At 46.7% G+C, this 143,424-nt stretch overlaps 1 protein-coding gene across 1 annotated transcript; it reads left to right on the top strand.

The window, feature by feature from the left end:
• Nucleotides 1-23,039: 23,039 nt before the first annotated feature.
• On the top strand, nucleotides 23,040-83,228 carry WNT9A (Wnt family member 9A). The gene is made up of 4 exons (XM_059484994.1): nucleotides 23,040-23,134; nucleotides 65,314-65,573; nucleotides 72,339-72,601; nucleotides 82,755-83,228. The coding sequence occupies exons 1-4, from the start codon at nucleotides 23,040-23,042 to the stop codon at nucleotides 83,226-83,228; spliced, it is 1,092 nt and encodes a 363-aa protein (XP_059340977.1).
• The last annotated feature ends 60,196 nt before the right edge of the window (nucleotides 83,229-143,424 follow it).

Here is a 143,424-nt window from a genome sequence, read left to right as displayed (position 1 = left end):
TACTATATATATTATACTATATATATTATATCGTATATATATTATATTGTATTGTATTATATTATATTATATTATATTATATTATATTATATTATATTATATTATATTATGGTATAGTATAGTATATTATAGTATAGTATATTTTATTATAGTATGTTATAGTATATTATATTCTGTATAATAAAATATATAATTATGATATGATATGATATTATATTCTGTATAATATCATATAATAAATCAGCCTTCTGAGAGCTTGGTTTGTGGGTGTGGAGGTGAGACCCCTCAGGAGGGGTCTGGCTTTGGGGGGCTGGATGTGAGACCCTTCAGGAAGGTTCTGGTTTTGGGGGGGTGGATGTGAGAGCCCTCAGGAGGGGCCTGGTTTGGGGGGCTGGATGTGAGATACTGGTTTGGCCTGGAGTTGGATGCAGAAAGAATGTGGGAATAGAGGAAAAAAAAAAAAAGACCTGGGCTGATAAGAAGGTTAAGAAGGGGATTAAGAGCTGCAAGGTGATCGTGGTGATTTCTGTGTTTTCCACCCTCACTGCTTTGCCTGGCTCAGGCTCACACCAACGAGCACAAAATCTCTCAGCAAAACACCCAAAGGAGCCCCCAGCAGATGCTCTGGCTGTCCTGTGCCCCGGCCATGCCTCACCCACACCAGTCTCAGGACTGAGAGGTGACCCTGCAGCAGCTCAGCGCTCCAGGGGCCTCTCTGCAGGAGATTTGTGTCCTTTCCATCACTCCTTTCCAGCACTTCCCATGTCTGAGGCATCTCAGCGTGGCAAAGCTGCTTCTCCTGCACCCACAGAACCCCCTGAAAATGCCCTGAGCTCCCCAGAGCCTGGCACTCCACTGCACTTGAGTGAGGAACCACTTCAGAGAGCTGGGCCTGCTCGTAAATCAGGCCTTGGTGGCAGGGGATGCTTCAGTGCTCAGCCCCTGACCTGTGGCCTGCTGTGTGTGGGTGCTGACAATGATTTACAGGCCCGCAGAGCTCTGCATGCCCACACACACTGCCAGGGGCCAAAATGCCCTTGCAAACTGCAGCTACAGCCTGCATGGAATCCCCTGGGAATGGGGCAGGGCATGGGTTCTGCTTCTCAACTCAGAGCCAGCAGAGAGAGGAGAGCAGATTGCTTCCCTTGTGCTCCTTGTAGAAGTTTGGGAACAACCAAAACAAGAGAGAGGAGGGAAAGGTGATGCCTCAGGTTTGAGCTTTTATATTTTCAGATTCTGTGCTGCTTTAGTGTGTGGGTCTGAGCTTCACATCAGGGCATGGTGAGCTCTGTGCACAGAGCAGGGAGACAAAACAATTCCTGCTCCAGCTGGGCACCAAGGACAAATGACCCAAATCTCAGCCCCAGAGCACAAACCCCGTGGGCTGGAGAGAGAAAAACAAGCAGGGTGGGACTGCAGGGGCTAAAGCTGCAATGGGACAATGAACTGCAAGGTGCAAATGGAGCAGAACTGAGCCCAGGGAGAGACCCCGGCAGCGCTCGTGCATTTTGGGGCCATTTTGGTTCATCTTGGGTGCAGCCCTGGCTGGGCTCTGGTGCTGCCCAAGGTGCATCCATGGAGGAGATCCTTTGAATAAATCCCTGCTTTATTCTTTAGCTCTGTCCAGCCTCTGCTCCAGGTCAGGCTGCACAAGGCAGCAGGGGCAGATGGGTGATGGGGACTTGGCTGCAGGAGGAACCTGGAGTGAACCTTCCCCATCAAACCTGCATCAGTTTTAGAATATCTCACTGCATTCAGAGCTCAGGTGTGCCAGGCCAGTCCCAACATTGCTTGTGGTTGCCCAAAAACCCGAGGTGTGAACCAGGATCCTGTGGCACTAAATAAATCAAGCTGGAGCATGGACAAAGCCCATCCAGGCCCCTCTGTGGTGTCCCCACTCCAAACAGGGCGGCTGCCCCAAACTGGCTACTGGGAAAATGCATTTTACCCAAAAGTACTCCAGAGATCCCATCCAAAAAAAGGTGTGTTGAAACACATCTACATACAAACATATTCTATCCCTTGCTCCAGGTGTGCACAAGGTTCAGGCAACCACAAAAAGCTTGGAAAAATATTCCCAAGCCAACCACCTGACCTGGGACTCCTGCCCATGGCCCAGTGATGTGATGTGACTGTTTTGGAGGGACATAAAGAAACCTGAGTGCTCAGCAGCTCCAATGCACACAGCAGAACATTTTCCTGCTATCGGCAGGAAATTATTCCAAAAAGCCAGAAGATGAAGGACAGTAAAAGTAACAAGGAGATAAAGTGGAAATTAATGATCAGGTGTCTCCTAAACCTCCCTGGCAGCTGGGGAAGGAAAGATGCAAATACAGAACCACACTTGGTCTGGTTTGTGGCTCTTTCCAAGGTCAAATTCTCACTCCATGTCCAAGCTGAGGGCATCAGGCAAAGATGTGCAAGTTCTCCAGCCACTTATGGGCCTCTGGGAGCCAGAAACCTCCCAGAAACCTTCTGAATCCAGCAAATCCAGGGGAGTTTTCCTTACATTTGAGTCATTCCAAGTGGCTTGAGAAGGCCCAGACATGAGTAGGAGGAAGATCTTTCCAGGGATTGTCCACATTTGGTGATGGGATCAGATCCCCTCAGATCATAATGAAACCTCAGATTCCCTCTCACATGGAGCCCCCAAATCTCAAATCATCTGCCTCAATGTTATTGTATTTGCTGGGACCCTCGTGGCAGGAAGGAATGATGAATCTGACTCCATGTTCTCAGAAGGCTCATTTAATATTTTATGATACTATATTATTTTAAAGGCCAATTTATTATTTTATAATACTATATTATATTAAAAGAATAATATTTAATATTCTATTAAAAGAATAAAAGAATACTATACTATACTATACTATACTAAAGAATACAGAAAGGATACTTACAGAAGGCTAAAAAGATAATAATGAAAACTCCTGACTCTCTCCAGAGCCCCAACACAGCTTGGCCATAATTGGCCAAAGAGGGAAAACAACTCACAGCAGAATCCAATGAAACAATCACCTGTGGGTAAACAATCTCCAAACACATTCCACATGAGCAAAACACAGGAGAAGCAAATGAGAGAAGAATTGTTTTCCTTTTCTCTGAGGTTTCTCAGCTTCCCAGGAGAAAAATCCTGGGCAAAGGGATTTTTCAGAGAATGTGAATGTGACACCATGGCGGTGTTTAATGTTGTCTGAGACACTGTGGGGCACCTGGGACGTCCACCTGGAGGCCATCAAACCTTCTGGATGTCTGCATGCAGGTGGGGCAGCCCGTGGGGGATTTTAGGTGGCAGGAAGTCCCTGTGGTCAAACCTCATCGAGGTGCAGACACCAATATTTAGATATTTCAATGTGCAACCAAATCCCAATTCTTCAAGGTCTGGAGGTAAATCCAAAGGCTTCCTGTGGCCAGCAGAGCTTTAAGGGCAGTGGGGAAGAAGAAAGCAGGCAAACTGGTGAATTTGTGGTCACTGGGACCTGGGGGTGCTTTTCTACCCTCTGCATCCTTTTCTTGGGCATGAACTCCAGCACCAAGAGTCTCCTAAATAGTCACAAGTTGCCCTGGGCTGCTGCCAGATTTTCCTTTGGCCATAGAGCTGAGAGCCCCAGAGCTCCGGTTTTATTGGGAAGTGATAAAATAAAACCATTTGCTGCAAGAACATTCAGAAGGGGAATCCCCCAGGATCAATGTCAAGCGTTGTACCCAAGCTGTTTTTGCAGGGAACACGTGGCCAAGAGCAATGGCTTCATAAAGTACAGGAAATTTAAACACTGAAGTTTTTATTTAGCAGAAAATTAGTGTGGCAAACAATTTAGACCTGCTGGAGAGAGAAACCTGGCTGGGGACAGAGGTTCTGGTTGCTTTTATTGGTTGGCAATGATCTGTGTTGGGCATTTTTTGGGGGGTCATCTCCTTTCTCTTCCCTTGCACAGGCAGGAGTTTCAGTTTCTTTTTTAGGACAATGCAAAAGGAGACAAAAAAATAAAAGCTTTAAAAGAGTGAGATGGGGAAAGTGGAGAGTGGCTACAGGAAGCAGCAGAGTGATCTGCAGGGAGGAATGATTTTGAAATGACTGACGGATGGATGAAACACTGATTTTCTGTAGCTTGTAGATGCCATTTGCAGAAAATTAGTTGGGATCTGAATTGAAACTGAATTTTATGGGTTATAGCCCTTGGAAAAGGGAAAAGTGGCCTCAAAAAGATGTAGCTGGTCAGACTGAAGAAAGTTCCTGTGATTTTCATCTGCTGCCCCATCCCTGGCAGTGTCCAAGGCCAGGCTGGAGCAACCTGGGACAGTGGAAGGTGTCCCTGCCCATGGCAGGGAGTTGAACTGGAGGATCTATAGGACTTCTTCCAACCCAGACAATCCTGGGACCTTGTACCTAGGCCTGAAAATACATTAAAGCTCCTCCTCAGCCAGGTTTTTCCTGTATTGCCAGTAAAAAATAAATCAGCCTGGTAGCAAAGGTTTGAAATCAAAGCAATCAGAGCACAGCTGTCTTTCAGGGGGATGAGATCCCAAAGGATGGAGGTTTGCTGCAATTGGATGGAGAGGAGCTGGGCTAAAACAGAGGGGACAAACAGACAGTTTATTGTGTATTTGAACAGGCAGTTTATTGTGTATTTAAAATAAACTGTGTTTATTTTGAATAGGTTCATTTTCTGTGCAGGGGAGGTTTTTCTGTGTGTTATTTTGCATTTCCCTCTTAAGGACGAGGAGATATTTTCTCTTTGCTCCTTTGAGTAAAATACTCTTTGTTATTCTACCATTTGCCTTGGTGAATTTTAGCTCCCGAGTGAATTTCCTGGGTGTCCTGAGGTTGCTGGTGATTTCTGAGTGACCCCTCCACCCCCCAGCCCTGCCCCTGCTGCTGCCAGCCAGGCCTGCAGACAGGTCACACTAATGTTTAACTCCAGCCTGTGTCACTGCATTCAGAGCCTGCTTTCCCTGCCCTCTGCACAGGTTTATTCCCAGTGGATGCAGTGACCCCCTCACCTCTCGGTGTCCCTGACACCAAACAAGGCTGGCTGTGCCTCCCCTGCCCTTCACAGGGCATCTCCTGAGAGCTCCTTTCATCTCAGCTCTCCAGCTCTGACCCTCTCCAGGGGCCACATCCTTCCCTGGAGCAGCAGGAAGGATTTGTGATGGGAGGAACAGGTGGATTCCTGTGCTGGGGGGAGGATGGGGTCCTGAGACAGGTCAGATCGACTATGGGGGGAGAGGGCTCTGACTTAATGTCTCTAAGCAGAAGAAAAGCCATCCCTGGGATCCTTTGATGTCAGATTTACTTCCTTATCATTCACTTCAAGGTTGGATATTTGGTCAGGGCAGTGAGATCATGATTGATGACTATGATGTGATGATTACAATGATGATGATGATTTTATGTTTTATTATTATCTATAGTTGGAGTTATTAGGATGACTATTATGGTTATGGTTTTATTATATATTTATTGTATTTGCTGGGTCCCCTGATGAAGGAAAGAATGATGAATCTGACCTCATGTTCTCAGGAGGCTAATTTATTATTTTATGATACTATAATATATTAAAGAATACTAAACTAAACTATACTAAAGAATACAGAAAGGATACAGACAGAAGGCTAAAAAGATAATAATGAAAACTCCTGACTCTCTCCAGAGTCCTGACACAGCTTGGCCCTGATTGGCCAAAGAGTGAAAACAACTCACAGCAGAATCCAATGGAACAATCACCTGTGGGTAAACAATCTCCAAACACATTCCAAAGCAGCAAAACACAGGAGAAGCAAATGAGATAAGAATTATTTTCCTTTTCTCTGAGGCTTCTCAGCTTCCCAGGAGAAAAATCCTGGGTGAAGGGATTTTTCAGAGAATGTGAGTGCCACATACACTATTCTCATTATTGGTGTGATTATGATTGGTGATTATTGATGATGATGATGATGATATCAGATTATCATCACCACCTGCAGTACCTGTGCTGTGGGCATTGCCCCAGAAGCTCCTCCAGGAATGCAGAAACCTCTGGCACAAGGGCCCATGGAGTTGTTCCTGTCTGGACCCAGCCAAACAGATCCCTGCCAGCTCAGCCTGGCTGTGGTTACCTCACTCTAAATTTCCTTGAGGAGAAGCCTGCCCCATTCCCCCTGATTTTAGAACCCTCAGCACACTTTCCCCCTGGAGACAGGGATTAATTCCTACTGCCGACCCTCTTCTCCAGCCTGGTGGCCACGACCTGTCCCCACCATCCTGAGTGGCATCAGTGCTTAACAACAGCAAAATCAGCTCCATGACACAAGAATCCAGCCAGGCTGCGGAGCTCTCTGAGTGGGAAGGGAACCTGCACTTCAAAGCTTACTCATCCCTGCCCTGGAAGGCTGTGAGTGCTCCCCAAGTGCCAAGTGTCCTCTGGGGAGGAACAAACACTCCAGGTGTTTGCAGACCACTCTCCTCCTGCCTCTTTCCTCCTGGGATGATGACAGAAAGTCAACGCTGCTGTTCCTGGAGTGGACTTGAAGTGTGTTGACCTTGCTGAGTCACACAGGCCCCAAGGCTGCTGAGGGTAGTCCTGTGTCTGGTCTATCAGCCGTGAGTGGCTCAGGTGTCTCTTTTTTCCCCTCCAGGGTGTTGTTTCCTGGTCTTGGGGGGCCAGGCTGTGTGTTTTAGGAGATAGGGAAATGGTTATATCCTGCTCAGGGTGATGGGAATGGATCGAGGGAGTTATTAAGGATTGGAACCCTGGCTGCTGATAATTTCAGATTTCTGTGCTGCCAGGCACTGACCCCCAAGAGAACACTGCACTGACCTGAGGCTGTGGAGAAGCTTCCAGAATGGAATGACAGAACTGGGATTGTGGGTGTGGAGTTTGGATAGAAGTGTGTGATATCACAGGGTACGAAACTCAGAGTTTAAGGGTTTAGAATATAGAAATAGATATAAATGTTTTTGAGCAGTAACTAGTCCTTCTTCTTCAAGGGTTTCAGGAGTATTTTGTAATTAGACAAAAAAAAAAAAATCCACATTACGAGACACGAGTGATTAGTTATTAAGTAAAAACCAAAAAGGACATAATAAATAAATAATAATAAATTAATAATAAATAAATTTAAAATAAACAAATAAATAAAGGACATGTTTCCAGTGTATTGGGAGTGGTGTTTCCTCCTGTAAATTCCTTGTGGGAAGGGACAGATGCACTGGAAGGACCCAGCTCAAGGGAGTGGAGTTGGATACTTAATTATGATTATGCGTGGAATCAAACTCCTGTCAAATTAAGGTGAATCATAGAATCACGGAATATCTTGAGCTAGAAGAGATCTACAAGGATCGTCCAGTCCAACTCCTGACCCTGCACAGACACCCCAACAATCCCACCCTGGGCATCCCTGGGAGCAGTGTCCGAACCCCCTGGAGCTCTGGCAGCCTCAGGGCTGTGCCCATTCCCTGGGCAGCCTGGGCAGTGCCAGCACCCTCTGAGGGAAGAACCTTTCCCTGATATCCAGCCTGAACTTCCCCTGGCACAGCTTCGTGCCATTCCCTGGGTCCCGTGCCTCTGTCACTGTCACAGAGAGAAAAACTCAGTGCCTGCCCCTCCACTTGGGGTGAAAACGCACATTTGTCACTGTCACACAGAGATGTTTAGGCCAGGATGCAGTAATGGAGTTTGATATTTGCTGAATACACTAAGGGAGAAAATTTGACCCAGAGGCTCCTTTCTTGACACTGACAAACTCTGATTTCTCACCTGGGTGAGGTGATCAGGTAGATGTCCCCGGGGCCACACAGATGTGGTGCTTGGGGACATGGCTCAGGGGGATTTGGCAGTCCTGGAGGAATAGTTGGGCTTGATTCCCAAAATCACAGAATCACACAAGACTGGAAGAGACCTTCAAGACCATCGAGTCCAACCCAGCCCCAACAGCTCAACTCAACCCTGGCACCCAGTGCCACATCCAGGCTTTGTTAAACACACCCAGGGATGGGGACTGCACCACCTCTCTGGGCAGCCATTCCAGAACTTTATCACTCTTTCTGTGAAAAACTTTTCCTGCTATCCAACCTGTATTTCCCTTGGTGCAGCTCGAGGCTGTGTGCTCTGGCTGTGTCAGTGCTGCTGCAGACAGAGCCCAGCCCCAGCTGAGCACAGGCACCTTTCAGGAGCTGCACAGAGTGATGGGGGCAGCCCTGAGTCTCCTTTTCTCCAGGCTGATGGTGATCTTGGCTTTCCAACCCCAGTAATTCCAAGGTCTCCCAGAAATGGAAATATTGGTGTATTCCCTGTGTGAGACATGTTCAAACAAGAAACTCCTCCAAAATGACAGCAGAGAGCAGAACTGAGCCCCTGACTCCTCCATGACATCTCTGATGGATCTATTCAGACAGCAAAGGGTGCAGGGTGGGGTGTGCAAGCTCAGGACTTGCATTCAGAGCAAGAGGAGACACTCCTGAGACCCTGAAACCCTGAATGGTGATGGCTCTCACTCTGACTTGCTGCTAAAAGAATTTGGAGTGAGCTTTGCCTGTAAGCTCACAACCATTTGTGTGAAATTCCACCTGCTCTAGGGGAAGGTGTCCTGCCCATGGATGGATTATTTGTAGGATCCCTTCCAACCCAAACCATTCTATGATTCTGTGATATCTGATAATCATTTATCAGATATCTGATGAATTATTTAACTGATATCTAATTTAACTGTTGGAAAACCATTTGGGGTGGAAATAATAATTTAAAGACCAGACAGGAACTCCTCCATGTGCCCTTGTGCCAGAAGTTTCTGCATTCCTGGAGGAGCTTATGGGGCAGTGCCCACAGCACAGGTAGTCCAGATGGTAATGATAATATGGTATCATCATCATAATCAATAATCATAATCATCAATAATCATAATCACACAAATAATGAGAATAATATATAATAAAAGACATAACCATAATAGTCATACCAATTACTCCAACTATAGATAATAATAAAACATAAAATCATCATCATCATAGTCATCATATCATAATCATCAGTCATCAAGGTAATCTCACTGCCCTGACCAAATACCCAACCTTGCAAGTGAAAGGTAGAAATAATAATTTCATAATTTTATTTTGAGGATCTGTGTGTGTTTCTGCTCTGCACACATTTTTGTTTGTGCACACAATGTGTGTGTTACAGCCACATATGGATTTAGCAGAGTGTATATCTACAACCACACATGGATTTATGTGTGTTTTTACTCATTTTGTAACCACCAGAATCCTCCCAGCCTGGCATTTTCCCTCTCCCTGCTTGTCCCAGTGTGAAATCCTTTCCTGCTGCCCGGGAAGTCAGCCTGTCACATGAGCAGCAGGCCAGGGGCATTATCTGCCTGCCTTTCCTCCCGAACAATGTGAGTAGATGATTAACCATTAAAGCAACACACTTTGCTGAGCCATTAACCAGGGAGGAAGGCCTGAGCTGGGCTGAACAATGGGCTCCATACAGAAACCAGCCCAGCCTGCCCATCCTGGAAGTGCCTCTCTGACAAAGCCTTGGAATGGCTCAGTTTGGGCTCTCACACAGCCAACCCCGTGCTCCCCAATTTTCCATCTGCCCTGTGCTGACCTTGGAAGCTGATCTTGCCCAAATCAAACTTTGGGAGGTTTAGGAGCTGCCACTGGTTTTCCAGCCTCCCTTTTGCACGCTGCAGGAATGCTGTGTGGGAATTGAGGAGCTCCTAATGATGCCTTGAGAGGCTGCCCTAGAGCAGAGGCTGGACAGAGCTAAAGAATAAAGCAGGGATTTATTCAAAGGATCTCCTCCATGGATGCACCTTGGGCAGCACCAGAGCCCAGCCAGGGCTGCACCCAAGATGAACCAAAATGGCCCCAAAATGCACGAGCGCTGCCGGGGTCTCTCCCTGGGATCAGCTCTGCTCCATTTGCACCTTGCAGTTCATTGTCCCATTGCAGCTTTAGCCCAGGCAGTCCCACCCTGCTTGTTTTTCTCTCTCCAGCCCACGGGGTTTGTGCTCTGGGGCTGAGATTTGGGTCATTTGTCCTTGGTGCCCAGCTGGAGCAGGAATTGTTTTGTCTCCCTGCTCTGTGCACAGAGCTCACCATGCCCTGATGTGCAGCTCAGACCCACACACTAAAGCAGCACAGAACCTGAAAATATAAAAGCTAAACCTGAGGCATCACTGTCAGACAGATTTACTTATCTGGAGGCATTGGCCAAATACATGAGACAGAATTAATCATTTCTCTCTAGATAATAATTACTAATTAAATCTTTTTGGGAATTATGGTGCTCCATCCCATCCTGGCTGTGTCTGTCAGATTCATCCTCAATCAAACCATCCCAGAATCACTGAAGGGCTTGGGTTGCAAGGATCCTTAAACACCAAGTTCCATCACTCCTGTGTTTTAAAATCCACCCAGTTCTATCTGGATGTGTGTTTCAGAGTCCCTCTTTTTGTGTTTTAAGACCATCTAATGTGTTTTAATGACCATCTAATTCCATCATTCCTGTGTTTTGAAGACCACCCAGTTCCACGATTTATTTTGGGTCTGTTCCTGCTCAGCTGTCCCATACTTACCCCCTGGCATTCTCCTTGGTGCGTGCCACTGGAAAATCAGGGAAAAGAATTTCCCAACCCTCTGATTTCAAAAGAGAAGGAAAACAGGTGATGTGATAAAACCAAGGAGGGAACTCATGTATCTGGATGTCATCAAAATCAGGATGTGACACAAAAACTGGACACTGAGATGGGAAGATTCCCACTTTTTTGCTCCTGCCCAGGTTAGTACATGGATACAGACTGGGGGGATGTTCTGCAATGTGCACATTTGGTACATGGAAAATTCCTGGTGCACCTCAGGCTTCCCAGGAATACTGAAACAGGCAATGCCCCAAAGGCAGAGATCCTTGGAGTTCCATTTGACTCAGATTTCCAAGGTTCTTTAGAACAGTGAGTATGAAAACAGAACACAAAATATTTCTTTTGGGCCTGGGAGGAAGAGTGAAAAATGGGTGAAAATCCTGCTTTTGTGGCACTTGGAGATCCAGTTTTGGGGTGATTATGTTGGTGTTGGGTTCATTGTTAGAGTGGATGATCTTGAAGGTCTCTTCCAGCCTTGATGACTCTTTGATTTCCCAAACTGAAACTTTGAAAAAATAGTTTATTTGAAACAAATAAGGATGAAACTTTCCTACATATTGAGCTTCATCTCTGCTTCCCCCTACAAATTCCTTGAAAAATTCCTCTTCAGATGAACTAAATATATGACAGAAATCAGATTTTGGGCCAGATCTGGAGTGACCCAGTACCTTTAGGATGAGTATCCTGCCCTGGAGTCTGCACACCCTCCCAGCTTTCCACTGGGGATGGGCCCTGCTTCCCATTGCTCTGCTTCCCTCTCGGGTTTTGTGTGATTGAAATGGCTCCCAAGGTATTAAAAAGTCTCTTTTTTCCCAGCCCTGCGACCGAAGAAGAATTCGAGATTCCTCGGTTCTTCTTCTTAAGGTTGTTTACTTTCTCTTATCTATTCCATTCTTTCTTTGACCTGCTGAGATCTGTCTGGCAGGTTGGTTTGGGGCACACTGACCATCCTTGAGGCAGCGTTAGCTTTTTATACTAAAAACTACGTGTACTTTATTTACAATAATTTTCCAATACCTATCACCTATGTTAGACACTCTGTCTCTACGCTAAACCAATCCAGAAGTGCCACCATCACAGCAGAAGATGGAGGGCAAGAAGGAGACGAAGAAGAAGATGACAAAGAAGAAGACAACGAAGAAGACGACGAAGAAGAAGAAGAAGAAGAAGACAATGAAGAAGAAGAAGAAGGACAGCAGATGCCCAGATTCCTCCATCTTGCTTCTTGAACCCCCATTCTAAATCCCAAAAATTCTACTTTTTCACTCTGTGATTAATTCGCTATCATTCTACTCAAACTCTTGTGGCTTGTAAATCCTCACACAAAGTTGGCAATTGTTTCCATGGGTTAAAATCAAAGGCACAGGTGTTTGTGACTCTGTGCCAAGGTCTCTGAGCCCCCTGCCAGGGTCTGGAGTCCTCCAGGGCAGCCAGAGGAATGTCCTGGGTTCCAACACTTCCCAACTATCCACAAACCCCCATGGTGATGTCCCATCCCAAACACCCACCAGACAACACAGCCCTGGACTCTGAGCTCACCCAGCTCTGTGGGCACGGAAATTGGGATGCTCCAAGATTCCAGGACTTCTGGCTGTCTTCCAAACTGGGTTTGGTCAAAGATTTGGACAGAAGAAAACGGATGACAGCAAAACCAGAAGGCCCCAGTGATATTCAGATTTTTACCTGTTGAGAGTTGGGATTTTTGTTTTGCTGCTTAGCTGGAAGCAATCCTGGGAAAGGATTTCAGGGATGCAGCAGGCTGGGATGAGGTTTGCAAGAACTTGAGCAGCAACTGGAACTTGTAAAATGATTATTTCTGTATTTTTGGCTGGGCAGAGAGGCAAAACCACTGGCAGTAAACAGGCAGAGCAGCAAGAAAAATACTCTGTGCTCAGAAACTCCAGAATTACAGAACAGATTGGGTTGGAAGGGTCCTTAAGGATCATCCAGTTCTACCCAGCAACACTTCCACTGTCCCAGGGCGCTCCAAGCCCCATCCAGGCTGGCCTTGGACACTTGCAAGGATCCAGGGGCAGCCACAGCTGCTCTGGGAATCTGAGCCAGGGAGGAATTCCTTCCCAATACCCCCTCCCAACCTTCTCTCTCTCATTTTGGACCCATTCCCCCTTGTCTTGTCACTCCAAGCCCTTGTTAAAGGGACTTTTGAACTCGAGTTTTCTTTCAAAAGGCTCATTTTACTCACAAGAACAGGGATCACTCCCAGGAACCTTCTCCTAACTTGGCCAGAACCTGGCAGTGCTCACAAACCAGGCCAGGTGACAACACCCAGCTCCCAGAGACTCTGGCTGGGGACCAGGCACATGACAGCCTTCAGGACAATCACATTTCAGTTCCAGCAGGAAATCATAAGCCCGGCTTCAAAGAAAGCAAAGCCCTGTTAAATAAAACACTTTTATTAGCAGGGAACATCCAAAAAAGTGAAATAACACCACCAGCGTCACCCGTCCTCCAAAAATAAAAGCAGAGAGAGAATTTTCAGCAGGGCTGGAAAATCCCTGACACACTTTCAATGGGTGGGCTTGATGCTGTGGCTACAAAAACATTTCTGCTCAGTTTGTTTCTGGCTGCTCTGCAGCTGAAGGGTTGCCAGGGTTGGATGGATGTTGCCACATTTCTCTTCACAGAGAAAAGCACGGCACAATTCTCCCCAAGAATATTTCTGGGATTCATATTCTCCGAACCTCACAGAAAGGAAAAAATAATTCTTATTTGCTGTGCCTGTGTTTGTTCTCAAGGGAAATGCATTGTAGAAGATTGTTTACTTAAAAAAAAAATTAGTAATTAAATTCTAGCGTGCTTTAATTCATTAACCAATTAAATCCAAGTGTGTGTGTATCAAGACTGTCAGCTGACAGTCACAAGATGATGCACAGTAAAGTACAATTAAGTGCTTAGCAAATTCAATTTAAATGTAATATAATATAAATATAATGTATTTATATACATTTTATTATATATACATTTTATTTATATATAATATAAATTATATATTTATCATATATAATAAATAGAATAGAATGGAATAGAATAGAATAGAATAGAATAGAATAGAATAGAATAGAATAGAATAGAATAGAAAATACAATATATAAAAATATAATATACAAATATAAAATAAAATATATAAAATAAAACAAAACATATAAAATAAAAAATGAAATATATAATAGAAAATAAAATACATAAAATAGAATATATGTAATATATAATATAAAACGTAATATAATATAATGTAATGCAATGTAATGTAATATAATATAATGTAATGTAATGTAATATAATATAATGTAATGTAATATAATATAATATAATGTAATGTAATATGATATAATGTAATGTAATATAATATATAAAATCATATTTAACCTTCTAATAAGATGAAGTCCTCCTCATCCTTCCTCTCCTTCATCAAAAGCAAAAGTACCCACTATAGCTGGATCCCTTTTCCTTCAGCATTCCCTAACATGGGATTGCTCATCCCAAAAATGCTTGGAGGGATGGTGGACACTCGGAATAACTCCCCAGGTAAATGTCCTAGAAATATCCCAATGTTTTGAGCCACAGCAACTGCCAACAACTTCAAAGAAATTCCTTTAAAAAACCCCAAAAATGTATTTTTTTCTCCAGAAATTCAGGCTGGGAATAGCGGGACTGAGGAGCAGCAGTTTTCCCATTTTTGTTGAAGTTAGTGTGGCTGCTCACAGGATGGAGCAGCACAGGAGGACACGTCCCTGGGGACACTCCTGCCCCCCAAGAGCTGCTTTGGACAACGTGGGGTCTCCCAGAAGACAAAACCAGCCCAAATTCAGGAGGAAGCTCAGGTAGTTTGGAAACACCAAAGGAATTTGGTCTTTTTATCTTCTTTTCCAAGGCTTTCCATCAAAAAACGAAACCAGAGAGCAGCAAATGTCCTTTAGCTCAGCCCAGGACATCCATGGAGCTCAGTTTTGTTCCCTTCTGAGGGCATTTCACTCTTCCCTTTCCAGGCTTTCCTTTGCACTCTGGGATTTTTTTTAAAGCCAGCTGTAATTTACAGGCAAAAAGGTCATATTTTGAAATATCCAAGGAAATCTGTTGATATTTTGGACCTGCATTGGGAATATTTTAATTTTTTCCCCATAGAAATTTTCTCCCACCTTTTGTGCCACCCACACAATTTCAATGTGGATTTTTTGGATATCTTCTCTTCCCTGCCAATCTCCATTTCCAAAAAATTCACTATTAAAAAAAATCAAACAAAACAAAAAACCAACCAAACAAGCAAAAAAAAAAAAAAAATAAAATAGAAAGAAAAAGAGAGAAAGCACTGCCCAGACCTGCTCCTCATTCACTATTTTTATGATTTTTTCTTCTTTGCTGTGCTAAAAACTGATCCAACATCCCATGTCGCTTCCCAGTGAATCCAATGGAGAGAGGATTTTTAAACTGGAATTATTTCATCAGAACAGTAATCAACTAGAAGAATTTCCAAAAAACCCACCAAAATTATTTTATGAGAGCAGTAATCAATTACAGGAATTTCCAAAAAATGCCCAAACCCATGGTGGAATGCAGCACCCACAGACAATGGAGATGGTTGGAACCTTTTGCAAGACTTCAGCCAGAAATCAATTTGTAGAGATATAGAGAAGTTTCTGTTACCTCTGTCCAAGGTGACAGCAGTGACCACAGCCAGGGGCAGCTGAACTCCAGCTTCTACTCCCCACTTTCTACTCTTTTTTTCACTTTTCCCCCCTTTTTCCTTTCTTTCTCCCTTTATTCCCCTTTCTCCCCATTTTTTGCTTTTTCCCCTCTTTTTTTTTTCTTTTTCTTCCCCCTTTTTTCCTTTTTCCCCCCTTTTTCCCTCTTTCCCCCCTTTTTTCCTTTTTTCCCTTTTTTCTCCCTTTTTTCTTCTTTTTTCTTTATTCTTTTCCCCTTTTTTCCTTTTTTCTCCTTTTTTCCTCTTTCCCCCCCTTTTTTCCTCTTTTTCTCCCTTTTCTCCTCTTTTTCTCTTTTTTTCTTTATTCTCCCTTTTTTCATCTTTTTCTCCCTTTTTTCCTCTTCCCCCCCCTTTTTTTTTTTTCCTTTTTTTTCCTTTTTTCCTCCCTTTTTTTCCCCTTCCTCCCCCTTTTTCCCCCCTTTTTCTCCCTTTTTCCCCTTTTTTTCCCCTTTCCCTTTTCTCCCACACTATCTCACCTCTCCTCTCCCCTCAGGAATTGTGCATTAAATGCTTTAATGTACATTCAAGGTCAAAGAGCCTTGGCTGGGGCATCTCCCTGGCCCCTGCCTCCATCCCCAGGGGGACAGAGGTGGGTGACCCTGAGGACAGAGGGACAGGTCCCCAGGGCTCCTGTCACCAGATCAGTGCTGGGATATTTACCCTCCCTGTAACCCTTGACTCCCCCTCTTCTCCCCCAATTCCTGCCCCCACAACCCCAATTTCTTCATTTCCCCCTTCCAGTCGCTCTCCCAGTGAGCCCAGGCGTGTCGCAGCTCAGGAGTAGCTCAGGGTTTCAATGTTAATTCTGTTCTAGAACAGAATTAATCAGCTCAGGAATAGCTCAGGGTTTCAATGTTAATTCTATTCTAGAACAGAATTAATCAGCTCAGGAATAGCTCAGGGTTTCAATGTTAATTCTATTCTAGAACAGAATTAATCAGCTCAGGAATAGCTCAGGGTTTCAATGTTAATTCTGTTCTAGAACAGAATTAATCAGCTCAGGAATATCTCAGGGTTTCAATGTTAATTTTATTCTAGAACAGAATTAATCAGCTCAGGAATAGCTCAGGGTTTCAATGTTAATTTTATTCTAGAACAGAATTAATCAGCTCAGGAATAGCTCAGGGTTTCAATGTTAATTCTGTTCTAGAACAGAATTAATCAGCTCAGGAATAGCTCAGGGTTTCAATGTTAATTTTATTCTAGAACAGAATTAATCAGCTCAGGAATATCTCAGGGTTTCAATGTTAATTCTATTCTAGAACAGAATTAATCAGCTCAGGAATAGCTCAGGGTTTCAGTGTTAATTCTATTCTAGAACAGATTTAGTCAGCTCAGAGAGGTGCTGAGCTCACACAGGGGTTTCTCCCTCCCTGTGCACAAGTCCAGGTCTGTCTTTTACACCTGATTTTCATAAGGAAATGACAATTTTCCAATTGTCCTCACAGTCCCTCAAATAATGGCTGGTTAATGCAGGTTTTACAGCACAGGCTGAAGGTGGGAAGAGTCCCTGATCCCTTGGCACTGCTCCTTCAGAGCTCAAAAATCCCTCCTGCAGCTCTGCCCCACAAAATTCCTTCATTCCTGACATGTCTGGATGCCATAAAGACAAAAGGGACCCAGTTTTGCACTGGGATTAATTGTACTAAAAAGCATTCTGGTTCAGACTATAAAGTCCATCATTCTCCATGAAATTACCAGCAAAAAGGTGAATTCCATGTGAGGAATTCCTGCCTGGGTTTGCTCAGAGGAGCTGTTTTTATGGGATGGATGTAATGAAGATAAAGCTTTGCAAGAGCAGAACACAGCTCAGGAAGGATGTGCATGGAAGCAGGAGGCAAAAAAAAAAAAAAATTTAGGTACTTTAAAAAAATAATTTGCCAGCTTTTGGAAACATCAGTGAAAGGAAATGTGTTTTGTTGCCAGAACAAAAGGATTGGACATTAATAGAAGCAAGAAGAGAGAAAAAGAGGGACATGAGGGACTGGAGCCCCCCTGCTCTGGAGGGTTGGGAATGTTCCCCTGGAGGGGAGAAGCTCCAGGGAGAGCTCAGAGCCCCTGGCAGGGCCTGGAGGGGCTCCAGGAGAGCTGGAGAGGGACTGGGGACAAGGATGGAGGGACAGGACACAGGGAATGGCTCCCAGTGCCAGAGGGCAGGGATGGGTGGGAGATTGGGAATTGGGAATTCCTGGCTGGGATGGAATTCCCAGAGCAGCTGTGGCTGCCCCTGGATCCCTGGCAGTGCCCAAGGCCAGGCTGGAGCACCCTGGGACAGTGGAAGTTGTCCCTACTCAAGGCAAGGGTGGAGCTGGATGAGTTTAAAGCCCCTCCCAACCTTTTTATGCTTCCATGATTCTCTTAAGGAAGGCGCAGTCACCTCAAGGTCACTTCATGCAAAAAGGTGAAGAATTGGTGCTTCCTTCTGTTTAACTTGGAAGCAACAACTTCCTAAATTAGAGGGAATCCCTGCAAATCCAACAGCAGGGTGTGATCCCAGTGGGACAAACGCTGTCCCGTGGGCAGGTAGCATTCCCTGTATTGTATATGTGGGGTGCCCCAACAAAGGCAGGAATGATGGATCTGACTCCATGTTCTCAGAAGGCCAATTTATTATTTTATGATACTATATTATATTAAAGAATGCTATACTAAACTATACTAAAGAATACAGAAAGGATGCTTACTGAATGCTAAAAAGATAATAATGAAAACTCCTGACTCTCTCCAGAGTCCCAACACAGCTTGGCATGGATTGGACAGTGAGTGAAACCAACTCACCAGAAACCAATCAAACAACCACCTGTTGGTAAACAATGTCCAAACACATTGCAGATGAACTAAACACAGAAGTAAATGAGATAAGAATTGTTTTCCTTTTCTCTGAGGCTTCTCAGCTTCCCAGGAGAAAAATCCTGGGCGAAGGCATTTTCCAGAAAACGTGAATGTGACATTCCTGGCTCCTGTCTGTTATTTCAGCCTCCCTCCGGAGGGCACAGAAACACCAGGCCCACTTCTAATTCAGGGAACTGAGAAAGGGAAATGTGAGTGGCTCCAAATGGAGGAAACACCACCAGAGGCTTCTCAGCTATCCCAGGAACGGCCTCGGCCACCCGGCCCAGCCCAGCCCGGTGAGGTCTCTGCCCCTCCTGCCCTGCTTGGGTTACTCCAGCCTGGGAGTGGCTGCCAAATATCTCATGGGGAATCCGTGCAGGACTGGCAGGGAGGGATGAGCGAGATGAGCTCACCGGTATTTTCCTTGCCTCTCACCCTCCTGTGAGTCAGTCGTTCCTGCTGAGCTGGAGTGGCTGCCCTGGAGAGGCAGAGAAACCTCCATGGGCAAAATCCCCTGCTCTCCAATGGATGTGTTGGGGGGTGGGTGGAAGTTGGTGTTGCACTGCAGAAAAAAACACCTGGAGCAAAGCTTTAGGGAGGGAAGGGTGTTGGGATCTCTCGCTGGTCAGAATGACTCCAAGAAAAGTTGGAAAGTCTCTTTCCCCAGCCTGAGTGCTTGAAGAAGGAGTCAGAGCTCTTCATTTCTCGGTCTCAAGGTTGTTTATTGTATCTTATCTATAAAATTCTTATTTCTGTCCAGCTGAGGTCCGTCCAGCAGGACAGTTCCAGGCACTCTGCCTCCTCTGGGCAGTGTTATGTCTTTATACTAAAAACTACGTGTACAATGTTTACAATTCCTTCCCAAAACCTGTCACCTGTGTTAGACAGTGAGCTTCTACTCTAAACCAATCTGTGAGTGCCACCATCACAGCAGAAGATGGAGGCCAAGAAGAAGAAGGAGAAAGGCTGGACACACCCAGTTCCCTCCATCTTGCCTCCTGAACCCCCATACCAAAACCCCTAAAATCTACTTTTCCATCCTGTGATAACTTCACTATTATTCTACCTAAACTGTTGTGGCTTGCAGATCTTCATACAAGGTTGGTAATTTGCTCCATGGGTCATAATCAAACCCACAGGTGTTTTGGGCTCTGTGCCAGGGTCTCTGAGACCCCTGGCAGGGGTCTTGGCAATTCTGGACAGCCAGAGGGATGTCCTGGCTCCTGACAGAAGGGAAGCCCTGGAGAAATGATGAGCTGCAAAAATCACATGGATGGGAGCGAGGGATGGGGAAGCCTCAGGCAGGCTCTGCTCCAGAGCTGAGTCATGGAGCAGGAAAACTTGAAATCACCCACCCTTGGGAAGAGCCTGCTGGAGTGGACACAGCAGTGCTGGCTGAGCTGCCATGGGACAGTGTCACCCACAGGACAGGGACACAGGGAATGGGATGTCAGGACCCTTTGCAGGATGCCAGCCTTGGATCCTCACAGGTCACTCCCACAACTGCTTTGCCTGCAGGAGCACATTCCAGAAGCACAACGGTGAGGTTGTGGTCATTTAAAAATTCTCTAGAAATGCATTTCCCACAGGGTGAGGACACAGGGTTTGTGCTGCTGCCACACCAGAGGTGACAACAACTCTGGGGCTCCTTGTCCAGCATTATCCCTGCACCTGGCATCTTTTCATCCCAAAGAAAACAATTATGACCCTTTGGAACTGCTACTTTGTGACCGTGTTCACAGGGGTCCAAGGATGAGGGAAGAGACGAGGCTCTGACTCCATGTTTCAGAAGGCTGAATTATTATTTTATCATATATATTACATTAAAATGATGCTAAAAGAAGAAAGGATTTCATCTCAGAAAGCTAGCTAAGAATAGAAAGGAATGAATAACAAAGGTTTGTGGCTCGGGCTGAGAGTCCGAGCCAGCTGGGCTGTGATTGGCCATTAATTAAAAACATCCAATATGGGCCAATCCCAGATGCACCTGTTGCATTCCACAGCAGCAGATAATCATTGTTTGCATTTTGTTCCTGAGGCCTCTCAGCTTCCCAGGAGGAAAAATGCAAAGGAAAGGATTTTCATGAAAAGATGTCTGCGACACCACTTACACCACCAAATCCCTCGTGTGCTTGGCTGCTTCCCCATGGCTCTGCTGGGAGCCTTCCCTCCCGGACAGAAAAATTTTCTTTTCCAGAGCCTGTGTGGCACTGCTCCTATGTGGCACTGCCCTCTGCTGTCGGTGGCTGCGGGGACAGCGCCCGAGGCCACTGCCCTGAGCAGAAACACCGAGATTTCTGTCACCTGAAGGACCTGGGAGCCACCAAGCTGCCCCAGGAAGATGCTGCATGCGTGGTCCCCAGGCAGCAGCACCCTGGGGGAGCCACTGCCTGCTCGGGCTTCCCTTTTTGTCCTGGCTGGAAGCAGAAGTGGGGACTATTTTTGGAAAGAGTCACACACAGAGCCAGGGCATCACCCCGGGTCTGGCAGAGAAAATGAGTAACAGCAAAGGGGCTCACTGCCTTTCCGTGACCCACAGGGGCTGCCTGGAGCAGCTGGAGTTTCCTTCCACGTGCTGGGATCACCAGCTCCTTGGGGATGTGCGTGGAAAATGACTCCTAGGCTGCTTTTTCCACCAGAGAAACGCTCAGGAAAAGCCTCCCAGTGATAACATTGCTTGTCCTGGCCTCCACCTACAGCCCTGCCTTGCCTTTTCCCAAGCTGGAAGGGCTCGGGTGGCAGGATAAGGACACTCAGCATGACCCTGGCACTGCTCCTATCTGCCGAATTCTCCTCCAGGAAAGGCCTCTAGATGGGGCTTTAATGAAATAAAATGACTGTGGTGGCCCCACGGGGCTTCTGACCCCCAGCACCCACAGGGGGCTGACTCGGTGCCACTTCACGGGGAGAAAGAAGCTGAGATATTCCCAGATAATGGAGAATCAGATGGATTTGAGGAAGCTGGAACCCACCCCAAGCCAGTTTCAGCCCCCACCTCATGGGGGGCTGATGCAGAGCCGCAGTGGGAGCCCCACATCCCATGCACGGGTGGATGTGGGAAGCTTTGAACGATGCTTTTCCACAAGGACACTTTTGTTTTGGCAAAGATGTGGTCAGGGACTGGGCTGAGATGTTTTAAACATTAAAAAAAAAAAAAAAAATCTTTCTCCTTCTCACTCCAAAAATAAGCAGGATCCACACAGTTTGCACAGTGTTGGGAAGGCTGGAAATGCTCAAGGGTACAGTCAGGGGTGAGAATTGATTCACTGAGCTCTCTGTGTCACTCCAGGGGCTGTTCCAGGACAAAAGGTTTATCCCCATGAACTGTCCCCCTGTGTGGCTCCTGAACTGCTCTGCCCACACATTCTGGGGGTCAGAAACACCAATGACCCCATTCTGAGCACCTTGCTGCTCACCATGCACCAAATGTCACCTGCTGGGGCTGAGCTCAAACCCCCAGGGATGGTGGCTTTGGAGATGGCAGCCCAGCGCCAAGTGTCCTCCTGGCTGTGTCCCCACGGGGACACGGCTGGCTCAGCAGTGTGACACACACACGCTCAGCAGGGGAACCTTCCCGTCCTCGGGAGCTGGAATTACCTCCAGGATGACGGTGACAGTGACATCGACAGACCTGGAAAAACGCTGCCGGCCGCAGGGGTGACATTCAGGGCATTAACTGCTTCCTGCCCGGCCTGCTCGGTGTGCCTGCACTGCTCACAGCGCTGTGGGTGTGCGCACGAGTGTGCAACGGCTGTGCCTTCCCACACCCGACCTCTGCACAGCTGCCCAGGTGTGCCAAACCTCCCCCTTGCACATCTTCCCTGACCCTTGCACCACCACCCAGCCCTGTCACCTGCAACAGCCACGCCTTGCACACCTGGCCCTGCTGCCCATGCCATGCCTAGATGCCAATCCCTTGCACAGCTGCCCAGATGTGCCGAACCTCCCCCTTGCACAACCTCCCTGATCCTTGCACGGCCACCCAGCGGTGTCACCTGCAACACCCACGCCTTGCTGCCCATGCCATGCCCAGATGCCAATCCCTTGCACACCCACCCAGATGTGACACACCTACCCCTGGCACATCCAGCTCTTTCAGGACTGCTCCATTCTTGCACAGCTGCCCAGATGTGCCAGACCTCCCCCTTGCCCAGCTGCCCACCCCGGCACATCCAGCCCTTTCAGGACTGCTTGATTCGTGCACAGCTGCCCAGATGTGGCACAACTATCCCTTGCCCAGCTGCCCACCCCTTGCACATCCAGCCCTTTCAGGACTGCTCCATTCTTGCACAGCTGCCCAGACGTGGCACACCTATCCCTTGCACAACTGTCCACCCCTGGCACATCCAGCCCTTGCCCAGCTGCGCACCTCTGGCACATCCAGCCCTTTCAGGACTGCTCCATTCTTGCACAGCTGCCCAGATGCGGCACACGCACCCCTTGCACATCTTCCCTGTTGCAGCCCCGGCACCTGCAACAGCCACGCCTTGCACACCTGGCCCTGCTGTCTATGCCGTGCCCAGATGCCAATCCCTTGCACACCCACCCTGGCACACTCATCCCTCTCTCCCCTGCCCTTTTCTCTCCCCTTCCCCAGCGCGTCCCGCGCTCCCCTCTCCCCGCTCCGCTCGCGTTCCCCGCTCTCTCCCCGCCCCTCCGCTCCGTGTCCCTCCTCCCGGGGCGTGTCCCCGTGTCGCAGCCCGCCTCTCCCCCGTGTCCCTCCCCCCCCGGCGGCCCCTCCCCGGCCCGCCCCGCCGCCGCTCGGGCTCTCTCCGCCGGCCGCGCTATAAGAAGCGGGGCGGGCGGCGGGGCCGCAGCGGGCGCGGCGGGGGAACGAGATGAGCAGCGCCGGCGCCGCTGCAAGATGCTGGATGGACACGTCCTGCTGGGATGGCTCTCCTCCTGCGCGCTCCTAGGGCTGCTCGCCTGCGCCCCGCGGCCCTCCGCCGCCTACTTCGGGTAGGTGCCCCCCCCCCCCCCCCCCCCGCTCCTGCTCTTTAACTTGTGCCCGAGTTTGTTTTTTTTTGATGCTCAAGGGGTTTTGCGCTTTGGTGGGGATGCCGCTGTTCTCCTGCGGGCACCCTCCGTCTCTCGGGGGTGCGGGCATCCCCTCCTGGAGTGACAGCCGGGACAGGGGCAGCGACAGCGCTGTGCCCGCAGCTGTCCGGCGTCCCAGCGCTCGGAATCCCCTTGGATTTGCCAGGCGGGACCGGGCGCTCCGGGAGCTGCCGGACTGTATCCCGGGACCGGAGGCGAGCGAGCGCTTCGTTCCCCCGTTCCCCGCACGGGTTCCCCGCACTGAGCGGACCTGCAGCGCACCAGCCGCGAGCTGTAACCCCCGTAGCATGGGGCAGCGAGGAGAGAACTCCTTTTTCCCCTCAATTAAAGCATGGGTTTCAACACCCGGTGCCGGCAAGGGGGTGCTGCCGGTTGTTTTTTGGGGGATCCGCGGGTGCGGGCGCCGCATCCCCGGCGCTCACCTGTGCGCGGCGCGGGGCGCGGCCGGCAGGGGGCGCTCCCGGCCCGGCGCGCGTCGCGCAGGTGGATCCCGGTCCCTTCCCGACCCCCGATCCCGGGGATTTATCCCATTATCCCGGGGGTTTCATCCCCCTTATACTGAGGTTTTATCCCTCTTATCCCGGGGATTTATCCCCCTGTTTTTATCTCCCTTATCCCGCTTTCCCGGCTCCGTGCGGTGAGCTGGACTAGCCAATTCACCCCGCTCCCGTTCAATGCCCCCCGCTGCCGCCTCAGCTCCGTGCGGGTTTTCCCTCTGTGCTTTTTGGGCTGTCGCTGCCTCTTATCCTTCATTTTAAACCATTTGTCGCAAAATATTATCGGTTTGAGAGAGGAATTTGACGCGAGCACCTGTGTAAGAGGTTTTGTGTAAGTTTACACAACAGTGGAGATTCTGCCTTTTTTTTTTTTTTTTTCTTCCCCTTTTTTTGGGGATGTTGTGTTGCGACCACTGGTAGGAGCCACTGGACCAGCCCTGGAGAATGTTTTAGCAGACTTGAGGTTTCCCCCCCTTCTTTCCAGTAAAACAAATCCTGGTGTTGAGGCTTGTCCATTGCTTGTGGTCTGGCAAAGTTTTGCAAACAGAGCTACTTACATCTTCTGTTTCCAACTCCACAACCGTTTCACTTCCTGCTGCTGGGGCTGGTTTTCTAAGGAAACAGCCTGTCCTGTGTGTGCAGGTTTTTAGGAAAAGCCCTTTTCTCCCTGGGCAGTGTGCAGAGGGCTGTTCCCAGCCCGCTGGCTCATGTGTCTGCCCAGGACCACCGGCACTGTGCAGCTCCGTTGTGCCTTGGGGACTGACAGGCTCTGCAAGGAGCTTGGCTGTAACTCTCCCATTAATCCCTGCTGTGCTGCTATCTGCTCTAGAGCAGCAGGTAACTCATTCCAGTTCCTTCTGGGCTTTCTCTCTTGGCTCGGAGAGGTTTTAACTGTGCAAGGGACGTTCTGAGCCAAGGGCAGTGTCTGCTGTCTGTCCTGACTGCTTTGGGATTTTCTCTGTCTTGGTACAGCTGCTGTTTCTGGTTTGAGACTCCCTGCCTGGCAGAGAGGAGATGCTGCCAGATGTGCCCCGAGCCAGATGTGCACTCCAGGGCTGCTGTGCTGTGCAGTGGAGTTTGCTTATGCAAAACCTCCTTGTTTCTGGTTAAAGCCCCAGCGAAGGAGCAGCTGATCCCCTCTTTGTTCTTCCAAGAGCAGAGGTTGCACTTGCAGAGCTGCTGGGGCCACTGGGAATAGTCAGTGCTGAGATCCCAGCTCCTGATAACCCACAAGTGTGTGTGGAAGGGCTGTTCCCTCCTTGCTGTGGGTTTCTCTCTGTTGGTAAGGAAAGAAATCCCACCTGGTAAAAGCTGGGTGTTCTTGCAGAACTTCCCAGTTTTCTCTGCAAGTAGAACTGCAGAGAGTTCCTGTAGTACTCCCCAGTTTTCTCTGAAAATGCTCTGGGAAGGCTGATATTGATCTTTTTTCTTCTGCCACGTGCATGAAGGAGCTGCTCCAGGTGAGGCAGCACATCTGTTCATTCTGATAAATCCTTGCTAGCAGCTTGGCTGAATGACCTGAGCTAACTTACACCCTCCAGGCAGGGAAAGGGATGTTTCTTTTGAAGCAAAGCCACGTTTTGGTGGCCTGCTGGCCCCTCTGGGTGCTGGCATCCCTGTGGAGGAGGTGGTGGGGCACGGAGCGAGGCAGTGCTCAGCAGATGTCACACTGTGGCTGCTCCCTTCCTCAGCCTGGAGGGGGACAGAGACAGCTGTGGATGATCCCTTCCCCCCCAGCCCCAATGTCTTATTTCAGGGAAAGAATTCCGCGTCTCCAAATGTTTGGCCTGGTGGGGAATGAGTGCCCAGGGACAGAAATGGGGCATGGTTACAGGGTAATGAGATTGTGTCAGCATGGAGTTATGTCTGAGCCTGTCCCAGGAGGGGATGCTGGGCTGGGGACACCACGGCTGGAGGCTGCTGTGCTTCCCTGGTGTTCTTGGAGGGATGCACAAGTGGCTGAGTAGGATAAATGCCCTCTGGAAGCAGAGTTTGGGACGTGTGGGAGTTAAACTGCGGTGCAGGTGGGGCTCTTGCTGCTGTTCTGCTCCATCCCCAGGCTGTCTGACTGGGAGATGCGCTAAATGTGATGGTCTGTGGAGGAAGAGAGAGATTTTCCCTTTTCTTGAGAGGAGTTCTGGCAGCTGGGCGTTGCTGCCCTCCCCCTGGAGCAGGTGCCAGCAGGACCCAGGGTTCCTGCACCTGCAGTGATGCTGAGCAGAGCTGAGACCACGCAGGCACCTGCTCAGGAGGGGTTTGGAGGGTTTGGCTCAGCCCTAACTCTTAGGAAGCAGCTGGAGAGCCTGGCTGCAGGGGTCAGGGATGTGGTGATGCTGCAGCTCCTGAACCTTGGCTGATAAGAAGCTTTTTGACAGAGAGGAAAAAGCATGTCTGTAAAACTGAGCACAGCCCTGCTGGCTCTTTGTGCACTTAGAGCTGCCCTTGAGGAGGAGGAGGAGGATGATGGTGGTGGCTGAATTTTGTGGAATTTTGAATGTTTGGGGGGAGGCATTGCCTGGGGCTCTGTGTCAGCCCGCTGGGATGCACTGGCTGCCCCAGGGGTGAGCCTGCTTTTATGTCCAGCCACGGGCTCTGCAGCTGGTCTGTCTGAGCACTAATTTGCACCATATTCCAGCAGGCTGCTGGGGGGAGTCTGGAGCAGCCCCAGGCTGCCAGGATCCCTGAGAAAGCATTGCATTTCAGTTTTCCTCCCTGCTTTGCTTTCCCGGTGCCTGACACGCTCTGGGCGTGGGTACCTCCCCTCCCTCCCTGCCTTTCCTCTCTCCAGTGTGGCTGGGGGTGGTGGGAATGCCAGAGCAGCATCTGGGGATTGTGCTGGGACTTGCACTTCTGGGCTTTGGAGGTGGCAGGTGACAGGATTAGCCATGCTGGGGTGACAGGGGGGCTGAGGAACTTCAATCCTGCTGTGCCCTGTGCTGGTGGGAAGGGAAACCAACCCGTGGGAGCTTCTGCTTTCCTGATCTGTGAATCTGAGGTGATCCAGGCCATAAATCAACTCCTCTATTTTCTGTTCTGATTTAGAGTCTGGTTCAGTTTTGATGCACCTCTTTTCTTTAAAAACAATATTTAGTTTTTAATTCTTGCTGGAAGGAATATTTTTTGCTGCTGGTTGGGATTTTGCTCTGCTTTCCCTCTGGGAGCAGAAGGATCCCAGCAGCTCTGCCCCCTCTGCAAACACTTGTCAAGACAGTAGTAATGTTACAAGTGGCTCATGCTTACATAGTGTTTATATTGACAGATTGCAATGTTCTGCATAAATGTAACTGATCTGTCCCCTGCACGCAGGCAACAGGAACCCTCAAATGCTCACGGGGGGAGAGGGAGGGAGGCAGGGGAAGCATAGCTTGCCCTAATTTACCAACACACCACTCACTGCGGGCTTTGCAGTGTGGGAAGCGCTGTGTATTTTTATTCCCTTTGGCAGGTGCAGGATAGGTGCCCTGCTCTGCTGTGGGACAGAAACCTCGCTGTTCAGGGTGTGATTTTGTTAGGAGGGACTTGGAAAAGAGTGGGATGTTGGACTTGAAGGGGCTGTTCAGGCACCTTCAGGGTTCCTGAGCGGGGCCCAAAGTCACCCTGAGTTCCAGTGCCAAGTGTAGGATAGAAACTTCACTGTTCAGGGTGTGATTTTGTTAAGAGACTTGGAAAAGAGCAAAACGTTGGATTTGCAGGCTGTTCAGGCACTGCGACCATTCTGGGCTGGGTTCCTGAGCGGGGCATGAAGTCACTGCAAGTTCCAGAGTCAGCTGTAGGATAGAAACTTCATCCTTCAGGGTGTGATTGTTAAGAGAGAATTAGAAAAGAGTGGGATGTTGGACTTGAATGGGTTGTTCAGATATCATGAGTGCTCTGGGGCGATTCCTGAGTGGGGCATTAAGTCACCCTGAGTTCCAGCATCAGCTGTAGGATAGAAACCTCGTCCTTCAGGGTGTGATTGTTAAGAGAGAATTAGAAAAGAGTGGGATGTTGGACTTGAATGGGTTGTTCAGATATCATGAGTGCTCTGGGGCGGTTCCTGAGTGGGGCATTAAGTCACTGCAAGTTCCAGCATCAGCTGTAGGATAGAAACCTCATCCTTCAGGGTGTGATTTTGTTAGAAGAGACTTAGAAAAGAGCAGAAGGTTGGACTTGAAGGGGCTGTTCAGGGTGTATTTTTGTTAGGAGAGACTTAGAAAAGAGGAGGATGTTGGACTTGGAGAGGCTGTTCATGTGCTGTGAATGCTCTGGGCGGGTTACTGAGCAGGGCATGAAGTCACCGTGAGTTCCAGCATCAGCTGTAGGATAGAAAACTCATCCTTAAGGGTGTGATTTTGTTAGGAGAGAATTAGAAAAGAGAAGGATATTGGACTTGAGGGCGCTGTTCTGGGGCGGGTTCCTGAGCGGGGCATGAAGTCACCACAAGTTCCAGCATCAGTTACAGCTCTGTGAGTTCCAGCTCTGCTGTAGGACAGAAACCTCGCTGTTCAGGGTGTGATTTTGTTAGGAGAGACTTGGAAAAGAGCAAAACATTGGACTTGAGGGGCTGTTCAGGCGCCGTGAGTGCTCTGGGGTGGGTTCCTGAGTGGGGCAAGAAGTCACTGCAAGTTCCAGTGTCAGCTGTGGGATAGAAACCTCATCCTTCAGGATGTGATTTTGTTAGAAGAGACTTGGAAAAGAGGAGGATGTTGGACTTGAAGGACTGTTCAGGGCATGATTTTGTTAGGAGAGACTTAGAAAAGAGCAAAACATTGGACTTGAAGGGGCTGTTCAGGCACTGTGAGCGCTCTGGGGTGAGTTCCTGATCAGGGCATGAAGTCACCGCGAGTTCCAGCATCAGCTGTAGGATAAAAACCTTGTCCTTCAGGGTGTGATTTTGTTAGGAGAGACTTAGAGCAGGATGTTGGATTTGAAGGGGCAGTTCAGGTGCCATGAGCGCTCTGGGGCGGGTTCCTGAGCAGGGCGCAAAGTCACCATGAGTGTCATCTGGAATGTCCCCTCCGGGAGAAGCAATCCCACGGGCTCTGCCAGCTGGAGTGTCCCCTCCATGAGAAGCCATCCCACAGGCTCTGTGCCCATTTTTCCAGCCCGTGGGCCGCTCAGGACGATGGCAGAGCCCATGTGTGTGTGGCTGTCACTGGAGGGTGGTGTGGGGCCACGTGCAGGCCGCTCCAGGCCGCGGTGGCTCCGCCGGGCTCTGGCGTGTGTGAGATGGAGCAGCTGCTTCCCAGCACGACCCAAAAAAACAAAACCTGGCCTGGGCTGGCGAGGCAGGAATGCAGCAGGCAGGCAAACACAGCTGGAATGCCCGGAAAGGCCGGCTCGGCCATCCCGCCCTGAGCCGCGCGTTCTGCCGCTCCCACACGGCTCTGCGGGGTTCGGCTGCTGCTTTTGGGGTTTTCTTTGGAAAAATTGAAGGGTTTGCCTGGTTTGGGTGGGTGGGTTTGGTTTTTTTTCCCCCCCTTCTCTTGCTTTTTTGGAGCTGGGTGAGTTGTCACTGCTGTGAGTCCTGCCTGGCTTGGCTCCCAAAGTTGGCCTCTCTGGGTCAACTCAAAGCAGTGTTTAACCTCCATTCCTCTGGAGAGGGAGCCCCGTGCCCAGAATCAGAATTTGCTTTGGAGGTGCCTGGAAGTGGAACTGGATTTGATGAAATGCCATGAGTGTGGTGGCAAAGCCAGGAATATTTGGAAAAATAACTATGCCAGACCTGCATCTTCATCCCTGGGGAGCAGGATTTGTCCCAGATCGGGCTGGGAAGTGTCTGGAAGCTTCTCCTGCCTGCAGAGGATGGAGCAGCATTAACTTCAACAAGAATTAGTAATTTTTTGGCTTAAGTAGTGGATTGATCACATTGCTTGACATTTTGGAACCACCAACTTGTGCCTCAGTTTCCTTCCCTTGGAGCTGTTCCTCTCTGAACTCACGTTAATGATGAGCACTCCTGCAGCCTCCATGTCCAAATATTGCATTTTTCTTTTTCCCAGTGCTGTAAATGACACCTTGGAGGGGGAAGATGGGTTGTTAGGAGACTATTGCGTGGATAACTGGCAAAGCAGGAGGCTGGTGACTTCCTTTAGCCTGACTGGTGATGCAGAACCAGAGACCAGGAATCCACAGGACTCTGGTCTCCTGCTGAAAGGCCTGGTCAATGATTAACTTGATTTCTGGAAGCCGCTGACAACAATAAAAGGGAGTCCAGCCCCACAACCCCAACACAAAGAGCCCCAGAGTGTTTAATAATTAAAGGCCTTGTGCTTTATCGGGGTAATGAGAATGGCCTGAAGGCTTATGTGGTGGCAGGTAATTGAATTAGGCTGTGGGATTGGGAAGGGGGAGCAGGTTAAGTGGAAAGTCTGCAGGACTGCATGGAGAAGCCTCTGTGATGCAGCTTAGTCAGAATCTTTCTGACCAGAGCAAGTTTTGTCAGTTTTTGCTGCTTTCTTCATGTTTCTGTCGGATTAATTCATTGTGCTGGCAGACTTGGTGTAGGTGCCTCTTGGAGAATCATGGAATAATTTGGGTTAGAAAGATTTTCTAGTTCCACCTCCTGCCATGGGCAGGGACACTTTCCACTGTCCCAGGGTGCTTCAAGGCCTGTCCAACCTGGCCTTGGACACTTCCAGGGATCCAGGGGCAGCCACAGCTGCTCTGGGCACCTGTGCCAGGGCCTCCCACCCTCCCAGGGAAGGATTTCCTCCTAACACCTCACCTAAACCTGTTTTCTTTCACTTTTAAACATTCCCACTAATCCCATCACCATCTACCTGTGTAAAAAGCTCTCCCCAGCTCTCTTGTGGATATTCCTGGCCCAGGGATGCTCCATTCCATTCCCTTCATTTAAGGATGTGCTGACAGTGTTGTTATTTCTAATAAATGTTGGTATTTAAATATTCTTTAAGGGTTTTTTTTAGTGGAAAATCTGAGTCAGAAGAAACTGTGAAGGTTCAGCTGTTGTGGGGGTGGCTGGGGAGCCAGTGGAGGTGCTGGACCAGTGACCATCACTGGTGTTCCCACAGTGTGAGGCATTCGTGGTCCAGAGCTGCACAGGGGTGGTGGAACATGGAAATCTTGGCTCAGGAGAGCTCAAGACTGGATTTGCCTTCCCTGTCTCCTGTTTCATCCCTGTGCCTTGGTGCCTTCTAAGAGGGAGTTAGGTTTTGCAGGTGTTTAATCAGAATGTCTCCACTGTGGGGACTACCAGAGGTGGGAGGACTTCTGATGCCAGAAGCTCCATTAGATCCTCTCTGCTCCAATTCCATGGAATAATGTGGCCCCTTCAGGGCTTGTGTTCTGTGACTACCTGATTTCTGTGGAAGAGAGAGGGGTCAAAGCTTCCCCTGATGATTGAGGAGAGAACTTGATGCATTCAAATTGTCTTGATGTGCTCTCTCTCAATTTCTGTCCCTGTGCTTCTTTGAGACCCCTCTGGGGTGGGATGGTGCCAAGTTCACACTGAAACCTTCTGTTAAACACAAACTTCCCAAGTTCCCAACTCCCAGGGCTGTGTTTGAGCAATCCAAGAACTCTCCTGGACCTGTTTATCCATCCTGAAACCTTCTGAGCCCCTGGCTTCCCTCCACACTGGAGCAGCCCCTTCTCCCTGCAGCCAGAACAGCTCTCTGGTGGCTTGTGCTGTGTTCCTACACTTGGTTCCTTGACCTGAGGAGCCCTGGAGCACAGGGCTTGGTGTTTGCACTCCTAAATGGTCATGGGGGGCCACTGCTCCTCCTGCACAACGTGGCTGCAGGTTCTGGACCAACATCAGCCAGCTAGGATTTGCTTTCCTGGCTTTTTCCATAGCACAGGTCAAGTTGAGAGGACCCAGAACTTATTAGGATTATTATTATGGAAAGGGTTAACCCTTTAGAAGCTTTTTTTTTGACGTCAAGATGCAAATTTTTTTCCTCTTCTCCTGTTTGTGACTGTGCTTTATAAGGTTCCTTCAGCTGCTGGCTGTAAGTGCTAATGAGCCTTATCTCTGCAGATACTGTCATAAAACACACTTATGAAGTTTATCAGCTCAGCAAGCTTTACATTTTATTGTAATGCGTGTTTGCACTTCCCCAAGTGGAACAGGGAGTATTTTGATTCTGTGGATAAACACAGCACTTACAGGATTTGCTGGAGCTGATAGAAGAATATATCCTGATTTATTTTTTTATTTTTTTTCTTTTTCTTCCCTCAGCTCTTACCAGGAACTCTTGTTTCAATTGAATCCAGCAGCTCCTGATTGTGTTTTGTAGCATTCCAGTCTGTTATTATAAACCATTCTCTGAAGTGTGGGGAGCATTTTGTTAATTCAGTTGCTGAACAATCTTGGGGGAAGGGGAAATGACAGGTTAAAAAAAACCTAAACTCGTTTTTGGGGAAGAACACAGAGGAAAACCTCTTTTCATCCACCACAGAAAATGCAAACTCAACAATTTACGACAGAAATGCTGAGTCTGGGATACAGCATGGAACACCCAATTCCTGTTGATTCCCAGCAGGCTGGATGGGAGTCGGCAGGAATTTCATGAGCAGATCCATTTGGCCTAGCTGATTAAAACAGCATTAATTGGTCATGGAGTCTGGGCCAAACTTGCTCTGATTTCTGCATTTGCCATGTGCTGGATGGAGGAATTTGGATGGAGCAATTTCCCAATTGGAGCAAAACTTTCCTTTCTTGGAAAAACTTCTTGGGGTCTTCCAGAGTGGAGCAGCAAAAGTGGCCGTGGAGCAGAGCAGGAGGTGGCTTTTGTGGTGTGGAGCAGCAGATTTCCCCTAGATGTGAACAAACCACTGAGAGACCCATGAGGGCATCTGGGCTTGGCTGAAAACCCTCCCTGCTTATTGTATTTGTGGGGTGCCCCATGGCAGGAAAGAATGGAGAATGTGTCTCCATGTTCTCAGAAGGCTAATTTATTGCTTTATGATACTATATTATATAAAAGAATGCTATACTAAACTATAATAAAGGATACAGACAGAATGCTAAAAAGATAATAATGAAAACTCCTGACTCTTTCCAGAGTCCTGACACAGCTTGGCCCTAATTGGCCAAAGAGTGAAAACAACTCACAGCAGAATCCAATGAAACAATCACCTGTGGGTAAACAATCTCCAAACACATTCCACATGTGAGCACAACACAGGAGAAACAAGTCAGATAACTATTGTTTTCCTTTTCTCTGAGGTTTCTCAGCTTCCCAGGAGAAAAATCCTGGGAAAAGGGATTTTTCCAGAAAATGTGAATGCCACACCTGCTGGCTGAGGCAGTCCTGGCAGGGATGGGCAGAAGTTTCACCAGAACCTTGGTGTGCTGTTGAAATCTCTGAATTTCTCTGGAGCAGCCTCCCAGCACAAAGAGGGTCAAGCCACTGCTGTTTTCAAGGCCAAATCCTTTTGGAAGAGGTCAGTTGATGAGGAAAACAAAATAATATCAAAAATTAAGAGCTTATTTTGAAGTACCCAGGGAGGTGTGCTGGGTGTGACCCCTGGGAGGGGACACAAGTGGCAAAATGAATTGTTCTGATTCAGAGCCCACAGCTTGGCACTGGGATTTCTGCTTCTGGATCTTCAGCACCTCTTAACTCTGACCTCAGAGCTCCTTCCAGTGCTTAAAGGGGCTCCAGGAGAGCTGGAGAGGGACTTGGACAAGGGATGGAGGGACAGGACAAAGGGAAATGGCTTCCCACTGCCAGAGAACAGGAAGAAATGGAATATTGGGGAGGAATTCCTCCCTGGGAGGATGGGCAGCCCTGGCACAGGGTGCCCAGAGCAGCTGTGGCTGCCCCTGGATCCCTGGCAGTGCCCAAGGCCAGGCTGGTTGGAGTTGGAGCAGCCTGGGGCAGTGGAAGGTGTCCCATGGCAGGTTCTCCTCATGACTTGCTGGGATTTTTGTAGCCTTCCCTCACCTGATCCTACAAGGAACAGCACGGAGGGATTGCTGTGCCCTGCTCCTCATGGCTTTCCTACAGCTAATTCCCAGTGCAGACCTCAGTGGGGACCCCCTGTTGTCAACCCCTGCTGAGCTGGGGGTATTGTTTCTTTACTATTTTACTAGAAATATTAATATAATAATTCTATAATTACTGTAAATATTAATATAATGCAATGATATAATTAATCTAAATAGCAATATAATACAATGATATAATTACTCTAAATATTAATATAATTAAATAACTAAATATAATTAATAATATAATAAATGTAAATATAATAATATAAACTTAATACATAAGAATAAATATATGACATATAATATATAATATATAATAAGTATTAAATGTAATATATATTAATATATATTATATATTAATAAATAACAATAAATATATAATATAAATATAATAAATAAGTACAAATGTATATAGTAATTTAGTATTAATTATTAAATATAATTAAATATAGGATAATTAATACTAAATATAATTAATATCATTCAATTAATATAATTTCTCATTATCTTTTTGGATTAATTTTTTTTTAAGATTTATGACCTGATGTTTGGCATTCCAGCAAAACAAAGCCAGGCAGCCCTGGTGGTGTAACTGTACTTTTTGTTGATGGCTGCTGAAGCTTTTGGGTAGTGGGGAGTGGTGGCTGAGGGCTCATCAGTCAAGGCTTTGAAAATTACCCAGATAATCAAAGAAAATGTGTTTGCACTTGAGTTAACATGGAAAGGCTGCTGGATTTTGGTGTTTCTCAGCTTTTTTACACCCTGGATTGGGAAGCTGGGAGCCAGCTCAGTGGCTGCACTGGGGATGAGTGTCCACCTTGGACTGGATCCGCTGGTGTTGGCTGCAGAGCCTCTCCCAGGGCAATCCATGGCTTCAGGGGACCGTTCCCAGCTCAGGAACATGGAGATCAGCTGCTCTCCTCTGACAAGAAACCCAATCCTGCAGCCCAAACCCCTCAGGGGACAGCTCACCAGAGCTGATACTTGATTTAAAAGAACTGACTTGTTTGGCTTAATCTTGACAAAATTCTTTTCTAGCCCTAATCCTCTCCCAGTGTAAGGTGAGATCTTGAAATACCTGGCAAACCTGGAGCTCAGCTCTCTCTCTCTCTGCATCTCTGGGCCTCTCTGCAATCAAAGGTGAGGGGGGCAGGGGAATTTTCAGCATTTTCAGCCCCTGCCAGAGATCAGTCTCCTGCTGGGAGCAAGCAGGGAGCTCTTTCCCAGTCTGTGGTTAACAAGTTGATCTGAGAGGCCAGAGGTGAAGCAGCCACTTGAGCTGAATTACAGGGTCTGACCAAAGATCCAACACTTCCTCTGGCTCATTAGCACAGCTGTGCTGCGTCCCTGGGGACTCTTTCTATCTCCTGGGTTGTCCCTTGTTGACTCTGGAAATCCAGAGGCTTAGCATGAGTTTGGAGAGAGAGAGGGCTGGAGCTGAAGAGCTGCCCTTGGGAGGGTGTGAGGGAGGCTTTGAGCAGTCCCTGTGGTCAGTGTTACAAGCTGTAGTGTCCAAACTGGTTTGTGGAGCTGAGGAAAATGTGTTTTCAGGCAGATTGGCTTCTCTGCAAGGTGCAGGGCAGGCACTGAGCTGAAGGGATGGTGCTTGCAGGGTGGTGGGACCAGGCATAATCCTGGATCAGCTGAGCTTGCAGAGGGATCCCCAATGATGAAGAAACAAATCTGACATTGTGGAGATGCTGTAGCTGTAGGAGTAACTGCAGTGGGATTTTGTGTTCCCAGAGCACAGACTGGGTTCAGCAGGGCTGTCCCAGGGCAGGAGAAGGGCATCCTCCCTCAGCCCTGCATCCCTGGGGCTGCTCCAGGCTCATGGAAAATCTGAGAGCTGCTGCTGGGAGGGGGCAGCTGAGCTGACAGCCTGGCCTGGGCTGACTCACAGCCACACAAACGCCTCAGTTTGGGGCTGACCCCGTGACACCACGGCTCTGGGGGTATTTCTGCCTGGATGTGCCCCCTCACAGACTCATGGTGAGCAGTGATGGGTGACTCCTCTGCTTCCAGAGCCTGCAGAGAGCCAGGGCTGAGCTGAGCTGCTCCCAGGGATGCTCTGCTGCTGGTCACATCAGTGGCCTTGTCCAAACAGCTGCTCCTCCCTGCCTGTGTGAGGCTGTTTATTCTGCTCCCAGGGCTCTCCTGTCAAGTGCTTCGGGTTGAAGTGGCTCTGGAGCTGCTCTCTGACCTGTCTGGATGTTCACGTTGTGGGTGAAGGGAGTAGAGGTTGCTCACGGTCTGCGTGGCTTTGGGTGCTTCGGTGTCACATTCACATTTTCTGAAAAATCCCTTTGCCCAGGGTTTTTCTCCTGGGAAGCTGAGAAGCCTCAGAGAAAAAGGAAACAATTCTTATCTCATTTGCTTCTCCTGTGTTGTGCTCATGTGGAATGTGTTTGGAGATTGTTTACCCACAGGTGATTGTTCCATTGGATTCTGCTGTGAATTGTTTTCACTCTTTGGCCAATCAGGGCCAAGCTGTGTTGGGACTCTGGAGAGAGTCACAAGTTTTCATTATTATCTTTTTAGCATTCTGTAAGCATCCTTTCTGTATTCTTTAACATAGTTAATATAGTATTCTTTAATATAATATAGAATCATAAAATAATAAATTATCCTCCTGAGAACATGGAGTCAGGTCCATCATTCCTTCCTGCCACAGGGCACCCCACAAATACAGTACCTTCAGCTGTGGCACAGGGCTGTTCTCACAGGGAGCAGCTCTGAGCTGAGTCAGGGATTTGGTGCACATCCTTTAAAGACCCAAAAGGCTTTGGGGCTATGGATTTTATTTAAAAATGCTTTCAATATGTGCCTGACAAAGCAGAGCCCTCTGCGTGGAGTTTCTCCTGTTGCAGGAATAGAGGGGACCCCAAGGCAAATTTGTAGGGGGATCCAAAGACAAATTTGTGGGGGATCCAAAGGCAAATTTATAGAAATCTTCCTGCTGAATTGGTGAGGTCTGAAATGTTTAAAATCAGGAAACACCAAGTTCCAGCCCTCGAGGTCTGGCTGCAGAACAAGCTGAGTGGTGCAGGCTTCATTTTGGGGGTGCAGCGTTGCACCTGCTCTCCTTTCCCAGAGCCTGGCTGGGAGATGCGTGGCTGCATTTCCAGGGCAGCTGCTGCCCTTGCTTCAAGCAGCAGCCACACGTTGCTCCTGCTCCTGTCAGCTGCCCGAGCTCCTCTGTTTGTGTGTCTAAAACTTGAAGGCTGGGGAGAAGGAGGAAACCTGACCAGTGCAATGGAAACCTTCAATTCCCCGCGGTCCCAGGAGGAGCAGAGCAGCTCCAGGCTGGAGCTAGCAATGAACTCCGTTTGTACGCTGCCTCGCCTCTCCAGGAGGAGCAGCAGCCAGGAAAAATATCAACAGTTCCATTAAAAAGTCTGCTGCTTTGCTCGAGTAGTGGAATAAACATACCTGGAGGTAAAGCAGCCCGAACCGCACAGGAAACATTAACAGCAGCGAACACACGCAGCCTCTCCCTGTGGATGTCCCCGAGAAAAAACACTGCATCCATGGCGATGGGGACATCAAACAGCAGCTGGGGGGATTATTCTTAGCTGGGGAAGCAGTGCCTTGTGTGAAACAGGGGCTCTGTGGTTTCCTAGAAAGGCAAAACCTGGGCTGAGCCTGCCCTGTGCTGCTGGCGGCTCTGGGGAGGGGGAACCTGGGGTAAAAATGGAGGCAGGATGTGGTTTGGGGTGGTTGGTATCCCTTTGTTTGGTTTTATTGCCCTTCTTAGCTTCCTGGTCGCTGTTTCTGTGGGAATTGTGTGGGGCTGACCTGCTTTTGCTCTAAGCAGTGGGAAGTGGGAGCTTGCAGAAGAGCAGGGTGGGTGTGGTAGCACTATAAATGTTGGATCCAATCACCCCCAGCCATCAGTGCATGGTGGAGCTGGTCCCTTCCCACCTGCACAGACCCCAAATCCATCCTCTGACCCCTTTGGGGCAGGGGGAATGGAAAGAGAGCTGTATTTGATATTTCAGTGAGGTATGGTAGCCCTTTGTTTGGTTTAATTGCCCTTCTTAGCTTCCTGATTGCTGTTTCTGTGGGAATTGTGTGGGGCTGACCTGTTTTTGCTCTAACTCAACTGGGATGAATACTGGTGGGAAGTGGGGAACACACTGGGACCTTGCAGAAGAGCAGGGTGGGTGTGGTAGCACTAAATGGGGGATCCAATCACCCCCAGCCATCAGTACAGGGTGGACTTGGCCCCTTCCCACCTGCACAGACCCCAAATCCATCCTCTGACCCCTTTGGATCAGAGGGGATTGCTGTATTTGATATTTCAGTGAGGGGATGTGAGCATGGCTCCAGTGGGAGATGCTGCCAGCACTTGTTGGACCAGGGAGCTGCCCATAAAACCCAACTTCCCCTTGGCCATGCCCAGCAAATGTGGTCTGCCCAGAAAATCCACATGGAAAATGCCTTTGGTAGCAACCAGGTGGCACCTGTCAGGCACCAGGAGACATTTCTATTAGTGCTCTCATTGGAGTGGTTTGGATCCCTCCCAGGCCTGAGCTGTCCTCCCTGGGGCAGATTGATGGGATTATTGCATGCTAGAGACAGTCCCTGTGCTCCCAGGCCTCATCTGCACAGCCACTTAGCACAACTAATCTGAAGTGACTTTTAAAGTGGATTAGTTCAATTACTCTTAACTAGCCCTGGTGGAAACGGCTCTCCTTGGGGATTAAAGGTCCTTAATTCACTTTAACAGACTCGATTTCAATGCAAAGCAGGCTGAACTGAATTAAGGGCACTTCAGAGCCTTGTTTGGAGGAGGCACTCCAGAACTGATGTGGTTTCACCACCCCACTTTGCATTCCTGGCCTCCATTCGTTCCAGTTGAGCATTGCTGGAGTGTCCCCTTACCGGTGACTAATGCAGGCAGCCTCTCACACAGAGAGCTGCAAACTTCACCTCAGCTCATGTGAGAACCAGCTTCTCCTGCATCTGCTGAGCCACTGCTGAAAATTGGTGTTTTACAGGTGTTTACTCTCCTTAATTTTTTTTTTTTCCAAATATTTTTTCCCCTTCAGCTCTTCAACCCAAGCTCGTTTTTGCTTTTTCACTTCAAAATGCAGGGCAGTGAGTCACACATCAGCTTTTCCCTGCTGTCCTGAATCTCTGGATGAACTGGGAATACTTGACCAACAGCTCACTCCTCCTTTAGCTGGGGAGTTTCCCTCCAGTTGAGGGTGAGCTGTGGTTGTGAAAGACTTTTTGGCCTCAGTTTTCCTCAAGTTTTTGTGAAAAACAGTCACTCCATGTGGTGCCCTGGATAATTCTTGCTTTGGAGGGAGCTGGGTGGGACAGGGCTTTTCCTCTGCATTTGGAGTGTTGGCTGATGTGGGTGTGGAGGAGAAGAGGGGAATCCTGCCAGTGCCAGGGAAGATCCCTGAGGGGAAAAATATCATGACTTTTTATTTCCTTCATGCTGATCCTAAACGTTTTGACTGTGAAGGGGAGAAGATGTAGCACTGACCCTTCTGCAGATGGGGCTCTGCACCCTTTGTCCTCATCCCGCACCCCATTCTCTGACCTAATACCATCCTGACCTCATCAGATCCCTGCTTTGCATCCAAGTTTAATCCCTGAGGAGCAACTTTGAGCAGATTGTGGAGGGAATGGCTGCTGGGCATAGCTTTGCCACCTTTCCTGCCCAGGAAGGGTTAAAGGCAGTGACTGCAGTGAGTGCCAGCATTGCTCTGGGTAAGGCTCCTCCAGCGTGCCAGAGCAAGGTTTATTTTACTAATAGCCCTGTGTAACTTCACCCTCCCCTCCTGCTCAGGATATTTCAGCTCCTCTCCTTGGTTCAACATCCCTTCAGAGCTGGGGGAGCACTTTGGGTGGCCGCAGCAGCAGCTGGCAGCCCTGTAGGGATTTTTTTGGGGGGGTTGGTGAATAAACCCTGAGTTTCTTTAGGATGGGCTGTTCATGGCTCTGCTGAAGGGTCCCTGCAGGCTGTGGAGAAGGGAACAGACACTGCACACAGGCAGGACATGGATGCTGCTGCTGCTGCCCTGATGTGCTGGGGCTGTGAGACCTCTCTGTGCTGCAGCTCAGAAATCCCTCAAAGGCCCCTCTGTGCTGCCCTTCAGAGGCTGAGTCTCGCTTACAGCTCTGCTTGAGCCCTAAGCTGATTTAATCCCATTTTCTTGCCACCAAGGAGCTCCTCCTTCCCTCTCCACAGCAGCTGAAGGACATCACCAAGCTGCTCCTCAGGCGCTGGTGGCCTTCAGGCTTGGCTGGAGCTTGGCACAAACAGTGACAATGTGGCTGCTGTGGTTCTGCTCCAAGCCTGGTTTCTCTGGTGAAGTTTTTTGGAGCGGTGATGGAAATCAAGGCCAGATTTGGGGAGGTTTTTTTATTCTTATCATGGAATGGGTTGGGTTGGCAGGAGCTTTAAAGATCATCTTGTCCCACCCCCTGCCATGGGCAGGGACACCTTCCACTGTCCTAGGATGCTCCAAGCCCAACCTGGCCCTGGACACTTGCAGGGATCCGGGGGCAGCCACAGCTTCTCTGGGCACCCTGTGCCAGGGCCTGCCCATCCTCACGGGGAACAATTTCTTTCTAATATCTAATCTAAGTCTGTTCTTGCTCAAAGAGTACCCACAAAAATAAATACCGTTTTAAATTTAAATTTTTAGTTATATGACACTGTTTTGAATTATCTGGGCCAAGAGCTCTTTCTCCCTAGGTTTTGGAGCAGTGCCTGGTGAGTTTAGCACCATGAGATGCTTCTGTTTTCTTCAAGACAAAAATGCCATTAACTTCATCTTTAGCATCTCTTAAGACTTTTGGGGACTTTTTGCTCTGGGAAATACTGAAAGACTACTGAGAACACATCAATTTTATCTAGGTGTCCAACTGAGAAACTCCTGAGAAGACACTGAGGTGTTGCTGAGAACTCTCACCTCAGGACACATTTTTATTTGGGAATGATGCTGGTTTTAAACCTCAGGATCTATAAAGAGGTGCATTAATACATCAAAACCTTCTTCTCTCTTAGGGATAGCTGGGAGCGCCCCCATCCCTGGGAGTGTCCAAGGCCAGGCTGGACAGGGCTTGGAGCAAGCTGGGATAGTGGGAGGTGTCCCTGCCATGGCAGGGGATGGCACTGGATGATCTTGAAGGTGTTTTCCAACCCAAACCATTCCATGGTTCTCTGTCTGTTCTAGGGTAGCTTTTTGAAGGCCTCTGATGTCAGGCTCACGAAGTTTGAGTTTGTGACCATCATCCAAAGAGGGAATCCAACAAGCTGCCTTTGAGGTGGGAGTGCTCACATCCAAAAGCAGCCCAGTGTCATTTTCCATCCCTTGTGGGGGGATTGTAGAGCTCCAGAGCTGCTCTTGTAAGCAGTCAGGAGTGCTGGAACCATAAATGCGAGACCTGCTTGTCCTGGGAGGTTTTCATTTTAGACCCAAATTAAATTATTTCACTTCAGTGCCACTTCTTGCATCGTGTGTTACTGTGGCCATTGGGTGTGGGGGATAAAGGATCTGCTGGAGTGGCCCTAGAAATGAGCTTTCAGTAGGTAGAAGATACCTGGCAACACCTAAACTGGATTTTTCCTCCTGTAAACTTTCAATCTGAGGGATGTTGACCTGTGGCATTCATGGGATTGGTGAAGTTTTCTGTATTTTCTGTGGAAGTTGCCCCCTTCTTTTTACTCCTGCAGCTTTTCCACAGGGATGGAAACTCTGAGGAGATCCTCAACTTCCATCTACAAAAATGAACTAATCAGCATCAAAATTGGGAGTAATGGATTGAGTGAGATGTTGGTGTATGGATTTTATGGCTTTTTGTGGTTTCGTGTTGGAAAGAACAAATCTAGGAAGAGCCTAAGAACTTAATGAGTTCTTGCTGTGATCAACTGGTAGTTGGGTGGAGGAGCTGAGCAGATTTAAATCTGGAGTAGAATCACAGCCAAGTCCTGTCCCTTTGAGGATCCAAAGGGAAAATTCCTTTGCCCACCAAACTCTTGTCCAGTTAGGCCAACATCTTCCCCAGTAGTTCCAAAGAGAAAGATGATGTTCTCAAAATCACTGAAAACTCTTAAAAATCACTCAAAATCTCTGCTGTGGGATTTATATACATCCTGCTTAATGGGTTCACACTGGAACACTTCTTGATCTCTTGCTGCCCTGTTTTCAGCAGCCTCTGGACAACCTGAGAGCTGTTGCATTTAGGTGCCAGGATAATTTGGTAAGGATTTGTCCTTTTTAATGGTTTCTTTCCCACCTCACTCTTTAAAGCTGCTCTAATTCCATGTTGCCCTAATTGTGATATGCAAACTTTAAAAGGAAAATCACAGCCAATGTATTTTAAGATCCTTTTGGGCAAGCAGCCCCCTACTTAACGTGATAAATTTGGACAGCTTTTCTCACTAAGGAAAATAGAAAGCTTTCCAAATCAAGAAAATTATGTAAGCAAATCCGATGAGTGTGCTCTAAAATTAAACCTGCCTCACAGGCTTTGGGACCTTTAGTGTGGAAGTAATGTTGGGGGTTTTTGGGGACTTTTTGGTTGGGTTTTTTGTTTTTGTTTTTTTTTTTTTTTTTTTTTTTTTTTGGAAGCTGTAAAACCTTGCTGGGGAATGTCCAGTGGTTTGTCTCTGATTCACCCATCCACTTATTATGACCAAACGTGGAAGAACATTGAATTATCAGGGACCATCCTTGCCCAGGACCTGCTTCCTATCATCCTAAATGAGCCACAGGAGGTATTGGGCCAGGAATATTCTGGAAGCAGTGGTTGCCTTGTCCTGTTCCTTCATGGATCTCCTGCCATGCAGAATCCAAGCATGACTCTGTAGAATTCCAGAATGGTTTGGGTTGGAAGGGACCTCAAAGCCCATCTCATTCCAGCCCCCTGCCATGGACAGGGAACCTTCCACTGTCCCAGGTTGCTCCAAGCCCTGTCCAACCTGGCCTTGGACACTTCCAGGATGGGGAATCCACAACCTCTCTAGGAACTGCAGTGCTGTTGTAGCCTGGTGTGGATTTTCTGTGCTGGAACCAAGTTGTGCTGTCTCCTCACCTGTGACTCAAATTGTCTTGTGTGAGGTTCCTAAACCTGGAGTTTGCAAACTGCTATGGACACTCTATCTAAAGGATAATTATTCCAGCATGAAGGTGGGATAGAAAGGTTTTTACTGGTCACTTTTCCATAAATCCCTGTCTCCTCATTCCATGTGCATTGGGGAAGTCTCTTTTCTTGCTGCTGTCTTCATCCTCCCTCCCGCTGTATCACCTCAACTCTCCTCCACTTTGTCCACGGTGTGTTTTTCTGTAGCCAAGCTTTGGAGACCTTCATTCCCTTGCTGCAAATTTGGAAGGGCTCAGCATTATCCTCCAGGGAAAGCAGTCAGCACCTTTCTCCTGAGGGAATTGGAGGTGCAGGCACTGATCTCCTCTCTGTAGTTGATGCCTTGTGAAGGCTGCCCTAGAACAGGGGCTGGACAGAGCTGAAGAATAAAGCAGGGATTTATTCAAAGGCCTCCATGGATGCACCGTGGGCAGCACCAGAGCCCAGCCAGGGCTGCACCCAAGATGAACCAAAATGGCCCCAAAATGCACGAGCGCTGCCGGGGTCTCTCCCTGGGATCAGCTCTGCTCCATTTGCACCTTGCAGTTCATTGTCCCATTCCAGCTTTAGCCCAGGCAGTCCCACCCTGCTTGTTTTTCTCTCTCCAGCCCACGGGGTTTGTGCTCTGGGGCTGAGATTTGGGTCATTTGTCCTTGGTGCCCAGCTGGAGCAGGAATTGTTTTGTCTCCCTGCTCTGTGCACAGAGCTCACCATGCCCTGATGTGGAGCTCAGACCCACACACTAAAGCAGCTCAGAATCTGAAAATATAAAAGCTCAAACCTGAGGCATTGTAGTGACCAGTGATAGGATCCAGAAGAACAGCAGGAGGCTGTTGAGGGGTTCAGGTTGGATAACTTCTTCCACCAGAGGGTGGTTGGGCACAGCCCTGAGGCTGCCAGAGCTCCAGCAGCATTTGGCAATGCTCTCAGGGACAGGCTGGGGTTGTTGGGGTGTCTTTGCAGGGGTGGAGTGTGACTTGATGATCCCTGTGGGTCCCTTCCCACTCAGGATATTCTGTGATTTGAGTGTCTCCATGTGGTTTCCCTGTTGGGACTCTGGTGCCAAATGCCCTTACAGGTTGGAATGGGAGGGAGACCCTCAGCTCTGCACACAGTTGGTTTCTCCAGCTAGAGCAGGAGTTAATTGACCTTAACATTTGTTCTGAGTCCTCTTTGGGCTGTTGATAGCTTGAGGTGACCTTTAGGGGTTCACAACACCTTTCCTGGCCAAAGCCAGATACGAACATCTGTAAAACTTTAGCATTTCACCCTACAGAGTCTCACACTGTGCTCTTCACTTGTTGGCCCCAACAGCTGTGTCAGCTCAGCCTCCCAAGGTGTTTCCATGTGGGGAAAATCTCCCCTGATCCTGTTTTACTCCTTTATCTGCAGCCTGGGACAGGTTTCCAGCAAACACTCGCAGCAGTTGTGAGCGTTGCTATCCCTCCCCTCTCTCGTTCTTGGCCCTTGGTCCTCCCGAGCTCGTGCAGCCAGGAGACACTGAAATCCCAACTGTGCAGGACACAGCATGGATAAACATCTTAATCTCACGGATCCTTCAATCTAAATGTTTTCTGGGGCCCTCCTTCAGGCAGGATTAGCCGGGAACGGCGTCCCAAAGGTCGCAGCCTTGCTGTGACTCGCGCCGCTGCTCAGGATGCTGAACGTGTGTGAAAGCCTCAGCAGAAAGCCTGAGATGCCATCCCTGTTCTCCGAGGAGCATCTGTGTGTCCTCTTGGGCTTTGGACTCAGGTCTTGGAGCTCTGCCTGCCCCTGTTAGCCATTGTGATAGCGTTGCCTGGAGCGCCCAAATGTGACATGTAGCAACTGGCATTTTGGCTACACTTAAGTGCAAGATTTTTCCAGTGTAGGTTTATATCTGGTTTGTTTTTTTTTTTTTCTTCCCCTCTTCTCTCAAGTGTGTGCATATTACTGTTATGATTTATTTTCAGGCTCTAACTTGGGTTTTTTCCCTTGAAATGCTTTGGAAACTTTGAGGGTTTTTTTTAAATTAGTGGCATGGCCTTCTTTACCTCAGAGGAAAATTCTAGGGTGAAGAATGCTTTTGATTGACAAAGAAATTATGGTGGAAAGGTTTTCCTCTTATCTTTGTGTTCTTTGGGCATTACTTTCCTCCTTGAAGCTGCCATTTGCTTTGCTAAACTTCACTTTGCTTCTAGAATGGATTAGGGTTTTTTCCTGGAATGTCAAAGCCCTCAGTGTGGATGCAGAAAGTTCGGTGGAAAGTCATGATCCTGGGAAAATAGTCTTGAGTTCTTGTTTAATGTGACACAAGGTGGAAGAAATGAATACAAAGAGTATTTTGATGATTAATAGCAATATTTTTGGGCTAGGATGGGTTATTCTTGTTCCCTTCATCCCAAGACCAGTACCAACAAGGTGAACGTCTCCCAGTCGTTTCCTCCCTATATCTCCATGATTTTGGTTTCATTTCTCATTGCTCCAGCTGCCTGTGAGCAAAACATTTTTGGGGCACTGCTGTTTTGGGGCTGGACAGGGGTAAACTGGAGAGATTCCGTTCTCCAGCACCAGGAAAACAAATGGCAAACAAACGTGGAGCACAAAGCTCCCGCCGCCCTCGTTCTCGCGGTTCAGGCCGTGCCGTTGCTCGCGGGGTTTCACGGAAACGAGCTGTGGGACATCCAGGCTGGTGTCCCTGGGGTTATGAGGGTCAGGGATGGATGCTGGACACCTCCCCAGCCTCAGGGAGGTCTGGCAGGAGGCTCTGGCAGCGAGGAGCCACCGAGGCTGGGAGTGGGACAGGGCTCTTGACACGGGGCCAGCGGGAAAGTCTCGGGCTCAGACGGAGCGAGGGGCTGGGGAATGTGATCCCGGCTCCCAGGCAAGGACGTGGCCAAGTTCTGTCACAGAGCTCTTGGGTTTCAGCTGCTGCTTCAGCAACGTGGTTGTGTAGGATTTGCTGAAAGAGCTGGGAATTCTGGTTTGGTTTGTCCAAGAAGCCAGAGGCAGATCTCACCCTGGGTCTGCTTAAACTCCCAAGTTTCCTTGAATCTCCTGAATTTCCCTTCAATTTACATTCATACCCTTCCTTTTAAATATGTTTAAAATTTAAACAGGATTCAGGGAAAAAATATTGACTCAGGCTAAATTGGAGTGCAGGCAGGGCTCAGATAGATTTTAACTTCTTTTGCCCTGAATTGTCTTTATGTATTGAGTGGGCAGCTCTGGTTCTGCTTATCCTCCCTGCTGAGGAGATTTATTAATAAGCAAGTTTTTATTTTAATTTTTAATTGGGAATATAAGTCTGCTCTTTCTCCAGTATCATTATTAATATTTTTTTTGAGATTTTACTCAATAGCTGATCACCTTTGTGACACTTGGAAATTAATTTAGATCCTTCTGGTTTTATTTTTTTTTTGTATTTTTAGCTTGTTAACTCTAATTCTGATAGGCTCCATGTAGCTGTGCCCTGTATCCTCCTGGGAATAATGACTCAGTGTCCAGATCCACAGAAGTAGGTGGGATGTGGGATTTGTACAGCTAAGCCCACGTGCATTTTGGAGACAGATGGAAACTCCATTTCGGGCTGGGGCTGCTCTGGTTGTGATTAGCTCTAATGAGCATCTGTTGATGGAGTAGTTCAAGAATGGTTCTCAGTGTTCTTTATCCCTGCTCGTGTTGGAATATCAAGAGCTGAACTGAAAAGGAGGATTCAGGTTGTTTGTGAAGACTTGCAGCAAAGCTGTCTTGCTTATGGAATATACCCCAATGTGAGGGTTTTAATATTTATTTTAATTCTTATTCCTCTTGTTGTTGTGCTTCCATATTGGACAAATTCTACCTGTGTTGTCAAAAAATTCACTTTTTATTAATTCACACCCCAGGATTTCCCTGATGTGTCTGTACACTCAGGTACACCCTGGAATTTGCTTGTCCCTTGTAGTGCTGGACACAATTCCTGGCAAATCCATGAAAAACTGAGCATAACCACCAAAAGTGCATCTGCAAGTGAATCTGGCTGTAATCTGTGATCCAATGCCAGCACCCCAGGTATCTGGAGACACCTTTTACTGCACAATTACTGCTAATTAAGAGCTCACAGTTTAATTTGGGAAGCTGCAGAGGAGTTACCTCAGTCATCCCCTCCGTGCCTGCACCCTGCCATGGAATTCTGTCCCGTGATTCCATGCGAGGTTTGTCCTGCAATTCCTCTCCCCTTGCAGTGAATGGGCAATTACTGAATATTTCTTTTCTGTTCTCATTAACTGCCTGGCCCCAGGGCTGATTTAGAACACATTATCCATGTTCTCTATTCCATGGAAAACACATTTGGGTCCTCGTGGGTGTTTTTGAGGTGCTGTCTGACACAGAGCTCAGAGAAAGCTGTCAAGAGTCCACTTACTCCAGCATTGCTCCTGATGCTGAAAATCAGATTTCTTTTCATTACTTTGGAGTACTTGGAGTTATTATAGGTCATCCTGTATTTGGTTGTCACACCAGGGAAACCTAAAGCCAGGGAAAATGAGGAATACTGATGACCTGGGAACAACTGTGAATGTTCTTCCCCTGAATTTGCTTTTTATTGTCACGCTATGAGAATGAATTTTAATTCTCAAAACTGAGTTTTCTCCTCCCATTGCCCGCTGCCTCCTTTCCTTTTAGTTGTCCTTAGAGAATTAAGAAAAGATGGGAATGTGGAAAAGGATTCTGCTGCCTTGCAGAGTATGGCCATTTTTCTATTATTTTTAGTAGAATTGATTTCCTACTGCATACATAGAATTATGCTGATGTTTCCTGGCCCTTGAGTGGCTCAAATTCAGGTAATTTGTCTGTAATGATTTTGTTTCTTTTGCTTCTTCCACCCCTAGCTCCCAAAGGCATTCCCAAGGAATAATTTAGACCCCAAACTTTCAAATCTCTTCATCTCTTTCACAGATGGATTCTGTAGCATTCTGGGTGTTTTCAGAGGAATTTAGGGATGCAGATAATTATTTCAAATGAGATGTCAGCTCTGAATATTTAGCAAACTGATTGTCCAGGTCTGGGTTGGGAACGGATCCTGTGTTTTCAACACAAGCATTTTATGTTGTGAGGCAGAGCATCCTCCTGGGTCAATGATCTGTGCAGAAATTGCACCAGTTGGCTTTTTCCAAATGTGTCAATTATTGGGCTCTCTCTCAGCTGGGACTTGTGGCCTCACTGTAGTTCCTCACAGATGAAACCTAATGCTTTCCATTCAGCTGAAACTCAGCAATCTTTCCAAAGGAAAAGATTCAAACCCTGTGCTGGAGATTGGTTGGGAAATAGACCCTCCAAATCTCCCATTTCTGAGGTCTAAAGAATAAGACTGTTAAAACAAAGGGAAATCATGGAGTCACTCAATAGTTTGGATTAGAAGGGTAAAGGAGAAATCATCTCATGCTGTTGGAACCCTGGTTACTGAGAATTTCAGACTTTCTGTGCTGACAAGCACTGACCCTCAAGAGAACACTGCATTTGACCTGAGGCTGTGGAGAAGCTTCCAAAATTAAATTATAAAACTAAAATTATGAGTGTATAGTTTGAATTAAAGTGTATAGTATCACACAGTGGAAAACTTAGAATTTAAAATTTTAGAATGTAGTAATATATATAAAACAAAATAGAAGTTTTGAAACAGAAACTAATCCTTCTTCACCTTCTTCATGAGTTCAAGTAGCATTATATAATTAGATAAAAGTCCACATTGTGAAACATGACTAGTTAGTTCTTAAGTTAAAAGTGAAAATAATTCAACTATCATTTCTTAATTAGACAATTTGTCCTTAAAAAGCCTTATAGAGAAAAAAAAAAAAAAAAGATAAAAACTCAACATCATGACACTATCCTGATGTGGGCAGGGTCACCTCCCACTGTCCCAGGGTGCTCCAGCCTGGCCTTGGGCGCTGCCAGGGATCCAGGGGCAGCCACAGCTGCTCTGGGAATTCCATCCCAGCCAGGAATTCCCAATTCCCAATCTCCCATCCATCCCTGCCCTCTGGCACTGGGAGCCATTCCCTGTGTCCTGTCCCTCCATCCTTGTCCCCAGTCCCTCTCCAGCTCCCCTAGAAGGTACTGGAAACATTTCCCTTTTCCCTCAAGTTCTTTGGCACTTGGAAATGCCCAGTGTGGGATATTGAAAGGAACCAGTCTTAGACCATGGCAGCTTTACTGATTTCAGTCCTGTCTTTCTGCTCTGCTGCTTTTCTGAGCTTTTGATGGCTGTTTTAGGAAATAGGAACTCACACAGACTGATAGAAGGTGTTCTGGATGATCTTTACCTGCTGGGATAACGCTAAACCTGTGGACAATCTTCTCATGACGGTTTTTCCTCAAGATACTTCCTATCACGTTTTCTTGCACTTTATAATTAGAATTGAAAATTATTTTCCCTTTAACTGCAGAGACGCAGAGGATTGGTAGAGGAATAACATTTTCTTGCACTTTTTAATTTGAATTGAAAATATTTTTCCCTTTAACTGCAGGGATGCAGAGGATTGGAAGAGGAATAACATTTTCCTTCACTTTTTAGTTAGAATTTAAAATATTTTTCCCTTTAAGTGCAGGAAGGCAGAGGAACAACGTTTTCTTGCACTTTTTAATTAGAATTGAAAATATTTTTCCCTTTAAGTGGAGGAAGGCAGAGGAATAACACAGTGTAGCTCTGCTTTTGTTGGGACTTCCTTCTCCAACACCCCCAGCTTGCAAATAAATGGTTTCTTTACCTGCTCTGCTGCTCCTGAGGTCACCTTTTTTAGGCAGTGGTTGTAACTCGAGGCTTGCTCCGAGCTGCTTCTTGGAATTGGAGTGGAACAGCCCCAGTTTGATGAAGGATGAGTCTCACAGAGCTGGGCAGCAGCTCTCAGCTCCATGAATATGGATGCAGCTGTGGCATCCCACAACTTCACATCCAGCCCTAAAGCCGGGCTCTGTCCCCCCAAAAGTGACCCAAAATCCCCCAAAACCCAGCGAGGAACAGCTGCCACATTCAGTGGGGATTGGGCTAGGGTGACATAATGTGTCTTTGCCCTCTGTAATCTTTTATCCCTTCCACCATCCAGGCACACAAGAGCCGATTCAATTCTTAATCTCGGTGTAACGAAACCACCTCGTGGTTTTGTGTGTTTGAGTTGATCTAAATTGGGATGGCAGGAGCTCCTGAACCCGACAGCTTTAGGCTATTTTGGGTGGTGAAAATCTGCCATTGGCACTATGGGAGGCATTTATAAGCAACCAAGCTAATTATGTAAAATGCACACTGTCCACTTGTTAAGATCTTCTTAAAGTTTCATAATCTAATCAGAATTTGCTATGTATAACACTTGGCTTGTTGTCCTCCCCCCTCTGCCTTTTTAATGCCACTTTGTGGGGTGGGTGGGTGATCAATACAGGAAGGAAATGCTTTCCTTAATACTGGTTGGTGGAGTGTGCCCCACGTGCTGCTTTAATGCACAAAGGATTTCAATTACTGAGCACAAATGCATTGCTTTGAAGTGGATCAGAAAATCAGAGCTTGGGTTGGGTTGGGTTGGAAGGGACTTTGAAATTCCACCCTCCTGCTGTCCCAGGTTGTTCCAAGCCTCATCCAACCTGGCCTTGGACACTTCCAGGTGTGTGGTGCCTTACAGGGAAGAATTCCTTCCTTATATCTAATCAAAATATCTTTTAGTTTAAAACTCTTTCTGCTTTTCCTATCACTGTATTTAAAACAAAAATGGCTTTCCCTCTTTTTCCCATTTTTATGGATGCTGTTCAGTCCACAGAATAAAACTGTGGCTTTCCCTGGCCTGGGGTGTTTTGGTTAATGTGGCTCTTTGTTCAGACAGACTTCATGTAGTATAAAAAAAAACAGGTATGTGCTGAATTCAGCAAGGATCCTGAGGGTGTTCACCTGAAGTGTTGGCCAGGGTAGCTCTGGCTGAGGTCCCTGCCACTGTTCTGCAGTCAAGTCACATTGGAAAGATAGCTGAGATCTAGTAAAAACATCAATATTGATCTGTTTGCCCCCTCTGATTAACCCCAGCATCAGCTTCCCTTCCCCAGAGCTGGGCCTGGATGCAGCCCTTGGAGGACAGTGGTGAAGGAACATCAGGAGGTTGAGGGCCGACGTTCACACTGTTTCTTCTTTCCATTTTCCTCTTGCTGGAACACTTGAGGTGTGGAGGAGCAGGGATTTGGGGAGCCCCGGGAAGAGCAGTGCTCAGGGTGGGTGGAAGGTGGGCAAGGAAGGAACACACAGTGCCCCTGAGTCTGGAGCAGAGCTTGGTTTGGGGTGTTGGTGTCAGAATGGAGCAGCAAGAACATTTCCCTGCACCGGTGTCTCATCCTTACCTGAGTTTGAAACCTTGGCCAGGGCTGCTTTGTTTAGCTGAGGTTTGACCAATGAAGTCCCATTTGAAGCCTCAGGACTGCAAGGCTCCTCCAGGAAGTCATTCCCAAGACATCTTTGGGCATGGGATGAGTTCCCTGAGAGATCCTTTGAGTGTCTTCCTGTTGAGTTTTGTAAGGAATCAACCTCTGTGCCCGCAAGGGATTCCCACAACCTGTGCTGGGGCTCAGGATGAGGATAAACTTCCAGCACCCCATCACCCCAAAGCCTCTGGTGCATCCTGCTCTGTGCAGTGCCCCAAATGTTTGTTTTTTCACCTGTTTAGTTTTGAAACCTGCCACGAGGATAATGTGACATTAGAGTGGAAAAGCTATCGGGGCTGCGCAGGGGAGGAATTGCAGACCCGTAAACTGCTCCCAAAATAGCTGAGATGATGTGTCAAACCGCCCAACCATCCCAATCCTCCATGAGCTGACCTCCCAGGGATATCTAATAGGGGCTGGTAACGCTGGGAGGGGAGGGGGAGCTGACACCCCTCCTCCCTGAATCCACATGCTGGTTTCTAGAAGTTGTCATTTATCCAGAAGTTGACCAAGAGCCAGTCCCTGCTTCCAGCTGGGACCTCCAGGTCCTGGATGTAAGACTAGGGCTGGGCAAGGAGGAAGAAACTCCTTCTCCAGTTGTTTTTCTGTCCAAATGAACTCGATGAGCTCTTTGCACTCAAAGGTTTTATTTCATTTGTGTTGTCTAGAGAGTAAACTTGATTTTCTCTTTAGCTGCTGTGCTGCTGGAGCAGGTATGTGTGCACAGGGAAGCTGCTGCCTTGGCTGCAAGGAGTTTCCTGCCTGGCTGCCAGGCTCTGTGGTCTGGGCAAGGGCAGCTCTGTGGCTGCAGCATCAGCTGGGAACAGACCGGGCAGTGTTGGGGATGGACAGCACCATTTATCCCAAACATGGGAAAAGGCAGGGACAGCCCCAGCCAGACCTTGCTGCTGCAGAGCTGGGCAGCCTTCACCCCCTGTTGCAGACATATTTTATGAAAAATCCTTTTTTTTAGGGTTTTTCCTCCTGGGAAGCTGAGAGGCCTCAGGAACAAAATGTAAACATTGATTATCTGCTGCTGTGGGATGCAACAGGTGCATCTGGGATTGGTCCATGTTGGTTGTTTTTGATTAATGGCCAATCACAATCAGCTGGCTCAGACTCTCTGTCTGAGACAGAAGCTTTTATTGTCATTCTTTCCTATTGTATTCTTTGCTAGCCTTCTGCTGAAATCTTTTCTTCTATTCTTCTAGTATAGTTTTAATGTAATATATGTCATAAAATAATAAATCATCCTTCTGAAACATGGAGTCAGATCCTCATCTCTTCCCTCATCCTAAGACCCCTGTGAACACCGTCACAACTCCCCAGAGTGGACAAAAGGGCTGGCTGAGGTGTGAGGGAGACAAGCAGGAATTCAGTGGGAAGTCAGATGCATTCCCTGGCAGGGGGAGACTGACACTGACACATGGCTGTGGGAGCCGTGCCCACAGCCCAGGGTGCCCAGGGCTGCCGTGGGTGGGAGCCCTGCTGGGATTGCTCCCACCCCATCCAGCCTGGCCTTGGACACTTCAGGGATGGGGCAGCCATAGCTTCTCTGCACAACCTGTTTTTCACCAGCCAAGAATTTTTTGTAGCACCTCATCTAAATCTCTTTATTTAAAACCATTCCTCCTTTGTCCTGTTCCTGTTGGAGCCCTGGCTGCTGAGAATTTCAGATTTCTGTGCTGCCAGGCACTGACCCCCAAGAGAACACTGCACTGACCTGAGGCCCTGGAGAAGCTTCCAAAATGGAATGACAGAACTGGGATTGTGGGTGTGGAGTTTGGATAGAAGTGTGTGATACCACAGGGTGGGAAACTCAGAGTTTAAGGGTTTAGAATACAGTAATGGATATAAAGCAAAATGGAGGTTTTGGGGTGGAGACTGCTCCTCCTTCTTTCTCCTCCTTCTCCTCCTCCTCCTTCTCCTCCATGGCTTTGGGTGGTTTTGTGTAATTGGATAAAAAGTCCCCATTGCAGCCATGGGTGGTTGGTTATTGGGTTAAAAGTCAAAATAATTTCGGTGTCATTTCTGAATTGGACAGTTGATCCTTCAAAGGCCTTGCAGAGAGAGATGGGGCTCCATTTTTAGTTTGTGAGAGTGAAGTGCTGCAGAACTCAGGGTTTGTGAGAGTGTGACAGAGATAAGAACTGATAAACATCTGAGTCCCTACAAGAAATACCATCTCACACATTTAATCCCTACCCTGGAAAAAGACAAGAGTTGACATTTTACAGATAATAAGAAAGGAATAAGTCTCTTTCTCTCTTTTATAAGACTCCTTTAAGCCCTGGAAGGCTTCAGTTGGTAAAATATCAGTGTGGTGTGTGCTTGACACCTCTGGGGCTGTTCCTGCTGCCATCTGAAGGGTTCCAGAGTGCAAAGGGGTTCAGTATTAAATGTCCAAATGCTGTAGTTAGAGCAGGAAGCATCTTGCAGGTGGTTGGGAACACAAGAGCTGCCATTTGAGGTCAAATCAAAGATTTCTCCAGCCACTCACGGATCTCTGGGGGTCCAAGGAGACCTGGGAGCAGTGATGTGGCTCCTGACGTGTCCTTCTGGCTGCCTGTGGTTTAAAGGCTTCCTGAACCCTCGTGTTTCATCACCCAGCTGGCTGAACCTCCCTTTCCTGAGTTTGTTTAATCCATTTTGGAGTCTGTTCATCGTTCTGGGCTTCACAACATCCGGTGGCAGCAAGCCTTGACGTTCAATGATGTGAACTTTGGAAAAATGGCTCCCTTCTCAATGGCTGCCATTTATTATTATTATTTTTATTTTATTTTATTTTATTTTATTTTATTTTATTTTATTTTATTTTATTTTATTTTATTTTATTTTATTTTATTTTTTTAATACTGTGCCTGGTCTGAGTCAAAAGGTCTGATCCCTGCACTGCCCTGAGCAGAGCTCTCCCTGTGGAGCTTCCAGCCCTGGCTGGATCTGCAGGATTTGGTCCTCCTTCTCCTCCTCCTTCTCCTTCTTTCTTCTCCTTCTTTCCCTTCTTCTCCATGGGTTTGGGTGGTTTTGTGTAATTGGATAAAAAGGCCCCCATTGCAGGGCATGGGTGGTTGGTTATTGGGTTAAAAGTAAAAATAATTTATGTCTCATTTCTTAATTGGACAGTTGATCTATAAAAGAAGGATGGGCAGAAGGTGTTTTGAGAGCTGGAATTACCCTTTTGAAGGAATGTTCTTACCTCCTGTGTGGTGCTTTCTGATTCCTTGTTGGTAAAATAAATGAATAAAAAGCAGCATCAGTGCAAGAAGCTCAGGGAACAAACATTTATGGGGCTTTTGGGCCTCTTTGTTTAGATTTCAAATGCCAAATATAATTTATTCTGTGGATGTCCTCCCAGATAAGGGAAGCTGGTGAGAAAGATCATGAACTTGGATTTTCTTTGCTTGGAATAGAAGATCAAAGCTATTTCTGCAGGTTTATAGATGGCATTTTGGCTTCTAGGAATTTGGGATTTGTGGTAGGAGCAGATGGGTTTCCATGGGGCTCAAGTTTGGCACAAGAAACTCAAACCACTGAGCCTCTGGGCCACCTCCTTTGGTCTCCTGTCTTTAAAGTCCTGTATAAATTATTTTGCTGTGTTCTGTCGTGTGATCCATGACATTTGTGGTCCTTTCCTTGTCCTGAATCCCACCAAAAACTGCTCAAAAGCAAGGCGGGGTGGTGATGCATATCTTCCATAAGTGACATCTAGAAATGTCCTTTGTCTTTTATGTCATTTTAAGACAAATTTTAGATAAAAAATCATGGAATATCTGGAGTTGGAAGGGACTTGCAAGGATTGAGTCCAACTCCTGCACAGGACAGCTCAACAATCTCACCCTGTGCCTGAGAGCGTGAATTTCTCTAACCCTGTGTCAGGGATGGAGCTGAGATCCTGGGATGAAAGGATATTCAGTGCTATAAAAAAAAAACCCAAACCCCACAAACTATTCCCCTCTCCCCCCAAAAAGCCCCAAACAAAAGCCCCAATATTTTAAAAATCTGTCTCTATTTGGGCTTTTGATTTTTTTTTCTCCCCTCTAGACCATGTGGAGTTAATGGGTTAAAAAAAACCCTTTTATTTTCTTCTCTGGGTTAATTCTTCATCTTCCATCGCACTTTTCCTGCTTCCCTGCATGAAAGTCCCAACTCCTTGTTGCCTATGCTGCAGCAGGCTCCAGGCCAAAAGAAATAATGTTTGGCTAAAAAAATTAAAATTAATAAATTGAAATAAATTAATTAAAATAAAATAAGATAAAATAAATAAATTAAAATAAATTAAATAAAAATGATCAGTGGCTGGCCAAGGAGCAGGGGTTTGGACTGGAGGTCCAGGAGCTGTCCAGCCAAGGAGGGGATGGTGTGGGGGAATAATTCCTGGCACAGGCTGCCAGGGCCACAGCTAATGCCTCTTAACTCAGCACTGAAAGCCCCTGTTGCCGCCTGGCCCGTGCATTCCACTGGCACCGTTGGGTTGAAAATCCTTTGTAAATCTCCCTGATTGCTGTTTCATTCTTGAGAGGATGAAGGGGAGAGGAAACAACACAACCTTTCCCTCCCCACCCTCTTTCTCTGCTTGTTTGTGGACAGAGTGGGTCCTTCCAGGGGAATTAGGTCTTGGGACTGAGGTTTTTACCTAAAATCAAATTATCTTTTGCTCTGATGGGCTGGAAACCTCCTGGATAAGGTTTGGTGTAAGGAGAGGAGGGGGCAAAGAGGAGAAATTGTTCAGCGTTGTGGTTCAGGTGCACCACCAAAGAGCCAAAACTGATTCTTTTCTCTGCTGAGTTTGTTCCCCCTCACCGGGGAAGGGAAGGCAAATCCTCCCTTCAATGAGTTGTAATTCATCACCTGTGCAGACCTACTTTGCAGGAGAGGGGAATGCTGCTGCAGCTTGGAGCTTGTGGTGCTCCTGATGGAGCTGTTCCTCATGGCACCTCCATCCCATAAAATCCTCTGCAGGAATGGGAACATCTCCAGCCCTCCACAGCTGGGCTGAGTCACATCTTCCCTGCTCATCCACTGAGAGGTTTCTTCCTTTATAGGTGTGTCACATGCCAAACTTGTGGGTAATTTGTCCAGGGGAAGGTGAGGGCCCGCTTTGGCAGGAAATTTGATGGAAGTTAATTTTTACATGCAGCAACCATCCTCTGTCTGGGAGAAAACCATGCACGTTTAGTCCCATTCCCAGAGAAATCCCTTCTGAACTGATTTAAAAACCTGCTGGTGGTTGGAGTCCAGTGTTCTCCTCAGTGAAGGCCTGGGGAAATCTTCCAACTTCCATGTGAGCTTCATCTACATCTAAAATGGGAAGCTCTGTGGTAGCATCCAAAGAGAACTTTGGGCTCAGAGTGGTGGCTGAGTGCTGGAGGAAAGCTGTGCTGGAAAGGGACAAGCTGGAGGTTTGTACCATTGGTTTATTTTGTCCAGAAGCAGCTGTTGTTTTCCCTTTTTGCTGGATGCTGGAATAACTCTGGGTAGGACCTGAGGTTGTGGATTCTTTCGTGTCCGTGTGTCCATCCTGAGACGGCTCAGAGGAAGCTGCTGTATGGATCTGTCCAGGCATGGTTGAAGAGAGCTTGAATGATTGAAACCTACATGAATCTGCACCTTTTTTCCCTAAAAATAAACCCCAAAAATCTGTTTGAGCAGATTCCATAAGGAGACTGGTCCTTCCTTTCCTGGTGAGTGGGGTCTGCTGGGTTGGAAGTTCCGCTGTGCTGTCGCTTTTATCCTCCTCCTTCCCATTGCTCAGAAGCTGATCCAAGGACCTAAGAGGATTTCCCTCTGTCCTAAAATTCCAGAATCTTCCATTAGAAAAACCCATCAAGCACATGGTCACCTTTGGAGTGGGGTTTAGGCTGCTTCCTACCTGCATGCTGTGAGCTTGGAAAGGCCTCTCACCCCTACTCAGTGTTTTGGGGAGTGTGTAATGTTGTAGTAAGCCCTGAGGAGCCCCTGAGGGAGCTGGGGGTGCTCAGCCTGGAGAAAAGGAGACTCAGGGCTGCCCCCATCACTCTGTGCAGCTCCTGAAAGGTGCCTGTGCTCAGCTGGGGCTGGGCTCTGTCTGCAGCAGCACTGACACAGCCAGAGCACACAGCCTCGAGCTGCACCAAGGGAAATACAGGTTGGATAGCAGGGAAAAGTTTTTCACAGAAAGAGTGATAAAGTTCTGGAATGGCTGCCCAGGGAGGTGGTGCAGTCCCCATCCCTGGGTGTGTTTAACACAGCCTGGATGTGGCACTGGGTGCCAGGGTTGAGTTGAGGTGCTGGGGCTGGGTTGGACTCGATGGTCTTGAAGGTCTCATCCAACCTGGTCATTGTGTGATTCTGTGAATTCTGTGATTCTGTGTGTGTAGTAGCCTCTGCTGTTGGGCTGTGACTCCTCTAGAAACTCCAACTGAGATTTGGGCACTGCTGACTGAGGAGGAAGTGACATTTGAGACGTTGTCACCTAAAGAAAGCTCTGGCCACACTATTGAGAGGAAGATAAGGATCAAAACAGCCATTGGGCATAATTGTGGTGGGAATTGCTTCACTCTTTGCTGGAGTTTATAATTGCTTTATTTCTGGTCTCCCACAGCCAGGCCCCATTGTTTGGGGACAATGACAGGGAGAGGTGAGCCCAGGGAATGGAGCTGAGGGAGGAGAACTGGCACGGCCATGAGGGACGGTGGAACTTGCAAAGATGAGTTTTAGCAAAGCTGGGTTTGACTCCTGGCTGGGCTCCAGCTCTGTCCTGTAAAGGCCTGGGTGGTTTGGATTCCCTCAGGCTGGGAAAAACACTTTTCCTCCTGTCACCTTCCTTGAGACTCACAATGTCACAGTATCCTCTCAGGGGATCACTGGGAAAATGACACTGGAAAAGGGGTGAGGTGGAAGTGGAGAATTCTGACAGGACAATCTTTGTGAGCACTTGGTGAGATTTCATTTTGGAAGCCTGAAGTTTGGAGGATCCACAGCCTTATTTTTCTGTAATATAAAGAGATCTGGGATATTTTTGAGTTCATCTGGACCCTTTAATCTCTAAACACTTAAAAACCCAAACAGGACAGTGCAGAATGAGGTGGTTGAACCTTCCGTGTCCAACTCTTCTTCTAAATATCAAATCTTCACTACTCACCTTGAAATTCAGATTATTTTCTTGGACTTTTGGTTTTTATACTTCAAATATTCAATAGCCTTTGTGGGAGGAGGAGTGTGATAAATCAATTTAGGGAAGATTCACGTAGTGGGAATGTGATGATAGGGGAGAGAGAGCAACTGGTGGTTTTTGGGTGCAAAATAAAATAATATAGGCCTGGTGTCCAGCATAACTCAGACTCCTTGAGCTGTGCAATCATTAATTTAAGTATTGTGGTGAAGACTCGTGGTCAAGCTGTCAAGTTTCCAGAAGCTTTTTTTAATTATTAAAGGAAAAGCGGTGAAAAGAGAAGAAAAAGGGCTGAAAGCGTGGCAATTCCACAGGAAAAAATTAATGTGGAAGGTAGAACTAGAATTAATCCAGTCATTGTACAGATGGACCAAAGGGAAATTTCCTAATAGAGGAGGAAGTGGGATAGGAATGCAGAATTTCTGCAGCCCTGTCATTCCAGGTGGGAGCAGCAGAGGAAACTCTGGAACACCTCAAAAATGAGGGTGCCCTCACAGGTCAGTGTAGGTGCCTTGAATCTGCCTCATCCTGCTCCAATCCCCAGCAGGAAAGTCCCCACTTGAGCAAGGGAAAATCCAGGGGCACTGATGGAAGTGTGAGCTGATGAGGCCATAGAAACTCTTGACCCCTGAGATGAGTGGGAAGCAGGATCTGTCTTGAGTTGCCTCTTGGAAGGGCAATAATTCCATGATGTCACAGATAAAACTTGGCCTGTGTTGTGGCCAGGGCTCTGCTTAGGATCACTCCCAAATCCTTGGGTGATTGAACTCCAGGAAAAAAATGTAATTAGTAATGTTTGAGATGAAGTTCACGACCAAGGAAGTGACGCCAGCAGAGTGTGTGCAAACCAGATGGGTCTTGCTTTTTACATCAATTAATGATAAATGTGGAAAGTGGAATTAAAATTAATCCAGTCACTGTACAGATGGACCAAAGAGAAATTTCCTAACAGAGGAGGAAGTGGGATAAGAATGGATTATTTCAGCAGCCCTGTCATTCCAGGTGGGAGCAGCAGAGGAAAAAGCTCACCTTGGATCCCAGCTCCAGTGGCACTTGATTTAATTATAAACCTTCTGATTACCTGGCTTCAGACTGGTGGAACTGGAATGGGAATAGCACAAAGGATCCTGCAAAGGTTCCTGTCAGGGTGGTGGGGAAGCCAGGTCCGTCCTGAGGTTTGGATGTTGCACTCGGAGCAGAAATTGGGGAAGATTAGGTCAAAACTCACAGAATATCCTGAGTTCTACCTACAAGGTGCAAAATTCTGCAGCAGAAATTCAAAATCCTGACTTTTATGAACAGTTTCTTGACTCTGGAGGTTGATGTTGCTCTCAGAGTTAACTCCCAGAGAGGTAAAGCTTCCTGGGTTGTGTGCCATGAGCTGTTTGCTCTCTCTCTGGGTTCCTGGTGGACATACACACACACAGAACCCTTTGGAATCTTGGAATTGAGCTTAAAACAGTTTGGCTTAGAACAGTTGGTTCTTAGCTTAGAAACAGCTAAGTTTGGCTTAGATGGTCTTGGCTTTAAGACCATCCAGTTTCAACCTTTTTCCACATAGAGGTGTCCACTCCATCTCCCACTCAGCCCCTTCTTGGAGCAAAATTACACAATCACAGGGCTCTGGCTGGCAGTTTAATTGTAACAGCCTTGGCTTAGGTGTGTTAAAAACAAAAACACACTCACACACACAGCCCCTGAAACATTTCCTTGGCAAGAACAGCTTGGCCTTTGTGAGGAGCTGAGAAAGCGTCCGACTGACACCGTTGCCTTACAGGACCTCGCTCAGCTGAGGTTGCATAAAAGGGCTTTGTGGGATTAGAAGGGCTCCATGCAGCAGCGTGTCAGGTGGGGCAGCCCTCCCTGCCTCTGCCCGGGCTTTGTTACTGATGCCACGCTCTGCAAAGTGCCCCCTCAGCCCTGTCCCCAGGGCCTCTGGAATGTGCGTGCGGAGCCGAGGGCCCCCGGAGGGAAAACGCGTGTGTGGGTCTGTGTGTGTGGCTTCTGCTCTTCACCTGGCAGGGTTTCTGTGTGCTGGTGAGGGAAAACCACTTTTCCCTCTCAATTTACTCCTTGGCTTGTTCCAGGGGTGCTTCTGAGCAGTAATGCAGGCAGTGATGGGATCTCTGTTCATCGTGGTGTTTCATTGGTGGTTCTTCTGCCAGTTGTGGCACTGTGAAGCACCATGAGTCCCATTTCCTACCATCTGCTGGACCATGGATCTTTATTTTGTGTATGTTTAGGTGACTTTTGTCACCTAAACACCATCACTGTCAGCCAGTTTTGGAAGACTATCTGTGGGAAAATGTAGTTTGAAATATCCCAAAGCCAAGCTTCTGCTCTTCACGTGGCAGGGTTTCTGTGTGCTGGTGAGGGAAAATCCCTTTTCCATCTCAATTTACTCCTTGGCTTGTTCCAGGCGTGCTTCTGAGCAGTAATGCAGGATCTCTGTTCATCACATTACCCAGGTTATTCTTCACCAGCTGTGGGAGAGTTGTGGCACTGTGAAGCACCTTGAATCCCATTTCCTACCATCTGCTGGTCTCTGGATCTTTATTTTGTGTGTATTTAGGTGACTTTTGTCACCTACACACCATTGCTATCAGCCAGTTTTGGAAGGCTGATCTGTAGGAAACTGGACTTTGAAATATCCCAAAACCAAGCTTCTGCTCTTCACCTGGCAGAGTTTCTACATGCTGGTGAGGGAAAACCCCTTTCCCCCCTCAATTTACTCCTTAGCTTGTTCCAGGGGTGCTTCTGAGCAGTAATGCAGGCAGGGTTGGATCTCTGTTCAGTGGGAGCTTTGGCTGAGTTTTGGGAGGCACCAGAGCTGGGTGATGTCCCCCTTTCCTTGGGGAGCAGCTGGGACAGACCAGAAATGAAAGGGTTAAAATATGCTTCAAATAGACCTTGCTGTTTGGCTTTCAGATTATTATTATTATTGTTGTTGTTGTTCATCTTCATCTTCATCATCATCTTCTTCTTCTTCTTCTTCTTCTTCTTCTTCTTCTTCTTCTTCTTCTTCTTCTTCTTCATTATTATTATTGTTATTATTTGAGGGGCAGCAAAACTTGAGGGAAGATATTTTTTCATGCTTCCCACCAATCCCTCTGTGCTTTTATCACCGCAGGGTTTTTCTAGAGATATTAATACCTTTGAGTATAACTGAAGGAGAACATTTTCCTGTCCATCTTTGTCCTAAAAATCCCATTTTTGCTCCCTCCCTGAGATATATCTGATATTAAAGCACCTCATCAATGCCTCAGTAATGACTGGATCTGTACTGGATGTGCCTGGCTGGGACTCAGGGCAGGATTTTATGCCCATTGTGCACCAAGGTTTGGGAGTTAAAGCATCCTGAGCACCTGTGCTGCTGGCAGGATGCATCTCATTAATTAGAGAGAAAGACTCATTAAAACCAGCAAATCACTGCTCCTGTCTTGGATTTTTAAAGGTTGAAATGGCTTTTGAGGTATTAAAGAGTCTTTTTTTCTAGCCCTGCATCTGAAGAAGTCAAGATGCTTTGGTTTTTAAGGTTGTTTATTTTTTAATCTATTACATTTTTTTCCTGGCTCACTGAGGTTTGTTTGGTAGGTCAGTTTGTGGCACACTGACTGTATTTGGGGTGGTGTTAGTTTTTTATACTGAGAACTACATGTACTTTATTTACAATAATTTTTTAATACTTATCACTTATGTTAGACAGTCTACTCTGAACTAATTTAGAAGTTTCACTATCACAGCAGGAGATGGAGGACAAGAATAAGATGCTTAGATCTCTCTATTTTCCTTTTTGAACTTTCATTCTAAATCTTTAAAATTCTACTTTTTCACTTTGTGACAAATTAACTATCATTCTACTTAAACTCTTGTGGCTTGTAAACCTTCACACAAAGTTGGCAGTTTTCTCTGTGGGCTAAAATCGAAGGCACAGGTGGTTTTGACTCTGCGCCAAGGTTTTTAAACTCTTTGCCAGGGTCTTGAGTCTTCTAGGGCAGTCAGAGGAATGCCCTGGGTTCCACACTCCTGTGTGGAACAGGTGGAGTTTTGCACATTTTCACCTCAGTTTTACACGTTTACACGTTTCCATCTCAGCAAAGAGGGTGAAGGAGCTCCCCTCCCATTGCCATCACCCCATTTTTCCCAGTGCCCTTAATTACAGAGAAATACTCATTAAAACCAGCATTAAAATCACTGCTCCTGCAGGACAGGTGGGGCTTTAAGGGGTTTCCATCATCTCAGCAAAGAGGGTGAAGAAGCTCCTCTCCCATTGCCATCACCCCATTTTTCCCAGTGCCCTTAATTACAGAGAAATACTCATTAAAACCAGCCAATCACTGCTCCTGCAGGACAGATGTGGCTTTTCCAGCATCTCAGCAAAGAGGGTTCCCATTGCCATCACCCCATTTTTCCCACTGCTCTTGCAGCACTAGAGTTGTCCAAGCCCCCAACCTTCCCCAGTGCAGGACTGCAAAATTCCAGTGTGTTCCTAGCTCTGAATTTCCAGATTTTTTAGCCATTCTTCCTTATCTGGCTGTGGAATGTGTCTGCAGGTGCTGTGTGTGCCATTCCTCCCATTCCCATCACCCCATTTTTCCCAGTGCTCCTGCAGCAATGGAGATGTCCCCAGCCTTCCCCAGTGCAGGACTGCAACATTCCAGCGTGTTCCCAGCCCTGAATTTCCATATTTTTCATCCATTTTTTCCTTTCTGGCTGTGGGATGTGTCTGCAGGTGCTGTTCGTGCCCGGGTGGTGATCCCCATGGGCTGTGGGACTGGCACCTGGCCGGAGCAGGGCACAGCCAGCACAGTGGGGCACAGCAGCCTGGCCAGCAGAGCTCTCCTGAGCCCAGCAGATGTTCCTGCAGCCTCTCTGCTCCTGGGGACCATGCCAGCCTGGTCCTGTGCCATCAGCTGTCACTTGACACCAGGAACAGTCCCCTGGCATCTTTTGTTGCCCACTGTAGAGTCAAGGACCTTGTGTTGGAGAAGGGAGGGGGTGAGGCAAAGGGACATGAATTTCTTTGGGTTATGGGGTTTCTTTAGGTTTTGAGCTTGTTCTGTCTTGTAAAAGCTTTTGGCAGTGTTTCCTGGAATGTCAGGAGCCAGGACATCCCTCTGGCTGTCCTGAGCAGCCCAGACCCCTGCCAGGGGGCTCAGAGACCCTGGCACAGAGCCCAAAACACCTGTGGGTTTGATTATGACCCATGGAGCAAATTACCAACCTTGTATGAAGATCTGCAAGCCACAACAGTTTAGGTAGAATAATAGTGAAGTTATCATGGGGTGGAAAAGTAGATTTTAGGGGTTTTGGTATGGGGGTTCAGGAGGCAAGATGGAGGGATCTGGGTGTGTCCAGCCTTTCTCCTTCTTCTTCTTGGCCTCCACCTTCTGCTGTGATGGTGGCACTTACAGATTGGTTTAGAGAAGAAGCTCACTGTCTAACATAGGTGAGAGGTATTGGGAAGTAATTGTAAATATTGTATTTGTAGTTTTTAGTATAAAGACATAACACTGCCCAGAGGAGGCAGAGTGCCTGGAACTGTCCTGCTGGACAGACCTCGGCAGGGCAGGAGAAAATTTTTTATAGATAAGGAACAATAAACAACCTTGAGACCGAGAAATGAAGAGCCCTGACTCCTTCTTCAAGCGCCAGGCTGGGAAAAGAGACTTTGGAACTTTTCTCGGGGTCACTCTGAGCAGTGAGAGATCCCGACCCTGGAAAGTGTGTCCTGCACTCCAGCCTCACGCTGTGACTTGCTGGGTTTTGTGTCAGGATCTCCTCTGCTGAGGGCAGGGTGGCTTTCTGTGCCTTCTCAGGGTGTCTCTTGGGCTCTGAAGGGACAAATCATCCTCTGTCCCTTCCCCAGCTGGGTTCTGGCTCTGCTTGCTGTGCTAAGATGATTTTTTTGTTTATGCCCAGTGACAGTGGTGCTCGTGTATTTTTGCCAGTTCCCCAAGTTCAGGCAGTGAGGCACCTGAAATGATTTCTTTCCACTTTCAGTTTTAAACACAGTCCTGTGGTGGAGGTGGCCAGGGATTTATGCCCAAACAAGCTCTGTGAGATCCAGTAGGGAGCATAAATCCAAATATTTCCTCTTACCTTTTTCCTGCTGCCACCTTGCACACACACTGTGAAGAGCCCCACTGTAAATCAAGTCCACAGGGATGCTCAGCCAGGAGATCCTGATCCCATTTCTATCACAGGCTGTATTTCATGGAATCCCAGAATGGTTTGGGTTGGAAGGACCTTAAATACCATCTAGATCCAAGCCCCTGCCCTGAGTGGGGATGCCACTCACTAGATCAGTGTCCAGGCTGGCCTTGGATATTTCCAGGCATGGTGCAACCACAGCCTCTCTAAGCAACCTGTGCCAAGGCCTCACCACCCTCACAGGGGAGAATTTCTGAGCTGGGGGTGCTCAGCCTGGAGAAAAGGAGACTCAGGGCTGCCCTCATCACTCTGTGCAGCTCCTGAAAGGTGCCTGTGCTCAGCTGGGGCTGGGCTCTGTCTGCAGCAGCACTGACACAACCAGAGCACACAGCCTCAAGGGAAATATAGGTTCGAAATTAGGAAAATGTTTTTTTTACAGAAAGAGTGATAAAGTTCTGGAATGGCTGCCCAGGTGGTAGAGTCCCCATCCCTGGGTGTGTTTAACAAAGCCTGGATGTGGCACTGGGTGCCAGGGTTGAGTTGAGGTGCTGGGGCCGGGTTGGACTCGATGATCTTGAAGGTCTCTTCCAACCTGGGAATTTTGGGAATTCTGTGATTCTGTGAAAGGAAGGAGCTTTAATGGCAGGGCAGAAGCACTGGCCAGAGCACACAGGTCTCCTCCAGGGCTGCAGCAGAACTGTCCCCATCCCAAAAGGTCTCTCTAAACCCATCTCTGCTTTTCTGTCTCTTGTCCTTCTGTGAACTCTTGCAGTAATATTTTGTTTCCCTGCCCTCACCGTGGTGTCCCCGTGTTTCCCTGCAGGCTGACGGGGAACGAACCCCTGACCATCCTCCCTCTGACCTCAGAAATGGAGGAGGCGGCCGTCAAGGCCCACTACAAGGTGTGTGACCGCCTGAAGCTGGAGAAGAAGCAGCGCCGGATGTGCCGGCGCGACCCCGGCGTGGCCGAGACGCTGATGGAGGCCATCAGCATGAGCGCCCTGGAGTGCCAGTACCAGTTCCGCTTCGAGCGCTGGAACTGCACCCTCGAGGGCCGCTACCGCGCCAGCCTGCTCAAGAGAGGTGGGGCTGGGGGCTGCAGGGGGGTCCTTGAGGGTGGGGGGTATGGGGGATCTTGGGGGTCCTCAAGGGAGGGGAGTCTGGAGCCACCTCAAGAGAAATGAGTCTGGGGGGCCTCCTCAAGGGAGGTCTGGAGGGGAGGCCTCTTCAGGAGAGGTGTGTTTGCGGCCTCCTGAAGGGAGGTGAGTCTGGGGCTCTGGGGGGCCCCTAAAGAGAAATGAATCTCGGAGCTCCTCAAGGGAGGTGGAGTCTGGGGCCTCCTCAAGAGACGTGAGTCTGGGGATCTGGGGCTCCTCAAGGGAGATGAGTCTGGGGCCTCCTCAAGGGAGGTGAGTTTGGGAGGCCTTAGGGGGATGCTAAAGAGAAATGAGTCTGGGGGCTCCTCAAGAGAGGTGAGTCTGGGGGTCTGGGGATTCCTCAAGGGACATGAGTGTGGAAGGTCTCCTCAAGGGAAGTGAGTCTGAGGGGTTCCTCAAGAGAAATGAGTCTGTGGGGCCTCCTCAAGGGAGGTGAGTCTGTGGGGTCTGGGGGCTCCTCAAGAGAAATGAGTCTGGGGGACTCCTCAGGGGAGGAGAGTCCAGGGGGTCCTCAAGGGAGGTGAATCTGGGGGCTCCTCAGGGGAGGTGGTTCTGGGGATTTCTCAGGGGCCTTCTCAAGGGAGGTGAGTCTGGGGGGTCTGGGGATTCCTCAAGGGACATGAGTCTGAGGAGTCTCCTCAAGGGAAGTGAGTCTGAGGAGTTCTTCAAGAGAGGAGAGTCTGGGGGCTCCTCAAGGGAGGTGAGTCTGGGGAGTGTGGGGAGCCTCCTCAAGGGAGGTGAGTCTGGGGGGCTCCTCAGGAGAAATGAGTCTGGAGGTTCCTCAAGAGAGATGGGTCTGGGGGGTCTAGGGGCTCATCCTGCCCTGATGGCCAGTCTGGGCCATCCTTTGCTGGTGGTGCTTCCCCAAGGTCCACCACGGGCTCCGTGCAAGGCCTGAGCTCATCCCTGGAAGTGCAGGGCAGGCAGAGAATGTGCTAATGGGGGTAATTTATGGGCTTGCCCTCTCTGCTTCCCACTGCTGGCCCTGGCTGCTCCCCTTGGAGGCTGGAGCTGTTTGTGCAGCTCTCTGCAGTTGCATTTTCTGCCCATTTCTGCTGGAAACTGAGCTGCTGCTGGAGGAGAGCGTTGGGAAGCTCTCAAAACTATCCCCTCTTTCTTTATTAATTTCTTTCTTATATTCTTTCTTTATTATTTCTCCTGTTCATTTTTCCTATTTATTTCTCCTGTTTATCATGCCAGTCTCTCAGGAAAAAGGTTGAGGAAACGCCTTTTTTAAGGAAATAAGGCAAACCAGACTGTTCTGTGCTGTCTTGTTAGAGGGGGCAAGGGGAGCCCTGTCATAGTGCAGGGCAAAACCTGCAGATTAATAATAAATAAATCCTTGCAATAAATCTGTTATTGCCAAGGATGTGAGCAGTGGGTAATTAATTCACCTGTTCTCATCAACTCAGGTGGAGATGGCCAGAAATTAGGATTATTGGAGGAGAAGGTGATATTTTTAGTTCTTTTATTTGTACCACCACATATAATCCAGTTTCTTCCACCCTCCCAGTAAAATCCAGTTCTTATTTTAGCACAATTTTACAGACAGCATTCGAGGGGCTCCAGGGCTTTAGTGCCTTCCAGAAAACCCCACACTCAGCAATAGGCCTGGACCTGGAAAAGCCAGGGTGTGAAAGGCTTCAAAGATAAGAGCAGAGGTTTGCAGGGCTTAATTAGTGAGGAGGAGTAATTCAGAAGCACCCGGGGCTTAACTAATGCACTGTCACTGACTGGTGGAAACAAGGAAAGTCCTTATGAAACCCAAGAGCTCCAGGCCAGAGCTGCAAGACATTTAAAAATATCCCTGCATGCCAGAGGAGTCCCTGGATTAGTGGTGCCTTGGGGAAGCCAAGCACTTTCTCATGCTGACACCTGGAGGCCACAGCTCGTTCCTTCAGACCTGCCTGTGCCCTGGGCAGGGTAGCCTGGAGTTAAAACCCCACGGAGACGCCCCCGTTGTCAGGGATCTGGGTGATAAATGAGAGCTCTGAGGGCTGCAGGGCTCTGCTGCTGTCTCATTCTGCCGTGGTTTATATCCCTGCAGCATCTCTGCCCTGCCCCGCTGCTGTAAATCCTTCAGGTGCTGTTCCTGAGCAGTAACACAGTGCTCTGTAAATCTTCCTCCTCCTCCTCCTCCTCTGCAGGAGCTGCTGGTTCCTGGCTCAGCATTGCAGCAAGTGGTACCCCAGGGCAAAGGCTGGCATGTATCACCCACTAGGGCACAGCTTTCCAAATCCGTCGCTCTCCTCCTTCAGGACTTTGCAAACAGAAAGGAAAAAGGGGAAAAAAACCCACTTTTTTCACTTAAAAGCAGAAAATTTTTTACACTTTGGTCACCCTGGCTGCTGGTTTGCAGCTTGGGCTGATGCAGCCCCCGTTTCTTAAAATAACAGGGGATTGTTTAAGGGACTCGTTATCCTCTTTGGATCCTCGTGCACAATTTTGGAAATGGCTGAAACTGGATAGCCAGGCCCGGCAGACTGTCAATGCACTGGGGCTTAGAATGCCTGCATTGATTTAAAGCTCATTATCTTGTTACAAAATATCTTGGTGCAATCAAATAGTGCGTGGTGGAGATGGCTTTAAAATCTGGCCAGAGCCAAATGTCACATGGAGCTCGTTGGGAGCTGTGAGATGATCCCCGTGCTGATGGGCACAGGGAATTTGGGAAGCTCTCAGTGGTGTGGGGAAGGGGAGGAGTGGAGACAAAGCTGTGGAGAGGGAGAAGCTGGCAGATGAGCTGCTCCTGCTGGCTTTCTGTCAGGTCTGGAATGCGTTGTGGTCGCACGGCGCTGACTTTCTGCTGGGATTCCACAACTGCTCCGGATTCAGCAGGGTGGAGAGCTGGGCTGCCCAATTCAGCAATTCACGCTGGTGGCTGGGAGCTGAGTGTGCAAGGCCAGCTTGGATGGGGTTTGGATTGACCTGGCATAGTGGAAGGTGTCTCTGCCCAGGACAGGATGGATCTCAGGGTCCCTTCCAACCCAAATCACGCCATGATTGCAGGCTCAGACCTCCAGGGCAATGTTGGCACACCCCATCCCATTGAGGATTCTCTGTTTGACACTGGTGCTCTTCATTCTGGCTGTGGCAAGAATTCTCCAATCCAGGAGCACAGCTGGCTTTGGTAGTGGCATCCCTCTGACAGGCATGTGGGCAGTCAGACCAGAGGTGTAACCTAGAAAAAACTGTTTTTAGTGAAAAAACATAGTTCACAAAGGATGAGAGATGCTTAGAAGGCTGATGGCTGGGAGTTGAGTGTGCAAGGCCAGCTTGGATGGGGTTTGGAGCAACCTGGGATAGTGGAAGTTGTCCCTGCTCAGGACGGGATGGATCTCAGGGTTCCTTCCAACCCAAATCACGCCATGATTCCAGGCTCAGAGCTCCAGGGCAGGGTTTTCACACCCCATCCCATTGAGGATTCTCTGTTTGACACTGGTGTCTGTTCATTCTGTGTGGCTGTGGCAAGAATTCTCCAATCCAGGAGCACAGCTGTCTTTGGTAGTGGCATCCCCCTGACAGTCTAACCTGGGGTGTAACCTAGAGAAAACCAAGGATTTTAGCGAAAAAACACAGTTTACAAAGGATGAGAGATGCTTAGAAGGCAGTTTCTACCCAGAGGAGTATCTGGGTACCCATGAGTTTTTGTTGTGTGAATTTAGAATATAGAATTTAGGATACTCCACTTATATATGAAGAATACTCCCCTCCACATATATATAATATATGAATTTAGAATACTCCACTTCCAGTGGAGTATTTGCAGTGCTGAAGGTGTTTCTGGGCTGTCAGAATATTAAAATAAGAAAATTTGTTATTTTAACTCTCACCACTCTTTGCAGTGTCCTCAGTGAATGTAGAGCTGAATCTTCTTTATTTTAGCGTCGTTTCTAGAGATGAAAAGGTTCCTGTTCTCCTTTTCCGGGTGAGCAGTAGAATGATTGGATAATTCCTACCACAATTTGGAGGTAGAACCTCAGAACCCTTGGGAGGACCAAGCCTTGGTCTCCTGGGGTGGATTTCCATCAGTCTTCCTGCTCCTGGGAGTGTTTTGGGAAGGCAGACTCTGGGAATGGCCACATGAGTTTGCTTGGAGTGTCATGAACCTCCCAAGGAACAGTTCCAAAAATGACCTGGCAGTGTCTCTGCATGTCCTTGGTTGACACACCAGCTCACAGATATATCCACTACTGTCACCATCCACTTGTGTTATTTTTGAGTGGGGGATTTCTTGAGTCCCATCCAAAGCCGTTCTGGAATTGCATCTCAAATATGCAGTCGTTTACAGCTTCCATAGCTGGGGAATGGGCAGCTATAAATACTGCCATGTTTGCTTTTTATTTCTGGCTTTTATAATTTGGATTGAAACCCTGGGTCCCTCTGGGTGTCGCTTGCCTGTCAGGGGTGTGGATGCTGTCACATCCCTGCAGGTGAGTGTGGAGGTGTAAAGAAAGGCTGTGCATGGAGGTTTGAGGTGTAAACTGGGTTTTTTTGAGTGAGATGCTGCATTGGGTGACACATCTCCTGCTTCCCAGCCCTCAGGTGTCATCTGTCAACAATTCTGCCAGTCTGGAGCAGGACCCAGTGATTTGATTCAGGAGGAAAGGGAAGAGTGAGGAGGATTGGAAGCCTCTGCTGGGTTCTGCAGTTTGGTGTCCCTTTGGTAGCAGCTGTGGTACCTCCATTTCCGGTCCAACTCTTCATGGAGTCAAAGCTTTGGCTCTGAGGGGACCTTAGAGCTCATCCAGTTCCACCCCCTGCCATGGGGAGGGACACATTCCACTATCCCAGGTTGCTCCAAGCCCTGCCCAGCCTGGTCTTGGACACTTCCAGGGATGGGACAACTCTTGCTCAACTCTTTCCATTTTCAGGCAGAGACTGTGAGTGACACAGAGTGACAGGCACCGAGCTGGCCAGATTCCATGGGCATTCCTGAATCCTTGTGCCACTCTGTCCATCATTCCTTGCCCTCTCCTGTGCCCTGTTCACCATCAGTGATGCAAGTAGAGTTTCCCATGCTGTGAGGGAGTCAGGAGGGCACAGCTTTTCCCAGTGGTGCCCAGCAGTGCCACAGGAGGAACAGGCAGGAATTGGTGCCCAGGAAATTCTACTTGAACATGAGGAAGAACTTCTTTCCCAGGCAGTGACTGAGCCCTGGTGTGGAGTCTCCTTCATTGGAGATATTCCAGAGCAGTCTGGATGCAATCCTGAGCCCTGAGCTGTGGGATGGCCCTGCTGGAGCAGGGAGGTGCCACCAACTGCCCCCCCATGGTCCCTTCTGTCACCGGCTGGGGGCTGTGTACAAATCACCAACGGGACGGGGATGTTGTGGAACATGCCTTGAGCTGTTTTATCTTCCAGCATCAGTCCCATTCCATGGTTATGACAATGGGAAGATGCCACCAGCTCACATCCCAGGCAGCAGACGAAGAATTTATGTTACAATTTACTTTATAAGTTTTTTGACCAATCACACAAAGCAAAAGCACATTGACAGTAGTTCCATCCAATCACTATAAGCACAGGTACCTTTGGTTAAAACAATGTTTGCTTATTTCAAATACAATATCTGCTTGTGAGCCTTAAAACACAATGCACACAGCTCCATTATTAAGCTTCAAACTTCCTAATATCTCACTAGATAAACTTTTCTGTAGCTTAGAGAGTTATTCTAGACAAGGGTTAATACACAGACCATTGTTCTATTTGTCTTTGCTTTTTTATAGTTTAAATAATTTTTCTGCTAACCTATCTCATGGCTACTGCTTAGCTCTAATCACAGTTCTACTGCCTCTGGGGCCTGCCTTTTGCAGCTTTCCCAAAACCCTCTGATTTTGTGAATTGCCTTACCTGCCAACCTTACTACTCTCTTACTCCATGACGCAACTCACGCTCCTCTCCCGATAGGCTTTACCTCCATTTCCTGTGAGTTTTTCCTTTCTTTAATGTAGGATTGATGGAGGGTAGCACGGTGGGTATGGATGGAGATGAGAGATCTCTGCAGCCAGGTTGTGGAACTTGGGGTTTATTGCAAAGGGCCTGGGTGCAGGGCCCTGCTGGGAGCTGCCAGCCACAGCTCAGAGCAGGACTGAGAGAGGTGGGGAGAAGATGAGAGGGTAAGAGAGTAAAAGGATAAGAGAGTAAAAGGGGTAAGAGCGTAAAAGGCAAGAGCTAAGAGACAAAGTAAAAGAAGTAAAAGACGAAAGGTAAGAGCTAAGAGACAAAGGTAAGAGAGCGAAGTTCCCGTTACAATACAATAAATCATCTTCTGTGTTGAATATTCTGATTCTCACTAACCAATCTAGTACAATATACAAATCCTACAGCATTTACATACAGCCTATAAGAATCAGTACATTACTGTACCGTGTTACATTTTAAACCCTAAAAACTCCTCTTTGGGTCCCTTCTGCCAAGCTGGCAGGGTCTGCTCTGCCCCTTGGAGCTGTCTGCAAGCAGAGGGTGTTGTTTCATCAAAAGGGGATTACCTTCAGCTGGCCACACCATTGTTGTCCCATTGTTCATTCAGTAACTGAGGTATCTCAAACTTGCTTTCATTTCAATCTCGCTTGTAGTGTCCATATTCTCAAAATCTTTTGCCAGAAAATCATATTCGTAAGGCTTTCCTATTTCATCTCCCCCAACACTTTAAGCTGCAGCTAGAGCCTGTTCCTGCTTGTCCCTGCAGGTTTCAAGGAGACAGCCTTCCTGTACGCCATCTCCTCGGCGGGGCTGACGCACGCCATGGCCAAGGCGTGCAGCGCGGGGCGCATGGAGCGCTGCACCTGCGACGAGGCGCCCGACCTGGAGAACAGGGAGGCCTGGCAGTGGGGAGGCTGCGGGGACAACCTCAAGTACAGCAACAAGTTCGTCAAGGAGTTCCTGGGGAGGAAGCCCAACAAGGACCTGCGAGCCAGGGTGGACTTCCATAACAACCTGGTGGGCATGAAGGTGCGTTGAAGGCGCCGCGGAGTGGTGGGGTCAGGCTGCTGTGGGGCTTTGGAGGGAATTATGCTGTTCTTGGGTGTGGGATAGGAGTGTTGGAGGTGAAATGGATGGAGTGATGCTCCTTCTGGAGGGGTGAAGGCTGAGCTGTGGGATCATGCCCTGGTTTTGACTGTGCAAAACCATTAGAGAGAGACTAGAGGGAAAGGAAAGGGACTGGCCAGGTTTAGGAAATATGAGGTGGAGACAAAGATTGCTGGTTCCCCACAAGGAGGAAAGGATTTCACACCACAAAGGGATGGAAAGGCTTACATGAGGTAGAAATGGAAGAAAGGTTTTATGCTGCCACAACACATCCTTGAGGGATGCTTCTCTTGCAGCAGCTGAGTAGAGCGTGGACAGTGTAGCATCTCCTTGGCCAGGTTTCTTTAAAACTGGCTGGAGAAACAGCTGGCAGGGAACCAGGGTGGAGAGATTAATTTCTGGCTGACCTCAGACCTAATAGCCCCTTCAGTTTTGTCTTCTGTGTCACCTAGAGCACAGAAACCTCCTGTGTCACCTAGAGGGGGAGATGGTGCTTGGTTGTAGAGTGCCTTTTTCCTTTTCCCATCTTTATCCTCTCTTCCTGCTCTTTACACCAACTCTGAGGCTGCCTAGGGGCCTCTCTGCAGGACTGCCAGAGTTCAGGAAGCATTTGGACAATGCTCTGGGACACATGGTGTGATTTTTGGGTTTGTCCCATGCAGGGCCAGGATTTGGACTCGATGATCCCTGTGGGTCCCTTTCCAGCTCAGCATTTTCCATGACAGATGTAAAGGACAAAGTGTCTGCGAGTGCTGGGTCATCCCAGCAAGGGGAAAAGGAAGAGGCTTTCCACCTTCTCCCATAAAATGCTTGGCTGTACCTAGCCTAGAGTTGCTCCAACACGAAAATCCCTCAGATTGGCCAGCACAGGTGCTTAGGATCAGTGTTTCATTGCACCAACCTCCAAGGGGGACATACTGCAGGGCCAGAAATAGCCCTCGAGCCTTGTTATTGTCTGTGTGATTGGATGCAGGCTTGGGGCTGGGATGGGGGACCTGGGTCTCCAGTTTCCCAGGCAAATGCAGCCCAGCCAGTTGTGCATTCTAGGAATGGCCACCCCAGCTCAGTTGTTGCTGTGTCTATGTATAAAATGTCATTCCTCGCGACGGAATTGGGGCATTGGGGAATGCCACCAGCCAGGGCTGGCCAGCAAAGTGTCTCCCCCTCTCCCTGCTACCAGATGCTCCTAGACAGCGCTGAGATCAGGATTAGAAATATCCTGGATTTAGCTGGTGTCTGGTTTTGGCTGACAGCTTTCCTGCTCTGGATTAAAGGGCTCAGTGTCTCTGAGCTCCTGTGGCAGCTCCCTGACGTGTCAAACAGGCTTTGCAGGATGATGGGACTTGTCTCAACCCTGGTGTTGGTTGCTCTGTCCCATCTTTTGGAGTTGAGTGTGCAGCAGATGGGATGGCAGTGGAGAAGGTGGCCCATGGAGGCAGTGATTCCATGCTGGATGTTTCTCTGAGATGTCCTGGCTCTCCTCTCATTCCTGAGTCACACAATACAGTCCCATCAAAACCTCCAAGGATGTGACTCTGGCACGTTCTTGTGGCTCCAGGAATATCCACCAACAGTGGCAGGGCTAAAAACCTCCCAGATGGGTTTGGCTCAACTCCCAGTGTTCCCAATCCCAGGAGCTGCAGTCAGGATGTCCATATGGCTGAGGCCACTCTTGGATTTAGGATTCGTGTCCTTAATTATCATCTGTGCTTTACACTGCACAACTCTGAGCTAAACAAACTCCAAGGATGAGCTGAGAGGTTGAACCTTCCCTTCTGTGTCCTGATCCTTGTGAGTTAGCTCCCAGGGGAAGATGCAGGACTCTCCAGCATCCTCTGCCTGCACTCCCCTTGGCACAGTGGGACTGTGGCCACTGGCAGTGGTTTCTCAGTGTGGTATCTGCAGCTGAACAGCTGAGTAACAGTTGTGACGGTTGTCCAGACACCCAGAGCCCTCCTGGCAACCCAAGTCTCAGACCTCTGCTGCAGGTCAGTGATCCACTGCTCCTATTTTCGTCCACCCACAATATCTCTGTCAAGCTGGGATTGCTGTGTGACAGCTCTCCTTTGCCTGTTTGCAGCAGCAGTTGAAATGATTTCTCTGTTTGTGCTGCTGGATATAATAATTCATTGGGCCATGGCATGGTGGAAAGCCAAGCCAAGGAGCCCAGCAGGCTCACAGCTCCACCATGGAGCCAGGCAGAGAAGGAGGGAATGCTGAGGAGGAAACTTTCAGGAGGATGGTGGTAGAAGATCAGGAGAACACACATTTGTATGGTTAGGATATTTGGCTTTAAACCCCTGGCACAATTTGGTGTCAGTAAGATGATGATCAGAGTGAGGACCCAGGCCGGCTCTGTGACTACAAAGTCAAAACTTGCAGTGCTTAATTCAGATTCCAGAATATTGAAACCAGTTTGACCTTCTTGATGTGGTGGATGGATTGTCTTTGGCACTGCTTGCTCTCAAGTGTGGATCAATACCAGGTTTGAGCTCTGCTCTACCTCCTGTTCCCACTGCAAGTGCAGGGATGAGGGGATGGAGGCTGAGAGCACCACTGCATTTCTTGCTGAGCTTGTGGATATTTCCCTTGAGGAAGGTACTGAGTTAAAAATGATTCTCAGCACGTTTTCTGTGCCTTCAAAGAGGCTGCCCACCAACCAACTCCTACCATAAAGACTTTGCCACTATCAAGCAGAGTTTTCTCAGTGACTGCAGCAGTCTGAAACCCCTTTGGACTCACCTACCGTGGTTATTGGAACAATAACTCATCTGGGTTTGATTTGGGGTTGATCAGAGGCAGTAGAGGGGTGCAGACAGCCTTGATTTTTGCCATTTTGGAGCTGAGGAGTTTAGAGCTGAAGTTCTTTCAGTGTGTGGATGTGTGTGTTCACTGAGAGAGTGGAGAAGTCTCTACCAATGATACAGCACAAGCTTGGTGGTCTCTCACTGATTCTTTACATGTCATTTCTCCCATCTAATTACTCCCAACCATGGCAAAACATACAAATAGTCCCTTGAGGCCCAGCAGAAAAAAAAAGGACCTGTGCTGGACTGACTAATTTGGCAAGCAACCATCTCCCCTCCTGGTCACCACACCAGTTTCTCCATGGTGTCACACCAGCAAACAATCCCTGTATTTCTGCGAGGGTGACATGATCCTATCCCGCCTAGTTTTAGTGTCTCTTGGTAGACGTTCTCATTTAATTATGAATTCACTTCTGCTTTTTACAACCTTGATGGGCTGCCTGTAATTTTGCTGCCACCAGTGAAATAATCACTGAACATGTTGTGCCCATGGTGGCTCACCAAGTTATATGATATGACCTCAGTGGTTAATGAAAGGGTGAGCTTGTCTAGTGTGAGGATGAGGTAATTAGACCAGGACTTCTCCAGCCTTCTCTTTATTGAAAAGCAGGAGCTCTGAATAGACCACTTATTAAAAAAGCAATTTCCCTTCCTTTGCCAGATCTACTCTCCCTTATTCAGCCATTCTTTCCGAGGGGTCTTGGGTGGAGAGGGTGTTTTGGGGGGAGAAGTCAACTGTATTAAAGCTCCATTGCCAGCAATGAAGTTTCTGAGTTATATTAAATGAAGCCCAGGCAGCCTTGCTAAAGCTCTCATCTTCTCTCCATCCTCCCCCCTTTTCCCCCTTGTACACACAAGTGCAGCCCTCTTTTGTAACCCATTAATGAAAAGGCGGAATATTAGAGCACTCAATTAGTTCCACTGGGCTTGAGTAAGTGATGTTTTAATTAAATTTGCCCAGTTTCTCAGCCAAGTATCATTAAACATGACTTTCCAACTCCCTCTCTGGAGCGTTGCTAAGTTTCTTAATCCCAGGAGTGCTGACCTCTTCCAGAGGTATGTCTGGTCAAGCATGTCTTACAGATCCAAGGGGCACAATTAAAAGGGGCTGCTGTTGCCCTAGGAAAAAAAAAATTATCATGTTCTCACTGCCTTTTCCCTTCATCCTTCCACAAACCTTTGCCTGAAGTTTATGTCTTGAGAGCTGAGAGTGTTTAATACAAAATTTTGGGGGAGGTAGAGATGGAGAAGAAGAAAAGGTCTCTCTTCCAGCAGTTTCCTGCTTTGAAACTGGTTCCTTTCATGAGGAGCACAATTAAAAGGGGCTGCTGTTACCCTCGAAAAAGAATTATCATGTTCTCACTGCCTTTTTCCTTCATCCTTCCACAAACCTTTGCCTGAAGTCCTTGTATAACCACAGTTGTCTTGAGTGTTTAATACAAAATTTTGGGGAGGTAGAGATGGAGAAGAAGATCTCTCTTCCAGCAGTTTCCTGCTTTAAAACTGGTTCCTTTCATGAGGCTTTTTTGCACAAGATGCTTTGGTGTGTGCAGAGCAAGTGTTTCTGAAGGATCACAGAATCCTGGAATGGCTTGGGTTGGAAGGGACCTACCTTAAAGGTCGCTTTGTCCCAAGCCCTTCATGGTCCTGGTCACCCTTGTAGGCTTCAATTCCAGATCCACCCTGAGACAGCTACACCTGGAACCATCTGGGATGCTCTGGAGAGGATAGAGGGAGGTGCCTGGTCTTTCCCTTGCTGTTGACTTGCTTATTTTGGAATTCCATCTGAGGAATGGCTTTTCCCCCCCAGGCAGTGCTGGCAGGGATCTCTCTGGAGGGCTGGAGATGCACTCTCCATATCAGGGAGATGTTTGCCCAGCTATCATCTGTCTGAGGAACTTCATGAGCTATCACATAACACGTTATCAGAGCATGCCACCCTCTTCATTTCTGGAGCTCCGTTGGGCAGAGGGGGGAAATTGAGACCCAGAAAGATTAAGTGACTCACTAAAGGTCACACACAGGCGGAGGGAGGCACAGTTCTCCTGTTGCAGAGACAGTGTTTACAAGCACTGACCATCCAGTCTCTCACAGTTCCTGCTCATTAACACAGTTCCAGTCCAATTCCAGGCTTTGCTGCACCTTCATGGTCTGTAATAATTGCTATTTTGGACCTTAATCCACTTGGTGCATGCAAAAAACCCAGAAGACATAAAGCATCCTTCTTGGCAGTTTTTTAGGGATGTGTTTGCAGTGAGAAATGGGGCATCACATGTTTACCAAGGTACAAATCAAACCCAGCGAATAACAGCCTGAGAAGAGCTCTTAATGTACAGATCAGTTTTCAGGGCCACCACTGGTATTAATTGCTGCAGGTTATGACAGGTAGGAATGCCCAGGCGTGCTCTCTGGATTTTCCTCTCCTTTCAGGCTGAGAATGGCTCAGCCAAAGCCTTTCTTAGGCCTGGAAATCAATACTCTGGAAAAAAAATTACTTGCTGTGTCCCATAAGTGATTGCAGTTGGTTGTTTATGTGGAGCTTTTTTAGCATGGGAAGCATGCTAGGAATACTGAGCATGGGGAAAATACTTCTGAAGTTCTCAGTTTTAAGTAGGGTTATGTTGTTCTATGCTTAAATGTTTGTGTTTTAATACCTATGTCACTGAAATATGAATGTTCCCATTTTTTAAAAAGGGAAGGGTAGTGGGAGGGGAAAACTGTTCTGAAAAAGCAGGTTGAGAACAGGCTGAAAAGAAGGGTTTTTAACACAGTAGAAGAAAAAAAATAAAGGATGACAACAAACAATTTGTGAAATTTTTATAGTTTATCCAGTGGCATTGGCCAGTGTGAAGGGACAAGTCTGGTCCACTGGTTGTGTGTGGGGACCGTGGCTGCTGTCCAAACAAACGTTAATACTCGAGCTGAGAGAGAATGACTAAGCCTATTTAAATTGGAGAGGGGACAGAGAGGATTGGATTTGTGGGGAGTCATCCCAAAGCCCTTCCCAAAGCCAGGCAAGGCTTTTCCCTGGATGATCTGCCTGCGAGGAGGCTTTGCTGCCTCCTCTCCCCCAAACCATAGCGAATGGTTTGAAGCCCTGGAGCCGCAGCCCAGCCATGACGACAGCGGAGCAATGAGTGCGGAATTCCCACGGCCGGGTGTCGGCCCTGGGCTGCTGCTGCCCAGACAAGAGTTGTCTGAAAAAAAAAAAAAAACAACAAAAAAAAAAAAAAAAAAAAAAAAAAAAAAAACACTGCCAGAGCCCCGTGACCCAGCTGGGAATGAATGGGAATCCTGTCCTCGGCGTTTCAGCTAAAACACTGAGAAATTGTGTGTTGCAGCATGTCTGAGACTGATCATGACGGGGGCACTCAGTCTGAGCTTCGCGGCGCACCATTGTTGGGAGGAAGGATTACATGTTGCATAGCAATGCTCTGCTGTGATCCCTTTTCCCCATGTAAAGCCAGTTGGGAAGGCAGTCCAGCAGAGCTATCTGGTTTCCTCCGAGTTGGAAAACCCCAAGAAAAACGGTTCTGTCTTGCTTTGTGTTTCCCTCATTCTGATTTTGTCAGTATTGGGTGTTCTCACGGCAAGGTCAGTGGGAATTTGTGTTCCTATGTCAAGCTAAAAATCCTTATTTTCCTCCCAAGCTGTTCTGTTTGATACTGCCAGACCAGGTGTTTGTTCAGAGGAGAGTGGGAGGACAGAATTCCCATGTGTGATGCCATCCCTGACCCACCACTTGTCTTTGTTTGGCTTTGATTTCATGGTAGGAGCTCTCTACAGCACACAGTACAAAAGGAATGCTCCTTGTTGCTGCTACTCTTGAGTTACTACAACCCTGTGTGGTATCTGTGGAGTTGGGGCCATGGGGAGCATGAAATATTTTGTGCCTTGCATGGAAGCTGAGCCATTCTGCTTCATATCTGTGACAAAGGTGCAGGTGGCCACATCCTTGGTGTGGATGAAGTGATTATTCAGTGGTGAGCTCAGAACAGGTTCAGGTCTGTGTAGGATGGAGGTAAATCAGGCTCTGAACTGTGATGAGCCTTGAAAAGAAAGCAGGAGCTGCTACAGCTCCTGAAATATGATTTTATATGGTAAAACCTTACTCTTCCTCATCTAACTAAGAGTTCTTTGGCTATAAAAACTGTGTTTTTCTCTGCTGGAAGAAGGATAGAAGACCTTCAAGTTTGAAAGCACGATCCAGACATTTGTCCCAGGATCCAGCCAGCAAAGCTTTCTCCAAGCAACCTGCTGACTTGGATCAGTCTTGCTCTGCTTCCTGAAGAAATGAGGTGGATTTAAGTGTCTCTGACAGGAGCTTGCACCAAGAGGAGGAAAGATCATTGTGGAAGCTGGGGAGCGGGACGGGAACCAGAAGGGCTTTGCCAAGATTCATTTTGGCTTGTGGGTGGCTGGGGCTGCAGGCAGCAGTTCCCCATCACACAGCGCCTCGAGGAGCTGCAGCGTGACTGACAGCAGCAGGGGAGGCTGCCTGGGCAGGGAATTTTTCTAGGATTTTCACTCTTGCTGCCTCGTAACATTCTTGAGCCCTTCCCGGTCCTTCCAGGAGAGGCTTTACGGGGCGGTCAGGATGCACCGCGCTTGCATGGCAGCCACAGGAAAATCCACATGCTGGATTTCATGAACTGCTGCATTCATGGGGACAGGGACAATGGAAACCTTTTATGCTTTGGTCCACCAGAGCTGTCCCAGCCACTGCTTAACAAGGAGCTAGAAGCGAGTCAGGAAAATCCAGACTGGGGTTCATGTGGAACTTTGTTTGAGCCCAGATGAGGAGAATAGAATTAATCTACCCAAATACACTTATTAGTACTCCTTGAGGGACCTTTATGCTGGTGGAGGGACAGCTGGTGTGATGAGAATGTTTTAAAACACCTCAATTACTGCAAGATGGAGATATTTAAACACCTGAGTTTCACCCAGAGGGCAGGATTCTGCTCACAGACTCCCCTGAAATAAGGAGCCTCTGTGTGGGCTGGGTCCCCAGGTTCCTGTTGGAGATAGAGATGTGCTCAGCTGTCAGAGGGAGCCTGGAGAGCTGTTCAGTGGAGCAGGTGTTTGCCTCACTGCAGGTCCTGCCCTGCTCTGGCTGCCCTGACTGCGATGAGAGTTCTGAGGTGTTTCTCAGACTGAGGTGTTTAAACTCGAGTGTTTGCCTCGGTGAGGTCAACCCTGGCTGGCTGGTGTGATTCAAGTGCCTAAACCTACATGCTTACACCTGACTGAAGGTCCTGCGCCATCAGCCAGCTGCCAATCCATCAGGATCAGGTTTTCCAACACGTGTTGGGCTGTATCCACCAGCCCCACGTGGACGCCTTGGCTGCAGCGCTCCTGCAACGTCAGCACTCCCACAGAGCTCCAGAGAGGTGGCTCCTGACAAGAACAGCCCCGAGTCCAGGTTCCCTTCCTGAGTTCCATGACCCTGTCTTGTTCAATCAGCTCCGAGCCCAGGAGCAGGACTGCAAGCTGAGCCAGTTCCTGTTGGTTTCTTGCTTTCCCAACTCCTGGGCAATGGGGGTTGCCTCCTTTTCCAGGTGGAGCAGATGCAAATGTGCTGTGGGAGGAGGAAAGGTTGAGGAAAGCCTGAAGTGATGAATGACTGCAGTGTGCAGCCCTTTCCCAAGTATCCCAGCAATTTCTGCCCGCTTTGCTGATGGTGTGGGCGTGAAATCAGGTGGAGGAGCTTTGTTTCACACGAACTCAGCTCTCACTTCTGGACAAGCAGTGAAACGGGACTTTACACCAGGGAGGGGACGGGTGAGGGTTGGGGTTTTCCCCCCTCCCCCTCGGTGTTGAAATGTGTTCTGCACGCTCTTGTCTGACATTGTGGGATTTCTTGTGGACTTGGCGAGACACTTTGGCACACAAAGCGTGACAGCCCTTACCCAAGGCATCCCAGCTGAGCGCTATAACCAGCAACACATCTCCCCCTGTAACCCGTCACCGCTCTGAATGCTACTGTGTATTATTGGATTGCACTCGCAAAGGTCTCTGGCTGTCACAGGAATGAAGTGTGACCATTGGACAGGCTCTGCTGAAGGCTGCATTATGCATATTGTCTTTCTAAAAATGTTTCTGGAATATCACAATTGGGCCAGGCCCCAATTCCGAGTCCATGACCTATTGCACGGTTGCACATGGGGCTCAGCAGGATTTGTGCAGCCAAATAATTAAGAACTGGATGGTCAGGAAATGGACTGCAGCCAGTCCTCTGCTGTCAGGAGGCCACAGCAGAGCCAGATGCCATCATGGGCACGGGGGGAGGTTGTTTTCTTCTTTTTTAGGTACCGTAGATGCCCAAAGGAAGGGCACTTTCAACAGTACTTTGGTCCCTTGTCAGGACCCAGCTTTGTCAAACAAACTCTGTCCTTACCTGCTGATTTAAGGGGTGGCTGTATCTTACCCATTTAAAGTCAACAGAATCTAATTTTGGGGAAGGGGCAGGGTGGGAGAATTAGAAATACAAATTTGTGTTCATAATCTGTTGGCAAAATGTGGGGTATGTGTGGCTGTCCAAATAACATCTCTGCTCGTGTGTTGCCCATGGAGGTACCCCAGGTAAATCTCTCTCTGGAGAAGCAGAGATGGAACATTCCAATGCTGTTTCTAAGTAGATGGATGTTGTTTTGTGCCGTGAAACTTCTTTCTTACATTGATTTGAAAAGAATTGGATCCTTTGTTTGGCATCAGTCAGTTGATGATGCTAAACTAAGATTGCTTCTTCTTGTGCTTGGGTTTGGGGTCCTGTGGTATGGAGAAGGTTCCTATCATCCACATTTCTGTTCTGGAGCATGTGCCACCCCACCTCTTTCTGTTTCTTCCACTTTTATATCTTACCTACTTATTACTGACAAAGATAAATAGGTCTTAAAATATGTATTAATCTCTTAGTTGTATCACAATTTCAGATCTCTATCTACAAAATGAGTGGCAGCACTGGACAATCTTTGTGCACCTTTCTAGTATCTTTAATTAGCCAATTAAGCAAAGTTTTTACAGCTGAATGTCACACTCTGGGAACTGAGATCCTTTTGAAGCATTTCCTGTAGGATGTGTTTTGAATGTCATAATCTGGGAACTGAGATCTTTTTCAAATATTTCTTGTAGGATGCGTTTTCTGTCTGATTGCAACAGATGTATTGTCATCAACTTTGTGTCCCTGAAGCATCTTCTAGAAAATATCATGTTTTACTTGATGCTTTGATGACTGATTCTCTCTGGGGCCGTGTGTGTGTCTGCAGGTCATCAAAGCCGGTGTGGAGACCACCTGCAAATGCCACGGCGTGTCCGGCTCCTGCACCGTCCGGACGTGCTGGAGGCAGCTCTCCCCCTTCCACGAGATCGGCAAGCAGCTGAAGCAGAAGTACGAGACCTCGCTCAAGGTGGGCAGCACCACCAACGAGGCCACGGGGGAAGGCGACATTTCCCCCCCTAAAAAATCCATCCCCGGCCACAGCGATCAAATCCCAAGGACTACGGACCTCGTCTACATTGACGACTCCCCGAGCTTCTGCCTGATGAGTCGCTATTCCCCCGGCACGTCGGGACGGAAGTGTTACAAGGACAAGAACTGCGACAGCATCTGCTGCGGCCGGGGCCACAACACGCAGAGCCGGGTGGTGACGCGCCCGTGCCAGTGCCAGGTGCGTTGGTGCTGCTATGTGGAGTGCAAGCAGTGCACCCAGAGGGAGGAGGTTTACACCTGCAAGGACTGACACGACCCGCGGCTGCTGCTGCACTTGGGCCAGCTTGGAGAACTGCTTATGGAGACAAACAGGGTTTGATTGACCTTCTGGCATCTGGAAGCTATGTTGAGACATAAGCACTTTGTAGGGTACAGGTGACCCAGCTGTGTTGCTGTTTTGTTTTGGGGTTTTTTGTTTTGTTTTCTTTTTGTTTTGTTTATCCTGTAGACTGAATTTTCATGAGGTCCAACCATGTGGAAATAAGTGCCTGTCACACTGGGGTTAGACACCAGTTGACCTTCACCTTTGTCGTCTATATAGTTTGACGGATCATTTCTCCTTGGAACATTGTTTCAGCCATCCTCCATGAACTCCTGGGCTAAGAGATTCCCTTTGACATGAATATCCTGGACTTCTTTATTCCTGGAGCTCACCCAACTGCTCAGAGAGCTGAGCAGATACAAAAGATCTTTCCGCTTTGAGTGTGGTGGTGCCGGAAGCGGACATTTATTTCTCCTAAAACTCAAGAGGGATTTGTAGGGAATGATGGGTTCTTCCAGTGGAGTTTCTGCACATGGAGCAAACCAGGCTCTGACAAAGAGACCCACTGGAAGCATCAGCTCTTTAATGACAGCTCTGTGTCCATATGCATTGTCACCAGTACAGCTCGGAAATGTTGGGTCCACCATGCTGCAGACAGAAATAGATCCAAGGAAGAGGTTGGGAAGACAGCAGAACACCAGATGTGCCTGTCCCCTTCAGTCCAATCCCATTCTTTATTTAAAACAATTCACCCAAATGCAGGCTCTTTAGCACTATCGCTGTCTTAAATTGATTTTTTTTTTTTTTAACCACTAGATACTTTTGTTTCATTTTCACTTGGCGCATGATTTATTTTTCTCTCCTCTTCCCACCTCTTGCCGATGGAGGTCAACCTGTGGTAACTGCTTCAGAAATCCCAACTGGAACTCGTTGAGTTGAATTTGGACGTGTTTCTCTTGAGTAGGACAAGAGGAATCCGAGTGCCTCTTGGAACCCGGGGCTGTCTTGCCTTGTGGAGCAGCCGTTTTGGCCTGGATCAGACCTCTGGAGGAGCTGACTTTTCTTTCCTAGGTCATCATTCCATTTACTCTAAACCATGGCAGTGGTACATGACACAAGCTGTATATAAACCCTATGACCTTAAGATGATTTTGGTTTGCTTTTTTTTAACCACTAGATCGAGAACTGTACTTTAAAAAACACACCTGCTAAATCCTAACAAACTCATGGATTTGGAATAGCCAATCGACACAGAGACAACCTGAGAGAAGCCAGAAATTTGACTGCAGGGGTTGATCACTCCCACGCTGTGAAACACATGACAACCTCCATCATTTCTTTTTTGCTTGGAAGAGGAGATTTACAATCCAGGACTTGGCGTGCCAATATTCTTCGTATAGAAGTGGATTGGAGGCAGCCAGAGAATTGCCTGAATGAAGACTTCTAAGGAAAAAATGGGGAGCAGAGCGTTTTTTGTTTGAATTTTGGTAGCAATTTTTGATTGTCCAGTAGTAGCAATTTCCACCGAGTTTCTATAAGCCATTGATCTGGTGTTCAAAAGAGGAGATTCTCAAACATTAGTAAAAATTAGTAAACAAAAAGAGAGCAATTTCCCAAGATGAACCGTTGTTTTTCAAAGTCTTTTTTTCCTTATTTAATTTTTTCCCCCCTAATTGTAGCCACTAATATTTAAGCTGTTCATATGCATCTACTGGGATGAGAAAAGATAGATTTGGGGTTTTCCTAGTTAAAAATACCTGCAGTCCAGCCTGGCACGTTGACATCGAATCTTGAGGAGGGGGCAAGGGGAGGGACAGGGTGTTGCTGATTAATAGCACCATGCTCTGCAGAGTGAAGCAAAATGTCTCTTTTTTGGTGTTTCCTTATTTGCTGTACAATTCTGGAGGTTGAGATAATGCTGGAGGAGTGAAAGTGGAATCCACATGTGGAATTTCCACCTTCCACCCCAGCAAAGCACCAGGAAGGTCTCACAGCTTTTGGGAAAGTCACCCCTGAGCAGTTTATCTAATGGTTTAAAAAATAAATTGCCTAGAAACCTATTATTCAGTGTGTATATATAGATATATATGCACACCTTGACACATAAATATATATATATATATATAAATATTGAACATTTATTTATTGTAAAGCCCTTCAGAAGGACCTTCTTATGGTTTCAATGTGGTATTATGTTAAATTCTCTTTCTCCCTCTGTCTCTCTCTCTCTCACACATATGTGCAAACTCACTGTTACATTTTTGTGTGTTCTAAAATAGCTCTTCCCCTTCAAAGTTAAACCAGATCCAAACCTGCTCAAAACAGGAACTTTGGGGTCTGAATTACTATTTCTGGCACCATTCTTTCTTTTTTTTTTTTTTTAATCTCTTCTTAATTAAAGGATGGGCCACAATTTATGTGCATTATTATTATTATTAATTATTATTATTATTATTATTGTTATATTTAAACCATGGGCCTCATTTTCCTCCTTTTCACTGGTGTCTCTGTCTCCGTTGACCTCGCTGGAGTAGCTCCACATTGCACTGGTGTGAGAGGAGAATGAGTCCCTAGAAGCAGAAGAGAGGGGAGTGTTGGCATGGATATCCTGGCCAAAAAAAATTCCAGGATGGGATGGGATGGGGTAGGGAAGCTTGGTGTGTTCAGCAGTGTGGGGGAGAGAGAGATGGGTGGGAAATCAGACAGATTGTCCAAGCTTGTCTAGAAGGAAGCAGCAAAGAGTGAATGAACTACTGAGTGAAAGAGCTCTTCTGTGTATTATAACTCACGCACTGAAGCCTGGATGCTTTCTGTAAGTATTTAAAAAAAAAGACAAAAAATAAAAAAAAAAGACAAAAAATAATTACAAAAAAATGAATAACAAGAAAAAAAACCACCACAAATTGTATTTATGTTCATGTGGATATAGTACTTGCCTGTTATATATTGTAAATAGCACGGTTTATTCTCCTGTGGTTAAAAAAAAATTATAAATAACTAAATAGTAGCGAGGCACATGTGTTAAATGCATAGGCAGTGTATAAAATATACTAACACTCTGAAATCAGGAGAACTTGTCTTCTTGGCCTTTTGACCTAGGGTGGTGAAACAAATGTGGGTTATTTTTCTTCTCCTCCCTGCACCATGCTGTGGGTGTGTTTTGGGTGGGGGGTCTTTAGTTCCAGCGTTTTCCAATGTCTGCCTTATCGTTGAAGAAGGAATTGGGGCAAAAGCCTCCTTTTGGAAAAATCCAGTGGAGCTTAAGTAGGAGCTGGGAGAGAATCTGTCAAACCATCTCAAAACCCTTTGGAGTGCTAGGCCTGGGTTTTCTGATGGTGGGAAATGTGTTGGAGTTGAATTAATTCATGGAGTATAAGTCCTACTCCATCCACAAGTCTGGAAAACCCTAAATAAGAGACTGGGAACTCCTGTATAAAACACTGGGGAGTGTCCTGTAAAACCCTTTTTGTCCCAGCTGGATTAAACTGGATTTTTCCAGAGAGGCTGATTCTGCCACCACACCATTGGATCTCCAGTGCAATTCAGTGAAATTGCTCGGTTTTGTAAAACTACTTCAATGGTGGATTTGGGTCCCTGAACTTTTTCATGGTGTCATTTCATATATATATATATATAAATATTAAAAAAAAAGTGCAAAGCAACTTTCCCCCTTTTTCTTATCCCCAGAGAAACAGGATTTTGCTCAGATGTAACTGGAGAAGGACAGATGGGTGGAGGGGAGATCTCTGGTTCCTGACCCCCTTTCACCCCCTGTCCCCCCAAAAGTGTCAAAGTGTTGGTTCTCCTAAGCTGATCCAGCCAGATCAGTTTTGGGGTGGGGGGGTGCAACCATTATTTATATAACTTTTTTATTAATTTTTTTAAAAAGAGAAGTTAGCTGATGGAAGAATATTTTTATTGAATAGTGCATTTTAGTTATGTCAGAAATATAAAAAAATATATATAATATTTTTGTAAACAAGGCAAACTGAAAACGTTTGCTGTTTTATATTAGAATTTTCTATTAAAAGAAATAAAAACCCACAGAAATAATTGTTGCACCCGTCATCTGTTTTTTAACAAGCTTCTATTCTGTGTGACTGACTCATTTATGCCGGATGTGGAGAAATGCAAAACAAGTCCTAAACATTATGTTCTCCTTATCTTCCAGTTATCAAAAACTCCAGTTGGTGAAACAAGCAGTGCTTAATCAAAGGGGATTTTTAATTATTATCATTATTAATGCTAAAAATGAAAAACTAGTAGCTTGTAATGGAAAGAAAAAAAAAATCTACCCCAAAATTTCAAGTTTACCCTTTTTTAGCTGAACATCCTGGTTTTGAGATGGGTCTGAATGGAGGAAATCCCAAATCTATTTGCAGTTATCAGGGATTTGCCACTGAGCTCAGCTGGCTTGGGAAGAACAGCTCTTAAAAAGGGGGTTGGGGAAAATAAAATGATAATCTGAGTATATTTAGGTTAAATGAAGAGGACCAAATTCCAGGCTTGATCCAACACAAGCAACTTTTATCTATTTGAATGGGGCAATGTAAAACCGGGGAGCTGGGGATTCGATCTGCCGTGATTCGGGAAGTTTGTCCATCACCTTGGGAAGCAGGGAATGATTTATGGACCCCCTGTTTTCTAAAGAACTTTTGGGATTGCTGGTTTGGAGACCTGAGTAGGGGCTAAAATAATTTCTGAGGAGATTTTGTTGTCAAGCAGCTCACTGACATCTGCCTTCCTTCAGGCCAGGTCTGGAATTCCTTTGTCCGAGGTTTTTCAGCTGCCCTGTTTTAGGGAACATACAGTCGGGTGTTTTGGCTGGGGTAGGCTTGGATGAGACCCCAGATGAAGGGACGGATTTCTCAAGGGTACTTTCATGGAGTAGATGCTGCTTAAGGTGATTTTCTGGTGGATTATGGTGCCTGTGAAAAATTCCTCAGTTGATGCTGCAGTAAAATCCGTTCTGTTCTGTACCCTGTGGAACAGGTGCAGTAAAGCTCCTCATTCCCGGTTTATCCAGCTCTGCGGGCACATCTGTTGGGTTGAGTCTGGCTTCGGTGGCCAGCTCATCCTGGATTTCAGTTTTTAGGGTGCTAACTAGGTGATGACTTTTCGAAAGTGACGTTTTCCCACAAGAAATGCAAGATGTGGCCTTTCTGGACTGCATCGCTCAGTACGGCACAGGATCAGGTCCAGAGGAACCATAGGAACCATGGAATGTTTGGGGTTGGAAGGGGTCTTCAAGATCCATCTCATTCCAACCTCCTGGTTAGATCTGCTCAACCCCCTGAAGCCTGATCATGGGTACTACCACTGAATAGCTCTTAGATCTATTTTTCACCAACTAACATTGGATTTGACCAAATTATTCACAAGCAGAATATTTCTGAATAGAGCAAATAAAAGGAAAAAAGGGAATCTTGAGGCTTTGTGGGTGGGGAGGAAAGGAAAATGGATTTGGCAGCACAGTTTTACTCTGGCTTCCTGTAACTACAATTCCTCAGGTGCAGGGAGGGAGTGGGGAGTGAGGCCAGAATTTATGCAGACACATCGAATTCACCTGTCAGGGGAAACATCAGAATTTTGCCTTTCTCTCAGTTGTTGCTGAGTGTTTTCAGAAATGGGATAAAACCCTTCTTAGCACTGGGCAAGATGACCCAAAAGGCCAGGAGATGACTTCCTTCAGGGGTGTTGGGAGAGGTGTTGGCACTGACGTGGGTCTGGAATCACCCCCTTGGGAGAGGAGCCCCTGGTCTGCAGCTCTGGGGCACCTCTGGGAGGTGCTTGGCCCATGTGGAGGTGCCAGTTCTCCCTGCTGACAGTAGAAGGGGATAAGGACATCCAGCTTAGTAAAGGTGAGATTGAATTCAGGAAAATGAGGAGATGTGTGGGTAATCCTTCCAGCTCCCCTTGAGCATGGATCCATCTGAAACACCAATCACCAAACCAGCCCAGGAATTTCCCTTGGACCACCCCCACCTTTAATAATTTGAAGCAGGAATGTAAAGTCTAGGATTTGTTTTGCACACCTGGGATGGCATTTCCTTTTAAAGGGAGGTGGGAATACTAACATGAAGGATTAGTATTTTTCTTGTTTTTCTTTTTGTTTTGTTTTGTTTATTTTCCAATGTCTTATGGGAGCCTAAGTTATTTTTCTCTACCTCATATGTACAGCTTGTAGGTATAAATCTGATTCTGAGTGACTGTTGAGAATGTATTTAAGTTATTTAACATCTTTGTATAACAAAAAAAAAAGAAAAAAAGCAAGAACAAATGAAACAATAAATGTATTTTAAATTATACTTGAAGCGTGCTCCTCTTTCTTCACATCTGTTGGAAAAGTCTTTTTACAGTGTTTGTGGGAGATCCTTCTTTCAGCCTTATTCATGAACATAAGCCTGGCCTTGGGGCTAATTTAAGCCCCAAAAGTGGTGCCCTGAGCTGGAGAAATGCCTCTCCATCCATTGCAAATGACATCATTAAACAAGCTCAGGAGGCTGAGGGACTCCATTGGCTTCCCATGGGATTCCATGGTCATCATACTTTGCTGGAGAAGTCAGGATACCTTGGCAGAGTGTCCCTGTCAGGATGTGATTCCAAAATAACTGCCTGGAGCTCAGAATAGGTTGGATGTGGCCAAATTTAGTCTGGGGGAATGACAGCAATTTAAAAAACCTGTTGTTATCCCAGGCTCTGACTTGCTTGACCCGTTGATGTCAATGTGTCCTTGCCTGGCACGTTGTCTTGCTTGATCAAATGTCCTTTTCTTAACAATGGGCCTCTGGAGCTGTTCAGTTCCTCATTGCAACAGAGCTTTAAATACCCAGGGTTGGGAGGGACCCACGAGGATCCTGCAGTCCAACAATCCCACCCTGGGCATCCCTGAGGGTGTTGTCCAAATGCTCCTGGAGCTGGGGTAGCCTTGGAGCTGTGACCATTCCTAGGGCAGTGCCAGCACGCTCTGGGGGAAGAAAATGTCCCTGATATCCAACCTAAACCTTGGAACAAGACCATCTTTAAAATCCCCTCCAACCCAGACCATTGTATGGTTCTGTTGCTTTGAAAACTCTCACTTGTGTCTCCAAAGGGTTTCCAAAGTCCCTTTGGATTTTCAACCCTCTCCTTCCCATGCACACAAAATTCTTGCATTTATTCATTTATTTTACATTCCAGTCCCATTTCCTGCTGTGAGAAAAGCACCCAGGCTTTTAATCCACCCCTTCAGAGCTGGTTCCCCATTGCACAGAGTCAGCGCTGCCATCCTCAGACAGAAATGCTGGAGCTTTACCCAGGATTGTGCTGGCGTTGGGATGGTGTCCCACTGCTGTTCTCCTCACAGATGATTATTCACCCAAGGATTGTTTGCTCAATCAGTGAAAACTCTGCTCAACCAATGCTCCTCCTGCTTTTGCTTTGCTTTGTCCAATCTTATGGTGAGAAACATCAGCTTGAAGCTCAGAGGAACCAGGCAAACACTTTGATCCAGGTATTTTTCATACAAGCATGGAATGGGTTGGTGTTGGAATTCAGGACATCCCTCTGGCTGTCCTGGATTGCCAGGACCCGTGCCAGGGGACTCAGAGACCCTGGCACAGAGCCCAAGATGCCTGGGACTTTGATTATGACCCATGGAAAAAATTACCTTATATGAAGATCTGCAAGCCACAAAAGTCTAAGTAGAATGATAGTGAATTTATCATGGGGTGAATAATAGATTTTTGGGGTTTTTAGAATGGGGGTTCAGGAGGCAAGATGGAGGAATCTGGGTGTGTCCAGCCTTTCTCCTTCTTCTTCTTGGCCTCCATCTTCTGCTGTGTTGGTGGCACTTTTGGATTGGTTTAGAGTAGAAGCTCACTGTCTGACATAGGTAATAGGTATTGGAAAGTAATTGTAAATATTGTACACGTAGTTTTTAGTATTAAAAATATACTGAATAGTGCTGAACAGACCTCAGCAGGCCAGAAGAAGAATTTTATAGATAAGAAGCAATAAACAATCTTGAGAACAAGAACGGAAGAGCTCTGACTACTTCTTCGATAGCTGGGCTGGGAAAAGAGACTTTGTGACACATCTTGGGGTCACTGTGAGCAGCAGAAGTCTCAAGAGGTTGGGTTGGAAGGGAGCTCAAGGATTACCTAATTCCCATCCCCTGCCATGGGCACCTTCCACTAAACCAGCTTTTAAACCAGAAGAACGAACAATCGGAGATGATGGGATGGGAGGTGGATCCACCTCGGCTTTGCTTCCCACCAAACCCTGCAGGGCAACCTTCTTCAGCTTCCCAACCGACCTCCCATTTGCACTTCCTGGCAGTTGGGTAATGGGAACTGGCAGGTCTGGAACCTCACAGGCAGCCCCTTGAGGAGCTGCTAATGGGAGCTGTAAAGCCGCAGGAGCCCGAGGATGTGGTGGGGTTTTCACAGCTGTTCCCGCAGAGGAAGTGGGTGACTCAGAGTGCATTGTAAGAATCTGGGATTGAAACAAGGATCACATGAGAGATTTCACCTCCAGAAAAATAAAATGGGTTTATTTCCTCCTTTTTCTCACGTTGTTTCCCTCGGCATCACTGAGATGCCTTGAAGGTGGTGTCAGGCTGCAGCTGGGGATGTGCTAAGCAGGAGGGGAGCATAAGAAGAAAAATCCAGTAAAAAGAGTTGCCTTTAGCTTAGAAAGAAACAATGACTTGCCTGAATCTCTTATAAGCTTTCAGGTACACTGAGGGATGAGTTTTGTGTGGAGTTTTGTGTAACCCAGCTGGGGAACCAGTGATGGAGCACAGATGAGTGGAGAAGAGCATGCAAAGAAAAACACAGAATGAGGAGAAAGAGAAAACACAATGAAGGGACAAACTTTATACTGAGCTTCCTTTTAACCAGGCATGAAAGACTAAAATCTGACTATTATTTGGACAAAAATAAAATTAATCACCAAGAGATGAGATGGAAGAGTCAAGTCTCAAAATCACAGAATGGTTTGGGTTGGAAGGGACCTTAAATTTCCTCTCATTCCACCCCACTGCCATGGAGATGGACACTTTCCACTGGACTTAAGTTGCTCCAGCCTGTCCTTAAACACTTGATATTGATTCTTCATCATCATCATAATCATCATTAACATCATTAGCACCATTAACATAGCTCAAGCTGTGTAGTCGTTTTGAACACCTCCTTTTAGAGGTTCTAACTGAGCTGCTTAAAGGACTTCTTTTAGTCTAAACAGAATGACAAACACAGGGCCAGAGAGGTGAAAGAGGGCCAGAAATGAGACATGGCTTGGCCAAGCTCATCCCTTAATCACTCTGAGAGCTGGGGCCAGGTAGTGGGAAATGCCCTCAATGCTGTTTGAGATGTGGGGGCACCACAGGTGAGCAGGGCAGAGCCCCAAGTTGTGCCACAATTCAGAGCTCACCTCCTGCTCTGTGCTGTGGGATGTGGGTGGGAGAGCAGAAGGGTTTTCCTGCTTCCCAAGGAATTTATTTGAAGCTGTGTCCTCCATTTCTGCAGTGGGAACCATAACTGGAGATGATGGTGAAGGTGCAACTCCCTCGTGAGCTGGTGGCTCCAGGGTGTAACAGCTGCCAAATGCAAAATGGGGAATTTCCCTCAGGATCTGGGATATCCAGGTGGTGGGAAGTTGCTTGGAAAAGAGGAGGAGGAGCCATCCAACCTTCCTCATCCTCTCCCAGACCGTCTCTGCTCCCGCTTCCAGGAGTTATTGTCGGTACAGGGAGTGGATTGGACTTTTTGGCTACAGCTCCATGATTTAATTAAACACAGCCCTCCTGCTGATGCCACATGGCCTAAACCAGCCCACATCCAACCTGTGAAATGTCCTGGCCTTCCAGAACAAGGTGTCTCCATCAAAAATATCTCCTGGGAATGGCCCTTGGCCCGTGCCAGCTCCTGAGCCATGCCAAGGAATTACTTGGGAGCTGCTTTTACCTGAGCCAGCAGCACGCCAAGGATTTTCTAATATTTTAACAATTTATTTGAGCAAGTTCCACTGCCCAGGAATGTTCCTTGCCACTTTTTAAATGGGCTAAAATCAATGTAGAATTTCAAGTGCTCTGCAAGTAACTCTCACAAGCCAAGCCTGAAGTGTTTTGGGTTGGTTCTTTGATTATGGTGGTGGAGAAACCACATTTCTGGAAGGATGACCTTCCTGGCTGGACTTAAAGAATTAACTGAAGGAATTAAAGCAGGGAACAAGTCCATGGAGCTGCTCCAGCACATCAGCTTCTAGCTACCCCTGAAGTAATGGTGAGTAAATATAATTGGAGCTTACAAAACTCATGATTTTTTTTGTATAAAACGTGGCCAGACCTTGAAAAAAGCCTCATATCAAATGACAAAGTGGGGGTGACCCATCTGGGGGCTTATCAGTGTTTGTAGGCCCTTAAAACCCTTCCATGGCTTCCTTCCACATCCTCAAGGACTGAACAGCCAAAGCTTCCCTCAATTATCTACATGAGGTCCTATCTAAGGAATGCAGGGGCGCAACCTCCACCTGGGACAATCAGTGGGATTTAGAGGGAATGATGCCTTTCATCCTCCTCTTCCTCCACTCTTCGTTCCTTAGGTTGTTGTTGTGTCTGGCCCTGCACTCATTTATTTATTTCTTGTTTGAATTCCCTGAAACTGGTCAAAAAATGTGAGGCTGTAGCACTTGGGGTGTGGTTAAATGGTGAATATGGTGATGCTGGGTTCAGCTGGGCTTGGTGATCTTAAAGGTCTTTTCCATCCTAAATTATTCCCATTAATGATTTACATTCCCATATCCTATAAAGGTAAAGGTTGGCAGCATTCCCTGCAGAATTCCAAACCCAGGGACTGGCACAAAATCTTCTTGAGTTAACAGACAGACCCTGATGGCTCCTGACCAGACCAGAATCTCAGATCCACACAACTAATACCAGAATATCAATTATAAACATCAGAACATCAATTACAAATACCAGAATATAAATTATAAATATTAGAATGCATATTATAAATATTATAATATAAATTATAAATATTAGAATTCAAGCCCAGAGCCTGGTTTTTTAATCCATTTCCCACCTCTCCTTCGATGATGAACTCCCCAGTATTATTCCTGTCTTGGGTTCTCTTTCATTCCTGGCCTTCTCAGCTTCCTAGGGCAGTGTTAATTTGCAAGGTGCTAATTACAAGGGCACTCAGCCTAAATTTACACTCATTTCTCCCTCTCACTTGCAGGGAAGAATCTCTCAAAGGATTAGGACAGGTTGGACGGGGCTTGGAGAAACTTGGTCTGGTGGGAGCTGTCCCTGCCCATGGGACAGGGATGATCTTTAAGGTCCTTTCTGAAATAAACAGGGCCAGGAGAAGAATTAAAAGTGATCAGCTCAGGATTGGGCAGCTCGGTGGGCTGCAGTCTCCCGTCGCCTCTCCCAGGGCGACTCAGAGGAGAAGAATAAGCACAGCTCTGTCCACCAGGGGCAGAGCTGGTGGAATCGTGTCCTCGTGGGAGCCTTTAGGGCGTGGTGTTCCCGTCTGATGTTGATTTTGCTGGCTGTCTTAGCCGGCCCTCATCTCCGGGGACAACTCCCGTGGTCAGGGCGAGAGGGACTCCGAAGGTGTTCCGCATGTCTGCAGGCTCAGCACTCGGCTCCTCACGTCCAGACATCACTCCAGTCTCTCAGCTCTTATTTGGCTCGTTGTTTTTTGGGGTTTTCTCAGTACGTTTGGAGCCGTAGTCCCCCACAGCATGCTGGTCCTGGAGTCACTTTGCAAACCTCCCCTCCGGGTCTCTTCTCACTGTTCGGGAAGGTCCCCACCCGTTACTGTCTCGGAGAAGGGCCATGAACTCGCCCCAGCCAGGGCTTTTACTAATACAAAAACGACCATTAACGACAACGACCCGTAATTACCATAACACAGGCAGCAGCCCAGCAGTAGTGGGAACCTTTTTCTCACAGAAAAAACATTAACCGAAATTTTTGTTCATTACACTTTCCAACCCAAACCAACCTGGGATTCTATTTTCTAAAAGTAAATTCTACTTTAAAGCTTTTCAGGCTCTCCCTGAGTGATGTCCCAGGAGAACTGGGCAGCCCTTTTGGGAGGGTTGAGGGAATAAAATGAAAATAAAGTGGTTGGGCACTGAGGTGTTGACCAAAGGGATCTCCAGCCTAAAGAAATTCCCTAAAACCTGCTGGGAAATTCTACCAGTTAACCCTGCTTGGTGAAGCCCCGGTGTGTCTGAAATTTCACTTATTTTTGTAAGAATTAAGGATGAAAAAAATGGGGTTTGTTACGTCTAACAACATAGAACTAAAATTATCATGGTCAGAGTTTAAAAAAAAGGCATAAAAAAGACATTTGGGACATTTTGTCTGATTTGGTGTCTTGGTTATGAATGGCCAAATGTCCCAAACATCAAGGCTGGTGTGGAATCATGTTTTCCATGAGCCACCCCTCTCTTGTTCCTCTATTTGTTGTCTCCTGAGGCAAGGAAACTCCAATAAAATCAAAGTTTTCCCCTCCTCAGGTGGGAATGACCTCACTTGTGCCTGTTTTCCTTTGTAATTCCTTGTGACAGTCACTGGGACACCAACCCAGCTCCAAAACTACAGGGCCACAGTGAGGAGGGGATTTGATTGTAAATGAATTTTATTTCTGGATTGCATTTGCCTTTAACTTTGAATTTTCCCTCTTAAAAATCCTACTTCAGATAAAAATCCTTTTAATCAGCTGCCATTTGGAAAAAAAATCATAAAGAATGAAGAATGAAGAATAAAGAATGAAGAATAAAGAATAAAGAATAAAGAATAAAGAATAAAGAATAAAGAATAAAGAATAAAGAATAAAGAATAAAGAAGCCATTCCTGACTTTTTTTGGATGCTCTGGGCTGGTGGTGGCCTTGCCCAAACCATGTTTGGTTGAATCTTCCTTGGTTTATTGCAGCAATAAATTGCATTTTGAGTCGAAAGTGGGATCTGTAGTGGGAGGGCTTTGCTGGGGAGAAGCTGAGCTGAGGGTTTCCACTTTCAGTCATGGTTTGAGGCTGCAAAGGTGGGAGAAACAGGCACAGGTGAATTTTTCTGGTGACAGAAAAGGTTTGGTGACAGAAAATGAGCTGGAAAAGGTTATTTCAACAGCATAAACAGGACCGTGGATTGGGTAATGTTTTAGGTTGTTTACTTTTTATCTGTGCAAAAAAGAAAGTTTTTTTGTTGAAAAACTGAGGAAATAATTAGAAATTCAGCTCTGATGCATCAAAAATCAGAGTTCAACAATTTCCGTTCCCACTTTCCCCAATGGATTGGTCTCCTGGGCACAACAGATTATCCTGATGGATGAAATGTCCCCTCCATGGGACATTAATAGGCCAGGAAGTTTGGGCTGTGTCTCAGCAGTGGCAAGAGATATTTGAGTTTTAATTCTCATTAAAAAAAATTAAAATAATTCTTTCAGTGCATGGAAGTACAAAGGAAAGGATAACAGGGAGGGAATCTGATGAAAAAAGCAATATTTTCCATGAAAATCATTATATATTTTATTTTAAAAAGGTAGCTCCACTGCAAGAATTTATGGGAAATTTTAGGTTTTCTGCAGACAAGAGGATTCTCAGAGATCATCAGGAGAATCCTGAAGATTCCTGATCCAATTTCTTGGCTCCTGATGCCAAGATGTTCCCAAGGCCAACCTCACCCAAACCACCTCAATTTTACCTCTCACTCACCCAAAATCACATCTGAGATGTTCTGCAGCACTCTGAGAGGGGGAGGGTTGTTTACATAAATCCATATTTCATTTTTATTTTTGGATTCTGTATTGTGAATTTCCGAGAAATCCAGAGCCAGTTCTAGCAGGCTAAACACACTCAAAATGCAAAACAAGCAGCTGTGTGGGAGGCCTGATAATTTAAGTATTCAGGAGTTATAGAACTGAAAATATGGTTCATAATTTAATTATTATTCATTTTAAATTAGTTGTTTTTAAAATTCCTGTTATTTTCTGTACAAATAATCATTCTGGAATATTTTTGCTTTACACAGAGCTTTTAATTCCCTGTTTAAAGTATCTGTGTAGAACATTTGCTGTAGGAATCACCAATGGAAGGAATGTGAGTTATTGCTGATTATTTTGAGGAAAGAAAAGCATAAAATGGGAATGGTATATAAATTATTTATTTATTTAAAACCTTTTTGCTGGATGCCCACCTCAACTGAAATGGGAATTATTATGGCAACTGCCAAATATCCTTTGGAATCAATCCGCAATTCCTGACTTCCCTGTGGTTATTCCCAAGTGTTTTCTTTTATTCTGGAGTTGGGGGACAAAGTGTGGCTCCAAACCTTCCTTTTTTCAGGGTGGGAATTCTCTCCATGCTCTCCCCTGCCCCAGAGAAGAGCCAATTGCACATTTGTTTTCGTTTGAAGAGACAGCTGTCTGCTAAGGAAGGCAGGAGCGTCCCTCGAAATGGAAAATGTAAACCACAGAATCACAGAATCACAGAATTTTCAAGACTGGAAGAGACCTATAAGATCATCTAGTCCAGCCGATGTTCTAACTGTTCAGCTAGATCATGGCAGCAAGTGCCACATCCAGTCTTTTTTTAAATTCTTCAAGGGATGATGCCTCTACCACCTCACTGGGTAAATGATTCCAGTTTCTGACCACTCTTTCTGTGAAGTATTTCCTTCTTACTTCTAACTTACATCTAGCTTGACGCAACTTGAGACTGTGTCCTCTTGTTCTATCCGTTGTCGCCCGGAGAAAGAGGCCGACCCCCAGCTCACTACAGCCACCCTTCAGGAAGTTGTAGAGAGTGATGAGGTCACCCCTTAGTCTCCTTTTCTCCAGGCTGAACAACCCCAGCTCCCTCAGTCGCTCTTCATATGGCTTGTGTTCCAAGCCCCTTATTAGTTTCGTTGCTCTCCTCTGGACACGCTCAAGTAACTCAACGTCCCTCTTAAAGTGAGGGGCCCAGAACTGGATACAGTACTCCAAAACCCCCTCCATCCGAATTATTATAATTTTGAAATTAAGGGTGTCTCAGGCAAAGATATGGGAATAGGAATAGCAGTTCTTTAATAGGAAAATTAAAAATAAAAATGTAATAGTGCAAACAAAAAATCCCCAAAAACCCAAAAACCTGCCAGACCATGTCCAGCTCCCCAGTGTGTGTCAGGGGGTGTCCCAGCCCCATCCCATGGGGGCTCAGCCCTCCTGCAGTGCCAGCTGTGGCTCTGCTGCAGCAGGGATCCTGCACAAGGGGGGAGTTTTCCTCTGCAGCTCCAGGGCTGCTGCAGATGGGCCTGGGCTCCCTCTGGCCATGCAGGGCAGCAGAAAGCTGCTCCTCTGGCAGTGCAGGGGGCAAAGGCTGCTGTGCTGTGCCAGGCTCAGATTGGATCCAGGTAGGAATGCTTGGCTCCTCCCCTGGGCGGAGCATCTCCCCATGGGATGCTGGGATTGGATCAGCCCTGCAGGGACACTCAGTGGCCATGGACAGCAGAGATCTCCTGCAGGGAGGGTTGGCTGTGGGAGAGAGAAAGGAAAAACTGCCCCATGGACAGCAGAGAACTGCCCCAGCTCTGACAGATGAGGATAGAACACACACACATAAATCTTACAACCCAGGACAACATTCCATGTTCCATCCTGGCACGGGCACCTCTCCCTTCCCACAGGGATGTGCCCGAATGGGTGGAGGATGTGGAATAGTTGGAAACACCCCTGCAGGTGCTGATGGGTAGGGATTGCATTGGGACATCTGCTCTGCTGGTCTCCACATGGCCTTAGCTCACACTGGGGTAATTTACAGAATAAATGGAATTCCATGAGATGCAGAGTTTTAGGAACTGTTGCCTTGGCTCTGCCTCCCTTCCCCACGCTTCCTGATTCCATATTGTCTCTCCACAGCTTCATCAGTGCTTCCAAACTTGGAATTTCCCCCTATAGCTCCCATTGCTCCCTAGAAAGGCTCCACTTCCCACACCCTGATGTTTTTCACGCCAGTGACCTCAGCTCCTGGCATGTGGAAGACAGGGGAAGATCCCAAATGGATGCACCCTGCATTCCCAAGCCACTTCCAGCAGCCATAAATAACAGTGTTTGGAATCAGCTTGATGATAGAAGTCAAAGCATTGCATGTTTGGGGCTGTGACATCTTAATTAGCCATGAGCCAGGCCCTGGAATTTTTGCCAGCTCATGATTTTTTGATAATTTATGATGTTTAGAAATTAGATATTTATTTTTAAAAAAAAAGTTGGGACTTTTTCATTATTCCTTTTTCTTTATTTTTAATTTTTCTCAGGAATATATTCTGTTATACATTTTAAAATATCAAATTTCTAGTATGCAAAAAAAAAGAGCCATTATTAATTCCTGCTTTTAGAGAATGTTTTGCATTTCTGCAGCTACCTGGATTTTCTTTGGAATCTTCTTCCTCTCTTTCTGGTTTCTTTCTCTCCCTTTCTCTTTTTTATGCTTTCTCTCTTTCCTTCTCTCAGTTGGTGACACAAAAAAAAAAAAAAAAAAAAAAAAAAAAAAAAAAGCAGGCAATGATGTTGCTGCTTCTGTTCTAATTGTGCCTGGAGAAATTTGTGTTAAGGCCTGGTCTGAGCTGTATTCTGGACCAGGAACTGACCTGATCCTGCAGCTATTTTAATCAGGATTTATTTTTTTTAGTCATTCAAAGGGCTTTGAAGGGTCCTGCACTGATCCAGTGTTATCTCATGGTGTCTATATCTTTATCTTATCTTTTTACAACCCCTTATCATTACTGTCATGTGATAAAGCTGAAGTTATCTGCACCAGCGTGAGGCAGGGGTGCAGCCTCCACTCCTTCATCTGGGAAGAACAGTTGAGACCGTTCAGGTTATCTCAGAGGACACGAGATGCCCAGTTCTGAGCAGCTGAGTTCAGTCTTGGACATCCCAAAGGCCAATCTGGGAGATTTCACTGCTCTGGTCCCACTTGGAGAAACTTTCATGGAATCACAGATTATCCCAAGTTGGACAGGACCCATCAGGATCACCAAGTCCAGCTCCTGGCCCTGCACAGAGCATCCACAAGAGGCACACCCTGTGCCCAAAGGCCTCGTCCAGACTCTTCTTGTTGGTCTTACAGGTCAAGAAAGATTAACCCCAAGGCAAATACTGGGAATAGCCACCAGCCCCAGGCTCCCTCTGCTTTCTTCCCAAGTTATTTTCTCCCAGCTGTGACTGCCCCATGGCACTCACCATGGGCAGGGAAAGAGGACTGAATTTGCTTGGACATCCCAAAGGCCAATCTGGGAGATTTCACTGCTCTGGTCCCACTTGGAGAAGACTTCATGGAATCACAGATTATCCCAAGCTGGAAGGGACTCATCAGGACCATCAAGTCCAGCTCCTGTCCCCACACAGACCATCCACAAGAGCCACACCTTGCACCCAAGGGTGTTGTCCAAACTCTTCTTGATGGCCTTTCAGGTCAAGAAAAATTCAACCCCAAGGAAAATATTTGGAATAGGTGGCAACCTCAGGCTCCCTCTGCTTTCCTCCCAAGTTCCTTCCTCCCAGCTGTGACTGCCCCATGGCGCTCACCACGGGCAGGGAATGGGGACAGAATTTGCTCCCCTGTGCAGTGAGGGGCTGTTCCCACCCCACAGGAGGAGTCACATCAGTGCCACCCAGAATGAGGCACTCAGCACTAACGATCCCTGTCCCCTTGGAGCCCAACCTGATGACCACAGCAATGGCCCAAATGTCCTTTTTGCCACCAGGTGGAGCTGGGAGAGAATTCCTTGGAAGGGGCCAGCTGTCAGCACCCCAGGATGACGGCACGAACAAAAGGAGGAATTTTTGTTCGCTCTTCTGGTTGCTCCCAGTGCTTCTCACAGAAAATTCTCGTCTTTCTCACAGGGAAATTTCCTCATGAAAAGCAAAAAAAAAAAGGGGAAATCACAGACTGTTTAATTTGCAATGAATAATCTGGCCCCTCAGGTTGGGAAGGACCTTGGGACACTGAGCACATCCAGAGGGGACAGCGAGGCTGGAGAGGGGCTGGGAACACAAACCCTGTGAGGAACCCCCGAGGGAGCTGGGGGTGCTCAGCCTGGAGAAAAGGAGACTCAGGGCTGCCCCCATCACTCTGTGCAGCTCCTGAAAGGTGCCTGTGCTCAGCTGGGGCTGGGCTCTGTCTGCAGCAGCACTGACACAGCCAGAGCACACAGCCTCGAGCTGCACCAAGGGAAATACAGGTTGGATAGAAGGAAAAAGTTTTTTACAGAAAGGGTGATAAATGGAGTGATAAAATAGTGGAATGGCTGCCCGGGGAGGTGGTGCAGTCCCCATCCCTGGGTGTGTTTAACAAAGCCTGGATGTGGCACTGGGTGCCAGGGTTGAGTTGAGGGGTTGGTGCTGGGTTGGACTCGATGATCTTGAAGGTCTCTTCCAACCTGGTCATTCTGGGAATTCTGGGGATTCTGTGAACTCCTGTGTGGCTGGTTGGAACCTGATGACTTTTAGGATCTCTAAACCCAAACCTCTGTGGGATTCTGGGATTCTCTGGCTTCAGAGGAGTAGTGGAACAGAGGAACAGCACTGTCATCATTTACCTCATGCGCTACTTCTTGGTCAGTGTTCAGTCCTGCCTGTGGCCACCTCACAGCTCAGGACTGTCCAAGCTTGCTGGGAACAAGGCTGGCTTCAAGCTATTCCCATGGAATTTCTGTCCCCACACCTTGGTGATTGCTCAGAGAATGGCAGCAGCGTTCCTGAGCATCCTGTTGGATCAGCCCTGGGCCAGTGGGTGTGGAAATGCTCTGTCCTTGCCCTTCTCCCATCCACGAGAGGCTCTCAAGCCCAGGAGACACTGAGACAGCTTCTCCCACCCAACAGCTCATGGGAGCCCTTCTATAGACAGGTGGGGTTGGTCTTTTCTTCCAGGCAACAAGGAGAAACCTCTCCACCACCAGCTAAACATCCCACCCTTGGCAGAGCAGAGCAATGTTTTCCAGAGTGCTCACCAGATCATAGAAACCCAGAATGGTTTGGGTTGAAGGGACCTTAAAACTCATCTCATCCCACCCCTGCAACCTTTCGTTGCTCCAAGCCCACCCAGCCTGGCCTTGATCACTCCCAGGGCCATACACGATTTCCCTGGGCAACCACCACCTTCACAGTAAAGGGTTTTTCCCTCTCAATTTTACTTGCACCCAACCAGGGTGTTTCTAGCCTGTCCTTTTTTGTTTCCCCCAGCTGTGCCATTCCTTCCTCAAGCTGGTTTATGTCTTTTCCATACACTCGGCATCTTTCACAGGGCTGCTGGAAAGGCTTTGCAAGCTCCCATGGAGGTACCCTAGGTAATAAAATTCATGTTACTGAATGCTGTGCAAACAAGTGAGGTCACCCTGTTTAGTAAATCTGTTTTTCCCCCGACTGAGGATAAAACCTTGTTCTCTCAGAATGCTGGAAAGTCTTAACACCTTCCTTTTTTCCCTCTCTTTTTTTTTTTTTTTTTTCTTTTTGCTTCTTTTGCTCATTTTCAATTCCCTCCATCGGTTCGCCTTGTGAGTATCCCACCTATTTATCCAATGCTGTTATTGTTGTTGGATGACTGGAAAAGATCTGCCTTTGGTGAGCAGTCTCCCAGCCCACAATGCTGCCTTTTTCTCAGCAAAGACGCTGAGGATCACTAATACCAGCTTTATTTTCCTTGGCACTTCCAGAGCTGGAGCCACCCAGCCTTTCCTTGCCGAGTGCTTCTTAATCAATATTAAAGGGCTGAGAGTGCAGGCAGCTTCCCTCTGCAAATAATTATTAATCAATGGTGTGGGGCTTTGGTGGGGAAGGGAGTTCAAGAAGCCTGAATTGGGTTTTGGCTGAGGGGATGGGTGTTTATGTCAGGTATTGCTGTTTAGATTAGATAGAAAAAAATGACATTTTTTTACAATGAGGGTGGTAAAACGCTGGCACAGAGAGGTGGTGGAAGCCCCATCCCTGGAAACATTTAAGGACAAGTTGAACAGAGCTCGATTTTGTTGAAGATGTCCCTGCTCATGTCAGGGATGTTGGAGTAAATGACCTTTAAAGGTCCCTTCCAACCCAAACCATTCTGCGATTCAAGAATCCACCTCAAGCCCAGACTTAATTTGAAATTCTGGAGGAGCTCAAGTTGTATATTGACATTTCTTTAATTTAAGGAACATGTAGGTTCTTAATTGAATCAATATATTTTGAAAACCAAGGGTATAAGAATTTAAATTTTGAGAAAATAAAGAATTGGCTCAATGTAAACACTGTTTTAATTTAGTCATTGGTCCTGCACTGCTCCTGAATGCACTGATTGAAATATTTAAATTCTTTCAATTTAAAAGGATTCAATTCCAATATAATAATTTTCTGTGAAATGCATCTTCTGGGAAAGCAATAGTTGGGCAGTTGAAATTCTTGGAGAGCAGAAAAAAAACCCCACTCTTTGTGACCTTGATATTGCAAAGCCCTGCTTGTGAGCCGATGGGAAATTTTCTGCAGGAATGTTTTCCCGTTGGAAAAAGCCAGTTTGATAAAACTGATATGGTTTGTAAACAGCAATTCTGACAAGCTTTCTCTAAAAAGAAAAGTTTTGGTTTTCCATTTCAGGAAGAGTTTCTCTTCCTATATTTTTTTAGATGCTGCAGCATGTTGTTTATATAAAAACAATAACTCTCAACTCAGTCCCAAATTTTGTCTTTATTGACATTTATATCAGCTGCAAGTGTCCTTTTCCCTCAGAGGCCTGTTTAGTAGGAAATCTTGAAAATATTTTGCTTTCCCTTGCATCCAGACTGGAAAGATATTTGAAAGCATGGGATTTACCACAGAATGGAAAGTTGGATTCCTCTGCAGCTCCAGCACTCACAGGTAACGGGTGCTTCACGGTGCTTTTGAAAAGGACACGGGACCAGGTTGTGGAAAAGCCTTTCCAGGAACGTGGTAGAACCCCCTGTTGCTTGAGGAATGTTGAAGCTGATTTGAAAAAGCCCTGGAGAATATGTTCTTGAGGGCAATTTGGGATTGGCAGGCAAGTGGACGGGTTGCCTTGAGACATTCTTTATGCTTCCATGAAGGGAGGACAAAATGTTTATTTTGGTTTCAGGGTTTAATAGGTTTGGAGATATTTCAAGCTACTGGAGGCTTCAAAATTATTCAGCCCAGAGACTTCTCCTTAGTTTTCTAATTTTTCTTTTTCAGTATTAAGAGCAATCTGGGCAGTAACAAAACTCCAGCTCTTGACACAAAACCTCTCTCGTGTCACAGCTGGGGTCAAAAAGCACTTTTCCACCTGAAAAATGAGATTTTAGAGGGCAAAGTTTTCTCCCTCTGTCAATGCGCTGCTAAATTTCCTGGAACCTTCAGTCAGATGGACTTGGGAAAAGTTCAATCTGAGGAATAAAACGCCTGAAATGAATATTAATTCCTCAGATGAACATTCCCAGTTGTTTTCTGCAGGAGGGCGACTGTCTCACGGCCTCCTCGTCTCCGTTTCCGTTGGCTGTTGACGTTTCCGTGAGGCTTTGCAAAGAGGCAAAGGTTTTTTTTTCTGTTTTCTCCAGAACGTGGAGACTTTCTTGCCTTTCAGTTTTCCAGCTGCACGTCAGGGAGCCAAAGCTCCCTTGGAAATGTCAACTCCAAGGGGAAACAGGTGATGTGAACTCGCCATGAGTAAGGCGGGAGGGTGGCTGCAGGAATATGACATTCCAAGAGTTTTACATAAAAAAAAAAAAAATGCCGATCTGCTGGAGCATGAAACGACCCCGCTGCTCTTTCTTTTTTCTTTTTTCCCTTTTCCCTTCTTTTCCTGCCTCTTTTATTTGTGTGTGTCCTTTTCACTGCGCTGTGGGTTGTGTGTTTTGGATGAGGAGGAACCTCCTGCTCTCTTGTGCGACGGGATCCAAGGACGGGCCCACCAAGAGCAGATAAAACCTCGGGAAATCTCCCAGTCCAAGTGTGAGTCACCAGAAGAGTTGATTTGAAAGGACAGCTGTACTAACATTGACTAAGATGCCTATTAAAAATATTGGCAGCCATGGAGGGATCACTCAGTATTTGATCATCCATTTTGGAAATTAGTAAAACAATCCACAGAGATTCTGAATAATATTTTCATGTCAAGATAAGAAGTTTGAATTTGCGGGCGTTTTTTAGCATTTTACGATTTCCTCCCAATTTTACTCAGGAAATCATAGAAACACAAAATACTCCTACTTTGGTGGAACTGATATTTGAAACAAAAACAGAAGCCTAGGCTACGTTTGGTGAACCTAATTATGATTTTCCCCCATGATCCATTATTCTCTTTATTAGCCTGTGACAAACTGCCTGAGGTTTCTGGGAAATGAGCAATTAATTCCATGTCCTTGGGGGCTCAGTTTGTGTGTGGTTTAGTGCCTGGGTAATGCACAAAGTTTTGGGGGCACTTGGAGCCTTTGTGGGAAAATCCTCAGCGATGAAGATGCCTTTCCCATGGGACCTGATGGGCATTGCAAGATCTGCTCCATCCCCCAAAGCCTCATGTTCAGGTGTGGTTTTGGGACCACAAGGTTTGTCCCTGTACCTGGCAGTCCTAACCCTCCATCAGGAGGACTTTATCCATCAGGAATGGCTTGATAAGGCCAGGAATGTGTCCATTCATTCAGAGAGCCTCTGCAGCCAAGGTTGATCCTCAAATCCTTGGGAATAAGGAGCTGTGTGAATTCCATGGTGGGATAAATGTGGCTCCTCCCAAAGCCAGGAAGGAACATAGAAATGTAGGATGACTTTGGTGAGGAAGGACCCACAGCCAGATTCCTGGAATCCCCAGAAGGGATTTTCCTTGAGTTTCCTTCCAGGGAATCTCAACCAACCTTCAACCTCTGTCTGTCAGTCCTTCCTACTTCCCCCCCTTTGACACTTATCCCTTGCCAGAGTGGGGCGCAGCAGGATAGGGGCTTTGCTGTTTGCTCTCTCCAGAGTTTGGGATAAATGGCAGCACTGGATTCAGCGTGGAGACCTCTTGGGAACTAGGGAATCATGGAAAATCCTGAGTTGGAAGGGACTCACAAGGATCATCAGAGCCCAGCTCTGTAGATGGAGCATTTCTATTTGGGCTCACATTTCCTCTGCTCTCTGCTGTGTTGGGGGCTTGGGGGGCATCAAGGTTGCTTTTTCTACTTGTTGATCATTTTCATGAGAACAAAATTAATTTTTGATATGGAAATCTTCTTTAACTGAAGTTTTAACTGAAGACTTGAAACTTGTAATTGTTTTCAGGTTTTTTTGTTCCTTCTTTCTGATTTTTATTTTGTATGTTTGCTTGTGGTTTTGTTTTGTTGGGTTTTTTTCCCTCCCAAAGGAGAGACGGGCAAAACCTCTTTACTTTTGTCAAGGCTAACAGTTGGACTTTATGATCTCAAAGGCCTTTTCCAACCCAAATGATTCTGTGATCCTGTGATTCCACATTTGTGTGAGCCTGCCTGCAAATGAAAGCAGAAGGTATAAATAAAAGGAGTAGGAAAACACTTTTTTTCCCCAAGTGCCATAAATATTCTATATTTTTAAGAGCTTTCACACACTTTTCTTACCTCAAAACAAAACTTAGCTCTCTGAACACTTGTTAAAAAATATCAGAGGCATGAGGCCCATGGGAGAACAGCCCAAGAACTGGTACCAAGGGTAACCAAGGATATGCTGAAATTGGAATTTAGACCTCCCATGTCCAAAATGATTTGCAGCCTCACACAGGCCAGTCCTGGAGGGAGGGTGATGGGTTGGTGGTGCTCATGCCATGGCAGCAAAGCCTGGATTATCGTCTTTTCTCTTCCCTTCCCTTCCCTTCCCTTCCCTTCCCTTCCCTTCCCTTCCCTTCCCTTCCCTTCCCTTCCCTTCCCTTCCCTTCCCTTCCCTTCCCTTCCCTTCCCTTCCCTTCCCTTCCCTTCCCTTCCCTTCCCTTCCCTTCCCTTCCCTTCCCTTCCCTTCCCTTCCCTTCCCTTCCCTTCCCTTCCCTTCCCTTCCCTTCCCTTCCCTTCCCTTCCCTTCCCTTCCCTTCCCTTCCCTTCCCTTCCCTTCCCTTCCCTTCCCTTCCCTTCTTTCTCTTTCATTCCAATAATTGTTATTTTCCACTCAGGCCCTCAGAATTTGCACATAAATTCTGCCATGCAGTGATCCTGGTCTTGTCCTCCCTATTCCAGAGGAGGGGATCAAGGGACAGGAGAGATTTCCATCCATTCCTCGTCCCTGCCTGTGCAGGGACTCAAGGCAGGTCCCTCTTTCACCAGAGATGATTTGCACTGCTCTGACTCGAGCCAGCCTGTCAAAGCCTCTCTCCCTGAATCCATGTGTTGCAGAAAGTGGGGGAATCTTCTGCCTTTCCAGCCTTTGGAGAAAATGGGAATGACTGGTGAAGAAAACCATTGAAAAAGAAGCAGAAATTCATCCCTCTCCCCAAAGTCATCCTCCCTCTTGCCACCGTGGTGCCAGATAAAATTCAGATTTGTGCTGCTCCCTGGTGAAAATCCATTTACCCCCGTGCTCCTGTTGACAACCTGCCAGGAGAGGTTATTGATACCATCCCTAAAGCCTGTGCACACTGACCTGTTCCGAGGGAATCAAATAAAAACCTATTCCTGCCCCAGCCCGGGCCCACCCAGGGAGAAGCAGGCTGGTGGCTTGACAAAACTCGGATTATGCTGTCCAGAAAGCTGCACTTTTAATGGATTAAACATCTCTGTCTTTTGTGGTTGCCTGCTTAAGAAAGAAAATCATTACAAGGAGAAAATGTTGAACCGGTGTATATTTTCATCTTTTGATTCAGAGTCATTTTTCTTTCCTCCCTGCCTTCTTCCTCTCCTGCTTTTCTCCGTACAGAGGAGTAAATTTTGCCTCCGTGATGTTTCTTTGGCTGAACATGATTCAGCACTGCTGGTGCTCTAAATCAAGGTAATCAAAATAATCCTGTTCTTTTAATCCAGCCACTGGACCCAACCCTGTGTACTACATATATATTTTTTTTCTGAAAGGTTTGGCTCTGACATCATTGAAATATTGCAGCAAAATATCAGGAATAAACCAGCATTGTTCATTTCTGCTTTCATCCCCAGCCAAACACCCGCTGCTCTCCACAGGCCTCAGAGAAGACCTGGCTGCCTAGAAATGCCCAAACAAGATTCCTTCTCCAGCGCTGGGCTGCTCAGGAAGAGGATTCATTAAGGGGAAAAGCTGGAATTAAAGATTCCAGGAGAATTGTAACATTTTAGGTTGGAAATGCAAGATGTGGCTAGATATGTGTATTTATTGCCATCTGTCAGAGCTGGGACAGTTATCTCTGTCCATGGGGCAGTTTTTTCTTTCTCTCTCCCACAGCCAACCCTCCCTGCAGGAGATCTCTGCTGTCCATGGCCACTGAGTGTCCCTGCAGGGCTGATCCAATCCCAGCATCCCATGGGGAGATGCTCCGCCCAGGGGAGGAGCCAAGCATTCCTACCTGGATCCAATCTGGGCCTGGCACAGCACAGCAGCCTTTGCCCCCTGCCCTGCCAGAGGAGCAGCTTTCTGCTGCCCTGCATGGCCAGAGGGAGCCCAGGCCCATCTGCAGCAGCCCTGGAGCTGCAGAGGAAAACTCCCCCCTTGTGCAGGATCCCTGCTGCAGCAGAGCCACAGCTGGCACTGCAGGAGGGCTGAGCCCCCCTGGGATGGGGCTGGGACACCCCCTGACACACAGGGGGCAGGGACTGCTCTCACTCTGGCAGAGTTGTTTTGTATTGCTGCATTTATTATTTTTTTTAATTTTTATTTTTCCTAGTAAAGAACTGCTATTCCTTCTCCCATATATTTGCCTGAAATCCCCTTAATTTCAAAATTATAATTTAAACAATAATTATTTATTAAATTATAATGAAATTATAATTATTTAATAATCAATCAAATGATTATAATATTTAATTAAATTATAATTCTAAAAATTATACAAAAATTATAATTTAGAGAGAAGGAGTTTACATTGTCCATTGCAAGAGAAGTTCCTGCCTTCCTTAGCAGACACCTGTCTGTTCAAACCAAGAGGAAACAGAGGGGAAAAACCCCACAACAACAACACAACAAAAATCAAGATGATCCCAGGCTGGCTCTGGGCTGATATCAACCAGCAAAGCTCTGAAAATGTCCAAAGCTATCCCTGCTTAATCCAGGTGGAGATTTGACCCAGGGTATTGCATCTGAGGCTCCTGTTTGCCATGCAAGGATGTGGAGTCAGTGGTGGTTTTTCCCATGAAGCCCTAAAAACGAGCTCCCAATTCATCTTCTCCACATCCACCGAGCTCTGCTGGTCCATCCCAAGCTCTGCTGTGCTCTCTCTCCCCTCTCCAGCCCTCCAAGGCTGCTGGAGGTCACTTCCACCAGTGGAATGGTGCTGGAGGAATGGATTTGCCTCTTGAGGGACTGAGAGGCCGATAAAGAATTTGGGAGCTCCACCAGCAAGGCGGGTAATATCTGATATCCCAGTTTTTGGTCTTTGCTCGTGCTCTAAATCTCTTTTTTGCTGCATGACTGGCTTTCTCCTCTTGTTTCCACATCTAAACTTTCTGGAAAGCAGAAGTTTCCAGCTCAGATAAAACATTTAATCCCAGATATGTTGTTTAAAGGATTAAGCTGATATCTTATATCGTGCCAGAATGGATTATATGAGGAAATTGGACAAAACTAAGTATCAGGGTAAGATTTCATTGCTCACTGGAGATGTTCCCAAATTTTGGACCTCTTTTAGGAAAGGAAACCCCTGCTGCCTTCCATGTGACCACTACAGGTGATTACCACTGTTAAAAACAGAAGTTTTGGTGCCTAAATCTTAAATGCAGAAAATTATAGATGTACCTTAATCCACAGCTTCTGAAAATTTTGTGTGTATTCTTCCTGATTTTTTTTTTTTTTTGAGAATATGAGGTCTGGAAATCAGCATGAACAGTTAAATTTTACAGTCAGTCTCTCTCCACTGATATCAGGGAGGCTGCATCAATTCCTCGTTTGAAACTTTGGCTCTGGGAAGTTGCTAAAAGTTCCTGGGAAGGAACCAGCCCGAAGTTTCAAGGAATCTCTCTGAGGAGTTATGAGTAACAGGAAAAAAACCAAAGGCCAAAGCTGGCTTTCCAGCTAACCATTTATTTTCCCAGAGAAGTCCCTTATTAATTTTTATGGTGCATAAATACCAGAAAACGAGACACCATTAATTAGTGACTGGTTTTGGTCTTCGTACTCAACTCAGTTCAATTCAAGCCAAACTGGGATTTTTTTTCCTTTATTTTTTTTAAGAGTAAAAGAAAAGTTCAGATGTGGATTGACAGATAGATTTTGGTGTTTATTTGATTTTCTGAGCAACTCTGATCCTAATTTAAATTAGTGCAGTTTTCTTTTTGTTCCAATCACTGGGATCCTCTCTCAAAAACATTTTTCTTCACTTTCACCCCCAATATTCCAGGATGTGCATCATGGTGCTTTAGGGATGGATACAGATCCTGGAAGGGCGAATTTCATTTTTTTTAGATCTTGACCCAAAATCTACTGGTTCAACACAGATATCCTAATTTAAATTAGTACAGTTTTCTTTCTGTTCCAATCACTGGGACCCTCTCTCACCTCCATCCCAAATATTTCAGGATGTGCATCATAGTGCTTTAGGTATGGATACAGCACCTGGAAGAGTGAATTCCATTTGGTTTAGATCTTGACCCAAAATCTATTGGCTCATGGGCATCCTTAGGTTGGTGAGAGAGCCCTTTGGGAAGTGCCTTGCTAAGATGGATGAGTGTTGGATGTGCAGTTCCTCTCAGACAACATTTCCACCCCAAAAGTAGGTCAAAAAGGGCAGGAGATGATCCCCAGCAGATCCCTGCACAGCCCAAGAAACATTCTGGCTGTCAGAGTGCCACCAACAACATTTTCCTCCTCTGAGAGAGGGAGGAACCTTTGGAGCTGACCTTCACCCCTCATCTCTCACAAGGGCTGTCACTCAGAGGATTGGGATGGGCACCTCGCTGTAATCCAGGGAGACAGATATTCCCTTGATCCTGATTAGCTGGAGTTTGGAGAAGACATCCCTGACAGACCAGGCCAGTCTGCAGATTCTCTTTGCTTTCAGTTCCTGGCAGGTTCCCTTCAGTTCCAAGCTCCTCACATGGAGCTTGTTTTTAGGCTTCTATGAAAGACTCATCTTCAAAAAACTGCAGATAATTACACCAGGAATCTGCTCTATGAAATTCCTGAGCCTGAGAGGATTTGATGATTGCCTTTAGTTTTTATATTTTCAGATTCTGTGCTGCTTTAGTGTGTGGGTCTGATCTTCACATCAGGGCATGGTGAGCTCTGTGCACAGAGCAGGGAGACAAAACAATTCCTGCTCCAGCTGGGCACCAAGGACAAATGACCCAAATCTCAGCCCCAGAGCACAAACCCCGTGGGCTGGAGAGAGAAAAACAAGCAGGGTGGGACTGCCTGGGCTAAAGCTGGAATGGGACAATGAACTGCAAGGTGCAAATGGAGCAGAGCTGATCCCAGGGAGAGACCCCGGCAGCGCTCGTGCATTTTGGGGCCATTTTGGTTCATCTTGGGTGCAGCCCTGGCTGGGCTCTGGTGCTGCCCAAGGTGCATCCATGGAGGCCTTTGAATAAATCCCTGCTTTATTCTTTAGCTCTGTCCAGCCTCTGTTCTAGGGCAGCCTCTCAAGGCATCATTGAGTGCAATGAGCATTGGCACAGGCACTGGTAAAGGATGATGTTCCTCTGAGCCTGCATCAGCCAGTAAATAACACAAAAGTCTGACTTTTAATCCATTTTCATTTTGAAGACGTTCCTTAGGTGCTGTGTTAACCCTTCTCTTGCCAGGCTGTGTTTCAGGGCTGGCTGCAGTGCTGGTTCCAGCACAACTTCCAGAAGTCCACAAAAGGTTTAAAAATAGCATTCACTGAGTCTTCAGCACCTAAACTCACTTGGATACCAAGAAAAAATAAATAAAATCTAAATATCTAAGCCCATTTTGGTTTGAAAACCTCGGAGATTGGATTCACTGGCAAGATCACACACTGCTTTGTCTGAGCAATACCTCCTCAACCCAAAGCAACAATATCCTCCTGCAGAGACCAAGCTTTGGCTTTTGTGTCAAGGTCTCATTGCAGATCCAACACTTCTGCTCCAACTCCCACCAAGTCAGGAAAAGAAATCCCACCCTACGAGGTGTTTTTCTGTATCCTCTACTGTCCCACTGGATGAAAGATTAGCTTGGTTACACCTCATGCTGGTCTGAGGTGTAAGATTCTTTGGAAATCTCTCCATCTGGAACAGATTTGCTTCATTTAGGGTGAGGGTATTGCTGGAATGTGACTGGGTCCAGCTGAGAGATGAGTTACTCTGGTCACTGCACAGATGGTCCAACAGCCAAGCTACAAATTTACCTTCCAAATAAAGAATTCCTCCTTTTATTCCCCCTTTTAAGATTTTGATTACACAAATGACTTCTATACCTCTGTCAGCTGGAAGAGTGTGCATGTTTAGCTTGAAAAGATGGGAAAGGACTGAAAGTTAACAAAGATTTCTTCAACTCCCAAAAGGAGGAGGTGGAAAGGAGGGAGAATTGACTTTTTCTGCCTCACTCCACTGTGGGTTCCTCTCCAACTCTCAATGTCCCACCTCACTCAGAGCTGTTGTGTGGTAAAACCATCATGGAACATCCATCAACCCATCCATGTCATTGCTTGGGTATTTTTCACCACTTTTTGCTTAACGAGATAATTATTAAACAGAAGAATTAATTCCAGAAGCCAATATAAATCAGAGCAAGAAGCACAGCACACTGACAGCACTTTGCCTCCAGGCTCTGCCAGCCCTTTGGAATGAGAAGACAATGTAAAAATTGGAGATCTGGGTGTTCAGACCGCAGAGCTGGGAAAACGGAGCTGTCTGAGTGTAGGGTGGTGAGAAATGGTGTGAAAATTACAGGTCTTCGGCTGGAGCACAGCTGTAGAGCACCCAGGGGTATGTGCTGCTCTGGCTTTCTGCTATTCTTGGCTCTCTCAGTCCCTCTGAAGTGGCAGATGACATCTTGAGAGTCCCCATGATCTGTGTGCCCTGGGAAAACTCCGTGCAGGATTTGCTGTTGGCTCAGGAGGAAACCTGAAGGTCCTGGGCAAGCCAAATCTCGGTGTCATCCAGGAGAATTAATTTCCAGGAGCTGCCCAAGTGGAGAGCAGGGATTTGGGGGCCTTGGGAAAGGCTTGTGGGTGTTCAGAGGGACTTTTTGTCCTTACCCATCTTTGCAAGCTAAACATGCACACTCCTCCAGCTGACAGAGAGGTCATTTGTGCAATCAAAACTTTTAAAAGTTGAATGTTTAAAATGCTCTCTCTGGGCTCTTCCTGCCTTCCCTGCTGTGCCACCCCAGGGCTGGGGAACGTGTGTGGGCAAGGAGAGCTTTTCCAGAGGCTGGTTTAGAGCCCGGGGCCTTTACCAGTAAAACTGGACTCATTTTTCAATATTTGCCTGAAATCACTGTTGATGTTGCAGTTTAACTGAAGACAGACTCACTTGTGGCTTAGGAGATGTAGGTGCAAGTCCCAAGTGGGATTCTGGACAAGCCACTTGAACCTCCCCCGTGCCTTGGGTTTAGTTGTTTTTTTTTTTTTTTTCTCAGAAATGAAATGTTTTGGTTTTAAGCAAAACTGTTTTCCCTTCTTTCAAATGTTTCTCCCTCCCATTTTTACATTTCAGATGGAAAATTTCAAAAAGTTGGGGTTTGTTTTGTTTTGTTTTGTTTTCCCGGTTCCAGTTCCTGTTGGAGAAATTTTTTTTTTGTGGAAAACACAACTTTTCCCATAAAGTGTTCTGAACTCTACCAGAGGAAAGCACAATATGAGTTCTATTATTCTTGTGGTGCAGCTGGGGTCAGGACACATTCACTGGTCACGTAGCCTTACCCAGTGTGCTCTCCTGGAATGGGAATGCTGATGGGAGAGGAGCCCTCAAGGACATGGTTTGGGGTTTTTTGGGTCTATTTGCTCTTTAAACATTTCTAACCTCTTCTTAAATGCAGCCTTCTGCTCCCTTTTTTTTTTTTTTCCAACCGTTTCCAAAGGGAGGCATCCCAAATCCGTTCCTCAGGAGTTTTTTTTCCTGTGTGGAAGTACCACACACAGCTCTTATTACCCTGCTTTGCCTCTCCCCATCCCCACTCCTCATCCTCTTCCCTCCCAAACACTTGGGCTTGGCTCGTCCCCGAATCCAGCTTGGTTTTCCCTCAAGGAGCCTTCCCGCAGCTCCTGTTGCAAACCACACATTAGCAAAGCAATGAGCTCCTCCAAGCCTCTGGGCTGTTGTGAATCCAGGAAAAAAATAATAAAATTCCTCAAAGAATAACAAACATCCTTCCCCCCCTTCTACAGACCCGGTGAAAAATCAGGATGTTCCCATCCCGAAGTTCATGGGGTCGGCATCCCCGAAATCCACGGCGCGAGGGGAATTTTCAGGGAACACTGAACTCTTTCACCGACCCCTTGGTGGATTCACTCTCTGGTTTGGAGCAGAACCCACGACCTGGAAGGGAATGTTTAATTTAAAAGGGAACCTGGAGTTTAATTGTCCTTTGGTTTTGGCTGTGCTGCGAGCAAAGCCCTGGTGTGCGTCTTGCGGAAAGGGAGCAAGCCCAAATCTAGTCAGGGCCGATTGGCTTGGGTTTATTTTGTTTAATTCGCAGGAACATAAACCAAAAATGGTTCAGAAGTGGGGTGTCTGAGCAGAGGAGCCGGGATGGGATCAAGGAAAGGGACCAAGGGGCGATTTTCCAGCAGCGTGTTCATCCCCAGCTCTCAGATCTACGGCCACAAACTTTGATTCTCACTCGCCCCCAGACAAGAAGGGGAGGCAGGGCTCTAAGAAAGACACCAGGAGCCTTCCTGAGGCTGCAGTAATGAACTCTAATTATTAGTTGGATGTCTGGGTTTCTACGTGGGGATGGATCAGCACAGAGAGGCAGACTGGAAGGCACACAAAATGTGTGGGATCTGCCTGCCCCTGGCTTTGAAGAGAATTCTGGAACTTAAAAATCATTATAAACTTTCCCAAGAAGTTAATCCCCTTCCTAAACCTCTCTCCTCCCCCAGATTGCTTGAATAACATGAATCATTCCACCCTGCACATGGCAGATGAGGAAATTTTATTCTAAAAGCATCAATTTTCTATTGTTTTTTTTTTTTTCCTAGAATAAAGCTTTATCAAAATCAATTTGTTTTCACATTATATTTCCTTCTTTTTACATGAAAAACAAACTTTCAGATTAAAGCCTCTCACGAGCTCGACAGCCACCAGGATTCTAACATATTGTGTCACTGTTCCTTGCTTTGTCACTGTTCCTTGCTTTGTCACTGCTGCTGGTAAAAAAGCCCTGTAAGAAATAACCAGCACGTGGTCAGACAGTGTTGTGATGTCCCAGTCAGCACCAGTGGGAAAGGCTGTGCTGGAAACCTCCCTGGCTCTTTTTTGCATGCAAACCAAATTTCTGAGATGTTCTTTAGGTCACAGGTATCAGTGATGACTTTCAAATGTTATAAATTCCCTCCTTTCTTTTTTATTTTTTCTTCTTTTTTGACTGATGGTTTATTGGTTATTTAGGGTTGCTCTGCCCAAATCCTTCTTTCTCCCACTTCCTTGTTTATGTGTGTAACAGTGCCTTGAATCAAGATTTTCAGTGATGTTTTGCTCAGACATGCACAGACTGGCATTCAGAATTTAATATCCATACAATGTACAAGAGGGAAATATTTTGGGGAGATAATGGGGACAGAGCTGACTTGTCCTGGACCCTGTCACCCTTTGGGATGGATTGGTGGGGTGAGCCTGTTTGCTCCCTGGACAAAGGGAGAAGGTTTTGTATTTCAGCATTTCCCACAGGGAAAAACAAATGGGGTTTTCCACTTTTCATCCATAAGGGCTGTTCATGCAATGTTAGAATAGTTTAGGTTGGAAGGGACCTTAAAGATCCTCCAGTTCCACCCCTTGCCATGGGCAGGGACACCTTCCACTATCCAGGCTGCTCTAAGCCCTGTCCAACAATTCCAGGGGTCCAGGGGCAGCCACAGCTTCTCTGGGCACCCTATGCCAGGTTTCTTCACCTTTATAGTGAAGAACTTAATATTTAATCTAAACCTACTCACCTGCAGCTTAAAATCGTTCCCCCTTTTCTTATCACTCGAAGCCCTTGTGCAAAGTCCCTCTCCAAGCTCTCTTGGAATTCCCTTTAGGCTGGAAGGGTCTCCTGGGAGCTCTCCCTTCTCCAGGATGAGCAGCTCCAGCTTTCCCAGCCTGTATTTATCACTGCCCACCTCCTGGTTATGGTTTGGGCAGCTTCGCCCTGCCCTCACCTCCTGGGTGATAAATGCTTGATAAGAGTCATAAGGAGAAGATGTAGGGAGTGATGTGAAGTTAAGGAGAGGAAATTAAATTCTCATTATGGTTAATCACTCCAGAGCTCATCTGTGCGTTGGAAATTTCTGTACATCCCCACAAAAAATCCACCTAAATCTAATTTTATTCCATTTTTTTTTTTTTTTTGCTACATCTTTGCCCCTCCCTCGCAATGACCTCTGTTTCCTTCATTGCATTTTGCACAATGAGTGGCATTTTCTCTTCTGCCCATCCTCTCCCCATTTTCCAGCCTGGAATGTGGGATTAGATGTTGTAACATGGCATTAGGAGCCATAAAGGTCAATATCCTGCCTTCCAAAGTCACTCTTGGGCTCACAAGGCTTTGTTAATGAAAACCCCACAACCCTCCCCTGTCTCCCTCTCCCTCCCGAGAAAAAGGATTTAGGAAACAGCTCAGAAAGGGTGAGAAAGGGGGAGGAAAATAATAATGACCAATAAATTAAATAAAGACCAAGCCTTGTCCTGCCACGCACAGGAGTCAGGAGCCCTTTTGCATTTGAGACACCCAAGCAATTACCAGCTAATCCATTGGGCAAATGCAAGATGGTGCCTCCAGCCATTCTTCCCAGCCCAGCTGTGTTGTGTGGGGAATGTTTGCCAACAGAATTAAGGGACAAGAAGAGAAAATGCCTTTCTTGTTCCCCCCAGGGCAGCACAAGAGCGGCTGCACAAAGCCTCGGGCTCTTTGGGCCGCAGCTTTTGGGAGGTGGAGGATGTGGAGATGTCTGGGAAGGCTGGAGGAGTCCTGGAGCTTTTGGGGGAAATTCCTGGGTGCTCCTTGGCCCCCTCCCTGCTGGGGGAATTCATCCTCTGCAATTCCATCTGCTGCTGGCCATGGTGCAAGGCAGGATTGGGCACAAACTGTGCTGGGAAGGAGGAGGGTGGGAAAACCTGAGGTGCCACAGAAATGTAAGAACTTTGCTCCATAAGTCAGGGATTTGGCTCTGGAAGATTTGGCAAGGACAGAGGCATGGGGTGGGGAATCCATGGTGAGCTTCATTTACCTGCCTGTCCTGGTTTGAACAGACAGGTGTCTGCTAAGGAAGGCAGGAGCCTCCCTTGAAATGGAAAATGCAACCCCCCTCCTTCTGAATTATTATAACTTTGAAATGAAGGGACTCTTGAGCAAATATATGGGAGTGAGAATAACAGTTCTTTAACAGGAAAAATAAAAATACAAATGCAATGGTACAAACAACAGCAACAAAAACCCACAAAAAACCCCCAAAACAAAAAGAAAACAAAACAAACCTGCCAGAGTGAGAGCAGTCCCTGTCCCCTGTGTGTCAGGGGGTGTCCCAGCCCCATCCCAGGGGGGCTCAGCCCTCCTGCAGTGCCAGCTGTGGCTCTGCTGCAGCAGGGATCCTGCACAAGGGGGGAGTTTTCCTCTGCAGCTCCAGGGCTGCTGCAGATGGGCCTGGGCTCCCTCTGGCCATGCAGGGCAGCAGAAAGCTGCTCCTCTGGCAGTGCAGGGGGCAAAGGCTGCTGTGCTGTGCCAGGCTCAGATTGGATCCAGGTAGGAATGCTTGGCTCCTCCCCTGGGCGGAGCATCTCCCCATGGGATGCTGGGATTGGATCAGCCCTGCAGGGACACTCAGTGGCCATGGACAGCAGAGATCTCCTGCAGGGAGGGTTGGCTGTGGGAGAGAGAAAGGAAAAACTGCCCCATGGACAGCAGAGAACTGCCCCAGCTCTGACAGATGGTAAATAAAATACATGCATATTTTACAACTCAAGACCCTCCCCGCTGGGGATTTTTGGAAGACTGAGGCTCCTGAGCACCCAGGAAGGGTGTGTGGTGTCATCCTAAGTGCATCCAAGGTTGGAATGGCTCCTTAGCCTTCCTCTGCTTGTTCCTCCTCACTCTGCCAAAGGAGCCCTCTCCTAGGACTGAGACTCTACACTGCCATTTGGAAAAGTGTCCTTCACACTTGTGTCTGAAAATGAAACAGGCTGAATTTGGAATTACCATGAGGATCTGAAGTGTAGGAAATGGAACACGGGACCAAGTTCAGCTTTTCTCTTAAAATCCATAGCAGTCAGAAAGATGCTGCCAGTATTTTCTGTTTTCTACCTGGATAACTTAGAAATTGGATATTTCTTTGATATATCTTTGTCCTTCACACCTTTGTCTAAAAATGAAACAGGCTGAATTTGGAATTACCATGAGGATCTGAAGTGTAGGAAATGGAACACAGGGCCAAGTTCAGCTTTTCTCTTAAAATCCATAGCTGTCAGAAAGGTGCTGTCAGTATTTTTTGTGTTCTACCTGGATACCTGAGAAACTGGATGTTTCTTTGTCTGAAGTCAGCAGAGGTTTTCAGGAAACTAAGGAGTACCAAAGGCAAAGAGCTAGGAAGGAAGGCTGCTTACAGAATAAAATTCCTGCATCATCATAAATCCCAGAAATTGGTCACTGACTCTGGTTTCCCAAGCTTGGGAATATTTTTCAAGCTCTGATGGGAAATTTTACCCTGAACCTGACATGGTCTAAGGTAGTATCTTCCTGAAAGAACAAATTTTTCTGTGATGAAATGACATTTTTCCATTAGAAAATTTTCATCACAAGCAATAGTCCAGGAGCCCTTTGGAACCAAGCAAATTTCCAAGCAATCTTATCTGAGTGGCATTTACAGGTTAATCGAGCAGGATTGTCATGCTCTAAATAAGAAGTTATAATTTTGCTAGGTCAAAAATATTTTGAAGGGAAAATCCCAATAAATAATAATATCTCCACAGCATTAGGAGATAATAACCATGTCTCTTCTGGTTATTTCTCGAGTAATTCCATAAAATAAGAACAGTCCTTACTCCTGCTCTGGACTAGGTAGCTTTGTGCCTGTTGTTATTTGAATTCCTATAAAATTCTAATTTCTAATATCCAAAGATGTCCAGGATTGGATCTGGCCCTTAAGGGAATTCCTTCTAACTTGCATTTGCCTTGGAAAGATGGCTGTGAAAGCAATTCATGAAGTCCACCAGATAAACACATCCTGTTATTTGTCTGGATTAGAAAAGAAAGGTCAGTGTTTGTTTTTATTCCATCTGTGGAGATTCTAAGAAAGGGTCCCAGTATTGACAACCAAGCAGTGCCCCTGAAGAAGTTGGATCCACTTTTATGGCGAAAAATAGAAAATATATCCCTCTCCTGTTTTTCTTCTAGCTTGGAGCAGCCTGTTTTGGTAGCAGTGGCCAAAGGCTCTGGAGTGTTGGTGGTGACTGACGTGAAACAAATTTGTGGTCTCAGCCCATTTCCCAGTACACCCAGGGGCTGTGTCATCCTTAACATCTTTAATTGCCCAGGGATTCAGGGGAGCAGCCAAACCCAGCTCTGGTGCAGGGGTTAATTAATGGTGTTCTGCAGAGCAGAGGCAGCGGTTGGGAAGTGGGAAGAGGCACGGTGCTCTGACCCTGATTAAGTGTGGATTTGTGGAGAAAGCCATCCCCACTTCTGAACCTCGAGGAAAACCAAAGCAAACCAAATAAAGCAAAGCGGAGAGAAATCACAGAATCATTCTCAGCTGGAAAAGAGCTCCAAGATCATCGAGTCCAACCATTGCCCCAGCAGTGCCAAGGCCATGACTAAACCCTGTCCCCAAGTGCCGAATCCGCACATAATTTAAATTCCTCCAGGAATGGCTGCTCAACCACTTCCCTGGGCAGCCTGTTCCAGTGCCTGACAACCCCTTCAGGGAAAACATTTTCCCTAATATCCAACCTAAACCTCCCCTGGCCCAGCCTGAGGCTGTTCCCTCTGCTCCTGTCCCTGTTCCCTGGGATAAGATCCCGAATCCCCCCGGCTGTGCCCCCCTGTCAGGAGCTGTGCAGAGCCACAAGGGCCCCCTGAGCGTCCTTTTCTCCAGGCTGAGCCCCTTCCCAGCTCCCTCAGAAATTCTCCAGCCCCTTCCCAGCTCTGTTCCCTTCTCTGGATGCGCTCCAGCCCCTCAATGGCCTAAATCACTTCCTTTTCCCCTTCTCCCATCCCAAGGTGGAATGTAGCTGTTCAAGACTGATTTTGGTTTTCACCCCAGTCTGGGGTGTCTTATCCTCATCCAGATTTGCCCTAGATTTGCCTCCCAGGACAGCTGAGGTTGGATTTTATCCCCTGGTTCTTTGGATGGGTGGGGTAGTTAATGGATTATGTCCTCAGGCCCCTCATGGATTGTTGTTGGGTTTTAGGGAAACCATAGTGCCACTTTTGGGCTTCTTTTTCCTACCTCTCTCAAAGTAAGGATTGAAGCTCTGAAGACAGGATTTCAAATTCATGTTTAGATGTTTATTTTTTCTTATCTATGTCACAGTCTCACAGCAGTGAGTTCTGCAGTATTTCACTAACAAGGCACAAAATGGCCAACTATCTCTTGGTACAAGGGCTTTTAAGGCTAAATTGTCCAATTAAGAAATGACACCTAAATTATTTTTACTTTTAACCCAATGATTAATCACTTAAAGTCTGAAATATGGACTTTTCTGTCCAATTACACAAAACCACCCAAACCCATGGAGAAGAAGAAGGAAGAAGGTGAAGTAGAGGGACCAGCCTTCGCCGTAAAACCTCCATCTTGCTTTGTATCTATTTCTATATTCTAAACCCTTAAACTCTGAGTTTCCCACCCTGTGATCTCACACACTTCTATCCAAACTCCACACCCACAATCCCAGTTCTGTCATTCCATTCTGGAAGCTTCTCCAGGGCCTCAGGTCAGTGCAGTGTTCTCTTGGGGGTCAGTGCCTGCCAGCACAGAAATCTGAAATTCTCAGCAGGGTTCCAACACCATAGAATTTAAATGATAGAATCAATGGTTTGGGTTGGAAAGGACCTTTGAGGTCATGTTCTATCCCCTGCCATGGCCAGGGACACCCCCACTATCCCAGGCTGCCCCAAGCCCTGTCCAACCTTGGGCATTTCCAGGGATGGGCAGACACAACCTCTGTTCCAGGTGCAGATGATGTTGGCATTGCATCCATCTTGGAAGGCTTTGCACTCCTCAACCTTCAGCCTTGTAAAAACAGAGGTTGGGAACACCTTCCTTTAGGCCTAGATTTTCCCAGGAGCTTTTCCAAACAATTAAATTAGAAGTCAATGTTAGTAATACTCCTGCTCACCCATTCATCACTTGATTTATAACCAAGATAAAGGATTTAGTGCATTGAAGTGATTTAAGCCTCCTTCTCACAAGTCAGTTGTCTTGCCACAGTTTCCCCAATGTGAATAAAAAAAGTTTGTCATTCCTGATTTTCTAATATCCATAATTTTAAGGGTCTTTGCTTTATTGTCCTTAGCAGCTTGCCTGCTGTGCCAGAAGGGTTTCAGGCCCTCAGCACTCCACTCTTTGTGGTGACAAATACATGGAGGGCAAGAGCACTAAAATCCCAGCAATTTAGCTGACTCCTGTGTCCTGTCCCATTATTTCAGGAATCATTTCTCTGCTGTTTAGCAGTTTTATAATAAGTTGATTCCACTGGGGGCCAGTGGAAGAGAAGGAGACAGTTTGACCAGGACAAAATCAAACCCAGAACCCATCCCAAAATAGAGTCGGATCTATTTTTGAGAATTTGATTTCTAGTTTTAATTAAGGAAACCTTCAGATGGTCAGAGAGGCCTGTGGCTTTGCAGCAAGCACAGGGGGTTCTTGGTTCAGGGCTTGGAGAGCTGAGCCCTCCTCTGGGGCACGGTGGTGGGATGGGGATGCTTGCAGGGAGAGGTCATCCACACATCCCCAGGGTTTGTGGGCTGGCTCTGAGTGCCAGGGCTTGGCCAGGAGGGTTTTTGGGATGGTGTCACCCAGAGAGGATGACAAGCCCTTTGTGACACGCACGAGGAGGGCAAAGTGATTTGTCAGAGCTTTGGGACGAGGGGGAGTTGAGAGGGATCCTTTGTGTGGTTGAACACATGGTTTGTTCCAGACAGGAGGGTTTTCCACTTGGGAGGGAGCCCAGAGGCTTTAGGAACGTCCTGTGACAGAGCCCATGGGCCATTGCTGCTCCTGGAGTGGCCCTGGCTCCCCTGGATGCTGCTGGCACTGGGTTTGGAAATGCCTGAGGGCATTCCCATGGGATGGACAGGGACACAATCCCTGGCTCCAGGTCATTCCTGCAGGATGGACACAATCCCTGGCTCCAGGTCATTCCCATGGGATGGACAGGGACACAATTCCTGGCTCCAGGACATTCCCATGGGATGGACACAATCCCTGGCTCCAGGTCATTCCCATGTGATGGACAGGGACACAATTCTGGCTCCAGGTCATTCCCATGGGATGGACAGGGACACAATCCCTGGCTCCAGGTCATTCCCATGGGATGGACACAATTCCTGGCTCCAGGTCATTCCCATGGGATGGACACAATCCCTGGCTCCAGGTCATTCCCATGGGATGGACAAGGACACAATTCTGGCTCCAGGTCATTCCCATGGGATGGACAGGGACACAATCCCTGGCTCCAGGTCATTCCTGCAGGATGGACACAATTCCTGGCTCCAGGTCATTCCCATGGGATGGACAGGGACACAATCCCTGGTTCCAGGTCATTCCCATGGGATGGACAGGGACACAATTCTGGCTCCAGGTCATTCCCATGGGATGGACAGGGACACAATCCCTGGTTCCAGGTCATTCCCATGGGATGGACACAATCCCTGGCTCCAGGTCATTCCCATGGGATGGACAGGGACACAATTCCTGGCTCCAGGTCATTCCCATGTGATGGACAGGGACACAATTCTGGCTCCAGGTCATTCCCATGGGATGGACAAGGACACAATTCCTGGCTCCAGGTCATTCCCATGGGATGGACACAATCCCTGGCTCCAGGTCATTCCCATGGGATGGACAGGGACACAATTCCTGGCTCCAGGTCATTCCCATGGGATGGACAGGGACACAATCCCTGGCTCCTGGTCACCCTGCCAGAGACTGGGGCTGTGCTGTGTCACTGCCTGAGGGGACACTCAGGATGACAAACAGCCAAAGGCTGGGGATTTTTTGGGAGGGAAATAACCCATGGAAGCAGTACTGGAGTGCCTGAGGATTTCATGGAAGGGAAATAACCCATGGAATAAGCACAGAAAAGGCAGTCTGAGGGTTTTTTGGGAGGAAAAGAGCCCATGGAAGCAGCATTAGAAAGGGGAACCTGAGGAATTTTTGGGAAGGATTTGATTGAAGGGAAATAATTCATGGAAGCAGAGCTAGAAAAGGAAACCTGAGGATTTTTTTGGGAAATAACCCATGGGAGCAGCACTGGAAAGGGGAACACAGGGATTTGATGGGGGGGAAAGAGCCCATGGAAGCAGCATTGGAATGCCTGAGGATTTGATGGGAGGGAAATAATTCATGGAAGTGGAGCTGGAAGAGGGAGCCTAAGGATTTTTTGGGAAGGAAAGAGCCTGTGGAAGCACCACTGGAGAGCCTGAGGATTTGATGGGAAATAACCCATGGAATAAGCACAGAATAGGGAGTCTGAAGATTTTTTTGGGAGGAAAAGAGCCCATGGAAGCAGCACGGGAAAGGGGAGCCCGAAGATTTGATGGGAGGGAAATATTTTCTATGGAAGCAGCACTGGAGAACCTGAAGATTTTTTGGGAGGGAAATAACCCATGGAAGCAGCACAGGAAAGGGGAGCCTGAGGATTTTTTGGGAAATAACCCATAGAAGCAGCACTGGAGAGCCTGAAGATTTTTTGGGAGGTAAAGAACCTACAAAAACAGCACTAGAATGGCGAGCTTGAGGATTTTTTTGGAGGGAAAGAACCTATGGAAGCAGCATTGGAAAGACAAGCCTGAGGATTTTTTGGGAGGGAAATAACCCAAGGAAGCAGCGCTGGAAAAGGGATGCTGAGGATTTTTTGGGAAATAACCCACGGAAGCAGCCCTGGAATGGGGAGCCCGAAGAGCTGTGGCAGCGCTGCCGTGCCTGTGCCAGATGTGGCTGGGATGGACCCAGGGCCATCCAGCTGTTGCTCTGCTGGGGAATGCTCCCTCCAGCTGTTCCTCCTCACCAGCACGGACAAACCCAGCCCTCACCCTCCAAATGGATCAATAATCCCAGCCTCCACTCCACTCCCATTCCGCAGAGCCCCTTGGCCAAGGCGGCGGTGGGGAAATCAGCTGGGTGGATGTTTTGTTTCGTGACGAGGATATGTTTGTATCGTGACACGTTCAGGTCTCAAATAATGAGCTCAGATTTTTCTTTCACCCTCCCCTCCTCCTCCTCTCCCTGTTCTCCTTGCTTTCCAGGGAATGCTGGCAGGTTTGGCTCTGTGCATCATACCACAAAAATCTCACTCCTCCAGAAGAAGCCCAATACACGGAGGAGCTTTCTACCAGGCTGATGCATCCCACATGCTTTTCTATCTCAGCTTGGATTTCGCCAGGCCAGACAAAAGGATCAAAGGCAGGGAGGGGCAGGGCTGGGGGGAGCTTTAATCCTTGCAGACGTGGAGAGCAGGGCAGCAGAGCAGGGCTAGAAAGGCTCAGACGGAGCCAAATTTAAGGGCTGGTATTTATGAGCTGTGCCTAGAAATTGCCTCTGAGGATTGCAGAGCAGCTGGTGTCCCTTTCAGCTGACATTTGTACACACAGGCATCAGCAGGGAAGACAAATCATGGGTGGAATTGGGGGATACAGGAGCAGGAAATTGGTGCTGTGTGGTCCAGGTTGCGTTTTTATGGGTTTGTGTCATGTTATCTGCATGGAGCTAAGGCAGGTATTGATCCCAAGGCTGAAATGCTGCTGGGATGGGAGGAAATTTAAATGTCTTCTGCTAAATCAATCTTCAAGGGACGCCAGAGAGGGTCTGCTAAGGGTGTTCACCTTTCAGCAGGTGAATATCTGAGATTCTGCCATTCTTCTCCAGCTCTGAGGGTGTCCTGCAGTCAACTTTCCATTTGGATGAGTTACCTGGGAATGAACATGAGTGGAATTCCAGCAAAGGAAAGAAGGATGTCAGCAGGAGGAGCTACCCAAGAGGAGTAATTTAAAATGTGTTTCAACTCACAAATATTTGAAGGGTTTTTCCAAACATAACTCACAAGGCTTGCTGTGCTTAAACGCTTGTTAAGAAACTGCACAGTGTTTCTTACACAGAGTCGCTGGGTTTTGACTGGGGATCATTAACACCCACTCAGTAACATTTCACATTCCAGGCTCTGGATTTTAAGGCAGTTTAATGTATTCAGGAGACTCCAGGAAAGAAGAGAAGCTGGTGACAAATGAGCATCATCCTGGTGACACACATGCACATCTCCCATAACTGTCCCCCAGTGAAGAAATTCTTTTTCCTGGCCTATCAGAAAGTGAAAAAACCAGGTTTTGTGCTGAGGTGCCATGTGAGGGTGAAGGATTCAGCAAGGAATTGTTGTCCCCAAGTGAGCAATGAGGTGACATTGCCAGCAAGAGTTGGGAAAAGACATTATTTCCTTTAAATGTGGTGGATCAGGAGTGTCACAGTCCACAACTGACCAGCAGCTCTTAGACTGGAGTCTGTGTCTTTGAACATTTTTATGTGACAAAGGATTGTACCCCATGGATGCACTGGATCATCTCCATATTAGGATATCACTCCTGAGTCAATAAAGGCACTCCCATCTCCAAAACTGCCACCAAACATCAAAATGGACATCCCAGAGTGTCAGAACCCAGAACATCCCTCTGGCTGCCCTGGAGGGCTCAAGACCCTGCCAGGGGGCTCAGAGACCTTGGCACAGAGCCCAAGACCCCTGTGCCTTTGATTTCAACCCATGGAGAAAATTACCAAACTTATGTGAAGATTTCAAAGCCATGAGAGTTTAAACAGAATGATAGTTAGCTTGTTATAAGATAGAAAAGTAGAATTTTAGGGTTTCTTGAATGGGGGTTCAGAAGCCAAGATGGAGGGATTTGGGCATGCCTTATCCTTCTTTCTTCTTATTAGCCTCCAGCTTCTGGGTGATGGTGGCACTTCTGGATTGGTGTAGAGACAGACTGTCAAACATAGGTGATAGGTATTGGAAAATTATTGTAAATGAAGTACAGGTTTTTCTTAGTATAAAAAGCTAACATCACCCCAAGGTGGTCACTGTGCCACAAACCAACCTGCTGGACAGATCTCAGCAGGTCAGAGAAAGAATATTGTAGATAACAGAGAATAAACAACCTTGAGAACCACAGCTGAAGAATCCTGACTCCGTCGATCTCAGGGCTGGGAAAAAGAAATTTCCCAACACCTCGGGGTCATCCTGACCACAGAGACCCCGAGACCAGAGGTGGGAAAGCTGGGCCATGTTGTGGCCAGCCTTGGGTGGGGTTCTCTCCTGCCTGGACAGCTCTGGAAGACACTCAGCAGATCCATGGGGTTGTGCTGTGGCCTTTGGGCTCGGGATCTCCTCATTCCCTGGCCTTGAGAGTGAAGATCCCATTCCGTGGTCAATGGCCACGTTCCCTCTTGCTGGGACACCCTGGGTCCAGACAGGGTAAGAAGTGACAGCACAGTGTGGAAAAGTCCTGCAGATCTCCTGAGCTCTGGGCTGCCTCCTCTTTCCCCGTCCCCTCACAAAACAGGCATGCCTACGCCTCCATTTACATTTACATTATTTATATTTATATTTATAGTCATATTTATAGGTGTCATGTTTACAATTATATGTCTTATCTTTATATTTATATTTACACTTCTTATATTTATATTATTTATATTATGATTTTTATTTTTATTTTAATTTTTTATTTTTATTTTTATCTACTTATATTTCTATTTATATCTATCATTATATCTATAGTTATAGTTATGTAGTTATAGTTAAAAATTTATAATTTTTATATTTGCATTTGAATTTATTTTTATTTTTATTTTTATTTTTATTTTTATTTTTATTTTTATTTTTATTTTTATTTTTATTTTTATTTTTATTTTATTTTTATTTTATTTTTATTTTTATTTTTATTTTTATTTTTATTTTATTTTTATTTTTATTTTTATTTTTATTTTTATTTTTACTTTTATTTTATTTTTATTTTTATTTTTATTTTTATTTTTATTTTTATTTTTACTTTTATTTTTATTTTTAATTTATTTTTATTTTTATTTTTATTTTTATTTTTATTTTTATTTTTATTTTTATTTTTATTTTTATTTTTATTTTTATTTTTATTTTTATTTTTATTTTTATTATTTCATTTATTCCACTTTTACTGATGACAGAGGTTCTCTGGACCCCAAATCAGACTTGCCAAGCCCAAGAAAGCCAGGCTTATGTTGACAGCATGGAAAGAGGGAAAGAGGGAGAGAGGAAAAGAGAGAAAGAGGAAAAGAGGGGAAAAGGAAAAGAGGGAGAAAGAGGGAAAGAGGGAAAGGGGGAGAGAAGGAAAGAGGGAGAAGGAGGGAAAGGGGGAGAGAGGGAGAGAGGTCCTGCTCCGCCTCCTCCCCATCAGCCCGGCCCAGGTTTTACCGTTCCTTGCCGCTTTATTTTCCTTGCAGGAAGGGCTGGAGAGCTCCCCACACATTTTTGTTCCCTCTGCCCCTGCCTGGGCTGGCAGGAGGGGTTGCTAAGCGCTCATTGTGAGTGTTTGTACACACTCGCACCAGGTTACCGCGAAAATTTGGGAAAGACTCAGCCTGGAGGTGACGTTTTCATGGATACAAGGTGACTCCCTGAGCAGTTTTCCAGGGGTGCAGGGAAATTCTCACTCTTTGCAAACATCAATAGGATTTTATTCTTTTTTTTTTTTTTTTTTCAGATAGTGCCAGCATTTTTGTTATTCTTACAGCCTGCCCTATAACAAGACATCAGCAGGGATTGGGAAAAATCCTGCTTGGAGTAAAAGTGGGAAGAAGCTGTGCTTTCAAGGGCTGCACATCATTAAATAAATTCATTTGCATCACCCAGGGACAGGGAGGGGGCATGGAGAAAGTTTATCCCTGCCATTTGTTTGGAAATTGGGAGCGGATGCAAACCAAGCCCCTCTCTCGGGTGCTCTCAGCCTGGAAGAAAGCAAAACCCCCACCCACCCAAACCTGACTCCAGTGCTGCTTTCCAGGGGTGTCTCAGCAGCTCTGGAAAATCCTAATTCCAGTGTCTTTAAGGGCTGGACTGGGAGATGGGAAGGGATCTCAAAACACAGGCTCCTGGAGCCACGACAGGACTGAGTGTGAGAGAGGTTCAGGGGAAGTCTTAAGCAGCAGGAGGGCAGAACAACAGCCCCGGTGCTGTATCCTGATCCTGCTCCAGTGGATTTACAGCTGGTTCCTTTCCTGGAATGAGAAGATTAGGATCGCTGGAGCTGCGTGTGCGTCTTCCAGCGAGGAGAAGTAGGTATGCAGCAGCTGTAAAAATAAAGAGCCCTCTCAGGCCGTCGTAGTAAAAAGGTTTGGAAGCTGTTGAAAGTGGGGTGGGGTGGGAAAATCCTCAAATTTCCTACCTTTTCTTTTTTTTTCTACCTTTTCTTTTTTTTTCTACCTTTTCTTTTTTTTTTTCCCCCCTTTTTTTTGGGAGGGGGGGTATTGTGAATTTCAGCCTTGAACTTGGTTTGAAAGAACAGAAAGAGATTTACACGAAATTGGGAGGGAAAGGCCTAAAATTACAAAAAGGCTTCAAAACTTCCTTGAACACTCACAAAAATCAGGGTTTTTTTTTTGGTCTTTTTTTGTCTCATTTTGCTTTTGTGTCATTTTGCTGCCTTTCCCAAGGGCCCTGCTGGTGTCGGAGGGCCTGGCTGTGAGGAATCAAGGCCACAAAACCTGATGAGAGGAATTCCAGAGCAAACTGACAAGGCTGGGCTGGGTGCTTGGTTATGTGGTTGGTTCAGCTCATATCCACGATTTGGGAGCTGAAAACCCATGGGATTCATGGAGGGACAATGCAGGCGAGCAGGGATTGCCCACCTGTGGCTGAACTTGTGATTCCCACTGAAGGAAGCAGAGTGGAATCATGGAATCATTGAGGTTGGCAGAACCCTCCAAGATCATCACCCAGCAGTGCCAAACACACCAATAACCCATGTCCCCAAGTGCCACACCCACAGATCTATTGGACATTTCCAGGGTTGGATTTTATCTCCCAGTGGGTAGAGATGACACTGGGATAAATGAGACCACTTTATTTTCTGGATCTGGACGACTGGCACCACCCATGGACTTTCCTCCCAGTCCAGATCCAGAATCAGAGGATTCCTCCTACCTGGGGAGGTCCCCAGTCCATGAGCTCCAGGGAATGGGATGGTGCCTCCAAAGCTGCCAGGCAATGCAGGTTTTCTTGGGATAACCAAACCACAATGGTGTCCGTCATTAATTTGCTGATTTTTCTAGTGCAATTTGGCTTTTCTGGAAGTGAAAACCCCCCCCCTACCTAAATGCAAATTTTTAATTCCAAGCCCCTGAATTTCCTCATTTGATACCAAAACAAGGGAGGAACTGCAGGGAAAGCAGAGTGGACTGAAATTGTTTCTTCTCGGAGAAGAAAAATTTAATAAAATTGTTCAATAAAAAATTTTCATTAAAAATGTTCATAAAATTTTCATTTTATGAAAATACCCCGCTTGGCCTATCAGTAAGTGAAATGTGTCAATGTCTTTACACACTGAGGTGAAATTATTAATTGTGAACTTACTGGCTTGCTTATTCTAATTTTGAGTCCCCTGGTCCTCTTCTCCCTCTTTTTTACCTCTGGATGTGCTCCCTTGAGCAGCTCCTTCCAGGAAGTTTCTCCTTCCAGGAAGGTGCTCCTGTTTCTGAGCTCCATGAGGCTCCACATGGGCAGGAGGACACCACAGCATGTGGTTTTCTTCCTCTCATCCTGGTTCCATTGATTTTCTGGGAATGGAGGCTGATATCCTGACTCAAATAAACATCCAGAAGCTCTCCTGACTCCCAAAGTGCCATCTTCTACAGGAAAAATATTCATAATAACACTTAGGGAAAGCTGCCCTTGCAAAGTTTCTTCCTGACTTGTGTCAGCAAGAAATCAGTTTATTTTGGGAATTTCCATGCTGTCCCAAAAGTCCATGTTAAAATTCCTTATTAATCTTCTTACAATGTTATTAATCAACATTTATTTTAAATACACAAGGACAATACTGGAGTTTGCAGAATTATTTGTTGTGCAAAGACTTTTTCCCCCCCGTGCTTTATAACTTTTCACAGCCCCTCACAGAATTTGTTGAGCAACCCCTGAGATTCGAGGCTGGTTTGGACTCGGTCCTAGAAAACAAGCCAAGTAGGATAAATAAAATAAAACATCTGGAAGTCTAGCCATCAGAATATCATCAGATATCCTCTGATTCCGAGGGTATCTTGTGTATGGAAGGTAATAATCTGAAGCATTGGGCTGTTCATAACACATAACTCTCCCAAAGAATGTGGAATGAGACACGAAATAATGTTGATCTGTGTTGATTGTCTCGAAAATTTACTGTGGAAAATCATGAGGTCTGTAATGAATAGTTGGATCGCTCAAACAAATGTCTGTGCCAATAAAACCTAAACATATATTTAAAAAACAAAGATAACAGAAGTCAGTCTCGCTGAGCAGAGATGGAGGGAACAATGTGAAGGATAAACACTGTTGAAAGGGGGGAAAAGGCAAATAAGGTTCTAATTAGGGGGAGGGACTGAATAGATTACACAGAAAAAGATAAAAGCGAGGAAACCTAATTGGAAACACAGCAGTGTGGTATCAAACAATCCAAAATATGTTATCTGGGACAAATGGGGGTTTGGATCTTTCCACAGTGAGGAAAAAGGTTGATGCTCTGGAGTTTAGGAGACAGGAAGCAGAGAGAAGAAAAAAACATTAGTCAGGACTAAAATCCCATTTCCCAACTTGAGAAAGGCCATGCAACCCTTCCTCCACAAGGAAAACTGCAATTTCTTCCTCAATCCTCATGGAAATACAAGAGCCCAGAGTGATGTTCCATGTCATACAACCCTTCCTCCACAAGGAAAACTGCAATTTCTTCCTCAGTCCTCATGGAAATTCAAAGATATGGAGTGATTATCAATGTTCAAAGTGCTCATTGAGGACCTGCTGTTTCTTCAGGTCTTTCAGTGCTGGTGGAAGCAGAACCCAAAGCTCAGCCTGGCCTCTGCTCCCACACCATCTCTCCATGGTGGCCCAGGAACAAAGAGTATTTCCCTGAATTTATTAACTGTGATGTTAACTATGGACACTTCATGGTGTGGCAGCAGGAAAGATCAGTGGGGTGCTGGCTGGAGATGGTGAAAGGGATGGAGAAAGATGGAGAAAGGATGGAGAAGAGATGATGAAAGGATGGAGAAAGACTTCTTGTTCAGTTTGGGATGGTGGCTGAACAGACACCTTACCAAGGGCTTTGAGGCTCCTTTTGGGACCCAACCCTAAATCCAGATTCTGGGGAAGGATGAACAACTGAAGGAGCAGGGAATTGCTCTCCTGAGATTCTGGCACCCATGCTGATCTTACGTGCTGCTCCTGGAGTTTGGAATATGTTTGTTCTCTGAAATATATTTGCTTTCTGGAACATATTTGTTCTCAGAAATATGTTTGTTCTCTGATATATGTTTGCTTTCTGGAATATGTTTTTTCTCTGGAATAAGTTTGCTTTTTGGAATATGTTTTCTTTCTGGAATATGTTTGTTCAACCCCCAGTACTCTGTGGAATTTTCCTCCGTGGTCTCCCCGTTGTCAGCTCCAGAATAAAAAGCACAAGAAAAAGTGGTCCATTTTATTTTCCCCCAGATTCTTTATATTTAAAGAGAAGGGAAGATACCAGATCTTGGAAAACTCTCTGGTTGATACTGACTGCCTTTCCTCACTTTCTGTCTCCCAGGTTGTGATTTCCTTGAATTAAGGCTCCAACGCTGGGTTTTGATCCACTGAGAGTGAGCAGAGGTTCATGAGACCCTGCAGGTGCCCACAGCGGTTCTTTGAACGGATGTGCACAGATTGGGAAAGTTATTTTGTAAAAAAAGAAAATCCCATTTCCAAACAGCTCCAGGCAGGATTGGTTTGGATGCGCGGCCGCACTCGGCAAATTCCCCCCTTGCCGAGGATGCTCCTCGTGGATTTGGCTGCTCCCTCTCCAAGCAGCCCTGCCAGCAGTGCCAGCTCCTCAGGAATTTCCAGCACAGGCATATTTGTGGTCATTTCTCCTCGTTTCACAGGGCCTTGCTCAGCAGTACTTGGAACACGTTGGCCTCGTGGATTTCTGGCTGAGAGCTGTGATCCCTCTAGGAACAGTCTGTCTGTCTGTCTGTCAGTTCTATCTGTATTTTGAGCAAGCTCAGCTGTGCCTGGGGTGGGCCTTTCCCTCTCAGGGATACCCATCCAAAAGCCCATCCCCTCTCTGAGAAGCAGCTGCCCTGGTTTTCCTGATTTTACTTTTATTTTAGTAAACAGGACCATGGGATCATCTTTGCCACGAGTCCCCTTCAACCTGGTCCATGGATAACTTAGCGTGCTCCTGGAGAAAAGCTGCATTTTTAATCTTTTAAAAAGGAATTCTATTAAAAATTTTGAATGTGGCCTTCTCTGCTCTGCTATTCATAGCAGAAGTGTCACAGATGCTTCTCACTCCTTCCCTCTTCTTCCTTTTCCCCCTAAATCTTGATAAATAAACAAGAAATATGAAAAAGGACAATTTTAGCCTTCCTTAATGTGTTTTGAGGGTCAGTGAATAATTAAAACTTCCCAGCACAGTTCACAGCACCTCTGGTGTTGTAAAAAGATCTGATTAATAATGTGGAAATAAAAGTTCACTGTTCTGTTCGCCCCATGATGGCACCCAGTGACCCAACCACCCCAGAACTGACAAAAAATCCCCAACGAGCCAATGATGAAACATCTCTAAATAAGGAGAGAAAAGACGGATTCTAAAAATGAACGATGCCTCATCTCAGCATGTGGGAAAACTCTGAGGTTATTGCTGGGGGCCAAAATATAAAAAGCAGCTCTCCATATGTTCCCTTGATGGATTTGAAGCAGGGGACCGAGCTGTGGTTGAGGTTTGCAGCTCAGATATGGAGTGATACAGTCACAGAAAAATTTGGCACGGCAGCCGAAGGTCGGGAGCGGCGGCGGCGCAGACACAAATGGAAAGCTGGGAGGCAGGACAAAGGTTAGGAAGGAGCAAAGGGATCAAACAGCCTCAGGAGCAAGACATGAATGCAGCCTCTGGAGTCACTCATCCGTGTGCTGTTCCCAGCAGGAGATGGGATGGGGTTTGTTTTTTAGATTGGATATTTGGAAAAATTTATCCATGGAAAGGGTGCTCGAGCACTGAGCCAGGCTGCCCAGGGTAAATGGTGGAATCACTGTCCTTTGAAGTGCTGAAAGATTCATGGGCAAGGTTCTTGTCCCTTTCTGGACAAGAAATGATCTATTGGTGGACGTGGTTGGACTTGATGATCTGGGTGGTCCTGTCCAACCTTCCTGATGCCATGGTTGTCCCCTCATGGTTCAGCCCCTCCAAGCTGAGTTTTCCCGGATTCCTGGTGGGAATCCATCTTTTCTCTCCCTATTTTTAACACTGGATGAGGCTGCCCAGGGAAGTGGTGGAATCACTGTCCTTGGAAGTGTTGAAAGATTCATAGACAAGTAATGATCTATTGGTGGATGTGGTTGGGCTGGATGGTCTGAGTGGTCCTGTCTACCCTTCCTGATTCCATGGTTGTACCCTCATGGTTCAGCCCCTCCAAGCTTTTCCAAAATTCCTGGTGGGAGCCTGGGTTCCTGGTGGGAATCCATCTTTTCTCTCCTTATTTTTAGCATTGGATGAGGCTGCCCAGGGAAGGAGTAGAATCACTGTCCTTGGAAGAATTAAAAGATTTCTGGACAAGAAATGATTTATTGGTGGACGTGGTTGGGCTGGATGATCTGAGTGGTCCTGTCCCCTGTCCAGCCTTCCTGATTCCATGGTTGTCCCCTCGTGGTTCAGCCCCTCCAAGCTGAGTTTTCCTGGATTTCAGGTGGGAATCTGTCTTTTCTCTCCTTATTTTTTGCATTGGATGAGGCTGCCCAGGGAAGGAGTAGAATCACTGTCCTTGGAAGAATTAAAAGATTTCTGGACAAGAAATGATTTATTGGTGGACGTGGTTGGGCTGGATGATCTGAATGATCCTATCCAACCTTCCTGATTCCATGGTTGTCCCCTCATGGTTCAGCCCCTCCAAGCTGAGTTTTCCTGGATTCCAGGTGTGAATGCATCTTTTCTCTCCTTATTTTGGTTTGCCAGGCTACCTCCAAGTCCCTGCACCTGGGAACCTCAATCACCTGCACTAATTGTCTCCCTTCCAAGACAATTTTCCCTGGAAGTCAGACCATAAGATGGGTGTTGAAGATTGCAATGCAAGTTGGTTTCCATTACCATCTGTATGGCAGATTACCTTTGTCAAGTGGGCAGTTTGCCTTATCACTCTCTTTGAGTGACCACAATCACACCTCCCTCGGGAGGGGACATCTGCTGATAACAGCTATTGAATGTCACTGCATGGCTGATAAGAACTACAGCATCCCATTGGGAGATGTGAGCCCAGAGGGAGGAGCCAAGCATTCCTACCCAGATATAATCCAGAGGTTTTGAGACACCAGCACGGCTTCTCCACTGGATTCCCCAGAGGAACAGCAGCTGCCTCTTCTCCCACTGGATCTTCAGAGGAAGAATCCATCCTTCTGTACAGGATCCCTGCTCCAGCAGAACCACCCCTGACACTGCAGGAGGGCTGAGCCACAATTCCAATGGGACTGCCGCCAACACCCTGACCCACAGGGTGTCAGGTTGGGTTCTGACTCTGTCAGTGTTTAGTTTACTGCATTGTTTATCTTTTTATTTTCCTCCCTAATAAAGAACTGTTATTTCCTGCTCCCATATTTTTGCCTGAGAGCCTCTTAATTTAACATTTATAGCAATTTGGGGGGGGTGGGGAGGGTTTACATTCTCCATTTCAGGGGAGGCTCCTGCCTTCCTTAGCAGACTCCTGTCTTTCCAAACCAAGACAATGGGGAAATTCAGGTCAGAGGAGGCTTCAGCTCACCTTGTCCAACCTCATGCTCAAAGCAGGGTCAGAGATGAGGAGAACTCAGGGCTGGGTGGGTGACCTCTCACCTCACACCCAATTTTTGTGAAAGGATGATGAAAAAGGACACAGGAAAAGATTTCCCATCTGACATTGAGGGATGGCCTTTCATGAGCCAAGCAGGGTGGCGTGCCACTGGTCACCCCCAGCCCTGGGCCAAGCAATGATGTCAGGCTGGCAGAATTCCTCTGAGCCTCTGGAAAATCCTCTGGTTTTAAAATGACCCAAAGCTGTCAAGAAGGGCCCTTGTTTCTCTTGTTCCAGGGATTCTGAGTTCAGCATTGCTCATCGTTTACAGGGAATGGAATAAAAATATGGAATTCTGGGAACAGAATGACTGATCCAGAGCTAAATTAGAGTTAAAGAACAGATCTGGTGCTGAACACAGTGCTGGGTAAGTCTGGCTGCTCTAGGAAGTGGTTTCAAGGTCTCCACTGCTACAAAATTACTTTTTTTGGTGTCTTTTTGCACCATCTGAAGTGTGCAATGACACCATCCTCATTCTCTGAGCGAAAACTGGGGTTGGTATAAAGGAAAGAGGAGGTGTAATGTTCATTTCAGTCAATATTACCCATCTAAAATTAGATACCTTATACAAAATATTTTAAATTTTTTTAATGTTTTCCTTTAGAGGGCAAATTATCTGATTCCAGAGGATTCTGTCATAAATGAATCCATGTCAGAGGATCATTCTGAGAATTAGGAATGGAAGAGGGGTGAATCAAAGTGAGCTAAATACTTCATTTCAGACTATTACCTTTGATCTGCAAACCTGTTTTGCTGAGAATTCTTTTCCAACATTAAAGCAGTAATTTACTCCGCAATAACAACGACAGAAACCTCCAAATTAGTTAATTATTAGGCCTTGGACACTCCAGATTCTGATATAAACTAATTTTCCCCTTTGAAGCTTATGATTTTTATTCCCTGCTCTTGATCACAGGCTTCTCACTGGGAGCAGATGAGGCTTCAGGATTAATTACCAGGCTTAGTGTGATGGGTGCCCTTAATGACTCCTGCTCAGTGATTTTTCCAACTTTGTTAACTCCCCTTGACGTCCTGACCTGCTTCTCCCAGCTCCACGAAGCTGCCATGTCTCCTTGGATGCCTGTCTTTGCAGAGAGCCCTAAGAATTCCCTGAGGCTGAGTTATCAGCTGGTTTTCATCTCATTTCCATCTTTTTTATTATTATTATTATTATTTTTTTGTTTGTTTTCCCGCCGCCCCTGCTTTCCCGGGCTTTTGTTTAGATCCAGAAAAATGAATAAATATCCCAGCAAAAGGCATTCCTGGCAGGTTGGGGTGCCTGGAGCCACAGGAGCCATTAAAAGTGTCTGCAGGGCACAGTTCCCAGGCCGTGCTGGTGGGGGTGGGATTTCTCTCATTTTAATATCAGATGTCTGCAAATTATTGAAGTCTGTGCAAGTCACTCAATTTCTGCCTTTACAGCCTCCAGACACCCCTTCCCTCCCTGGCCTCCAGCTTCAATTTCATTCAAGGCCTCTAGAAACCTGTTAGAAAGAAAAATAAAAGCAAAGCCAACCAACCCAAACACCCCAAATGGGTTTTCCTTTGCAGCAGGTAGAATTTGAAGGCTGTCAGACATGGCTGTCTCTGAGCATCTCAGGGATTTTTAAAAATCTGTTTTACTTCCAGCTGCTCTCTCCTCTCCTCTCCAAATTTTCCTCACCAGAGACTCACTTAACCCCAGCCCATTACAGCTGACTTAAAGCCCTGCAAAGTCAAATAAAGAGCAGCCACATTTTCAGCAAAGTAGGGTCAGTTCTGGTTTAATTCAAAATGGAAAGCCAGGTGCTTTAAGTGCACTTTGCAAGAGGGGGTTAAGTTACAAAAACAAACTTCCTCGCACTGGCACAAGCTCGTGGAGAAGGAGCAAAAGAAAAAATTAAAATTATGCTCATCCAATTCTATAGAGCTTGGCAGGAGACGGGAAAAGCAGAGCAGGGTTTCTAGGAAAGCTCGGGGAAAGTCACTGCTTGGAAAGCTGATCTGGTGAATTTTGCTTTTTACCTTTTTTTTTCCTTTTTTTTTTTTTTTCCTGGATTCTCACAAAACCACACAGACCAGGAGGGATTGACTTCAGTGTCTGCCACAGTGCACTGGTCCAGAAAGAAGCTTTGTGCAGATGGTTCTGTGTGTGCTGAGCGTTTCTGTGGCCCTGTCTGAAGAGATAAAAAGAAAGCCCCAAAGTGCAATGAGCACCTGAGTCCTCTTAAATGTTCCAGCCATGAAAAGCCAGACACAGCTGATGTCTTTATCTATATTTGATTAAAAAATCATTAAAGTTATGACCTTAAAATGAGAGCTATTATCTCCAGATCCCTTGGAAAGACAAGGATTGGATTTGGAGATGTGAAAAACTGATCCCATTCCACTTTTCTCTCAAGCCCTTCTCATCCTGCAAAGCATCTGGACCTTCTCCAGGTGTCCATGGTCCTGCTTATCCCGGAGCACTCATCCAGGCCTCTGCTCCTGCTTTTCCAAGGGATTTGGTGCACACTGATGAAGAGGGTTGGGATCCTTGTGGGGTTTTGCTTCACATCCCTGAGTGCTGGATGATGGGGATGGGACTTTTCCTCTGGTACAGACATTAAATGTGGCTTCACTCTGGAATTCCACTCTGGAATGGATGAAATTAAGGGAAACAAGGATTCCTTGAGCATTTTTTTTCCATTGTGACCCCATCAGCAAAATGGAAACTCACAGAGAATTCATTTATGGATATTTGAAATTCAGAAAAAAAGTACGGTGTGAATAAATCAGGAAATTCTGATGTTTAAAGATAGTTCTGCACAGAAATAAAACTGTTGGTGTTTTGGTTTTCAGGAGCATCTCAAATGGTGTTGGACATGGTGTTGGTGTTTGGGAAAGGGAATAAAGGCCTTCAATCACCCATGACCAGCTTGGAAAAAAGGAAAATTACTCTCCCTTTAAAAAAATCTGGAAGGTTTAAAATTGTTCCAACATTTTGAAGGTCTGACCATGCCCTCAGTCCTATTGGGAAGATGGAGCAGTAACCACATGATTTTTTCAGTTGAATATTCCATATAATGAAGGAAAAACCAAGGTAAGAGCACATGGATCCAACCAAAATGGGGAAATCCAGGGATTGCAGGAGTTGTTGTCCCAGTCTTTACCTGGAGGGATTTTTAGGCATCCCTCACTCTGGAAGACAAGTAAATAGGAGGAAACATCAGACTTCTTTTAAAAAGAAAATAAATTCCTACTCCTCAGAGGTGCAGAAGAAACCTTAAAGAGGCAAAGTGGAAAAAATTCCAGTGTGAAAAGGCAAATAAAGAGCCTACATTTATTTTTGCAGAAGTCTGATGAAGTTTAGGTCCATAATAAGCCCGGGGTGGGAGGGGGGAAGGCAGTGAGAGGGGCTGACTCATGTTTTTTGAATGTTTGGGGTTAGCACCAGTGTGTTTGGTGAATTCTTCTGTGTACTTAATACGTGTGAAGGAAATTATAATTGGTCCATAGATGATTTGTTAACTAAAAATAGGGGCTAAAGCTGTAAAAATATTTGTAACATAAAATTTCAGCAGCTCTTCATCATTCTTTAGTGCTTTTCCCCAAGCACGTTGTGAGCTATGGGGTCTCTAAACACCTCTCCAGAGTAATTTATTGGAGAGCTGATGGCAAAGCTGAAGATGAATTTCAGCACTTGGGGTGAGATGTGCAAAGGCAGCTGAACCAGACGAGGACCTACCAAGGAAATGGAGCAACTGCTTCTCTATCACAGCGTGGAATTCCCTCGGTGTTGTCACCCTGCCAGCACCTTTTGGGCTGTTAGGGATTTGTATTTCTGAGTGAGGGTGCAGCAGCTGAGGTTATTCTTGTCTGAACAACCTCCCCTTGGTGGTTGAAGATGCCCCCAAAGCCATAAACTCATCCCATCGTTTGCTGTCATCTTTCCAGTCCTAATTTTTCGTGTTCTTTCCAAATTTTGAACAACTTTCTGCCACTTCTTCCTTTGAAAAAACAGCAAAACGCCTTTTTGGACACCCCTTTTTCACACAGCCACAACAGAACGTTCCCAGATGTCCTCAGCAAACTTTGCCTGAGAGAGGAGCCCTGGGTGAGTCAGCCCTGTGTGGTCTCACTCGTTACGTGGCACGTCACCTCATTCTTTTGGGTACACGTAGGGAAAGTCACAGGGTGAAGCTGGAATTGATTGAAAGTCCAGTTGAACTCGGTGGAAAAATTCCTCTCTTGACCTTCCCAAAGCTTTGGCTGCTTTCCAGGCTCATGATGTTCACACCTCCTTAATGCAACCCCCGGCGCTTGAGTCATGTCGAGATGGGGCGGGGGAAATGTCAGGTAATGCGGCCCCAGCAGCCACCCTGGAGGGGACTCAGCCTTTCCCAGCTCTGCCCCGCTCCAGCCTGGAGTTTATGACATGCTCCTTGTCCCAGGGCATCCCAACCCAGCAGCAGATTTGGTCTCCATGCAACGGGAGCTGCCCCAACACCTCGGCCTTGACCTCAGCCCTGCTCCCGCTCCTCTCCATGAGCTCTGCTCCCTCCCCAGCCATCCCCCTCCTCCTCTTCCTCTCCCCAGCCCCATGTCAGGGCCGTGGCCGGCTCCAAAAATCTGTCAGCTGGAGTTCCTGCTCCCTGAAATGATGGGGGATGGTTTGTGGGATGGCCGAGACCTGCTCAGTGTTACCTCCCTGTCACTCCTGGTTTGCCCTTTATTAATCAGGGGATGAACTTGAGCAAATCCCACAAATTCCTCTGCTTTCCTCTTTTAGCCTTCCCATCTCATCTCTCTTTTGCTGCACCTCTCAACCAACCCCTTCTCTGTGGCATTCACCTTCTCTGAAAAATCCCTTCACCCAGGATTTTTCTCCTGGGAAGCTGAGAAGCCTCCGAGAAAAGGAAAACAATTCTTATCTCATTTGCTTCTCCTGTGTTTTGCTCCTTTGGAATGTGTTTGGAGATTTTTTACCCACAGGTGATTGTTCCATTGGTTTCATGTGAATTGCTTTGACTCTTTGGCCAATCAGGGCCAAGCTGTGTCAGACTCTGAGGAGAAAGTCACGAGTTTTCATTATTATCTTTTTAGCCTTCTGTCTGTATCCTTTCTGTATTCTTTAGTATAGTTTAGTTTAGTATTCTTTAATAAAATATTGTATCATAAAATAATAAATTGACCTTCTGAGAATATGGAGTCTGATCCATCATTCCTTCCTTCATAAATACAATACTTCTCTCCCATCAAACCCAAGTCAAAAATCACAATTAAAACCAGCAGTTTTAAGCAGTTTTCACGTGTCTGAAAACAACCTCAACCTCAAGGTTATTCCCTGTTGCAGAAGGAGTGGAGACCTTGGGAGGAAATTTATACAGCAATGGGAGCACCCTGCTAACAGTCAGTAAATTTTATTTTTAATTTCAATCTGCACAATGGGGTCATGAAGGCAAAAAGCTGAAGAAATCCTTGTCCCCCTTGCTGTCACCTATCCCATAGGTCCAGAGCAGATGCCTGCACCAGAAAGAAGGCACAACCTTCACATACAACATTCAGAAATTGAATTTTTTTTTCCCCTCAGCGGAATTCTGCTGCTTGAAGGCACTGGATTGAATTACAGGCCACATCTTTATTTGGGATGAAATAAGCATTTACACAGATCCCCATGACCTGACAAGCCAATTTTCATTTATCCAGATCATCATCCATCCATTCCCTCCCTGCCTGCTCAGCATGGTCTGGTTTGAGTAGAACACGTCTGATGTCAAAACATGGAGGGATAATTTGGAGAAGCTGGGATCATGGATGGATCACAACCTGGTTGCCCCATGGATGGAATATCTCAGTGTGGGAAGCCAGTGTCCAGCAGTGCTGGACTCAATGGTTTCCTGAAGTCAGAAATCACAAGAAAAATTGATTTTTTAATTTTCATTTTAAAAAATATTATCACTGAAAATATAAAAAATATTTGTATTTTTTATATTTTTATTAATTTTTTTATTTTTATTTTTATTTAAATACTTTTTATTTTTGTTCCAGATGGACCCATTAGATTGTTTGTTGTGACCCTCAGTCTTTAGACTGAGAATAAATGGACATTTTATTCAATAAAAAATTAAATAAAAATAATTAAATAAATATTTTATGAAACAAAAAAATTTAGTAAATAAAAAATCCCTCACATCACCATTTTATGTTCAGCCCAATTTTTCAAGAAGCAAGGCCACCATTATCCACCTTCTTTGCATTGACCTAAAAAAAAAATAAAAATTAACTAACACTTCATTGTTTTCTTTAGAAAAGAAACATCATCCAGCCACCAGCATCCCCATCCCTGGAGGTGTCCAAGGCCAGGCTGGATGGGGATGAGATGATCTCTGAGGTCCCTTCCAACCCAAACCACTCTGGGATTCTATAAATGTGCCACTGTTAGGCTGGACATGATATATATACACATGATCAGGGTCTAAGAAGAAACAAGTTTTTATTCTGCGTGTTCTCCAGCTTATACACTCTTAACAAAGCGTGATCTTAAGTCATTAACTACATCACAATAACTTATTATATTCATTGGTGCAAAGCAATTAGCGTCAATATAATTGGCAAAAGTTTTACAGAAATTTAATAAGGCACATATACACATCTACTTATGCACGAAGCCTAGCTTACAAAAATTGTCATGTATCTTTTCTAATCTGTTCCCATGCTGATGGCCTTGTCTTATTCCTTGCTATGGACGCACTCAAAAATCATCAATTGTTATTTATTTCATTAACTCAGCTTTGCTTCCAGGCCAACTGTCAAGCCCCTCCATAAAAAGGTGATTTTTAAGTGCAGCACCTGGTTCTGGATTCTGCAATCATGACTCATCCAGAGATCCAATCCCATCCCATCCAATTGATCCCATCCCATCCCATGGATCCCATTCCATGGATCCCATTCCATGGATCCCATCCCATCCCATCCCATCCCATGGATCCCATTCCATGGATCCCATCCCATCCCATCCCATCCCATCCCATGGATCCCATTCCATGGATCCCATCCCATCCCATCCCATCCCATCCCATCCCATGGATCCCATCCCATGGATCCCATTCCATAGATCCCATCCCATCCCATCCCATCCCATTCCATGGATCCCATCCCATCCCATGGATCCCATCCCATGGATCCCATCCCATCCCATCCCATCCCATCCCATCCCATCCCATTCCATGGATCCCATTCCAAGGATCCCATTCCATAGATCCCATCCCATCCCATCCCATCCCATGGATCCCATCCCATCCCATCCCATGGATCCCATTCCATGGATCCCATCCCATCCCATCCCATCCCATCCCATCCCATTCCATTCCATGGATCCCATCCCATCCCATCCCATCCCATTCCATTCCATGGATCCCATCCCATCCCATCCCATCCCATCCCATCCCATCCCATCCCATCCCATGGGGTTTCAGCCCATGGCCTTTGTCCTCTCAGCCTGTGAGAGCTTGTTGGGGTTTTTGGAATCTGAGTTAATTGGATGAGTGTGATGAAGGGCTTTAAATTCCATTTGATCTTTGATCCAATTTATGAGGGTTTGAGAACTCACCTGGGTAAAAATCAAACCTCAGAGATCCTTCCAGCTCAGGAGATTCCATGATCCAGGGATTATCTCAACAATGTGGCTGCTAAAAATTGAATTAATTATTTCATTAATCAAAATCAGCAAATGTTTCAGTT

The sequence above is a fragment of the Ammospiza nelsoni genome, chromosome 1, assembly GCF_027579445.1.
Source record: "Ammospiza nelsoni isolate bAmmNel1 chromosome 1, bAmmNel1.pri, whole genome shotgun sequence".
Lineage (NCBI taxonomy): Eukaryota > Metazoa > Chordata > Aves > Passeriformes > Passerellidae > Ammospiza > Ammospiza nelsoni.
Note: the sequence above shows the minus strand (reverse complement) of the source record. Positions and strands in the feature narration are given on the sequence as shown.

Bases quoted from the DNA above. Each gene is read 5' to 3' on its own strand.
- WNT9A (XM_059484994.1), top strand. From the start codon at position 23,040: ATGCTGGATGGACACGTCCTGCTGGGATGGCTCTCCTCCTGCGCGCTC. The intron at 65,574-72,338 runs GTGGGGCTGGGG...TTGTCCCTGCAG, and splicing joins CGCCAGCCTGCTCAAGAGAG to GTTTCAAGGAGACAGCCTTC. The intron at 72,602-82,754 runs GTGCGTTGAAGG...GTGTGTCTGCAG, and splicing joins ACAACCTGGTGGGCATGAAG to GTCATCAAAGCCGGTGTGGA.